We start from the raw sequence: 144,179 nt of genomic DNA, 5'->3' as shown, positions 1-144,179 counted from the left end.
TATTGGACCTGGTCATCACCAACATGGGCGACAGGTGTTCCACACTGGAGGTCAACCCGTCACTGGTTAGATCAGACCATAAACTTATCACTCTGGATGTCCACACCCCACCACCACCACCACCCCCAATTAAGGAAACCACAGTAAAAAACTTTTCTAAAGCAAACTTCACCTTACTTAAGACACTTTACGTAAGTTTCACAGCCCCCACGCTAAAGGATAGCGCTGCCCAAGATGCAGAAACCTTTACAAATGCACTCTATGAGCACCTACACAGATGAATGGATCATGCCATCCCTAGCAAAACCAAGACTCACTTCTCTAAGAGAAGGAAACCAGTTTGGTGGACCCCTGCAATAAACAGGCTATACAATAGAAGGAGGAAACTAGTTCAGAAAAAAAGCAAATCCCAAGAAGGAAAGACATCCCTGATCAGTATCAGTAAGAAACTGAGGTCCATCATGAAATCATCCAAGGCTAACTTCGAAAGAAAAATAGCCAAGGATTCAAAAGATAACCACAAAGCCTTTTTTAGCTATGTTAAGAATCTAAGTGGCAACTCGCAGATATGCACTGAACTAGTGCAAAATAGCACAAAATATACTGAACCTACTGATATTGCCAACATTCTGGCAGATAGAGTCAGTGCAAGCTTCACCCCCCCCCCCCCACCTCACCTCCAAAAGGGCCCACAACAATACCGGAAAAGTGTAGTGTCCCAAAAATCACAGAAGCATAGGTGAAAACAACCCTTTCAAAAGCCAAAAACACAGCGCCGATGGGACCAGATGGTGTCCAAGGCTACATCTTGCACGAACTACAGAATGAACTAACCCCCCACTTAAACACGCTGTTCAACCTCAGCCTCTCCACAGGCTACATGTCCATAGAATGGTGCACAGCAACAGTTATTCCTCTCCACAAAGGAGGGGCCACAACTGACCCTGATAACTATCGCCCCATAAGCCTGACTAGCCTGGTCTGCAAGGCTATGGAGCGCATCATCATGGAACTCATTAACAAAGCTCAAAATACTTGACCCGACCCAGTTCAGCTTTGTTAAGGGCAGATCATGCCTACTAAACCTGGTTGACTTCTTTGAGACAGTCACCAAGGCCATAGATGAGGGAAAGGTGGTTCACACTGCCTACCTTGACCTCGCAAAGGCTTTCGACACCATTCCCCACTCGGGTATTACAGAAAAACTCACCAGCCTGAACATAAACCCCTACGTCACAAGATGGGTTGCCAACTGGCTTACAGACAGAACTCACATGGTAAGAATAGTGGGCTCCAGGTCCGATTCTAAACCAGTCACAAGTGGTGTCCCAGAAGGCTCAGTCCTGGGACCCCTACTGTTCAGCATATACTTCTCAGAAGTACAGGCAAACACAGGAGGACTATGGCTAACCAAGTTTGCCAATGACTGCAAACTGGGAGCCATAATTGACTCTCCGGCTGACACGGACATCCTCCAAAAGGGCCTTATTGAGACGGACACCTGGTGTCAAAGTCATGGCCTCAAGCTAAATGCCAAAAAATGCATACTCATCCCTTTTGGGAAAAACAAAACACCCATGAATTACCACATAGGTGGCAGCCCCCTTAATACAGAAGAGGTAATAAGAGATTTGAGGACCCAGGTAGATAGTAATCTCTCCTTTGACAATCATATTGCCAAAGTAGTTAGGAAATCCTTCTATGTGGCCCATCTAATTACTAAAGGGTTCGCATCTAGAAATAAAGAGGTTATAGTGCCCCTCTACTCGTCACTCATTAGACCCATCATAGAGTACAATGCCCCGTTTGGGATGTACCTCACAAGACACTTCTAACAGCTGGAAAGACCACAAAAGTACCTCATCAAGAGGATTACTGGTCTCAAACATATGTCCTATGCAGCCTTGACTGAAAAAACTCCGGCTGTACTCAGTGGCATATCGCTTACTCAGAGGTGATCTCTGCCTGACTTACAAAGCCATGTCCAAATCAGAATTGATGGACATGCTCCACCTAAAGAAATCCAAGTCATTGTGAGCCACGTGCTCTAGTGAGCTAAACCTCGCCACAACAATAAATAGAACATGCTGGAGGGATAGATTCCTGTCACAGAGACTCCTCATGCTTTGGAACAAAATTCCAAATTATATCAGGCAGAGCCCCTCACTAACACTCTTCAAGAGAAACCTTGACGAGTGGATGGGTAACAGAAAATACACCCCTGGGATCGCTTCATTGGCTCTGCTTGACAGAGAATCAGTTAATTAATCAATGGGGAGGCGAAAGCCGACACACTCTGGCTAGGCTTATAAATGCCCTCGGGCAGATAGCCTAGTACCTACCTATGAACCTATGTACAAGAGCATGTCTGGGGAGAGTTCCTTCTGCAGTGGAAGGAATGAAAGGAGACATTCTAATGTTTATCCAGTTATGCCTGTGTGCAGATATCAATTTGGGATACTTGTTCTTATCAGGAGGGTTAAAATTCATTATCTGAAGATGTACATAGTTGTGGGTGTTTGTTTTAAGTTACTAGGTTATGGAGTTGTACTATGGGGGTAGTTTGTTTTTTTGTTCCAGGGTTTTCATTAAAACAAAAAAGTATTGTAAAATGTAACTTAGGTTCAAATGGAGATGCCAAGAAATAACTGCATAAAAGATCAGTCTACCAAACATTAGTGTGTTCATGCAACAGAAAAGTTGGTAATAGACATTTTAAAAAGCTGTCATGTATAATAAGTGAGAATAATAACTTATTATAATGGCTACACTATGCATATTATTTTAGAACATAAATGGCCTCACAGGTATAGACAAAAAGTTAAGAGTTTTAAGTTATATTAAGAAATGCAAAGTGCAAACAGAAATGCTGATGGAAACACGTTTGGAAAGAAATGAGTAACTGAATTTGATAAAGGATTTCAGGACGGATATTCAGCAGAATATCGAGGACAGAGGAAAAGGGGAGTAATTATACTAATTGCCAGAGGAGTTCCAATAATGATAGAAAAGGGAACAAAGATAATAGTGGCAGATCTGTTTTCTTTTATATAAATCTATGTTTGCCTATGTTTTAATTGATTATCCAATAAATGTGTTAAAAAATGATGGTCCACATTTTTCATGTGAAATATTCACAAGACACATGAAGCAAAATTTCCTTAGACATTTTACATCTGCGCCTTACTTTCCTGTCACTAATGGGATGATTTGTGAAAGCATTCCAAAAGGCTGTGAAAGCTATAAACCTTAATGCGCATCCTATAAAGGAAAAGGAATCTAACTCTTTGTTTGCTTGCCATAGTCCCATGCAAATAACCACAAATACTATACCAGCAGTGTTATTTCTGAAAAGAAACCAACATTTTAGATTGATTTATTAAAGCCATATATGTGCAGATGAGGACATGATATACATATTTATGGATTTTTTTATGAAACAATCCATCTCCTTCACTCGAGACAGAAGACATCATAAATGAGATAGTTAAAAATCACAAACTCTTAAAACCATCTCATTGTAACTTAGAACCCAAAAAAAGCACTAGAAAGCAACTACAGTCCCCTCTGATATGGAGAGTTTGACATATCTTCTGTTTGTACATACCCCCACACACAAACACAGACACAGACACAGACACAGACACACACACACACACACACACACACACACATATATATATATATATATATATATATATATATATATATATATACATACACACATATAGTTTGTCATCAAAATTTTGAAGACTCGTCCTCGTACAGCATGTGGCTGAAAGTACATTTTCAAAGTTTTACAATGCTGAACTGGAATAATACGAAACCATAATAACAAAAGTAAAGCTTGATTCATTATTATGTGTTTGGCATGGTGAATGGAGATTGTGGTACAGTGAGGATTGGGGAATTTACCCTTTTTCTGACTGTAGTGGGATCTCAGAGTTGGTATATATAATTTGCAGGGGGTGTGGAGGGTGCAGCCCCCCCACGCTAAAATGTAAAAGTACATATTGACTTTGGAAACCAGAACTCTGGTATTTCAAATGTTGATCGTCATGTTTCTGATGTTAGATATTTAGGCCAGATGTTTTTTGTTTTTGACATTGTATTTCAGTCTTTTACTTAAAAAAATATTTTGCCTTCAAAATTTTGATGATAAACAATATCTCTCTCTCCCTGTGTGTATATATATATATATATATATATATATATATATATATATATATATATATATATATATATATATATATATATATATATATATATGTATATATATATATATATATATGTGTGTGTGTGTGTGTGTGTGTGTGTGTGTGTGTGTGTGTAGATAGATAAATAGCTTGGTGGTTGCCAGTGGTACAAGGCTAAATTTGGAATATGATAGGCATCATTTAATGTACTAATGTGGGGGTGATGCGTAAATTTATGCATACCTACTGTTTAGATTGGGAAAGTCAGAAACAGTGAGGCAGAGGGGATCTATATTGGATTGTTGAAACAGCATTGCAGCGAATGCCATTTCGACGACACAGAGAAATCTGAAAACAGTGAACGCTCAAGTCAGTAATATTTTTCCTAGGGGAAAAAAAAATCGCTTGGCCTGAGTCATGATATTGCCCTTTAACCCACTGTAGTGTGATCTCAGAGTTTGTATATTTAGTTAGGGGGTGTCTGGGGGGCACAGCCCCCGACATTGGGGGTGTTTGCCCCCCACTTTGTAATGTTTTAACTAGTCTGTTGTGTACTGTTGGTCAACCAATTTTTTTCACTCGGAAAAAAATCGGTGACGTAGGCTTTCATTGTTTTTAGATTTCTCTGTTTATGTGTCGTCGAAACGGCATTTGCTTTAATGCCATTTCGACAATCTAATATAGACCCAGGCAGAGAGCTTTCTGGAAAAAAATTGTCCAAATGAGTCTAGCATACCTATGTGAAAGAGAAATAAACTGAGGTCAGAGTGTCAGTAATGAGATGGGGTCAGTTCAGACCGGAATGACAGTGAAAATCCACTCAGTAAAAAGAACTGCTTGTGAGACAGTTTTATCTGTTAGCGCCAAAGTTCCAGTTAATTATTCACATTAGTGTTCTATGTATTAAGAGCATACTCCAGAAAGAGTGACTATTTTCTTTGTAGAGACCTCAACAACGATTTATTGGCAAAGTCAGCCAAGTTTTATGTTTTGACAATAAAAGCACTTAATTTTACAAACAACTTTGAACATCTGCTGTTTAAATTATACTGTCTATCCATCTGTCTAGCTATCTGTATTTCTTCCTTTCTGTGTATATCTATTTTATCTGTATCTATAGTCAGATAGATAGACAGATAGACAGTATAGCAAATATGAGGCTATTTGACCTGAGGCTATGTGTGTCTTGTCAATAACCACCCTCAGGTTGTACCAACTTTTTCAAGGAGGGAAAGGCCTGTAAATCCTGGGGTATACTTTAGGGAGTATACTTTAGGGTAACCATTCATTTGTATAAGCTATATTTGAAAGCAGTCATGGCATTGCACTGCTTGACATGTAAGGAAAGTCCATTCCAGAGCAAGGGGAATTTCTAGGTGATGAACATAGTTCTACATTTAGTTTTATTTATTTTCTGATGCACATTCACATCTCTTATTCTAGTATTGGCTGTACTGTCTAACATATCAAGGAAAAGGAGGTTTTGGTTAATGGGATCCTTGAGGGCACAGAAAGCAAGGCATAGGTCTCTCCTCAAGAGTCTAAATAGAGGTGCCACCAGTCCATTTTTTTCCCAGATTATCCAGAGATGGAGCTTCTCATCCAGTTCTCTGTCAATATAAACAAATGCTCCATTTTTAAGGCAGCTGAGGCCTGATTTAAGCATTTACTCATTACCATGGTTGGCAGTGTTTGTCTGTAATGTCAGCACATCTGCAATGCTGACAAGAAGCACCCAGCATTAATGATTTCTCCTACCCTGCATAGTTGGGCCTTACACTGTTGCTAATTGGCTAAGAGGCTTATCTTAAAAGGCATTTCATCCATTGACAAAAGCACAATGCTGAGAAGCCGCAGTTTTTAAAAAACATAGGAAGCTGGGCTCTCAGTGTGTGGCCTTTTTTTCCTGCCTCAACTTTAGTGCCCAGGAATCAAAATCAAAATCAAATTAGGAAAATCAGGGATAATTTTTAAATGTCACTGTAGTCATCACATAGGTAATAAAACCTGTTTGGCTTCAACATGGCTTTTCTGAAAAAAAAATAGAAGAAGAAAAAAAGTATGCATGCATCTCAAATTTCTGGCATTATTGATCAACAACTCTTCAAAGATTTACCAGAAATTCTGAGCATTTTGTGAGGGTCAGCAGGGCAAAAGTATGACCTAAAACAAGAAACAATTGACCACTTATGTTTTTGTTCAGTTTGCAGATGCTACTGTGAGCTGTAGCAGCTATTTCATTCATTGATAATTTCTTCTTCAGTGGAGTGACTGCAGACTATGTTTTTACAGCTCTTAGCCTTTCATCTCCAAAATCTTCTTCTTTCGGCTGCTCCCGTCAGGGGTCGCCACAGCAGATCAACTATTTCCATTTCTTCCTGTCCTCTGCATCTTGCTCTGTCACACCAACCACCTGCATGTCCTCTCTCACCACATCCATAAACCTTATCTTAGGCCTTCCTCTTTTCCTGTTACCTGGCAGCTTCATCCTTAGCATCTTTTTCCCAATATACTCTGCATCCCTCCTCAGCACATGTCCAAACCAACGTAATCTTGCCTCTTTGGCTTTGTCTCCAAACCTTCCAACCTGGGCTGACCCTCTAATATACTTATTCCTAATCCTGTCCATCCTTGTCACACCCAGTGCAAATCTTAACATCTTCAACTCTGCCACGTCAAGCTCTGACTCTTGCCTTTTTGTCAATGCCACCATCTCCAACCCATACAACATAGCTGGTCTCACTACCCTCTTGTACACCTTCCCTTTCACTCTTACTGGTACCCGTTTGTCACAAATCACTCCTGACACTCTTCTCCACCCACTCCATCCTGCCTGTACTCTCTTCTTCACCTCTCTTCCACACTCACCATTACTCCGAACTGTTGATCCCAAGTACTTAAACTCATCCACCTTCGCCAACTCTTCTCCCTGCATCCTCACCATTCCTCTATCCTCCCTCTCATTTACACACATATATTCTGTCTTAGTCCTGCTGACCTTCATTCCTCTTCTCTCTAGAGCATATCTCCACCTCTCCAGGGTCTCCTACACCTGTTCCCTACTCTCACTGCAGATCACAATGTCATCTGCAAACATCATAGTCCACGGGGACTCCTGTCTGATCTCGTCTGTCAACCTGCCCATCACTATTACAAATAAGAAAGGGCTCAGAGGTGAACCTTGATGTAATCCCACCTCCATCTTAAACGCATCCATCACTCCCACCGCAGACCTCACCGCTGTCACACTACCCTTGTACATATCCTGTACCACTCTTACATACTTCTCTGACACTCCTGACTTCCTCATACAATACCACAACTCCTCTCTAGGCACCCTGTCATGTGCTTTCTCTAAATCCACAAAGACACAATGCAACTCCTTCTGACATTCTCTGTACTTCTCCATCAACACTCTCAAAGCAAACATTGCATCTGTAGTGCTCTTTCCTGGCATAAAACCATACTGCTGATCACTAATCATCACCTCCCTTCTTAACCTAGCTTCCACTACTCTTTCGCATAACTTCATGCTGTGACTGATCAATTTAATCCCTCTGTAGTTACTACAGCTCTGCACATCACCCTTATTCTTAAAAATCGGTACCAAAAAGCATCCTCTCACTTTCCAAGATTTCATTAAACAATCTAGTTAAAAACTCCACTATCATTTCACCTAAACACCTCCATGCTTCCACAGGTATGTCATCTGGACCAACAGCCTTTCCGTTCTTCATCCTCTTCATAGCTATCCTTACTTCCTCCTTGCTAATCTACTGCACTTCATGATTCACTATCTGCACATCATCCAACCTTCTCTCCCTCTCATTCTCTTCATTCATCAACCCCTCAAAGTACTCTTTCCATCTGCTCAACACACTCTCCACGCTTGTGAGTATGTTTCCCTCATTATCCTTTATCACCCTTACCTGCTGCACATCTTTACTAGCTCGGTCCCTCTGTCTAGCCAATCGGTACAGGTCCTTTTCTCCCTCCTTAGTGTCCAACCTTTTATACAACTCATCATACGCCTTATCCTTAGCCTTCTCCACCTCTCTCTTTGCCATGCACCTCATCTCCTTATACTCATGTCTACTTCCTTCATCTCTTTGACAATGTCACTTCTTCTTTACCAACCTCTTTCTCTGTATACTCTCCTGTACTTCTTCATTCCACCACCAGGTGTCTTTGTCCTCCTTCCTCTGTCCAGATGTCACACCAAGCACCTTTCTAGCCGTCTCTCTTACTAGCTCTGCTGTAGTTACCCAACTATTCGGTAACTCTTCACTGCCTTTTTTCATCTCCAAAATGTGGAATAAAATTCTGTCACAACGTGGAACAAATGTGCAGAATGTGGAACCCATACCTAACTAATAAATTCAACTAGGAAGCTCAGAGCATGGTATAATATCTGTTTCTTCATACTCATAAAAGTGGCTTTTGTTTGATTAATATGATTCAGTATTATTTACTATGGATATTTGTTTAAAAAATTTCTTAATGTGTGCAGAAATCTTTCGATGTGGAACACCAAGCACAAAACAAGGAATGCTCCTCATAGAGAGGTACAGCTAAGTGGTATATATCTCTCCTTGCCTATGTGTACAGAATTGGCGGCAGCAACATCTACTTTGATTCTACAGCAAAAGAGTAATGAGAGAGAAGAGGAGCATCAGTTGCATGACGCTGAACTGAACAGCTAATCGCTGAGAAGGACCTCTAATACTGTTTGCAAGGTAAGTGAAAAAAGGGAAAGGTTATTTTTATGTTGTAGAGAATATTAAGAAATATTTGACTTAACCCCAGCTGTTTTTTAACATTCACATGTGTAACACTACCACCACTTTTCAAAAACTATTTAGAATTGGCATACAAAGTTACATAAAATCAATACTTATATATACAAGGTTGTTTCTGATTGTTTCTATACAAAACACACAGAATAATGCATTATGTCTAGCAGTATAGTAGGACTTCTTGCTCCTATCATTGTTTCCCATGTTCGATTATTACAACTATTAGGTTAGATTAATAAAATGTTTTAAAATGTTCGCACAAATGAGTAAAGAGCACTACTCTTTTACGTATTTCAATCTTTTACATACTTTTATTGTGCTATATATTTGTATAACGTGGTATATATGGTGCTTGAATGTTATGTATAACTTTTTCACTAAGTTGGGAAATACTGTTTCATCATTTAAGGGTTAATTACAGGGGTAAATTTAATCATGTGACCGTAGCACCATATTTAAAGTTGAGTGTTATGGTGTGTTAGTATCTAAAGAAGTCTGATTACCTTTGCAGACAAAAAGCGCTTAATACTACACCAGTTTGTTCCTATTTTACTATTTTGTGGACAGCAGCAGTTCGCTGCAATTTCGTGTTTGCCGATATTTAATTAAATATTGCCTGGTTTTACGCTGCCGTTGCTCCTGTGGCATTTTTTGCACATTTCAATAGTTTTCTTTCGTTTTTGGTGGATTTCGTAACCCCAGCTGTTGTCTGATTGCTGTAAAATAGTCATCCGTCTAGCATGGAAAGAGCAGTGCCACACAAGTGTATCAAGCATGCCGAAATCACAGTAAAAATGACCAGTGCTATGGCTTATGCATATGGTGTGTGTACCTAAGGGGAGGGAGTGTTTTGTAGTATATATAAAAGCAACAAGCTGGCCGTAATTTCTTTCACTTCCCATCACAGTCAGGCAGCAGCATTACACAGAGTAAGTGGTCGTCTAGGTAGGAAGTATGGAAAGGTTTTTCCTACTGGCTGTATATGTGGCCTTGCAGGGGCCTCTGCCATAGGCCATGTCTAGTCTAAACATGACCCTTCTCTGAGGTGAGCGCAGAAGATTGCTACAGTTCATGTGGGGATTGGGCAAACTGTGGTTGTTTCTTTCATTTTTCTCACTGTCAGACTTTAGAAGTGTGGGCAAAAGGTCACTCTACCTTCTGTGTGGCTTGGGACAGTATGGTAATTTTTTAACTTTTCTGAAAATCAGACTTCAGATGTGTGCACTGAAGGTCACTGTAACTTGTCTAGAGGCAGTGACCTCTGTAGGTGCAACAAATTAAAGTGCATTACCATGATCTTTACTTTTTCATTTTCTTTTTAAGCCAAATTCTGATGCATATACAATAATTTACTCAAAGTTTTTCTTCCTAAAAGTACACTGCCCTCATACAAGTTAGTGACTTAATGTGCAAACCTCTGAGGTTTGATTTTTAAGGAAAGTCAAACAAATAATGACCACTCTATTCCAGTGTATCTTTTGGGGATATGAGTAAAGAGATATGCTGCATATGTACATCTGAGAGCAGCAAACTGAAATATGTTACTTTGTTCCACTTTTTTTCCCTTTCACTTTCATCCAAGTCTAACATCAGCTTGGGGCACAGAATGGTGCACAGAATGTGACTAATTTTTACTGGGGGGTAGGGAGTCAGGCTGTTATTCCAAATGTGATTTTTATGCTTTCACAAGCATATGTCTTCCCAGTTTACTGGTAATTACTTAGTTTATTGGTAACTAATGTTTTGCATATTACTCCCTTGAAAGAAAAAAATGAGACAGTTTCTTTTCTTCATAGGTTCATAGGTTCATAGGTTCATACTAGGCTATCTGCCCTAGGGCATTTATAAGCCTAGCCAGAGTGTGTTTGGCTTTCTCCACCCATTTTAAATTAATTTTGCTATTCCCTTTTTCGAGGTTAGTATACTGTGTTTCTGTCTAACAGTGACACAGAAGTGATACCCGGGGTAAACCTACGATCTCCCATCCACTCATCTAGATTCCTCTTGAAGAGAGTCAATGAGGAACTCTGCCTAACCTGGACTGGATTTTATTCCAGAGTGAAGGGAGCCTTTGGGTTATGAATCTGTCCCTCCAGCATGTCCTATTTATTTCAGTGCTGAGGTTCAAGTCTCTCGAGCACGTAGCTCGATGGGATTTGGATTTTCTGAGGTGCAGCATGTCCATTAATTCTGGGTTGGACATGGCTTTATACGTCAGGCACAGATCGCCTCTGAGCAGGCGGTATGCCACTGAGTAGAGCTGGAGTTTCTTTAACCGGGCAGCATATGGCATCTGTTTGTGCCCTTTGATCCTCTTGGTGAGGTACTTTTGGGATCTTTCCAGTTGCTGCAGGTGTCTGGTAAGGTACATCCCAAAAGGGGCATTTTACTCAATTATAGGCCTGATGAGGGATGAGTAAAGAGGCACAATGACCTCCCCTGATCTAGATGTGAATCCCTTCATGATTAGGTGGGCTATATAAAATGTTTTTCTAACCACTTTGGCCACGTGGTTGTCAAATGAGAGATTGCTATCAATTTGGGTCCACAGGTCCCTAATTACTTTTTCTGTACTTAATGGATTACCACCTATGTGGTAATCTGTGGGCACTTTGTTTTTGCCAAAGGGGATGACTATACACTTTTTGGCGTTTAGCTTGAGGCCATGGCTCTGGCACCAGTTGTCTGTTTCTATGAGGCCCTTTTGGAGGATGCTTGTGTCGGCTGGAGAGTCGATTATGGCGCCCAGTTTGCAGTCATCTGCGAACTTGGTCAGCCACAGTCCTTACATGTTGGCCTGTACCTCCGAGAAATATATACCGAACAAGAGAGGTCCCAGGACTGAGCCTTGTGGGATGCCACTTGTAACTGGTTTGGAGTCTGACATGGCTCCAGCAATTCTAACCATGTGGGTTCTGTCCTTGAGCCAGTTCGCAACCCATCTAGTGACATAGGCGTTTATATTTAAGCTGGTGAGCTTATCTATAATGCCCGAGTGGGGTATTGTATCGTAGGCTTTTGCGAGGTCCAGATAGGCTGTGTGGACCACCTTCCCCTCGTCAATGGCCTTGGTGACTGTTTCAAAGAAATCGACCAGGTTTAAGAGGCAGGATCTGCCCTTAACAAAGCCGAACTGGGTAGGATCCAGTGTCTGTAGGTCCTCAATATCTTTATTTATGAGGTCCATGATGATCCTTTCCATAGCTTTGCAGACCAAGCTAGTCAGGCTTATGGGGCGATAGTTTCCAGGATCCGTTGAGGCACCACCTTTGTGGAGAGGGACCACTGTTGCTGTACACCACTCTTTGGGTACATATCCTGTAGTAAGGCTGAGATTGAACAGTAGTTTTATGTTTGGGTTTAGCTCTTCTGGGAGTTCATGTAGGACGCAGCCCGGGACACTGTCTGGTCCCATTGATGCTGTGTTTTTTGCTTTGGAGAGGGTGGCTCTTACCTGAGCATCTGAGATGTCAGGGGGCAGCACTCTGCTGGGATAGATATTTGCACTTTTGGTGGGGAGGGGGGGGGAGAAGTTTGCGCTGAACCTGTCAGCTAGGATGTTGGCAATGTCTGTGGGTTCGGTGTATTTTTTGTCATTTTGGACTAATTCTGAGCATATCTGGGAATTCCCACCCAGGTTCCTAACATAACTAAAGAAAGCCTTGTGATTATCCATAGTGTCCTGTGCAATTTTTCTCTCGAAGCTGGCCTTAGACGATTTTATGAGTGCCCATAGTTTTTTGTAATACTGATCAGAGATGCCTTCCCTTTTTGGGATTTTGCTCTGTCATGTAGTAGCTTCCTCCTTCTATTGTATAGTTTGTTTATGGCTGGGGTCCATCAAACAGGACGTCTGCCTTTGGAGGATTGTGTCTTGGTTTTATTTTGGATTGCATGATCCATGTATTCCTGAAGGTGTTCATAGAATGCTTTTATAAAGGATTCTGCAGTCTGGGCCATATTTTCCACAGGCCCGGGGGCTTTGAAGGATTCCACCTCCATTTTGAGGAGTGTGAAATTTGCTTTAGAGAAGTTTTTCACTGTGGTTTTCTGGGCAGGGGGTGGGGTCGGGATGTGGATATCTGGTGAGATTAGTTTATAGTCTGATCTTACCAGTGAGGGATACACTTCTGGTCTGGAGCATAGAGTCCCCATGTTGGTGATGATCAGGTCCAGTATGTTTTCCCCTCTTGTGGGAGTGGTAACAAGTTGTTCCATAGAATTTGAGTTTATAAAGTCTAGGAACCTTTGGGCTAGGGTGTTGGAGCTAGAGTAATGCTCCCAGTCTATGTTTGGGTAGTTGAAGTCGCTCAATATAATGGTGTTTAGAGAGACCTTCATATTTTCCAGCGTTCTCAGGAAGGCCGAGTAGGGTTCCTGGGTTTGGGAGGGTGGTCTATAGCAGGCTATAAACTGGAAGGCAGTTTTACCCACTGTTAGTTGCACATGGATAGTCTCTGATGCTTCGTGCTGTGCCACTAACCTGGAGGTGTGGGTATCTTTGACAAATATTGATACTCCCCCTCCTTTTGTGGTTCGGTCCAAGTTTTGTGGCGGAAAAACATGGTATGAGGTATAACCTGGTAATGCTGGGGTGCTTTCGGGAGCCTTAAACCAGGTTTCTGTTACTGCACAGATATCGATGTTCACCATGCTAAGGAGAGTTTTGAGTGTGTGCATCTTGAGGTTTAGACTTCTGGCGTTGAGTAGCATTACTCTTAGTTTCTTATCCCTTGTGATACCTATGGAGGTGGGTTTGTCTTTTGAGCCTTGTCTAAAAAAGGCACTATGGGGGTAGCAAGAGCCTTTGCCAATATCCGAAAGCCCAGGGGTGACAGGTGCAAGCTGTCCCTAGCGAAGCATTGTGGCTTGTCGAGCATGTCATCCCAGGCTGACAGGCATTGGATCCCCTTTGAATGACACCAATACTTAAGCCAATTGTAGAAATTGATCATCTTGTCTTCATATTGTGGCATCATTCTTGGTGAGGGTAAGATGCTACTCAAGGTCAGGGTCATACCAGCCTGGGCTACATGCTCAGAGAGCTCCTCTGTGTCTCTTTTCATGTAGTCCAGGGAGGTACGCCTCAGGTCATTCACACCAGCATGGACAATGACTGAGTTATATTTGTACTTGCCTTGGAGTGACCTGAGTGCTTGTGTTATGTGGTGGATCCTAGCGCCTGACAGGCAGCTCACCATGACCTTCTCCTTGTTCAGCTTGGTGAGCGGGACGTCAGTGTGCCTGACGATAGAGTCACTTATTACAAGTGTATCAGGTGTGTTGTTTAGCCTTAAGGGCTGTGACTGTTCGGCACACTGGCTTTGTGAGCTATGTGTTGCACGTGTTTTGTTTTGGGGTAGCGGTTGCTTGGGTGTCTGCTTTGGAGGTCTCTGCTGCTTAGGCAGATTTTTATTTAGAGCCTCCGAGTATGTTTTTGTGTGTTTATGTGTTTGGTTTGCTGTCGTGGTAGGTCTATGTGAGACTCGAATTGTAGTGAGTGTGGTTTCCTTCTCCTCCTGACTGGCTATATGGTCGCATCTCTCACATGTTTTGGAATTTGTTGGGAGGAGGAGAGGGTTGTCTGTGTACATGAGGCAGTTGTAACATTGCCTCAAGATTCCCAGATTCACCAGCTGGACCAGAGAGGAGATTGACAACTGACCTTTGGACATGCTAGAATAGTATTAGGAATTCCTTTATAATTGAAAAAAAGGGCCAATGGGGAACAAGGTACTCAAGGGGAGTTTGTGAGGGTGTAGTGCTTTTAATTTTTTAGTGCTGACTTATATAATTGCTTTAGTGAGCAAGTGCCAGGTAACTTAAATGCAATGTGTTACAGGTAACTTAAATGCAAGAACGACAAACAGTAACTTTCTTTCAAGTGAAACAAGGAAATAAGTACAGTAAGCAATGCAGATATCACTAGGGATCCACAGAAGCGCTGAAAAGCCGCGTTTTAGGTGGAATTAGCGTTTCAGGGATATAACAAGCAGAGTGTATTTTTGTCTTTGTCCTGGAGGGTTTGTGTTACCACAGTAACCGAGATACCGACTCCACCGTGTCCTGCGTGCCAGTCCCAAGCTTGTGCTACTGGAATAGAATTTTCTGAAATCCGTTCCAGGCATCTTTTTTTTCCAGAAGAAAATAGCATTACAGCAACTAAGAGCAGAACAGCTAAGGGGGTACAGGATCTGCAGTGTAAATGAGGAACATAAGGTAATCTGATTATCTTCTACCTGGATCTGGATGCCTCCATGTTCTCCTACACCCCACTTTTCATAAATTATTGAAAAGCAAAGGAAGTGAGCTACAGTTGAACTGGTTCGCCTTTCTCTTTTGCTCTGGATTTTGATATTCATTGATATAACAAGCAAACAAACAACAAGCATACAAACAAAGCTAGATTCAGCAGGCCTGGATCTAGTCTATGCTACAGCAAACAAGGTGTACCAATTTCAGTAAGAAACAGTTCAAATATGCAGGCACTATAAGTCTTTAACCAGAAATTCCCAGCTCAGAAGGGCAGAGTCCAGCCTCTCCTCCCACAAGAGTGCAGACCACAAACTTTCTTAATGTAAAATAACTGGCCTGAAGCCCAAGTGCTTAAACCAGAACTAATACACTTTTAGAATAACAGACACTGAGCCCTCAATCAGCAGTTCCCAACTTAGAAAGATGTAAGCTACCTGTCCCACCACAGTGCAAGCCACAAACCTTCCTAATGTAAAACAATTGGTCTGAAGCCCAAGTGCTTAATCCAAAAGACTTAGAATGATAGCTACACTTTAATCAAGTTACTACCAAACAGTAATAAATACAATTGAATACTTTAAAAAATGCCTGGATGAGTGCTCAAGTTATACAAACAAAGCTAGATTCAGCAGGCCTGGATCTAGTCTATGCTACAGCAAACAAGGTGTACCAATTTCAGTAAGAAGCAGTTCAAATATGCAGGCACTATAAGCCTTTAACCAGAAATTCCCAGCTCAGAAGGGCAGAGTCCAGCCTGTCCTCCCACAAGAGTGCAGGCCACGAACCCTCTTAATGTAAAATAACTGGGCTGAAGCCCGAGTGCTTAAACCAGAATTAATACACTTTTAGAATAACAGACACTGAGCCCTCAATCAGCAGTTCCCAACTTAGAAGGATGTAAGCTACCTGTTCTGCCACTACAGTGCAGACCACAAACCTTCTTAATGTAAAACAACTGGTCTGAAGCCCAAGTGCTTAAACTAAAAGGCTTAGAATAAGTTACACCAAGCAGTAATAAATACAATTGAGTACTTTTAAGATGACGCAAAAGCAAAATAAAGTAGGAAGAAACACAAATACAGTAAAAGCAGATACAATTTTTTTTTTTTTTTTTACAATTGAACTTCCTATGTAACAGAAGGTTGAAACCTGAGACAGCTTTTAAGAAAGAAATCTCAAAAGAACCAATGAGGTGCTTAGTCTAAGCTGTAGTCCATGTGACCTCAGTCAGCCAATGACCTCAAACAATTCTCTCTCACTGAAATGCCTGATGGCTTTGGCTAAACCAAGATGTCCCTGAATATGTGCTCAGACACACAGCCTCCACAAACACTAAGCCCAAATCCAAGCCTGAATATGGAAATGCTACAAATATCCCCACTACTTAGAACAAACTGCAGAAATGTTTCTCACAGCTGAAAAGCAGCAGTGAGCCTTTAAATGAAAGTTTTAAACAGCTAAAGGAGCCTCTAGAAAAAAGAGTTTAACTGCAACAAGTTATCAGAAACAAACAACCCAACAGATGCTTAATAAAAGTGGACAATTTCCAGTTAATACCTCACACACAGTGAAACTAGCTAGAAAAATACACAGTACACAAAGTGCTATAAATAACAAAGAAATAAAGAACAAAATAAACAAAAAACAGGATACTTAATGTTATATATTATAGCTCTGAGTTTCCTCAGTGTCCTTCCTTCAATTAGCTCAGTGATTTCTATTTAGGCCATCATTAGATCAAAGGGTGAGGAAAAAAACTTTAAAATTCTCATCAGAGCATCTAGAAGCTTATAGCTTCTAGGCTCTTGTCAGCCCCCAGACCCCTAAATGAATTACATTTTTTCTATGCACTTATCACAGTGCAGCCTTGGCTAGTTAGGAATATGTTGAAAGAATGCAGGAAAAAGCTGAACAGTAAGACAAGCATTAGAAAAACATGCAAAAATAATCCAGATGGTCTGGGGATGCCAGGATGGGGTGAAACAATTGAGGGCAGTGGTTCATAAGCTTGGGGAACAGTAAACAGCTGGGAGGATGATGAGAAAACCTTTATCTAGGGCTTCATTTTACTTATGGTAACCCATGCAATTACTGCATATGGGGTTTAAAATTGTTTTTTCCGGGAGTGGTTTGTTAAAAGAGGTTTGGCTACCCAAAGCAACAGGTGTGGTTTATGTCATGCTGGAGGTGTGGCTAATTTGTCAGGAAATGGCATTGTGCAACAGTGGCTATCTTGAATCTACATGACAGTGAGTATAGTGAGAGTACCTCCAGCCTTTCTCGATTGTTAAGATTTTTGATGTCTGAGATTCTTTTTGTTAGTAACCTCTTAAGTCTTTTAAGTTTATTGTTTTGTCTAGCAAGATACCTGTGAAAGGGTACATTATATTTTATAATGGGTCTAACCAGAGCAGGGAACAGGGGAACAATAACCTCTAAGGTTTTGGAAGAGATGTCCTTGGTGATTGTGATATATAGAAAAACTTCCTGACTACTGTCACTACATGGTGATCAAAGTAGAAGGGGCCCTTCTATCGAGGTCCCCAGTCTTCTGATGACAGACTCATTGAAGAATGGGGTGGCACTGGTGCAGTAGAGGATAGCAATTTGTTATTTTCTGAAGGAGATGATACTCTATTATTTATTCTATAAATTCTATTCATTTATTTTGAGCACTTTTTCAGTGCACCATTTGTTAACAAATGATAGCTTGAAGGGAATTTGTATAATTTGTTGATTTGACAAATACACCCAATCATCAGCAGCCTTTGTTAGCCAGAGACTCTTATTGTCAGTGTTGAGATCAGAGAAATAAATACCAAAAAAAGAGGTGGCCCAATATGGACACCTAGGGAAAGCTACTGGTCACCTTTATCTTAATAGTGGAGGCATTACTAACCCTGACAGCATGAGTTCTGTCCTTAAGCCATTTTGCAGTTCATATTATCACACAGGGACCTATGTTTAAAGGTAGTAGCTTGTTTAAAGTCTCATTGTGTTGTATGGTATAAAATAGTTTTGTTAGATCCATGTAGGCAGCATGAACAGAATACCATTTTCCATGGTCTCTGTGACCTTTTCAAAGAAATTTAAAAGATTGTGGAAGCATGACGTTTCCTTAACAAATCCAAATTGTTGCAGGTTGAGCCTGATTAAATTCTTAATGTCCTGGTTTGTGATGATGTGTTCCATGGCTTTGCTGAGAAGACTTCTAAGGCTAATGGGTTTATAGTTGCTAGGGTCAGTGGTGGGGACCCTTATGAAGAGTTATCACCACTGCAGTGCACCATTGATTAGGAATATAGGCTGTGAGATGGCTTAGGTTAAACAACTAAGGGAGGGGATTAGCAAGGGCCTGCTTGAAACTGTTTATAAGACAACCCTGAACACTGTCATGGCCCATTGAAGAAGTATTTTTGGTGTTGGAGAGCCCTTTAAAGATGTAGCATTTGAAGATAGTAGGGAAGAAGTGAATCCAGTCTGTTTGGGGGTGGGGATGATTGCTAGAGAGGAGAAATATTTAAGCAAACATGTTAGCCAACATGTTGGCAGTGTCTTTAAGATTTGAATAGAAGATGTCATAATAGATAAGTTCTGAACAGTGATATGAATTATTCCTTCATTTTCTCATATAGCTGAAGAAGGACTTATAATCAGTATAAGCCTCAGAAGTAAGCTTACATTCATGGAAGACTTTGCTGGTTTTAATAGTTGCCTTCCATTTGTTGGAGAGGTGTTTTATATTTGCATTGTAATGAGAGGTTCTGGCCTTCCAAGGTAATCCAATCAGTTTCTTTCTTCTTCTGTAAAGTTTATTTATATCTACTATCCATTTGGGGGTGGGGGGGGGGTTATTGAATTTGCCACTGCATTTTATCCTTGTGAGGATACCCCTTTCAATGCATTTACCTGAATGAGCAGAAAGAACCTTGGTATAGGTGGCTGCATATCCCAGCTGAATTTTGGGGTTAACAAGGGAGAATTTTATGATGTCGTCATATAATTGTAAAATGTTAGCTTTTCTGAAGTCTGTAAAGAGGGTGCTTTGGTAACCATGGGACAAGATATTATATGGCTAAAGGTATCCACTATAAGGGACCAATAATGGGCACAGAGCAGGCCAGAACTGAATTTGTGAGAATTAGGTCCAGGATATTTCTTCCCCTGTTACAGACAGGGATTTCTTGTTCCTACAATCTAAGAAACATTGTGCACACTCGATGTTAGAAATATAATTACTCCAGTCCGTGCAGGGATTGTTGAAGTCACTGAGGACTAGAGATCCATCGCTAATAGTGATGCTTTTTAGGAATGCTAGGAAATCATCATGGTCATGTGGGGCCATGGAAGGGGACTTGTAACAAACTGTAAGGCTGAGTACAGTCAACTCACTTGGAAGGTCAGTGAAAGGGACGAAATCCCTGATAAAACAGAGCTCCTGCCACCATTTACAGTGTGCTTGAAGACATGATAGGCACAGACCCCAGGTGCTCTCATTGCATTTGAACCATGTCTTCGTCATTACACAAACTTGGACTCATTACAGATGCAGAAGTGCCTCCAGATTGGGCAGTTTGTTATTAATACTTCTGACATTGAGAAGGGCTGCCTTGATATTGTGCAGTTTATGATCAAATTTATTGGTTAGGCTGGGATGTTCATTAGATGAACTTTGCCTAAAGAAAGGTACAGTGGGGGTAAGAAATACTTTGGTCAATATGCAGAATCTGTTGAATGAGAGGTGCAGACCTTCACTGGCAAAGCAAGTCAGATCGTCAGTCTTCTCATCCCAGGAAGACACATACTGGACCACCCTGAAAGGGCATCAACTACTTCTCCATTTGTTGCAGCCAATTGCCCTTTCTTTGAATTTCAGCATTAGTTTTTGGTGAGGGGAAGGTACTATTCAAGACCAAAGTCTTATTTTTGATGGATGCATACATATAAAATTCCAGAAAGTCCTTCTGCAGGTCTGTCACGGGTTTTCATGCCAGATTGTTCACTACAGTACGGACTATGATTACATCATAGGTATACTTACTGGAAAAGACTGTTTTAAGGGCTTTTGAAAAATTAATAATCCTGATTCCTGAGAGGCAGCTAATTGCAACCCTGTCCTTGTTCAACCTGCTGTTGAGTATGGAATCAGTGTGCCTAACAGAATCATTGATCACTAGCATACTTTCAGAAGTTGATTTATTTTTGTGTGAACAGTAGATGTATTTCATAGATTAATACTAGGCTAACTGCCCTTGTGGACCATTTTAAGCCTAGCCAATTACCCCATGTGAGAATAAAACTTTGCACCTTGTGTCTAAGGTCACCACCTTAACCATTATGTCAACTTCCAACTCTGTTTGGATAGACTTCATTGATGCTTACTCTTAATGAGGTCTAGGAGGCTTAGGTAATGATTTCCTAATGATATCAGCGTATGTCTGTTTTGCTCCGAAAGAATGAAGGTGTTCCATTTGTGTGAATGGGAGTGAAACAGCATGATGCTCACTGCAAACATGGGAGTAAAACAGCATGATGCTCACTGCAAACATGGGAGTGAAACAGCATAATGCTCACGGCAAACATGAGAGTGAAACAGCATGATGCTCACTGCAAACATGGGAGTGAAACACCATGATGCTCACTGCAAACATGGAAGTGAAACAGCATGATGCTCACTGCAAACATGGGAGTGAAACAGCATGATGCTCACTGCAAACATGGCAGTGAAACAGCATGATGCTCGCTGCAAACGTGGAAGTGAAACAGCATGATGCTCACTGCAAACGTGGGAGTGAAACAGAATGATGCTCACTGCAAACGTGGGACTGAAACAGTATGATGCTCACTGCAAAGTGGGAGTGAAACAGCATGATGCTCACTGCAAACGTGGGAGTGAAACAGCATGATGCTCACTGCAAACATGGGAGTGAAACAGCATGATGCTCACTGCAAACATGGGAGTGAAACAGCATGATACTCGCTGCAAACATGAAAGTGAAACAGCATGATGCTCACTGCAAACATGGGAGTGAAACAGCATCATGTTCACTACAAACAGGATTTCAGGAGGACTACCTCCAGATCGGCTATGTGTTCACATGTTTCACAGATGGAATTAATTAGGTTGAGCATGACTTCATTTTTGGCAAGCGTATAGCAGTTATTATAATGCCTTAGGATACCTAGCACTAGAAGGCTGGCAATGGAAGGAAAGGTAGACTGTTGCCTCTCCATAATGGGCTGTGCAATTATTTGCAGGATCTTGGGGGAATAAGTTGTGGAGAAGAAGGATGGGGAGAGATTATGCAATCCATCTCAGTACATACAATATGACAAAGTGCAGACCCTCACAGCAGGCAGTAAGTCTATGCAGGTCTGCTGAATTCTGAGCAGATCATCCCAGATCAGTAAAGCTCCAGAATGGCTGGTGCCAGTCACCCAAGGGAAGTAGGAAGATGGGTTTTTATACTTATGACTAAGAGAAGAACTTCATTTGTTTACACAAATCACTATTCAACTACAACTATGGCAGAGGTGTGCTCAGCAGCTGATCTTAATAGAAAGCAGACAGTAAATGGTAAAGCCCAATGAAAAAAAAAAAAAGCAGCTGTAATGTGACCACTTAGTGCTAGGCTACCCAGAAAAGGCAACAGTCAATACACCTCACTACACAAGCAATCACTGCTGCAAAATAGCTCAAACACCAGGCTTGCACCTAGCCTGCTGCAAACAATGCAAACAGTGAAATTTGGGGGGAAGATAAGTTGAGCAAGGATTATTTATTTAACATTTGTTGTCTGGGAAAGTTTGACTAGGACAGTGCCTATTTTCAGCAGAGGCCCAGGGATAAACATGCCAGACACATGTCTTTGGAATGTGGGAGGAAACTGGAGTACCTGGAGGAAACCCACACGAAGGCAGGGAGGACATGCAGACTCCACACAGAAGACACCGCAGCCATGATTCAAACCAGAGAACCTCTTGCTGGGAGGTGACAACGTGCATCACTCTGCCACTGCACCACCTAAACAAGCTTAAGTGCAGTACAGATAATGCAGAAAAAGTACAGAAATAACTTCCCAAAGTAATTACTTCAAATGTTCAAAACATCGTATTGTAATGTTTCCAGCAGAAGCAAGAAATACAGCTTCTTGAAACCTTTTTTAATATCTAATTCTATAGATATATTTATCTATATTATATATATATATATATATATATATATATATATATATATATATATATTTATTTTATTTTATTTATTTTATTTTACATTTGTTGACCGGGCTAGTCTAACTGGATATATGTCCATTTTCAGTAGAGGCCCGAGGAGAAAAGGTCCGAGACAATAAAAAGAAAAAAAAGTTTATATAAATAGTCCACAAGAACAGTAGAAATACAAAATAATTACATAGTCCACAAGAAAAATGGAAATACAAAATAATTACATAAGTATACAATTGATTGGCAGAAATAATTATAGCAAAAGCAACATTTTTTTATATATATGATTACATGATGAAAGATGTAAAACTCAAAAGAGAGAATCACAAAAAAGGGAGAGAATCACAAAACACTGAATGACTCATAACAGTGAATTACAAAACACTGAATGACTCATAACAGTGAATTACAAAACACTGAATGACTCATAACAGTGAATTACAAAACACTGAATGACTCATAACAGTGAATTACAAAACACTGAATGACTCATAACAGTGAATCACAAAACACTGAATGACTCATAACAGTGAATCACAAAACACTGAATGACTCATAACAGTGAATTACAAAACACCGAATGACTCATAACAGTGAATTACAAAACACTGAATGACTCATAACAGTGAATTACAAAACACTGAATGACTCATAACAGTGAATTACAAAACACTGAATGACTCATAACAGTGAATCACAAAACACTGAATGACTCATAACAGTGAATCACAAAACACTGAATGACTCATAACAGTGAATTACAAAACACCGAATGACTCATAACAGTGAATTACAAAACACTGAATGACTCATAACAGTGAATTACAAAACACTGAATGACTCATAACAGTGAATTACAAAACACTGAATGACTCATAACAGTGAATTACAAAACATTGAATACTTCTGTCCCACTAAAAAAGTCTTATATCAGTAAACTCCAACTACAAAACCAAGACTGAGTGTCATCTTGGTAGTCATATTGTTAGGGAAAAGGTTTTTATTAATGTAATATATAGGGTTATGGACATGGGAAGGGTTAGGGTTGCATTTAGGTTTAGCATGCAGGCACCCCTTGCACCACCTTACTCAGAGGCTAGAGAAGTAGACTTTGAACTACTTGTTGAAACATGATATACTTCAGAAGTGTTGATCCCTACTGCTGTTTGAAGCCAAGACTGTACTCCACCCCAGGATGGGTGCCTGACTAGGCCTTTAATTGAAGCACAGAGGACCATGAGCATTTACAGAAGGATATCATCAAACAGCTTTGTACATCAGAAGGGATGATGGAGCAGAGTATAGAGCACAGCTGGCTTCAGAATGAGATAAAGATACAGCTTTAACCTGTAGATGAATGAGTGGACCTTTGGACACAAAGAAATAAGTAATTAAAGCCAAGCAGCATCACTGAGTGACTATAATAGAAGACTTGTTCAATGGGCCTACACAGGTGATTGTTCTGAGCCCAGTGGAGCTAAACATTTTCACTGTTTTTTAAACGTTTTATTAAAATTTTCACAATAAAAAAGGAACTTAACAAACATATAACTATTTACAAGAGCCCACAACAAGAATACCATATAAGAAAATTTAAACAATTAATATTTTTCAAGTAAATATCTAACTTTAAGCCAAGATTTATATAGATTTATGATATTTGAAGTTCTCATCATTATAGTTGATAATTCATTCTTACAAAATGTTTTTGGTAAATTAATAAATTCAATAAATGAAGGGATAGTTTTATTCTTCTAATTTTTAGTAATTACTTTCCTAGATAGAGTTAGAATAGACCAAAGAAGAGGCGCTTATACCTTAGGAACAATTGCAGAAATTGGAGCATTAAATAAGATCAGAGATTTAGAAATACTACGTCTATCTGACCAGAACGATTGAGCAAAATTATTAATCTCTTTCCAAAAAGGAGATATTATCTTATATTTTAACACCATATGTACCCAAGCAGCTTCTAAGACTAAGCTACATTTTCTTAAGAGTGAATGAAGAGAAAGCGACAGAGGCTAAAATTTATGGATCAGTGGTTCAGCATACGTTTGACCCAGAAATATCGCTGCTTTAGTTAGCATAAGTATCAAAAATTAGTACTGACTGAAAAAGAAAAAAATACTAATTATATATTTATATTTTACATTATAATCTTTAAAAAGATTAAAGATTAAAATGCATGGATTCCATGGGATTAAGATCACTGGTTCAGAGGCAATAACGACAATCTTAGCTAGTTAACGTTTGCATTTTTGGAAGACAATCTGAAATATGTAATTTTAAGTAATGGCCTACTACTTAAGCTTACTTTATTTTCTTTTCCTAGGTTAAAACATAGCAAATGTGCAGTAATGCATGTACAGGTAGTGGCTGGGAGAACAGTTACACAAGTATTTGCATCAATTAATGTTTTACTAATGCAGTGAATGTTGGTTAAATATGCAACATCCCTTTTCTTCCTAAACTGCTTAAAATTACTATAATGCAGTAAAGCAACTAATTTGATCAGTTTTCCCAATTAGCTCTTTAGAGTTCTCATATATTTTGCAACTCCACCCCATGCCTCATTATGCCGTGCTACAATCTCATTTTCTGCTCGTTTTGCAGGTTGTACTCCTCATCCTTCTCTTATTTCCATATATTCCTTCAAGTATCACCTTTCTTTACACTTATAACACTTTTTATTTCCAGTCTCTATTCCTGTGTATTCCTGCTCAGATGGCATCATACATTATCAGCAATGAATATGATTGTTATAAACAAAATTACATAGATATATCAGCATTACTAATTTTACACTGTAAGTGTAAGAGACTTCAAATTCTGATTCTTGCTTTGATGTTCACTACAACAAAATATATAGCTACAGTTTCTTGCGACTGATTGAAGAGAAAGCCTCAGAGGCTAAATTTATGGATCAGTGGTTCAGCACACTTTTGACTAAGAAATATCACTGCTTTTGTTAGCATAAGTATATAGATTATATATATTAACTGTAAGAAGTTCAGCCGTAATAGTTAGTGTATTTATTCTCTAGGTTTGTAATGTGGATGTTTTCACTCCAGGTTTTCCCTGTAAAGATGCTTCTGGCTCAGTCTCAGTAGCATTATTATGAAAATGATGTGAATAAAAGAAATACATATTTTTATTCCATATACTTTCTCTGCCTTTGACAGACAAGTTTTGCATCCTGCTGTATTCCTTCACCTTAGCACATTCTAGCATGTCCTAACTTTTTCAGGCATGTCTCCACTGAAAACAGAGATGAAATCCACTGGTTCTGTGGCACAGAGGGTCTAAAGCTCTGGCCATGACCCAGTAGATTGGGGTTCAGTCGGTGGCCCTGGCAAAGGAAGAACCAGCAGGAGGACTGAGACATGAATGAAGTGGCACAGCCTGCCTGTCTCTCTTGGAAGGGGGGAGGGTATGAGCAAGCATGTATTCAGGAAGCAAATTTCCATGCAGACCTGATTTCCTTGGTGTAGACTGGGGTAACTGCATGAATGCTTTCTGTTGTGGGCGTGGGGTAGTCAGAAGTGAGGAACAGCTCAAAGCAAGACATGCCATTGCATACTTAGCCCCATGGGTGCATGTGCTGGAGAGTAAGGGCTCACATAAGAAAACCCTGATGGATGCATGCATGATGGCTGGCTCATGTGGTTAGTCATCACATTTGGGGCAATGGGCACTGATGCCCCAATGGTTAGCAGGCAGTGGGAGAAAAAAAAGAGTTGATATGAAATCTACTACAATACAAAGAGGAGAAGTAGGTCATAAGATAAGTTATGACATTCAGAGAGTAGTTTTGGAACTGAAGTATTGGTATCTGAAGGTGTAGACAGTTTGTTCCCTCTCTTTGTTAAGAGTATATTGTTCAGCCACTCAGAGTTTAATGTTTGTCATCAGTTTCCTGTTGCTTTTATGCAGGTGCCAAGCACTGCTGTGTACTTCTGTGCCTGACTGTAATGCTTGCAACTTTGTTTTTGATTTTGCTGCACAGACGTGTGCAGTACCACAGGCTACTGGTATCTTGCATGGTACTATTAAAGTTCAGACGTCAGTGAAAAGTTGTTATTGATAGCTATCTTTATCACATGCAGAAAGGAGACTTAAAAAAGTGCTGGGTTCTGAATTTATTAACATTTTGCCAAAGTTGTGAAGTTTCTTTTTCTTTTTTCTTTTTTTTTCTTTTTGGGAGATTTGCCAGCCTATGATGTTTTCCATACCAGATGTTTCCATCCCTCTCAGTCATTTATTACCCCCTAGTTTCAGAGGGTCCCTCATAGTGCCTCACTGCAGCTTATGCATACCTATTCATGCATTTGAGTAAACTTCCCATAATACCTCTCACTCCTACTTCAGCTGAAAATGAGTGCCAGTTCTGTTCTGCAAAAATTCTCTGGTATCATCTATAAAATAAAACACAGTGGCAAAAATATATGGCACATCTCTCTACAAACATAGTGATTTTGCATTCCTTCTATTATTTGGAATATTGTCTGGGACAATGGCAAATCTCAAGAACTCCTGTGTCTTCATAGATTTCTGGTTTAGGTTTGACAAATGGTTTGAATACATTTATCTGAATGGTCATCCTAGGAAGTTTCATCTGAATGGTCATGCTAGGGTATATGACACAAAATAATTTAAAAAAATCTATTTACATTCTCTCCGGGGTTCTAACCATTTATGAGCTCACCACAGTGGATCTTCCCTGAACTCTAATATAGAGGCATATCAAAGACATCTGAGATTGCTGCTAAGCAATCACCAGGTCTATTTATGAGAGGTGTTGTGCATAATTCAAAAGGAAAACGATCATGTTAATTTCCAGAAAGAAGGAACGTTGAGAGGCAGTTGAGATCACCAAAGGGATGAGCCCATGTAGATAACAAGCAGAGGCTACAGACAATCATAAAAATAATGACAGTGATACAGTCATGGATCAGTTTGCATTATTGCTGACAGCTCTGCTCTGTACTGTAGTTCAACATTTTGCAATCACCAAACATTGTAGTGTCATTAAATAAAAAATCCAATCTTATAATAAATGTCAACATATGCTTTTAGACTTCATGCATGCTTCCTGTGCTGTATAATGTATCTACATTTAATATAATGTCTTGACAACTAAGTTTGGTGCATTCTTAGCTATTATAAATTGATGTACCTCTTATCTGGAGTTTGATAAAATCTTTGTTTCAATTGTGCATGAGCAGGCTTGGCATTATATAATGAAGTCACCACATATTAGGACTTAACTGGGGTGTATCATTGCTGTTTTCTGCTTCCTATAATATAGCTTGATTTACTGAATTTTATTTATTTTTTTAACTGGGTAAGTAAATTGGTCCATTATGGAAGCTTTTCAATCATAACCAAAGCTGCAAAGGGAAAGAATAAACAGAATATATGTGGACAGTTTAGAGTAGCCATTTACCTGCCATTCAGCGTGCTTTACAATACAGAAGAATACTGGGGTGTTGGGGCAAACCCATGCTGAGTCCGCACAGGCCATAACTAGAGATTAACTTTAAACTGTTTGGTATAAACCTTAACCAATGAATCAGCATGCTTCCTTGGGCTGCTTGGTGATATTATTATATATCCTGACTGCATTAAGCTTACATATTAATTAAATGTTCTATTACTTTTGCCATCACAATACCTGCTACAGTAATTGATTTCTTTTAATAACTGAGAGAGGAGCTGCACAGCTGTATTTACCACTTCTCTACAATCCTGGTACATCATATGCTGTGTTCCAAAACATTATAGAACTGACATTAATTATAGTAATTATTCAGTACCTAATAAAAAATACACAATTTCATAGGCAAAAATACTTTAGGGCATGGTCCCAAAAATTTGCAGTTGCAGTAACCTTTGGTTTTGTTGATGAAGTGCCTTTTGTATGCTCAGACTGCTAAAAGTGCAGAGCACGCATAGAGCAAACATTATGAATGCTTTGTTTCTCAGTAGGAATACATGTTATTAAAGTGAAGTAAAAAATCCAAGGTTAACTGGTTTCATCTTCAAAAATGTAGAGGTATTTATACCATTTAGTGTTTTTGTATAATACAATGTTCTATTTGTTAATTGTCTAAAGCAAATGTCTGTTCATCATGCCTTCTACGTTTGACAGTCTGATCTTTTGTTATATAACACAGTAATGCTGGGGGGTCCAGGGCCCAGTGCCTATTCTGAGCATCACAGTGCCAAAACCATTTGAGGCATAAAATCCATCTTTAGAAACATGAATGGTGACCACAGCCTCACACCATGACTTCCCACACATTGTGTCAAAGACATAGACAATTCCCACCAGCTTAAATGGAGCTACAGTGTCCCCAGATAATGGCTGAGACTAGTAAGTCAGAAACAGTGTAAGACAACAGTCTTTAAAATATCATGAATGCAAAAAAATGTACTCTGAAACAAGATATGTTTTATATGTCCTGGAAAAGTGGACAGTCTTTTAACATGTATATAATTATTGTGACTTTTTTTTTTACATGTTGTACACAATTTGCTCATGAATTATATCTTGCCTGTAACACTACAGCACCTTCTGTGTAACATGTGCTCTATTGTTGCCTGTGATGTTGGGTTGTGAGTTCTGAGCTCCTGGACTGTTATAATTTCCTAACAGCATTCATTATGTAGCTTGAAGACCTCCAGTATGGAAAATAGCATGATAACAAAATTTCAGAACTCCAGCAATGACTCTGTAACAGTTCTCCTCAAAGTACCTCCGAGGTGGGTTTGTAAAGAGAGACATCGTGCTTTGCATTTGTGCACTGTCATTATAATATGTTACACACCTCAACAATATCCATTATGCACTCAAATTAATGTTACACAACTTGACAACATCCATTATGCACACAAATTAATGTTACACAACTTGACAACATCCATTATGCACAAAAATTAAAGAACTTGTGACAGCATGTTCCCTGTGTGCCCCGTGCTTCTCATACTTCACTGAGGGAGGGGGTGGTGTAATGCTGCACTTCCTAGGGGTCATAATAATATTTTTTACTTATCACTGTGACACAGTGGATAGTGTTGCCACCTCACATCAAGAGGCTACCATGTTCTATTCTCTGTGTGGTGCCTTCTGTCTGCATGTCCTCCCTGTGTTTGCATGGGTTTCTTCTGAGTGTTCCGGTTTACTCCCAAATTCCAAAGACATGCAGTAGGTGGACTGGGCAGTCTAAATTGACCATAGGTGTGAGTGTGTCTATGAGTGTATGTTGTGGATGAAATACACTGCACTGTAAACCTTGGCTCTAGATGATTGTCACTGTTGATGTGGCACCCTGACCTCATGTGCAAAACTGGGAAAAAGGGGTTGTGAATAGATGGAATTATCCTGGCACCAAAGAGCAAACCAACAGGATAATCCTGAGGCATCCGTGGTCCATTCTCATGTAGCAGCTTCACATTGGTATTAAAATATGTGCAAGGAACATCACTTTACAGTTGCAATAAGAACAATTCACTGCACCTTCTACTTACAATAAGGGCAATGCACAGCAACTTTCAGTTACAATAAGAACAATGCACAGCACTTTAAAATTACAATAAAAACAATGCACAACACTTTTTAATTACAATAACTGCAAAGCACATTATCTTGTAATTGCAATAAGAACAATGTACAACCTTGTGATTACAATAAGAACAATGCACTGCACCTTTTAATTACAATAAGAGGGATGCATGGCACCTTATAATTACAATAAGAAAAATGCACAGCACCTTGTCATTACAATAAGAATAATGCACTGCATGTTTTAATTACAATAAGAGTGATACATGGCACATTGTTATTAAAATAAGAAAAATGCACAGCAACTTGTGATTAAAAGAAGAACAATGCACTGCACCTTTTAATTACAGTAAGGGTGATGCATGGCACCTTTAATTACAATAAGAGCAATGCACAGCACCTTGTAATTACAATAAGAACAATGCATGGCACCTTGTAATTACAATAAGAAAAATACCCAGCACCTTGAGATTAAAATTAGAACAATGCATGACACCTTTTAATTACAATAAGAGCAATGCACAGCATCTTGTAGTTAACAATAACAACAATGCACAGCACCTTGCAATTACAATAAGAGCAATGCACAGCAGCTTGTAATTACAATAAGAGCAATGCATGGTACCTTGTAGTTACAATAAGAACAATGCACAGACTCTGTAGTTACAATAAGAATAATGCAAGACAGCTTGTAATTACAATAAGAGCAATGCACTGCACCTGGTAATTACAATAAGAACAATGCACGGCACATTGCAATTACAATAACAACAATGCAGGGGAGCTTGTAATTAGAATAGAAACAATACACTGCACCTCATAATTACAATAAGAACAATGCACAGCACCTTGCAATTACAATAAGAGCAATGCAAGGCACCTTGTAATTACAATAAGAAAAATGCACAACAGCTTGTAATTACAATAAGAGCAATGCATGACTCCTTGTAATTACAATAGGAACAATGCAGAGCACATTGTAGTTACAATAAGAGCAATGCATGGCAGCTTGTAATTACACTAAGAACAATGCATGGCACCTTGTAATTACAATAAGAACCATGCATGGCACCTAGTAATTACAATAACAACAATGCACAGCACCTTTTAGTTACAATAAGAACAATGCATAACACCTTGTAATTACAATAAGAACAATGCACTGCAACTTGTATTTATAATAAGAACAATGCACAGGACCTTGTGATTACAATAACAAGAATGCACAGCACCTTGTAGTTACAATAAGAACAATGCACTGCACCTTTTAATTACAATAAGAGTGATGCATGGCACCTTGAGTTGCAATAAGAGCAATGCACAGCACCTTGTAATTACAATAAGAGCAATGCATGGCACCTTGCAAGTACAATAAAAAAATGTATAGCACCTTCTGATTACAATAAGAACAATGCATGGCACCTTTTAATTATAATAAAAACAATGCATGGCACCTTTTAATTACAATAAGAAGAATGCACGACACCTTGCAATTACAGGTCTATATTATATCCTCGAATGCTTAAAAAAAGCAAACGCTGATTGATTAAACTTATTTTCATGAAACTGCAAAATATCGAAGCAGCAGAAAGTCGAATTTTTTCCTAGGGAAAGAATTCAGTTGTCCGTTTCTGTTGCTTCGGTATATTCAGTGTTATGGTGGAAAGTTACCGGTCAGATTCAGGTAAGTGTGCGATTGTGTGGATGTGAGTGTTAGGGTGATTTAGGTGTGTGTGTGATTGAGTGGACATGAGGGTTAGGGCGGATTTAAGTGAGTTAGGGTTAGGGAGCGGGTGAGGTGAGTTTGCGATAGTGACGGACCTTAGGGTTAGGGTTTGGGTTAAGGTAAGTGGGTAGTTAGTGGTGTGTGCATAGTTTAGTGTAGGGTTAGGTATCAGATTTTAGGTGTATGTGTGTGGATTTCTGTTTGTTTTTTGTGCTTGTGTTGTGTGTATGTGTTTTGGATCAGTGATTTTTTTCCCTAGGGAAAAAATCTCTGATCTGACAGTTTGAGATTGTAATTACAATAAGAGCAATGCAAAGCACCTTGTAGTTACAATAAGAACAATGCACAGCACATTGTAATTACAATAAGAACAATGCAAGGCAGTTTGTAATTACAATAGAAATAATACACTGCACCTCATAATTACAATAAGAACAATGCACAGCATGTTGTAAATGCAATAAGAACAATGCAAGGCACCTTGTAATTACAATAAGAAAAATGCACAACAGCTTGTAATTACAATAAGAGCAATGCATGACTCCTTGTAATTACAATAAGAACAATGCACGTTACCTTGCAATTAGAATAAGAACAATGCAAGGTGCCTTGTAATTACAATAAGAGAAATACACAACAGCTTGTAATTATAATAAGAGCAATGCACGACTCCTTGTAATTACAATAAGAACAATGCATGGCACCAATAAGAGCAATACACGACTCCTTGTAATTACAGTAAGAACAATGCACGGCACCTTGTAATTACAATAAGAACAATGCAAGGCACCTTGTAATTACAATAAGAAAAATGCACAACAGCTTATAATTACAATAAGAGCAATGCATGACTCATTGTAATTACAATAAGAACAATGCATGGCACCTTGTGATTACAATAAGAACAATGCATGGTACCTTGTAATTACAATAAGAATAATGCACAGCACCTTGTAATTACAATAAGAACAATGCAAGGCACCTTGTAATTACAACAAGGAAAAATGCACAACAGATAGTAATTACAATAAGAGCAATGCATGACTCATTGTAATTACAGAAAGAACAATGCATGGCACCTTGTAATTACAATAAGTGCACAGCACCTTGTGATTACAATAAGAAGAATGCATGGCACCTTGTAATTACAATAAGAACAATGCACATCAGTTTGTAATTACAATAAGAGCAATGCACATCACCTTGTAGTTACAATAAGAATAATGCACAGCAGCTTGTAGTTACAATAATAACAGTGCACAGCACCTTGTGATTACAATAAGAACAATGCATGACAGCTTGTAATTACAATAAGAACAATGCACAGCACCTTATAATTACAGTAAGAACAATGCACAGCACCTTGTAATTACAATAAGAGCAATGCAAGGCAACTTGTAATTACAATAAAAAATGCACAACATCTAGTAATTACAATAAGAGCAATGCACAGCACCTTGTATTTACAATACGAACAATGCACAGGACCTTGTGATTACAATAACAAGAATGCATAGCACCTTGTAGTTACAATAAGAACAATGCACTGCCACTTTTAATTACAAAAAGAGTGATGCATGGCACCTTGCGTTACAATAAGAGCAATGCACAGCACCTTGTAATTACAATAAGAACAATGCATAGCACCTTGCAAGTGCAATAAGAAAAAAGCATAGCACCTTGTGATTACAATAAGAACAATGCACGGCACCTTTTAATTACAATAAGAGCAATGTACAGCAGCTTGTAGTTACAATAAGAACAATGCACAGAAGCTTGTAATTACAATAAGAGCAATGCATGGCACCTTGTAGTTACAATAAGTACAATGCACAGAACATTGTAATTACAATAAGAACAATGCAAGGCAGCTTGTAATTACAATAGAAACAATACACTGCACCTCATAATTACAATAAGAACAATGCACAGCATGTTGTAATTACAATAAGAACAATGCAAGGCACCTTGTAATTACAATAAGAAAAATGCACAACAGCTTGTAATTACAATAAGAGCAATGCATGACTCCTTGTAATTACAATAAGAACAATGCATGGCACCTTGGGATTACAATAAGAACAATGCATGGCACCAATAAGAGCAATACATGACTCCTTGTAATTACAATAAGAACAATGCACGGCACCTTGTAATTACAATAAGAACAATGCAAGGCACCTTGTAATTACAATAAACAAAATGCACAACAGCTTATAATTACAATAAGAGCAATGCATGACTCATTGTAATTACAATAAGAACAATGCATGGCACCTTGTGATTACAAAAAAAAACAATGCATGGTACCTTGTAATTACAATAAGAATAACGCACAGCACCTTGTAATTACAATAAGAACAATGCAAGGCACCTTGTAATTACAATAAGAAAAATGCATAACAGCTAGTAATTACAATAAGAGCAATGCATGACTCATTGTAATTACAGTAAGAACAATGCATGGCACCTTGTAATTACAATAAGTGCACAGCACCTTGTGATTACAATAAGAAGAATGCATGGCACCTTGTAATTACAATAAGAACAATGCACAGCAGTTTGTAATTACAATAAGAGCAATGCACATCACCTTGTAGTTACAATAAGAATGATGCACAGCATCTTGTGATTACAATAAGAAAAATGCACAGCACCTTGTAGTTACAATAAGAACAGTGCACAGCACCTTGTGATTACAATAAGAACAATGCATGACAGCTTGTAATTACAATAAGAACAATGCACAGCACCTTATAATTACAGTAAGAACAATGCACAGCACCTTGTAATTACAATAAGAAGAATGCAAGGCAACTTGTAATTACAATAAGAAAAATGCACAGCAGCTAGTAATTACAATAAGAGCAATGCACAGCACCTTGTATTTACAATAAGGACAATGCACAGGACCTTGTGATTACAATAACAAGAATGCACAGCACCTTGTAGTTACAATAAGAACAATGCACTGCCCCTTTTAATTACAATAAGAGTGATGCATGGCACCTTGCTTTACAACAAGAGCAATGCACATCACCTTGTAATTACAATAAGAACAATGCATAGCACCTTGCAAGTGCAATAAGAAAAATGCATAGCACCTTGTGATTACAATAAGAACAATGCACAGCACCTTTTAATTACAATAAGAGCAATGTACAGCAGCTTGTAGTTACAATAAGAACAATGCACAGCAGCTTGTAATTACAATAAGAGCAAGGGATGGCACCTTGTAGTTACAATAAGTACAATGTACAGAACATTGTAATTACAATAAGAACAATGCAAGACAGCTTGTAATTACAATAGAAACAATACACTGCACCTCATAATTACAATAACAACAATGCACAGCAGCTTGTAATTAAAATAAGAGCAATGCAAAGCACCTTGTAGTTACAATAAGAACAATGCACAGCACATTGTAATTACAATAAGAACAATGCAAGGCAGTTTGTAATTACAATAGAAATAATACACTGCACCTCATAATTACAATAAGAACAATGCACAGCATGTTGTAATTACAATAAGAACAATGCAAGACACCTTGTAATTACAATAAGAAAAATGCACAACAGCTTGTAATTACAGTAAGAGCAATGCATGACTCCTTGTAATTACAATAAGAACAATGCACGTTACCTTGTAATTACAATAAGAACAATGCAAGGTGCCTTGTAATTGCAATAAGAGAAATGCACAACAGCTTGTAATTATAATAATAGCAATGCACGCCTCCTTGTAATTACAATAAGAACAATGCATGGCACCTTGTGATTACAATAAGAACAATGCATGGCACCAATAAGAGTAATACATGACTCCTTGTAATTACAATAAAACAATGCACAGCACATTGTAATTACAATAAGAACAATGCAAGGCACCTTGTAATTACAATAAGAAAAATGCACAACAGCTTATAATTACAATAAGAGCAATGCATGACTCCGTGTAATTACAATAAGAACAATGCATGGCACCTTGTGATTACAATAAGAACAATGCATGGTACCTTGTAATTACAATAAGAATAATGCACAACATCTTGTAATTACAATAAGAACAATGCAGGGCACCTTGTAATTACAATAAGAAAAATGCACAACAGCTAGTAATTACAATAAGAGCAATGCACGACTCATTGTAATTACAGTAAGAACAATGCACGGCACCTTGTAATTACAATAAGTGCACAGCACCTTGTGATTACAATATGAAGAATGCATGGCACCTTGTAATTACAATAAGAACAATGCACAGCAGTTTGTAATTACAATAAGAGCACTGCACATCACCTTGTAGTTACAATAAGAACGATGCACAGCACCTTGTGATTACAATAAGAATAATGCACAGCACCTTGTAGTTACAATAAAAACAGTGCACAGCACCTTGTGATTACAATAAGAACAATGCATGACAGCTTGTAATTACAATAAGAACAATGCACAGCACCTTATAATTACAGTAAGAACAATGCACAGCACCTTGTAATTACAATAAGAGCAATGCAAGGCAACTTGTAATTACAATAAGAAAAATGCACGGCACCTTGTAATTACAATCAGAACAATACATGACATTGTGATTACAATAAGAAAAATGCACTGCACCATGTGATTACTATAAGAACAATGCATGGCACCTTTTAATTACAATAAGAGCAGTCTACAGCAGCTTGTAGTTATAATAAGAACAATGCACAACACATTGTGATTACAATAAGAGCAATGCACAGCAGCTTGTGATTACAATAAGAGCAATGCATGGCACCTTGTAGTTACAATAAGAACAATGCACAGCACATTGTAATTACAATAAGAACAATGCATGACAGCTTGTAATTACAATAAGAACAATGCACAGCACCTTATAATCACAGTAAGAACAATGCACAGCACCTTGTAATTACAATAAGAGCAATGCAAGGCAACGTGTAATTACAATAAGAAAAATGCACAACAGCTAGTAATTACAATAAGAGCAATGCACAGCACCTTATATTTACAATAAGAACAATGAACAGGACCTTGTGATTACAATAACAAGAATGCACAGCACCTTGTAGTTACAATAAGAGCAATGCACAGCACCTTGTAATTACAATAAGAACAATGCATAGCACCTTGCAAGTACAATACGAAAAATGCATAGGACCTTGTGATTGCAATAAGAACAATGCATGGCACCTTTTAATTACAATAAAAACAATGCATGGCACCTTTTAATTACAATAAGAAAAATGCATGGCACCTTGTAATTGCAATAAGAACAATACATGACACCTTGTGATTACAATAAGAAAAATGCACAGCACCGTGTGATTACAATAAGAACAATGCACAACACCTTTTAATTACAATAAGAGCAATGTACAGTGGCTTGTAGTTACAATAAGAGCAATACATAGCACCTTGTAGTTATAATGAGTACAATGCACAGAACATTGAAATTACAATAAGAACAATGCAAGGCAGTTTGTAATTACAATTGAAACAATACACTGCACCTCATAATTACAATAACAACAATGCACAGCACCTTGTAATTACAATAAGAAAAATGCACAACAGCTTGTAATTACAATAAGAGCAATGCATGACTCCTTGTAATTACAAATAAGAACAATGCACGGTACCTTGTAATTACAATAAGAACAATGCAAGGCACATTGTAATTACAATAAGAGAAATGCACAACAGTTTGTAATTACAATAAGAACAATGCATGGCACCTTGTGATTACAATAAGAACAATGCATGGCACCTTGTAATCACAATAAGAACAATGCACAACACCTTGTAATTACAATAAGAACAACACAAGGCACCTTGTAATTACAATAAGAAAAATGCACAACAGCTAGTAATTACAATAAGAGCAATGCATGACTCCTTGTAATTACAATAAGAACAATGTACGGCACCTTGTAATTACAATAAGAACAGTGCACAGCACCTTGTGATTACAATAGGAAGAATGCATGGCACCTTGTAATTACAATAAGAACAATGCACAGCACTTTGTAATTACAATAAGAGCAATGCATAGCACCTTGTAGTTACAATAAGAATGATGCACAGCACCTTGTGATTACAATAAGAACAATGCACAGCACCTTGTAGTTACAATAAGAACAGTGCACAGCACCTTGTGATTACAATAAGAACAATGCATGACAGCTTGCAATTACAATAAGAACAATGCACAGCACCTTATAATGACAGTAAGAACAATGCACAGCACCTTGTAATTACAATAAGAAAAATGCACGGCACCTTGTAATTACAATCAGAACAATACATGACATTGTGATTACAATAAGAAAAATGCACTGCACCATGTGATTACTATAAGAACAATGCACAGCACCTTTTAATTACAATAAGAGCAGTCTACAGCAGCTTGTAGTTACAATAAGAACAATGCACAACACCTTGTGATTACAATAAAAGCAATGCACAGCAGCTTGTAATTACAATAAGAGCAATGCATGGCACCTTGTAGTTACAATAAGAACAATGCACAGCACATTGTAATTACAATAAGAGCAATGCAAGGCAGCTTGTAATTACAATAGAAACAATGCACTGCACCTCATAATTACAAGAAGAACAATGAACAGCACCTTGTATTTACAATAAGAACAATGCAAGGCACCTTGTAATTACAATAAGAGAAATGCTCAACAGCTTGTAATTATAATAAGAGCAATGCATGACTCGTAATTACAATAAGAACAATGCATGGCACCTTGTGATTACAATTAGAACAATGCATGGCACCAGTAAGAGCAATGCATGACTCCTTATAATTACAATAAGAATAATGCACAGTACCTTGTAATTACAATAAGAACAATGCATGGTACCTTGTAATTACAATAAGAAAAATGACCAACAGCTAGTAATTACAATAAGAGCAATGCATGGCTCCTTATAATTACAATAAGAACAATGTATGGCAGCTTGTAATTACAATAAGAACAATGCCCAGCAGCTTATAATTACATTAAGAACAATGCGCAGCACCTTGTGATTACAATATGAACAATGCACAGCACCTTATAATTACAGTAAGAGCAATGCAAGGCACCTTGTAACTACAATAAGAAAAATGCACAACAGCAAGTAATTACAATAAGAACAGTGCACAACACCTTGTGATTATAATAAGAACAATGCATGGCATTTTGTTATTACAATAAGAACAATGTACAGCACCTTGTAATTACAATAAGAGCAATGCACAGCACCTTATATTTACAATAAGAACAATGCACAGGACCTTGTGATTAGAATACCAAGAATGCACAACACCTTGTAGTTACAATAAGAACAATGCACTGCACCTTTTAATTACAATAAGAGTGATGCATGGCACCTTGAGTTACAATAAGAGCAATGCACAGCACTTTGTGATTATAATAAGAACAATACATGTCACCTTGTAATTACAATAAGAAAAATGCACGGCACCTTGTAATTACAATCAGAACAATACATGACATTGTGATTACAATAAGAAAAATGCATTGCACCATGTGATTACTATAAAAACAATGCACTGCACCTTTTAATTACAATAAGAGCAGTCTACAGCAGCTTGTAGTTACAATAAGAACAATGCACAACACCTTGTGATTACAATAAGAGCAATGCACAACAGCTTGTAATTACAATAAGAGCAATGCATGGCACCTTGTAGTTACAATAAGAACAATGCACAGCACATTCTAATTACAATATGAGCAATGCAAGGCAGCTTACAATTACAATAGAAACAATACACTGCACCTCATAATTACAAGAAGAACAATGAATAGCACCTTGTAATTACAATAAGAACAATGCAAGGCACTTTATAATTACAATAAGAAAAATGCACGGTACATTGTATTTACAATAAGAACAACGCAAGGCACCTTGTAATTACTATAAGAGAAATGCACAACAGCTTGTAATTATAATAAGAGCAATGCATGACTCGTAATTACAATAAGAACAATGCATGGCACCTTGGGATTACAATTAGAAGACTGCATGGCACCAATAAGAGCAATGCATGACTCCTTATAATTACAATAAGAACAATGCACGGCACTTTATAATTACAATAAGAACAAAGCATGTAACATTGTGATTATAATAAGAACAATGCATGACACCTTGTAATTACAATAAGAACAATGCACAGCACCTTGTAATTACAATAAGAACAATGCAAGGCACCTTGTAATTACAATAAGAATAATGCACAACAGCTATTAACTACAATAAGAGCAATGCATGACTCCTTGTAATTACAATAAGAACAATACACAGCACCTTGTAATTACAATAAGAACAGTGCACAGCACCTTATGATTACAATAAGAAAAATGTACAGTACTTTGTAATTACAATAAGAGCAATGCACAGCATCTTGTAGTTACAATAAGAATGATGCACAACACCTTGTGATTACAGTAAGAACAATGCACAGCACCTTGTAGTTACAATAAGAACAGTGCACAGCACCTTGTGATTACAATAAGAACAATGCACAGAACCTTATAATTACACTAAGAGCAATGCAAGGCACCTTGTAACTACAATAAGAAAAATGCACAACAGCAAGTAATTACAATAAGAACAGTGCACAACACCTTGTGATTATAATAAGAACAATGCATGGCATCTTGTTATTACAATAAGAACAATGTACAGCATGGCAGCTTGTAATTACAATAAGAACAATGCCCAGCAGCTTATAATTACATTAAGAACAATGTGCAGCACCTTGTGATTACAATATGAACAATGCACAGAACCTTATAATTACACTAAGAGCAATGCAAGGCACCTTGTAACTACAATAAGAAAAATGCACAACAGCAAGTAATTACAATAAGAACAGTGCACAACACCTTGTGATTATAATAAGAACAATGCATGGCATCTTGTTATTACAATAAGAACAATGTACAGCACCTTGTAATTACAATAAGAGCAATGCACAGCACCTTATATTTACAATACGAACAATGCACAGGACCTTGTGATTAGAATAACAAGAATGCACAACACCTTGTAGTTATAATAAGAACAATGCACTGCACCTTTTAATTACAATAAGAGTGATGCATGGCAGCTTGAGTTACAATAAGAGCAATGCACAGCACCTTGTAATTACAATAAGAACAATGCACAGCACCTTTTAATTACAATAAGAGCAGTCTACAGCAGCTTGTAGTTACAATAAGAACAATGCACAACACCTTGTGATTACAATAAAAGCAATGCAGAGCAGCTTGTAATTACAATAAGAGCAATGCATGGCACCTTGTAGTTACAATAAGAACAATGCACAGCACATTGTAATTACAATAAGAGCAATGCAAGGCAGCTTGTAATTACAATAGAAACAATGCACTGCACCTCATAATTACAAGAAGAACAATGAACAGCACCTTGTATTTACAATAAGAACAATGCAAGGCACCTTGTAATTACAATAAGAGAAATGCTCAACAGCTTGTAATTATAATAAGAGCAATGCATGACTCGTAATTACAATAAGAACAATGCATGGCACCTTGTGATTACAATTAGAACAATGCATGGCACCAGTAAGAGCAATGCATGACTCCTTATAATTACAATAAGAATAATGCACAGCACCTTGTAATTACAATAAGAACAATGCACGGTACCTTGTAATTACAATAAGAAAAATGACCAACAGCTAGTAATTACAAAAAGAGCAATGCATGGCTCCTTGTAATTACAATAAGAACAATGTATGGCAGCTTGTAATTACAATAAGAACAATGCCCAGCAGCTTATAATTACATTAAGAACAATGCGCAGCACCTTGTGATTACAATATGAACAATACACAGCACCTTATAATTACAGTAAGAGCAATGCAAGGCACCTTGTAACTACAATAAGAAAAATGCACAACAGCAAGTAATTACAATAAGAACAGTGCACAACACCTTGTGATTATAATAAGAACAATGCATGGCTTCTTGTTATTACAATAAGAACAATGTACAGCACCTTGTAATTACAATAAGAGCAATGCACAGCACCTTATATTTACAATAAGAACAATGCACAGGACCTTGTGATTAGAATACCAAGAATGCACAACACCTTGTAGTTACAATAAGAACAATGCACTGCACCTTTTAATTACAATAAGAGTGATGCATGGCACCTTGAGTTACAATAAGAGCAATGCACAGCACATTGTGATTATAATAAGAACAATGCATGTCACCTTGTAATTACAATAAGAAAAATGCACGGCACCTTGTAATTACAATCAGAACAATACATGACATTGTGATTACAATAAGAAAAATGCACTGCACCATGTGATTACTATAAAAACAATGCACAGCACCTTTTAATTACAATAAGAGCAGTCTACAGCAACTTGTAGTTACAATAAGAACAATGCACAACACCTTGTGATTACAATAAGAGCAATGCACAACAGCTTGTAATTACAATAAGAGCAATGCATGGTACCTTGTAGTTACAATAAGAACAATGCACAGCACATTGTAATTACAATATGAGCAATGCAAGGCACTTTATAATTGCAATAAGAAAAATGCACGGTACATTGTATTTACAATAAGAACAACGCAAGGCACCTTGTAATTACTATAAGAGAAATGCACAACAGCTTGTAATTATAATAAGAGCAATGCATGACTCGTAATTACAATAAGAACAATGCATGGCACCTTGGGATTACAATTAGAAGACTGCATGGCACCAATAAGAGCAATGCATGACTCCTTATTATTACAATAAGAACAATGCACGGCACTTTATAATTACAATAAGAACAAAGCATGTAACATTGTGATTATAATAAGAACAATGCATGGCACCTTGTAATTACAATAAGAACAATGCACAGCACCTTGTAATTACAATAAGAATAATGCACAACAGCTATTAATTGCAATAAGAGCAATGCATGACTCCTTGTAATTACAATAAAAACAATACACAGCACCTTGTAATTACAATAAGAACAGTACACAGCACCTTATGATTACATAAGAAAAATGTACAGTACTTTGTAATTACAATAAGAGCAATGCACAGCATCTTGTAGTTACAATAAGAATGATGCACAACACCTTGTGATTACAGTAAGAACAATGCACAGCACCTTGTAGTTACCATAAGAACAGTGCACAGCACCTTGTGATTACAATAAGAACAATGCATGGCAGCTTGTAATTACAATAAGAACAATGCCCAGCAGCTTATAATTACATTAAGAACAATGTGCAGCACCTTGTGATTACAATATGAACAATGCACAGCACCTTATAATTACAGTAAGAGCAATGCAAGGCACCTTGTAACTACAATAAGAAAAATGCACAACAGCAAGTAATTACAATAAGAACAGTGCACAACACCTTGTGATTATAATAAGAACAATGCATGGCATCTTGTTATTACAATAAGAACAATGTACAGCACCTTGTAATTACAATAAGAGCAATGCACAGCACCTTATATTTACAATAAGAACAATGCACAGGACCTTGTGATTAGAATAACAAGAATGCACAACACCTTGTAGTTACAATAAGAACAATGCACTGCGCCTTTTAATTACAATAAGAGTGATGCATTGCACCTTGAGTTACAATAAGAGCAATGCACAGCACCTTGTAATTACAATAAGAACAATGCACAGCACCTTTTAATTACAATAAGAGCAGTCTACAGCAGCTTGTAGTTACAATAAGAACAATGCACACCACCTTGTGATTACAATAAAAGCAATGCACAGCAGCTTGTAATTATAATAACAACAATGCATGGCAACTTGTAGTTACAATAAGAACAATGCACAGCACATTGTAATTACAATAAGAGCAATGCAAGGCAGCTTGTAATTACAATAGAAACAATGCACTGCACCTCATAATTACAAGAAGAACAATGAACAGCACCTTGTATTTACAATAAGAACAATGCAAGGCACCTTGTAATTACAATAAGAGAAATGCTCAACAGCTTGTAATTATAATAAGAGCAATGCATGACTCGTAATTACAATAAGAACAATGCATGGCACCTTGTGATTACAATTAGAACAATGCATGGCACCAGTAAGAGCAATGCATGACTCCTTATAATTACAATAAGAATAATGCACAGCACCTTGTAATTACAATAAGAACAATGCACGGTACCTTGTAATTACAATAAGAAAAATGACCAACAGCTAGTAATTACAATAAGAGCAATGCATGTCTCATTGTAATTACAATAAGAACAATACATGGCAGCTTGTAATTACAATAAGAACAATGCCCAGCAGCTTATAATTACATTAAGAACAATGCGCAGCACCTTGTGATTACAATATGAACAATGCACAGCACCTTATAATTACAGTAAGAGCAATGCAAGGCACCTTGTAACTACAATAAGAAAAATGCACAACAGCAAGTAATTACAATAAGAACAGTGAAAAACACCTTGTGATTATAATAAGAACAATGCATGGCATCTTGTTATTACAATAAGAACAATGTACAGCACCTTGTAATTACAATAAGAGCAATGCACAGCACCTTATATTTACAATAAGAACAATGCACAGGACCTTGTGATTAGAATACCAAGAATGCACAACACCTTGTAGTTACAATAAGAACAATGCACTGCACCTTTTAATTACAATATCCTTGAGTTACAATAAGAGCAATGCACAGCACCTTGTGATTATAATAAGAACAATGCATGTCACCTTGTAATTACAATAAGAAAAATGCACGGCACCTTGTAATTACAATCAGAACAATACATGACATTGTGATTACAATAAGAAAAATGCACTGCACCATGTGATTACTATAAAAACAATGCACAGCACCTTTTAATTACAATAAGAGCAGTCTACAGCAGCTTGTAGTTACAATAAGAACAATGCACAACACCTTGTGATTACAATAAGAGCAATGCACAACAGCTTGTAATTACAATAAGAGCAATGCATGGCACCTTGTAGTTACAATAAGAACAATGCACAGCACATTGTAATTACAATACGAGCAATGCAAGGCAGCTTATAATTACAATAGAAACAATACACTGCACCTCATAATTACAAGAAGAACAATGAATAGCACCTTGTAATTACAATAAGAACAATGCAAGGCACTTTGTAATTACAATAAGAAAAATGCACTGTACATTGTATTTACAATAAGAACAACGCAAGGCACCTTGTAAATACTATAAGAGAAATGCACAACAGCTTGTAATTATAATAAGAGCAATGCATGACTCATAATTACAATAAGAACAATGCATGGCACCTTGGGATTACAATTAGAAGAATGCATGGCACCAATAAGAGCAATGCATGACTCCTTATAATTAAAATAAGAACAATGCACGGCACTTTATAATTACAATAAGAACAAAGCATGGCACATTGTGATTATAATAAGAACAATGCATGGCACCTTGTAATTACAATAAGAACAATGCACAGCACCTTGTAATTACAATAAGAACAATGCGAGGCACCTTGTAATTACAATAAGAATAATGCACAACAGCTATTAATTACAATAAGAGCAATGCATGACTCCTTGTAATTACAATAAGAACAATACACAGCACCTTGTAATTACAATAAGAACAGTGCACAGCACCTTATGCTTACAATAAGAAAAATGTACAGTACTTTGTAATTACAATAAGAGCAATGCACAGCACCTTGTAGTTACAATACGAATGATGCACAACACCTTGTGATTACAGTAAGAACAATGCACAGCACCTTGTAGTTACAATAAGAACAGTGCACAGCACCTTGTGATTACAATAAGAACAATGCATGGCAGCTTGTAATTACAATAAGAACAATGCCCAGCAGCTTATAATTACATTAAGAACAATGTGCAGCACCTTGTCATTACAATATGAACAATGCACAGCACCTTATAATTACAATAAGAGCAATGCAAGGCACCTTGTAACTACAATAAGAAAAATGCACAACAGCAAGTAATGACAATAAGAACAGTGCACAACACCTTGTGATTATAATAAAAACAATGCATGGCATCTTGTTATTACAATAAGAACAATGTATAGCACCTTGTAATTACAATAAGAGCAATGCACAGCACCTTATATTTACAATAAGAACAATGCACAGGACCTTGTGATTAGAATAACAAGAATGCACAACACCTTGTAGTTACAATAGGAACAATGCACTGCACCTTTTAATTACAATAAGAGTGATGCATGGCACCTTGAGTTACAATAAGAGCAATGCACAGCACCTTGTGATTATAATAAGAACAATGCATGTCACCTTGTAATTACAATAAGAAAAATGCACGGCACCTTGTAATTACAATCAGAACAATACAGGACATTGTGATTACAATTAGAAAAATGCACTGCACCATGTGATTACTATAAGAACAATGCATGGCACATTTTAATTACAATTAGAGCAGTCTACAGCAGCTTGTAGTTACAATAAGAACAATGCACAACACCTTGTGATTACAATAAGAGCAATGCACAGCAGCTTGTAATTACAATAAGAGCAATGCATGTCACCTTGTAGTTACAATAAGAAAAATGCACAGCACATTGTAATTACAATAAGAGCAATGCAAGGCAGCTTATAATTACAAAAGAAACAATACACTACACCTCATAATTACAAGAAGAACAATGAATAGCACCTTGTAATTACAATAAGAACAATGCAAGGCACCATGTAATTACTATAAGAGAAATGCACAACAGCTTGTAATTATAATAAGAGCAATGCATGACTCATAATTACAATAAGAACAATGCATGGCACCTTGGAATTACAATTAGAACAAAGCATGGCACCAATAAGAGCAATGCATGACTCCTTATAATTCCAATAAGAACAATGCACGGCACTTTATAATTACAATAAGAACAAAGCATGGCAACTTGTGATTATAATAAGAACAATGTATGGCACCTTGTAATTACAATAAGAACAATGCACAGCACCTTGTAATTACAATAAGAACAATGCAAGGCACCTTGTAATTACAATAAGAAAAATGCACAACAGCTAGTAATTACAATAAGAGCAATGCATGACTCCTTGTAATTACAATAAGAACAATGCACAGCACTTTGTAATTACAATAAGAACAGTCCACAGCACCTTATGATTACAATAAGAAGAATGCATGGCACCTTGTAATTACAATAAGAAAAATGTACAGTACTTTGTAATTACAATAAGAGCAATGCACAGCACCTTGTAGTTACAATAAGAATGATGCACAGCACCTTGTGATTACAGTAAAAACAATGCACAGCACCTTGTAGTTACAATAAGAACAGTGCACAGCACCTTGTGATTACAATAAGAACAATGCATGGCAGCTTGTAATTACAATAAGAACAATGCCCAGCAGCTTATAATTACATTAAGAACAATGCGCAGCACCTTGTGATTACAATATGAACAATGCACAGCACCTTGTAATTACAATAAGAGCAATGCAAGGCACCTTGTAATTACAATAAGAAAAATGCACAACAGCTAGTAATTACAATATGAGCAATGCATGACTCCTTGTAATTACAATAAGAACAATGCATGGCACCTTGTAATTACAATAAGAACAGTGCACAGCACCTTATGATTACAATAAGAAGAATGCATGGCACCTTGTAATTACAATAAGAAAAATGTACAGTACTTTGTAATTACAATAAGAGCAATGCACAGCACCTTGTAGTTACAATAAGAATGATGCACAGCACCTTGTGATTACAGTAAAAACAATGCACAGCACCTTGTAGTGCAATAAGAACAGTGCACATCACCTTGTGATTACAATAAGAACAATGCATGGCAGCATGTAATTACAATAAGAGTAATGCCCAGAACCTTATAATCACAGTAAGAACAATGCACAGCACCTTGTGATTACAATAAGAACAATGCACAGCACCTTATAATTACAGTAAGAGCAATGCAAGGCACCTTGTAACTACAATAAGAAAATGCACAACATCAAGTAATTACAATAAGAACAGTGCACAACACCTTGTAATTATAATAAGAACAATGCATGGCATCCTGTTATTACAATAAGAACAATGTACAGCACCTTGTAATTACAATAAGAGCAATGCACAGCACCTTATATTTACAATAAGAACAATGCACAGGACCTTGTGATTAGAATAACAAGAATGCACAGCACCTTGTAGTTACAATAAGAACAATGCACTGCACCTTTTAATTACAATAAGAGTGATGCATGGCACCTTGAGTTACAATAAGAGCAATGCACAGCACCTCATGATTATAATAAGAACAATGCATGTCACCTTGTTATTACAATAAGAAAAATGCATAGCACCTTGTGATTACAATAATAACAATGCATGGCACCTTTTAATTACAATAAGAGCAATGTACAGTGGCTTGTAGTTACAATACGAACAATGCACAGCACCTCACAATTACAATAAGAACAATGCACAGCAGTTTGTAATTACAATAAGAGCAATGCATGGCACCTTGTAGTTACAATAAGAGCAATGCACAGCACATTGTAATTACAATAAGAACAATGCAAGCAGCTTGTAATTACAATAGAAACCATACACTGCACCTCATAATTACAATAAGAACAATGTAAGGCACCTTGTAATAACAATAAGAGAAATGCACAACAGCTTGCAATTATAATAAGAGCAATGCATGACTCCTTGTAATTACAATAAGAACAATGCATGGCACCTTGTGATTACAATAAGAACAATGCGTGGCACCAATAAGAGCAATGCATGACTCCTTGTAATTACAATAAGAACAATGCACGGACCCTTGTAATTACAATAAGAACAATGCACAGCACCTTATAATTACAATAAGAACAGTACAAGGCACCTTGTAATTACTATAAGAAAAATGCACAGCACTTTGTAATTACAAGAAAAGCAATGCACAGCAGCTTGTAATTACAATAAGAGCAATGCATGGCACCTTGTAGTTACAATAAGAACAATGCACAGCATATTGAAATTACAATAAGAGCAATGCAAGGCAGCTTGTAATTACAATAGAAACAATGCACTGCACCTCATAATTACAAGAAGAACAATGAACAGCACCTTGTATTTACAATAAGAACAATGCAAGGCACCTTGTAATTACAATAAGAGAAATGCTCAACAGCTTGTAATTATAACAAGAGCAATGCATGACTCGTAATTACAATAAGAACAATGCATGGCACCTTGTGATTACAATTAGAACAATGCATGGCACCAGAAAGAGCAATACATGACTCCTTATAATTACAATAAGAATAATGCACAGCACCTTGTAATTACAATAAGAACAATGCACGGTACCTTGTAATTACAATAAGAAAAATGACCAACAGCTAGTAATTACAATAAGAGCAATGCATGGCTCCTTGTAATTACAATAAGAACAATGTATGGCAGCTTGTAATTACAATAAGAACAATGCCCAGCAGCTTATAATTACATTAAGAACAATGCGCAGCACCTTGTGATTACAATATGAACAATGCACAGCACCTTATAATTACAGTAAGAGCAATGTAAGGCACCTTGTAACTACAATAAGAAAAATGCACAACAGCAAGTAATTACAATAAGAACAGTGCACAACACCTTGTGATTATAATAAGAACAATGCATGGCATCTTGTTATTACAATAAGAACAATGTACAGCACCTTGTAATTACAATAAGAGCAATGCACAGCACCTTATATTTACAATAAGAACAATGCACAGGACCTTGTGATTAGAATACCAAGAATGCACAACACCTTGTAGTTACAATAAGAACAATGCACTGCACCTTTTAATTACAATAAGAGTAATGCATGGCACCTTGAGTTACAATAAGAGCAATGCACAGCACATTGTGATTATAATAAGAACAATGCATGTCGCCTTGTAATTACAATAAGAAAAATGCATGGCACCTTGTAATTACAATCAGAACAATACATGACATTGTGATTACAATAAGAAAAATGCCCTGCACCATGTGATTACTATAAAAACAATGCACAGCACCTTTTAATTACAATAAGAGCAGTCTACAGCAACTTGTAGTTACAATAAGAACAATGCACAACACCTTGTGATTACAATAAGAGCAATGCACAACAGCTTGTAATTACAATAAGAGCAATGCATGGTACCTTGTAGTTACAATAAGAACAATGCACAGCACATTGTAATTACAATATGAGCAATGCAAAGCAGCTTATAATTACAATAGAAACAATACACTGCACCTCATAATTACAAGAAGAACAATGAATAGCACCTTGTAATTACAATAAGAACAATGCAAGGCACTTTATAATTGCAATAAGAAAAATGCACGGTACATTGTATTTACAATAAGAACAACGCAAGGCACCTTGTAATTACTATAAGAGAAATGCACAACAGCTTGTAATTATAATAAGAGCAATGCATGACTCCTTATAATTACAATAAGAACAATGCACGGCACTTTATAATTACAATAAGAACAAAGCATGTAACATTGTGATTATAATAAGAACAATGCATGGCACCTTGTAATTACAATAAGAACAATGCACAGCACCTTGTAATTACAATAAGAACAATGCAAGGCACCTTGTAATTACAATAAGAATAATGCACAACAGCTATTAATTACAATAAGAGTAATGCATGACTCCTTGTAATTACAATAAGAACAATACACAGCACCTTGTAATTACAATAAGAACAGTGCACAGCACCTTATGATTACAATAAGAAAAATGTACAGTACTTTGTAATTACAATAAGAGCAATGCACAGCATCTTGTAGTTACAATAAGAATGATGCACAACACCTTGTGATTACAGTAAGAACAATGCACAGCACCTTGTAGTTACAATACGAACAGTGCACAGCACCTTGTGATTACAATAAGAACAATGCATAGCAGCTTGTAATTACAATAAGAACAATGCCCAGCAGCTTATAATTACATTAAGAACAATGTGCAGCACCTTGTGATTACAATATGAACAATGCACAGCACCTTATAATTACAGTAAGAGCAATGCAAGGCACCTTGTAACTACAATAAGAAAAATGCACAACAGCAAATAATTACAATAAGAACAGTGCACAACACCTTGTGATTATAATAAGAACAATGCATGGCATCTTGTTATTACAATAAGAACAATGTACAGCACCTTGTAATTACAATAAGAGCAATGCACAGCACCTTATATTTACAATAAGAACAATGCACAGGACCTTGTGATTAGAATAACAAGAATGCACAACACCTTGTAGTTACAATAAGAACAATGCACTGCACCTTTTAATTACAATAAGAGTGATGCATTGCACCTTGAGTTACAATAAGAGCAATGCACAGCACCTTGTAATTACAATAAGAACAATGCACAGCACCTTTTAATTACAATAAGAGCAGTCTACAGCAGCTTGTAGTTACAATAAGAACAATGCACAACACCTTGTGATTACAATAAAAGCAATGCACAGCAGCTTGTAATTACAATAACAGCAATGCATGGCAACTTGTAGTTACAATAAGAACAATGCACAGCACATTGTAATTACAATAAGAGCAATGCAAGGCAGCTTGTAATTACAATAGAAACAATGCACTGCACCTCATAATTACAAGAAGAACAATGAACAGCACCTTGTATTTACAATAAAAACAATCCAAGGCACCTTGTAATTACAATAAGAGAAATGCTCAACAGCTTGTAATTATAATAAGAGCAATGCATGACTCGTAATTACAATAAGAACAATGCATGGCACCTTGTGATTACAATTAGAACAATGCATGGCACCAGTAAGAGCAATGCATGACTCCTTATAATTACAATAAGAATAATGCACAGCACCTTGTAATTACAATAAGAGCAATGCACAGCACCGTATATTTACAATAAGAACAATGCACAGGACCTTGTGATTAGAATACCAAGAATGCACAACACCTTGTAGTTACAATAAGAACAATGCACTGCACCTTTTAATTACAATAACCTTGAGTTACAATAAGAGCAATGCACAACACCTTGTGATTATAATAAGAACAATGCATGTCACCTTGTAATTACAATAAGAAAAATGCACGGCACCTTGTAATTACAATCAGAACAATACATGACATTGTGATTACAATAAGAAAAATGCACTGCACCATGTGATTACTATAAAAACAATGCACGGCACCTTTTAATTACAATAAGAGCAGTCTACAGCAGCTTGTAGTTACAATAAGAACAATGCACAACACCTTGTGATTACAATAAGAGCAATGCACAACAGCTTGTAATTACAATAAGAGCAATGCATGGCACCTTGTAGTTACAATAAGAACAATGCACAGCACATTGTAATTACAATACGAGCAATGCAAGGCAGCTTATAATTACAATAGAAACAATACACTGCACCTCATAATTGCAAGAAGAACAATGAATAGCACCTTGTAATTACAATAAGAACAATGCAAGGCACTTTGTAATTACAATAAGAAAAATGCACGGTACATTGTATTTACAATAAGAACAACGCAAGGCACCTTGTAAATACTATAAGAGAAATGCACAACAGCTTGTAATTATAATAAGAGCAATGCATGACTCATAATTACAATAAGAACAATGCATGGCACCTTGGGATTACAATTAGAACAATGCATGGCACCAATAAGAGCAATGCATGACTCCTTATAATTACAATAAGAACAATGCACGGCACTTTATAATTACAATAAGAACAAAGCATGGCACATTGTGATTATAATAAGAACAATGCATGTCACCTTGTAATTACAATAAGAACAATGCACAGCACCTTGTAATTACAATAAGAACAATGCGAGGCACCTTGTAATTACAATAAGAATAATGCACAACAGCTATTAATTACAATCAGAGCAATGCATGACTCCTTGCAATTACAATAAGAACAATACACAGCACCTTGTAATTACAATAAGAACAGTGCACAGCACCTTATGCTTACAATAAGAAAAATGTACAGTACTTTGTAATTACAATAAGAGCAATGCACAGCACCTTGTAGTTACAATACGAATGATGCACAACACCTTGTGATTACAGTAAGAACAATGCACAGCACCTTGTAGTTACAATAAGAACAGTGCACAGCACCTTGTGATTACAATAAGAACAATGCATGGCAGCTTGTAATTACAATAAGAACAATGCCCAGCAGCTTATAATTACATTAAGAACAATGTGTAGCACCTTGTGATTACAATATGAACAATGCACAGCACCTTATAATTACAGTAAGAGCAATGCAAGGCACCTTGTAACTACAATAAGAAAAATGCACAACAGCAAGTAATGACAATAAGAACAGTGCACAACACCTTGTGATTATAATAAAAACAATGCATGGCATCTTGTTATTACAATAAGAACAATGTACAGCACCTTGTAATTACAATAAGAGCAATGCACAGCACCTTATATTTACAATAAGAACAATGCACAGGACCTTGTGATTAGAATAACAAGAATGCACAACACCTTGTAGTTACAATAAGAACAATGCACTGCACCTTTTAATTACAATAAGAGTGATGCATGGCACCTTGAGTTACAATAAGAGCAATGCACAGCACCTTGTCATTATAATAAGAACAATGCATGTCACCTTGTAATTACAATAAGAAAAATGCACGGCACCTTGTAATTACAATCAGAGAAATGCACGGCACCTTGTAATTGCAATCAGAACAATACATGACATTGTGATTACAGTAAGAAAAATGCATTGCCCCCATGTGATTACTATAAGAACAATGCATGGCACATTTTAATTACAATTAGAGGAGTCTACAGCAGCTTGTAGTTACAATAAGAACAATGCACAACACCTTGTGATTACAATAAGAGCAATGCACAGCAGCTTGTAATTAAAATAAGAGCAATGCATGTCACCTTGTAGTTACAACAAGAAAAAATGCACAGCACATTGTAATTACAATAAGAGCAATGCAAGGCAGCTTATAATTACAATAGAAACAATACACTACACCTCATAATTACAAGAAGAACAATGAATAGCACCTTGTAATTACAATAAGAACAAGGCAAGGCACCTTGTAATTACTATAATAGAAATGCACAACAGCTTGTAATTATAATAAGAGCAATGCATGACTCATAATTACAATAAGAACAATGCATGGCACCTTGGAATTACAATTAGAACAAAGCATGGCACCAATAAGAGCAATGCATGACTCCTTATAATTCCAATAAGAACAATGCACGGCACTTTATAATTACAATAAGAACAAAGCATGGCAACTTGTGATTATAATAAGAACAATGTATGGCACCTTGTAATTACAATAAGAACAATGCACAGCACCTTGTAATTACAATAAGAACAATGCACGGTACCTTGTAATTACAATAAGAAAAATGACCAACAGCTAGTAATTACAATAAGAGCAATGCATGGCTCCTTGTAATTACAATAAGAACAATGTATGGCAGCTTGTAATTACAATAAGAACAATGCCCAGCAGCTTATAATTACATTAAGAACAATGCGCAGCACCTTGTGATTACAATATGAACAATGCACAGCACCTTATAATTACAGTAAGAGCAATGCAAGGCACCTTGTAACTACAATAAGAAAAATGCACAACAGCAAGTAATTACAATAAGAACAGTGCACAACACCTTGTGATTATAATAAGAACAATGCATGGCATCTTGTTATTACAATAAGAACAATGTACAGCACCTTGTAATTACAATAAGAGCAATGCACAACACCTTATATTTACAATAAGAACAATGCACAGGACCTTGTGATTAGAATACCAAGAATGCACAACACCTTGTAGTTACAATAAGAACAATGCACTGCACCTTTTAATTACAATAAGAGTGATGCATGGCACCTTGAGTTACAATAAGAGCAATGCACAGCACATTGTGATTATAATAAGAACAATGCATGTCACCTTGTAATTACAATAAGAAAAATGCATGGCACCTTGTAATTACAATCAGAACAATACATGACATTGTGATTACAATAAGAAAAATGCACTGCACCATGTGATTACTATAAAAACAATGCACAGCACCTTTTAATTACAATAAGAGCAGTCTACAGCAACTTGTAGTTACAATAAGAACAATGCACAGCACCTTGTGATTACAATAAGAGCAATGCACAACAGCTTGTAATTACAATAAGAGCAATGCATGGTACCTTGTAGTTACAATAAGAACAATGCACAGCACATTGTAATTACAATATGAGCAATGCAAAGCAGCTTATAATTACAATAGAAACAATACACTGCACCTCATAATTACAAGAAGAACAATGAATAGCACCTTGTAATTACAATAAGAACAATGCAAGGCACTTTATAATTGCAATAAGAAAAATGCACGGTACATTGTATTTACAATAAGAACAACGCAAGGCACCTTGTAATTACTATAAGAGAAATGCACAACAGCTTGTAATTATAATAAGAGCAATGCATGACTCCTTATAATTACAATAAGAACAATGCACGGCACTTTATAATTACAATAAGAACAAAGCATGTAACATTGTGATTATAATAAGAACAATGCATGGCACCTTGTAATTACAATAAGAACAACGCACAGCACCTTGTAATTACAATAAGAACAATGCAAGGCACCTTGTAATTACAACAAGAATAATGCACAACAGCTATTAATTACAATAAGAGCAATGCATGACTCCTTGTAATTACAATAAGAACAATACACAGCACCTTGTAATTACAATAAGAACAGTGCACAGCACCTTATGATTACAATAAGAAAAATGTACAGTACTTTGTAATTACAATAAGAGCAATGCACAGCATCTTGTAGTTACAATAAGAATGATGCACAACACCTTGTGATTACAGTAAGAACAATGCACAGCACCTTGTAGTTACAATACGAACAGTGCACAGCACCTTGTGATTACAATAAGAACAATGCATAGCAGCTTGTAATTACAATAAGAACAATGCCCAGCAGCTTATAATTACATTAAGAACAATGTGCAGCACCTTGTGATTACAATATGAACAATGCACAGCACCTTATAATTACAGTAAGAGCAATGCAAGGCACCTTGTAACTACAATAAGAAAAATGCACAACAGCAAGTAATTACAATAAGAACAGTGCACAACACCTTGTGATTATAATAAAAACAATGCATGGCATCTTGTTATTACAATAAGAACAATGTACAGCACCTTGTAATTACAATAAGAGCAATGCACAGCACCTTATATTTACAATAAGAACAATGCACAGGACCTTGTGATTAGAATAACAAGAATGCACAACACCTTGTAGTTACATTAAGAACAATGCACTGCACCTTTTAATTACAATAAGAGTGATGCATTGCACCTTGAGTTACAATAAGAGCAATGCACAGCACCTTGTAATTACAATAAGAACAATGCACAGCACCTTTTAATTACAATAAGAGCAGTCTACAGCAGCTTGTAGTTACAATAAGAACAATGCACAACACCTTGTGATTACAATAAAAGCAATGCACAGCAGCTTGTAATTACAATAACAGCAATGCATGGCAACTTGTAGTTACAATAAGAACAATGCACAGCACATTGTAATTACAATAAGAGCAATGCAAGGCAGCTTGTAATTACAATAGAAACAATGCACTGCACCTCATAATTACAAGAAGAACAATGAACAGCACCTTGTATTTACAATAAGAACAATCCAAGGCACCTTGTAATTACAATAAGAGAAATGCTCAACAGCTTGTAATTATAATAAGAGCAATGCATGACTCGTAATTACAATAAGAACAATGCATGGCACCTTGTGATTACAATTAGAACAATGCATGGCACCAGTAAGAGCAATGCATGACTCCTTATAATTACAATAAGAATAATGCACAGCACCTTGTAATTACAATAAGAGCAATGCACAGCACCTTATATTTACAATAAGAACAATGCACAGGACCTTGTGATTAGAATACCAAGAATGCACAACACCTTGTAGTTACAATAAGAACAATGCACTGCACCTTTTAATTACAATAACATTGAGTTACAATAAGAGCAATGCACAGCACCTTGTGATTATAATAAGAACAATGCATGTCACCTTGTAATTACAATAAGAAAAATGCACGGCACCTTGTAATTACAATCAGAACAATACATGACATTGTGATTACAATAAGAAAAATGCACTGCACCATGTGATTACTATAAAAACAATGCACGGCACATTTTAATTACAATAAGAGCAGTCTACAGCAGCTTGTAGTTACAATAAGAACAATGCACAACACCTTGTGATTACAATAAGAGCAATGCACAGCAGCTTGTAATTACAATAAGAGCAATGCATGGCACCTTGTAGTTACAATAAGAACAATGCACAGCACATTGTAATTACAATAAGAGCAATGCAAGGCAGCTTATAATTACAATAGAAACAATACACTGCACCTCATAATTACAAGAAGAACAATGAATAGCACCTTGTAATTACAATAAGAACAATGCAAGGCACTTTGTAATTACAATAAGAAAAATGCATGGTACATTGTATTTACAATAAGAACAACGCAAGGCACCTTGTAAATACTATAAGTGAAATGCACAACAGCTTGTAATTATAATAAGAGCAATGCATGACTCATAATTACAATAAGAACAATGCATGGCACCTTGGGATTACAATTAGAACAATGCATGGCACCAATAAGAGCAATGCATGACTCCTTATAATTACAATAAGAACAATGCACGGCACTTTATAATTACAATAAGAACAAAGCATGGCACATTGTGATTATAATAAGAACAATGCATGTCACCTTGTAATTACAATAAGAACAATGCACAGCACCTTGTAATTACAATAAGAACAATGCGAGGCACCTTGTAATTACAATAAGAATAATGCACAACAGCTATTAATTACAATAAGAGCAATGCATGACTCCTTGTAATTACAATAAGAACAATACACAGCACCTTGTAATTACAATAAGAACAGTGCACAGCACCTTATGCTTACAATAAGAAAAATGTACAGTACTTTGTAATTACAATAAGAGCAATGCACAGCACCTTGTAGTTACAATACGAATGATGCACAACACCTTGTGATTACAGTAAGAACAATGCACAGCACCTTGTAGTTACAATAAGAACAGTGCACAGCACCTTGTGATTACAATAAGAACAATGCATGGCAGCTTGTAATTACAATAAGAACAATGCCCAGCAGCTTATAATTACATTAAGAACAATGTGTAGCACCTTGTGATTACAATATGAACAATGCACAGCACCTTATAATTACAGTAAGAGCAATGCAAGGCACCTTGTAACTACAATAAGAAAAATGCACAACAGCAAGTAATGACAATAAGAACAGTGCACAACACCTTGTGATTATAATAAAAACAATGCATGGCATCTTGTTATTACAATAAGAACAATGTACAGCACCTTGTAATTACAATAAGAGCAATGCACAGCACCTTATATTTACAATAAGAACAATGCACAGGACCTTGTGATTAGAATAACAAGAATGCACAACACCTTGTAGTTACAATAAGAACAATGCACTGCACCTTTTAATTACAATAAGAGTGATGCATGGCACCTTGAGTTACAATAAGAGCAATGCACAGCACCTTGTCATTATAATAAGAACAATGCATGTCACCTTGTAATTACAATAAGAAAAATGCACGGCACCTTGTAATTACAATCAGAGAAATGCACGGCACCTTGTAATTGCAATCAGAACAATACATGACATTGTGATTACAGTAAGAAAAATGCATTGCCCCATGTGATTACTATAAGAACAATGCATGGCACATTTTAATTACAATTAGAGGAGTCTACAGCAGCTTGTAGTTACAATAAGAACAATGCACAACACCTTGTGATTACAATAAGAGCAATGCGCAGCAGCTTGTAATTAAAATAAGAGCAATGCATGTCACCTTGTAGTTACAATAAGAAAAATGCACAGCACATTGTAATTACAATAAGAGCAATGCAAGGCAGCTTATAATTACAATAGAAACAATACACTACACCTCATAATTACAAGAAGAACAATGAATAGCACCTTGTAATTACAATAAGAACAATGCAAGGCACCTTGTAATTACTATAAGAGAAATGCACAACAGCTTGTAATTATAATAAGAGCAATGCATGACTCATAATTACAATAAGAACAATGCATGGCACCTTGGAATTACAATTAGAACAAAGCATGGCACCAATAAGAGCAATGCATGACTCCTTATAATTCCAATAAGAACAATGCACGGCACTTTATAATTACAATAAGAACAAAGCATGGCAACTTGTGATTATAATAAGAACAATGTATGGCACCTTGTAATTACAATAAGAACAATGCACAGCACCTTGTAATTACAATAAGAACAATGCGAGGCACCTTGTAATTGCAATAAGAAAAATGCACAACAGCTAGTAATTACAATAAGAGCAATGCATGACTCCTTGTAATTACAATAAGAACAATGCACAGCACTTTGTAATTACAATAAGAACAGTGCACAGCACCTTATGATTACAATAAGAAGAATGCATGGCACCTTGTAATTACAATAAGAAAAATGTACAGTACTTTGTAATTACAATAAGAGCAATGCACAGCACCTTGTAGTTACAATAAGAATGATGCACAACACCTTGTGATTACAGTAAGAACAATGCACAGCACCTCTTAGTTACAATAAGAACAGTGCACAGCACCTTGTGATTACAATAAGAACAATGCATGGCAGCTTGTAATTACAATAAGAACAATGCCCAGCAGCTTATAATTACATTAAGAACAATGCGCAGCACCTTGTGATTACAATATGAACAATGCACAGCACCTTGTAATTACAATAAGAGCAATGCAAGGCACCTTGTAATTACAATAAGAAAAATGCACAACAGCTAGTAATTACAATATGAGCAATGCATGACTCCTTGTAATTACAATGAGAACAATGCACGGCACCTTGTAATTACAATAAGAACAGTGCACAGCACCTTATGATTACAATAAGAAGAATGCATGGCACCTTGTAATTACAATAAGAAAAATGTACAGTACTTTGTAATTACAATAAGAGCAATGCACAGCACCTTGTAGTTACAATAAGAATGATGCACAGCACCTTGTGATTACAGTAAAAACAATGCACAGCACCTTGTAGTTACAATAAGAACAGTGCACATCACCTTGTGATTACAATAAGAACAATGCATGGCAGCATGTAATTACAATAAGAGTAATGCCCAGAACCTTATAATCACAGTAAGAACAATGCACAGCACCTTGTGATTACAATAAGAACAATGCACAGCACCTTATAATTACAGTAAGAGCAATGCAAGGCACCTTGTAACTACAATAAGAAAAATGCACAACAGCAAGTAATTACAATAAGAACAGTGCACAACACCTTGTGATTATAATAAGAACAATGCATGGCATCCTGTTATTACAATAAGAACAATGTACAGCACCTTGTAATTACAATAAGAGCCATGCACAGCACCTTATATTTACAATAAGAACAATGTACAGGACCTTGTGATTAGAATAACAAGAATGCACAACACCTTGTAGTTACAATAAGAACAATGCACTGCACCTTTTAATTACAATAAGAGTGATGCATGGCACCTTGAGTTACAATAAGAGCAATGCACAGCACCTTGTGATTATAATAAGAACAATGCATGTCACCTTGTTATTACAATAAGAAAAACGCATAGCACCTTGTGATTACAATAATAACAATGCATGGCACCTTTTAATTACAATAAGAGCAATGTACAGTGGCTTGTAGTTACAATACGAGCAATGCACAGCACCTCACGATTACAATAAGAGCAATGCACAGCAGTTTGTAATTACAATAAGAGCAATGCATGGCACCTTGTAGTTACAATAAGAGCAATGCACAGCACATTGTAATTATAATAAGAACAATGCAAGCAGCTTGTATTTACAATAGAAACCATACACTGCACTTCATAATTACAATAAGAACAATGAACAGCACCTTGTAATTACAATAAAAACAATGCATGGTACATTGTAATTACAATAAGAACAATGTAAGGCACCTTGTAATAACAATAAGAGAAATGCACAACAGCTTGCAATTATAATAAGAGCAATGCATGACTCCTTGTAATTACAATAAGAACAATGCATGGCACCTTGTGATTACAATAAGAACAATGCGTGGCACCAACAAGAGCAATGCATGACTCCTTGTAATTACAATAAGAACAATGCACGGCACCTTGTAATTACAACAAGAAAAATGCACAACAGCTTTTAATTACAATAAGTGCAATGCATGACTCCTTGTAATTACAATAAGATCAATGCATGGCACCTTGTGATTACAATAAGAACAATGCATGGCACCTTGTAATTACAATAAGAACAATGCACAGCACCTTATAATTACAATAAGAACAGTGCAAGGCACCTTGTAATTACAATAAGAAAGATGCAAACAGCTAGTAATTATAATAAGAGCAGTGCATGACTCCTTGTAATTACAATAAAAACAATGCACAGGACCTTGTAATTACAATAAGAACAATGCACAGCACCTTGTAGTTACAAAAAGAACAGTGCACAGCACCTAGTGATTAATACTACCAAACCTAACAATAATGCAGGTAACAGTTTATTCTCCAACTCTGTTGGAAAAACATGGAATAAACTACCCTCTGATATCACTTCTTTAACCTCTTTCCAACTTTTCAAATACCAACTAAAAATTTATCTCAGTAAACACTGGCTTTGCTCCTGTACTAATCCAGACTAATGCTAACTCTTTTCTCTACCATTACCCTTGTTAACATAAAAAAAAATAAAATAAAAAAAAATAAAATAAAATAAAAATAAATAAGAACAATGCATAGCACCTTGTAATTACAATAAGAACAGGGCACAGCACATTATGATTACAATAAGAAGAATGCATGGCACCTTGTAATTACAGTAAGAAAAATGTACAGTACTTTGTAATTACAATAAAAGCAATGCACAGCACCTTGTAGCTACAATAAGAACAATGCACAGCACCTTGTGATTACAGTAAAAACAATGCACAGCACCTTGTAGTTACAATAAGAACAGTGCACAGCACCTTGTGATTACAATAAGAACAATGCATGACAGCTTGTAATTACAATAAGAGCAATGCCCAGCACCTTATAATTACAGTAAGAACAATGCACAGCATCTTGTGATTACAATAAGAACAATGCACAGCACCTTATAATTACAGTATGAGCAATGCAAGGCACCTTGTAACTACAATAAGAAAAATGCACAACAGCTAGTAATTACAATAAGAACAGTGTACAGCACCTTGTGATTATAATAAGAACAATGCATGGCATCTTGTTATTACAATAAGAACAATGTACAGCACCTTGTAGTTACAATAAGAACAATGCACTGCACCTTTTAATTACAATAAGAATGATGCATGGCACCTTGAGTTACAATACGAGCAATGCACAGCACCTTGTGATTATAATAAGAACAATGCATGGCACCTTGTTAGTACAATAAGAAAAATGCATAGCACCTTGTGATTACAATAATAACAATGCATGGCACCTTTTAATTACAATAAGAGCAATGTAAAGTGGCTTGTAGTTACAATAAGAACAATGCACAGTGCCTTGCAATTACAATAAGAGCAATGCACAGCAGTTTGTAATTGCAATAAGAGCAATGCATGGCACCTTGTAGTTACAATAAGAACAATGCACAGCACATTGTAATTACAATAAGAACAATGCAAGGCAATTTGTAATTACAATAGAAACCATACACTGCACCTCATAATTACAATAAGAACAATGAACAGCACCTTGTAATTACAATAAAAACAATGTAAGGCACCTTGTAATTACAATAAGAAAAATGCACAACAGCTTGTATTTACAATAAGAGTAATGCATGACTCATTGTAATTACAATAAGAACAATGCATGGTTCCTTGTAATTACAATAAGAACAATGTAAGGCACCTTGTAATAACAATAAGAGAAATGCACAACAGCTTGCAATTATAATAAGAGCAATGCATGACTCCTTGTAATTACAATAAGAACAATGCATGGCACCTTGTGATTACATTAAGAGCAATGCACGGCACCTTGTAATTACAATAAGAAAAATGCACAACAGCTTTTAATTACAATAAGAGCAATGCATGACTCCTTGTAATTACAATAAGACCAATGCATGACACCTTGTGATTACAGTAAGAACAATGCATGGCTCCTTGTAATTACAATAAGAACAATGCACAGCACCTTATATAATTACAATAAGAACAGTGCAAGGCACCTTGTAATTACAGTACGAAAAATGCAAACAGCTAGTAATTATAATAAGAGCAGTGCACGACTCCTTGTAATTACAATAAAAACAATCCATGGCATCTTGTAATTACAATAAGAACAGTGCACAACACCTTGTGATTACAATAAGAAGAATGCATGGCACCTTGTAATTACAATAAGAACAATGCACAGCACTTTGTAATTACAATAAGAGCAATGCACAGCACCTTGTAGTTACAATAAGAACGATGCACAGCCCATTGTGATTGCACCTCGTAGTTACAATAAGAACAGTGCACAGCACCTTGTGATTATAATAAGAACAATGCATGGCAGCTTGTGATTACAATAAGAACAATGCACAGCACCTTATAATTACAGTAAGAACAATGCCCAGCACCTTGTAGTTACAATAAGAACAGTGCGTAGCACTTTGTGATTACAAAAAGAACAATGCATGGCACCTTGTAATTACAATAAGAACAATGCACAGCACCTTGTAATTGCAATAAAGGCAATGCACAGCACCTTGTAGTTACAATAAGATTGATGCACAGCACTTTCTGATTACAATAAAAAGAATGCAGAGCACCTTGTAGTTACAATAAGAACAGTGCACAGCACCTTCTGATTACAAGAAGAACAATGCATTGCAGCTTGGAATTACAATAAGAACAATGCATAGCACCTTATAATTACACAAAGAACAAGTGATTACAATAAGAAGAATGCACAACACCTTGTAGTTACAAACCTTGCGATTACAATAAGAACAATGCACAGAAACTTGTTGTTACAATAAGAACAATGCTCAGCACCTTGTGATTACAATAAGAACAATGCACAGCACCTTGTGGTTACAATAAGAACAATGCACAGCACCTTGTGATTACAATAAAAACAATGCACAGCTCCTTGTGGTTACAAAAAGAGCAATGCACAGCACCTTGTAATTACAATAAGAACAATGGACAGCACTTTATAATTACAATAAGAAGAATGCACAGCACTTTATAATTACAATAAGAGCAATGCACAGTATCTTGTCATTACAATAAGAACAATGCACAACCTTGTGATTACAATAAGAACAATGCATTGCACTTTGTGATTACAATAAGAACAATGCATATCAACTTGTAATTACAATAAGAACAATGCATAGCACCTTATAATTACAGTAAGAACAATGCACAGCACCTTGTAATTACAATAAGAACAGTGCACAGCACCTTGTAAGAACAATGCATGGCACCTTGTCATTACAATAAGAAAATGCATGGCACCTTGTAGTTACAATAAGAACAATGCATGGCACCTTGTCATTACAATAAGAACAATGCACAGTAGCTTGTAATTACAATAAGAACAATGCACGGCTCCTTGTAATTTCAGTAGGAACAATGCACCGATTCTTGTAATTACAATAAGAACAATGCACAGCACCCTGTGATTGCAATAACAGCAATGCATGGCTTCCTGTAATTTCAGTAAGAACAATGCAGGGCATCTTGTAGTTACAGTAAGAACAATGCACAGCACCTTGTAATTACAATAAGAACAATGCATGGCTCCTTGTAATTTTAGTAAGAACAATGCATGGTATCTTGTAATTACAATAAGAACAATGCAAGGTACCTTGTAATTACAATAAGAGCAACGCATGACACCTTGTAGTTACAATAAGAGCAATGCACTGCACCTTGTATGACATATTTGAGGGTGCATTTAGTAGGCAACATGCAAAACCACAATATAGCATTTGAGAAACATGTTATGCATAAAAAGAACCTGGTTTAGTGTTCAGGTCAACAACTGATTTAACAAAATAATTACAATGAACAGTTTTTTGAAGCTGCAGCTTTAAACCTAGTGGATACATCACAAAATGTGACATATTTGTATTGCTTTCTTATAAATACGAATTTCAAAGAAGCAGCCACCTAAGCATTCCCATGTCAGAATTGTAATACTGCTTAGGTGCCATTTGCAAACCTGATGTTAATTTCCCTGTTAGCCACCTTGTAAATGGTAAGTGCATTAAATCATTTTAAACAGGAAAAATGGGATGAGAAATGCACCACTCTTTCACCACTGTCCTAACCACACAACTCTCATTGTCTGCACAGCATTCACACTCTATTTCCAACGCAAACAGTTTTACTTTAGTCATGTAGAGGCTATAACGTGAATACAGCAATGACATCTTCAGTGTAATTGATTTCAGATTAAAATAATGACTAAATAGGGAAGATGTAGGACAAAATCAGATGCAAATACTTAATTGCAGTACCAGTGTGATGTTATTCTGTCTGTATTCTATGATGAAATAATTTCAGGGGTAATGTCTGGGTGCTGTAAAGTTTATATAGGCGCTGAGCTGCACCCTTAAATTAGGTGCATGCAAAAAAAAAAAGCCAGGCGCATACATTACAAAATGTGATATATTTATATTTGTTATCCATTCATATGTCAATATTCTCTTACCATATCAATGCTTTATTAATTCCTTAGCTTTATTTAATAGGCATGTGTCTTTCTAGTTGACAAAATGGTGAACAAAGAAATATTAACCAATTAATGCTTTTTAAAAATAATATTTTTTTCACTAGATCTGTATGTAAACTTGGAAATGTTTTGACAGTGCATTTTCACCATGCATGCAATGCCACTGACAAGAAAACTCAACAGTGCACACATTTTTTTCTAGTTTTATATTTTGATTTGTTAGGATTTTATTAATAAAACAGTACCCTGATGGGTGTACAGTGGGTACACTTAGTAGGGTAAGTGGCCCTTAGCCGTTATCAAATATTAAGCTGTGTGAAGTTTCTTCTTGTTAAATTGGCTGCAGTATTATAAATATCCAGTAGGTGGCACTGATCTTGAACATTTACACCCTTTTGACAAAATTGATTGCTATCAGTCAGTCTAACAGGTGACATTAATGACATGAATAAGATCAGCTTGTATTGAACACAGCTAAACTGAATCATACGCTGATAAAAATTCTGAGCTACAATATTGTGCTCTCTGCCCACAGGTATTATTACATTTTATTACATTACTGGATTTATTCGATGCAAATCTCTTCAGCTGGAGAGCGTGGTCCTACAACAAAGCATATTGCAATAAACTATTTTATTCCTTGATTTCTGAAGCTAACTGTTTTGCACTTTCAAAATAAAATTTCACCTTGCTACCACATGTTTTGTACTTTCATTTGTAATGTGTTATTCCAGAGTAAAAGCCTCTGCTGATAAAGAAAAGGTAGTTTTAATAAATGTCTACTTTGGTAACGGGTTCTAGTTGGATTAGAGCTCGTCTGTTATTTTAGTCATAGTTTATTATACTTCTTCTGAAATAACTGTTAAAATATTAACTGCAAATTTGAACACTGTAATAATGCAGTGTCTTCTTTCTGTCTCTTGAAGAAAGCTGGAAATTAAGGTACTACTTGTTAAAGTCTGTGTGACAGTGCTGAAATGATGACCATTAATTTATTTGGAGAACACTTTCAATGTTGCAGCATGGCTGAAAATACTGGTAGAGACGCTTATGTGGTACTCTTTTGTATCCAAATATTCAGCCTTTGTTGTTATGTAAATATTTAGTACTATTTATCAGTCCTAAGCTGCTGCTGGGTAGTTACTTTGTGCATTTTTTGGAAGTCTGTTTTACTGAAATTGAAATATTAGTCTAACCAGGAAATATGTTGTAACATATTTAACACTATAAAATATCCAACTCTTTTAAATGATTTCTTTCTTCATTTTTTTTTTTTTCTATTTTTTTATTTTTTAATACCCACCTTGAAAGATTTTGGGAGGCATGTTTTAAAGTCATGTGGTGCAGGGAGGTAAATAGGAAAATCTTAAGAGTGGGTGGTAAGGTGGTACTAGGGGAAATGAAGGGCAGAGGTCAAACAGAAGGGAAAACACCCCTAATATTTCAGACACACCAGATAATTCTCTGGTGACTCAGTGTTGTTTGTCTTTTCGGCTCCGGTCTGCTAATGATTGGCAGTTGATTTTTATGGTGCCGAGTTGCTAGCCCGATGCCCACCCTTCAGCGAAGGCACACCCATTCACGCATGTCTTTCAGAGGCCACTCAACCGTGGGGAGGACATGCAGACTCCTCTCTGGTGACTCGGTGTAGCTACTTATTATTAACTATATAAAATGCGTGGCAGTTGTTTTTTATGAAAGTAACCAGACCAAAGATTATGTTATAAAAAATGAAACATATGCAGCAGATGCAGACACGCACACATGCACGCGCGCGTGCGCACACACACACACACACACACACACACACACACACACACACACACACACACACACACACACACACACACACACACGCACACACATGCACACACACACACACACACACACACACACACACACACACACACACACACACACACACACACACACACACACACACACACAAAAACACACGTACTGCATATGTTTGTGCATACACACACACACACACACACACACACACACACACACACACACACACACACACACACACAAAAACACACGTACTGCATATTTTGTGCATATATGCACACACACACACACACACCCGCACATATATATATATATATATATATATATATATATATATATATATATGTGCCTTTGCATGTATGTGTGTGTACATGTATAGATATATATGTGTGTGTTTATAAATATATACATATATATATGAGTATTTTATATATATAGTATATAAAACCTAACTTACTATTTTGAAATGTAAGTGTAGGCAAGCAAATAGACTAAGGTACATAAAGTATTCTAAATTATGTGAAAGTAATTCATAAGCATTTCAGTCATTTGGATTCTGACATCTTTTCAAGGTTGCATCTCATTCCAATATAACTCATCCACTGTTTAATCTGGTCATACTGTATGGGCCAGATTAAGAGTGATTGTTTGCACTGCACAGGGATAGTGTACTATACAAATGCAGTGGAAAATGGCATCACACAACTGAGAAAGTAATGCATACTAGTGCTTCAGAAGTGACGTATGTCAGTGTGCACCACTAGTCTGTCACACCTGGTGCACAGTACAAATGTGCATACAAGCAATGCAGAACGCATCAAGTTGGTACAGCAGCTCAGATACTGCAGTGCAAAGTATCAGAGCTGTGCACTGAACCATGCTATAATGCAGCCAGAGGAATGCTGTACCAGGAATGAGTTTTCTGAGTATTCTGTATGTTACTATGTGTTACTGTAAATAGTTCTTGTAGAGCTTTGTATGTAATGATGCTCTGTATGTTGTGTATGAACTACTGTAAATAGTTCCCATGAAACTTTGTAGCAATGCTGATAATGTTATCTGAGTGCTCTGTATGTTGTGTATGAACTACTGTAAATAGTTCCTTTGAAACTTTGTAGCAATGCTTATAATGTTATCTGAGTGCTCTGTATGTTGTGTATGAACTACTGTAAATAGTTCCCATGAAACTTTGTAGCAATGCTTATAATGTTATCTGAGTGCTCTGTATGTTGTGTATGAACTACTGTAAATAGTTCCCATGAAACTTTGTAGCAATGCTTATAATGTTATCTGAGTGCTCTGTATGTTGTGTATGAACTACTGTAAATAGTTCCTTTGAAACTTTGTAGCAATGCTTATAATGTTATCTGAGTACTTTGTATGCTGTATATGTATTGCTGTTATTATTTCTTGTGGAAATTTCTCCCTGGGCCACTGCTGAAAAGGAGCTTGTGTGCCCAATCAGACTTTGTAGGTAAACAAATGGAAATAAATAGACACATTAAATAATACTGTGATATTATGGAAGCACAACAGCAGACTGCTAGCATTGTAGGTATGACCTCCACTCACATACATACAGACACACGCACACACACACGCACACGTATATATATATATATATATATATATATATATATATATATATATATATTTAAATATATATGTATATTTACACAGTCACACATGCATATATATACACACACACACACGTGTGTGTGTGTGAGTGTGTGTGTGTGTCTGTGCACATACATATAAATATGCATGAGGGTCTTCTTGGTCTGAGATAAATTAAATATCTATACTGCAAGTGTAAGGGCCACTCATCTTAAAATGCATTTCCTAATCATACGGTACAACATACTTCACTTATGTCACAGCAGACATCCTTACATTCCACTTATCCAATTTCCACTGACATATTTAAAAATTTGGTTTATGGTTTCCTTTCTAATAGAGTAATTTGTTTAGTTGTTGTTTTGACCAGGAAAATTCGACACTGCAATTGTAACCCCCTTTTCAGCTGAGGCCCAGGGAGAAAAGCACCAGCAACAGTATGAATAAACATGTAAAACTGTGAAAGTAATAGAGTAAAATTTCAATAACAATAAATATATGCAATATATGTAGAAAAATTACAGTAAGCATTCCAGCAAATAATATTATAAACAATGCTTGTAATTACAGTGCATCAATTATTAATTAACACAATCTGTAAACAGGTTCAGCAAAACAGAAAAGGAATAATATACAGCAATGTGATAGGCAGCAGGAAGTAAGGTGGTTATTATAAAGGGAAGTTAGAATAGTATATAAAGTGTAGCTCAAAGCACATTTATATAGGAGTAAAAATATGGGAGCAGAAGAACTGAGTGCTGTCAGAAGAGGCCAAACAAGGGATGTGCACAAACATAATCAGGAGTTGCTGAAACAGAGAGTCAAATTGGATTCACAGGTATTTAGTTTATATTGTTGCTAATGGAAGGCAGAATTAAATTCCATATCTTAAATATATAGGGTATAGAGATTTTTTGGCAGAATGCTTGTTTTTTTTTTTTTTTGTTTTTTTTTTTGTAGTGGTGAATAGACGTTTGTCTGTGAGCACAGGGGTCTTGTGGGAGAAGTAGGGTTTCACAACGTTTAGTAGGCAGATAGTTTTGAAGTTTTATCAATGTAGTTGTTTTAGTTCTAAGTTGTGGTGCGCTCTTGGAGTATGATTGGTGGTAACCCTGCCTATTTTGCTACAGTATTTTTCTAGTTTTGTTTCGAGTGACTGTTCAAGGTTAGTATAAATTGGTGCTGCATATAAAAGAGATGATAGGAAGAAGGTTGAACCTAAGTTTTCTTGGAACTGTCAGGCAGAACATGATTTACTAAAGGAAACCTAGTTTATGGTGTTTATTTTCTGTTTTTGGTAGCTTTCTAGATGTGAAGATCAAACTATAAGTACACATCTGTTATCACACCAAGTGATTTTGTGTGGAGGACTATTTCAGTTAAGTATGGTTGGCTGAGGTGATAGAGAAGTTGTTTATATTACTGGAGACAACCTTAGGCACAAATAGCAGGAGCTTGTTTCTTACCAATTAAGACAAAGTGAGATTTTCTGAGCCAGGATGCAACAGAGCAGAAGGATTTTTTTTTTGGAGTGGCTTCTTTATTTGCTTTGTATTGGTCATCTATGAAAGTATTGAACAGGATGGAACCTAGTATAGAGCCTTAAGGGGCTCCATTGCAGATGGGTAGAAAAGTGGAGTGGTCATTGAGCCATTTAACTGCTTGTTGTCTGTCTGACAGGTAGCTATGGAATTAAGACAGGGAGAAATTTTAAGGCCTAAGGATGAAAGCCTATCCAGAAGTAGCTGGTGTGTGTACAGTATCAAAATGCTTTGGACAAATAACTAAAAGGGGAAGAAGCTACTGGAGTACCTGCACTGATTAACTTGATTAGTGGAACTTATCAATGCTGTATTATTTTTATGGTGTGGATTGAATACATGCTGTGTTGGGGAAAGTACGCTGTTATCAGGAAGCTGTTTAAGGAGCTGGATTTGTATGCATTTTGCATGTATTTTTGATAAAGCAGATAGGATAACAGTGGGACAATCGCTATAGAAATATGTCTTCTTAGAATTATGAATGATGTTTGTTTAGCTGCTGGACACAATTTTTCCAAATAGACCTGTTTACTAAGATGGAGACAGGGCAGGCTAGACATTGAGCTGACATTTTAATGTATTCTGTGAGGAGGGTATCATTGGATGGAGTGGTGGGTCTGAGCTGAAGGAGTTTTGTAATGGTGGAGGTAGGACAGGTATTAAGATGGACAAGAGATATGCTAGGGGCTTGTTGTAGGGGGATGTTTAGTATGAGTGGGATGTGGACATTGATGAGTGAGTATACGCTGTCAAAAAGTAAGAGTTAAATTGGATAACCATAGTTTCTGATTGTTTATGGGTGGAGAGAGAAGGTTGTGTTGGGTGTCTTGGGTTTACTGGGTTGTATATGGATGACTAGAAGAGTTTTGGGTTATTATGGTAAGTAATTTGCAGGGAAGTGTAGTAAATTTTCATATCCATTTAGACATGTTTGGTTTGGATTTGTAGTTTTCTGAAATAAAGAAGAGTAAGCTGTGGTCTCTTTTGAAGACATATTCTCTAAGCTTTGTCCCTTAATCTCTTTAGTTAGTTTGTATATTTGGTTAGCCAAGGGGCTGGGCTAAATGTTTATTTATTTATTTATTTGCTTATTTGTCTTTGTTGACTGGGAAAGTCCGACTTGGCAGAGCCCATTTTCAGAAAAAGCCCCAGGGAGAAAAGTTCCATTACAGTAGATTTATATAAACAAATTAATTTCAGACATTTCTTAGCAAAACAGCAGTTTCATTTCTCAGAAAAAGCAAATTTAATTACAAGACAGGTGTATGCAGTAAAGCATTTACATCAAAAAGTATAACTCTGTACAGTTCTTGTAGCTACAAAATCCTGCAGGAAGTAAACTGATTCATACTGTATAAGGGAAAACAGTTTTTGTAAAGAAGTTTAATGTTACATTTCAGTAAAGAAAGGCTTGCAAGGAGTTCAAGATACCTAATAAAGAACATTATAAAATGATGTAGGAAGGGAGATTTTTGTGCTATATAGGTTTGTAAAGAGTTTGAGAGATATATTGAAGTTAAGTTATAAAATGATGTAGGAGGGGATGGAAGATGTTATTGTACAAGAGAATAGTGGTAACAGAATATGACTGAGACAGCAGGGTATAGGATTGTCTCTATTTAGGCTGCCTGTTCCAAATGGGTGCATCTAGAAGGTTTATAACTTAGGTATACAAGGGATGCATGAGAGGGGTAGAGCAGTGAATGAGGGCAGTTAGAAAAAGAGCAAGATGAGAAGTGTTGTTTAAGGGAGGGGTGAAAAAGGATGTATTAATTCAAATGCAGGAGGGAAGGTTGTTAGGGGTGTAATGATTCAAGTACAGAAGGGCAAAAGGTTTGTGATAAGCAATACATTTGTGCTTTCACAAGAGGTCTCAGCCTGGTGATGAGCATGAGCTTGACCAGGATCAGGTAAGGTATTATTCGAGCTGGACTTTATAGCTCGGTAGTTTGTTAATCATTTTATTTGTGTAGGGATGGCGTTCTAGAGTTTGGAAAAGTAACAGGAGTATAGTGAGTCTCCTGATGAATTATTTGCTTTACTAGTGCTTAGTAGAAATTTAACACCAGAATGGATGCCCCTTGTGGGAGTGTAGGGCAATAATATGTTTTTTGATGCAGGGCATTTTTCAGGATAATATATCAATCTGTATGCCATAACTAGCTGAGAGTATGTTATGTAGTTGTTAAGCTCTAGCCAGTTTAGCTCTTTTAAGGCTTGCGAGAGGTGGGTTTGGTGTGCAGTGTTTGGTAATAAATTTAGATACTTTGTTGTAACAGGAGGCTAGTTTCGATTTTAGTTTAGTACTTAGGTTTGCATGTAAAGGTTGGAAGCAAATAGGATGGGGCTAGATGTTTTCGTGTTGGCTCTGTAAGGTACTATTTTACCTTGGAAAGGGAGCCAAGTTTCTTTTGGGTCTTTTTAATTGTTTGAAGAATATGTTGATCAAATTTAAGACTGTCATTTATTACAATGTCCAATAATTTTAGTATTATTTTTAGATATGACAAAGAAAGATTGTTTTTGATTGACACAATCTTTGGGGGTGAAGAGCATCAGCTTTGTTTTATTAGGATTAAAGAGTAAGTTTGAATTTCTTTCAAAAGTGTTACTCTTTTATGGCTAATGGGAGCTTGTTGGTTTGGGATACTACAGAAAATATAATTGAAATATGCAATGCATCATCCAAGGGGAGAGGTTTTAAGTTGTGCCAATTGCAATTTTAGGGTAGAAATGAAAGTGTCTTTTCTAAACTTGGACAATATTGTAAAGATGTATTTTTGGTGTGTGTGTGTGTGTGTGTGTGTGTGTGTGTGTGTGTGTGTGTGTGTGTGTGTGTGTGTGTGTGTGTGAGCATGTGCGTGGGGGGGGGGTAATCTTTTTTTATGAAGACTGGGAGGTGGTCACTGATAGAAGTGTTAAGGGTACCTGATGTGATAATTTCGTTGTGATCAGATGTGAGAGCCTAGACTAGAACAGAAGCTCTGCTGGAGTATTTATTATAGTTGCTAGGAGAGTTGACTAGCTGTGTGAATTTGTACAGATCAATAACATTAGTGTTGGCAGAAAAACTGATGGTTCGACAGTTGATGATTTGGTCACTTCATCATCATCTTTCGGCTTTTCCCATTAGGGGTCGCCACAGCGGATCATCTCTTTCCATTTCTTCCTATCCTCTGCATCTTACTCTGTCACACCAACCGCCTGCATGTCCTCTCTCACCACATCCATAAATCTTATCTTAGGCCTTCCTCTTTTCCTCTTACCTGGCAGCTCCATCCTTAGCATCTTTTCCCCAATATACCCATCATCCATCCTCAGCACATGTCCAAACCAACGCAATCTCATCTCTCTTGCTTTGTCTCCAAACTGTCCAACATGAGCTGACCCTCTAATATACTGATTTCTAATCCTATCCATCCTAGTCACACCGAGTGCAAATCTTAACATCTTTAACTCTGCCACATCCAGCTCTGACTCCTGCCTTTTTGTCAATGCCACTGTCTCCAACCTATATAACATAGCTGGTCTTGTAGACCTTACCTTTCACTCTTACTGGTACCCGTCTGTCACAAATCATTCCTGACACTCTTCTCCACCCATTCCACCCTGCCTGTACTCTCTTCTTCACCTCTCTTCCACATTCACCATTACTCTGAACTGTTGATCCCAAGTACTTAAACTTGTCCACCTTTACCAACTCTACTCCCTGCATCCTCACCATTCCTCTACCCTCCCTCTCATTTACACACATATATTCTGTCTTAGCCCTGCTGACCTTCATTCCTCTGCTATCTAGAGCATATCTCCACCTCTCCAGAGTCTCCTCAACCTGATTCCTACTCTCACTACAGATCACAATGTCATCTGCAAACATCATAGTCCACGGGCCTCCTGTCTGATCTCATCTGTCAACCTGTCCATCACCACTGCAAATAAGAAAGGACTCAGAGCTGATCCTTGATGTAATCCCACCTCCACCTTAAATGGATCTGTCACTCCCACTGCAGTCCTCACCACTGTCACACTACCCTCGTACATATCCTGTACCACTCTTACATACTTCTCTGCCACTCCCGACTTCCTCATACAATACCACAACTCTTCTCTAGGCACCCTGTCATATGCTTTCTCCAAGACTACAAAGACACAATGCAACTCCTTCTGACCTTCTCTGTATTTCTCCAATAACACTCTCAGAGCAAACATCACATCTGTAGTGCTCTTTCCTGGCATGAAACCATACTGCTGATCACTAATTATGACCTCCCTTCTTAACCTAGCTTCTACTACTCTCTCCCATAACTTCAAGCTGTGACTGATCAATTTTATCCCTCTGAAGTTACTGCAGCTCTGCACATCACCCTTATTCTTAAAGATAGGTACCAAAACACTTTTTCTCCACTTCTCAGGCATCCTCTGACTTTCCAAAATGTCATTAAACAATCTAGTTAAAAATTCCACTGCCATTTCTCCTAAGCACCTCCATGCTTCCATTGGGATGTCATCTGGGCCAACAGCCTTTCCATTCTTCATCCTCTTCATAGCTGTCCTTACTTCCTCCTTGCTAATCTGTTTCACTTCCTGATTCACTATTCCCACATCATCCAACCTTCTCTCTCTCTCATTCTCTTCATTCATCAGCCCTTCAAAGTACTCTTTCCATCTACTCAACACACTCTCCTCTCTTGTGAGTACCTTTCTCTCACTGTCCTTTATCACCCTTACTTGCTGCACATCTTTCCCAGCTCTGTCCCTCTGTCTAACTAATCGGTACAGGTCCTTTTCTCCCTCTTTAGTGTCCAATCTCTCATACAACTCTCCATACGCCTTATGAAAATGATGGAAAAATGGAAGCATATCATTAGAGATATAGTGTAAAATCTATAAACTTTAATGAAGTATATTGCAAAATTCTAAGACACAGGTCATTTATTTTTGCTTCAGAAAATGTGAGTTTTTTTCTCTTTAAATTATTGGTGTCCCTAGTACTTTGGTCATATACTGTAGTTTTCTGTGCATTAGACAGCGAAATAATTGTGTGATGACTGATGAGGGGGGATTCAGAAATTTGAAAGGGGAAATTAAGCCTGGAAATAGGGCATACCTCTAAAATTATGAACATCATGTACAGAGTAAATCAGGCCTGAAAATATCTATGTTCCAACAAAATAGGGACAGTTGAGAGGTCTAGATGGCTGTGAACAACAGTACAATATGGGAAATGGTATGATGCTGCATGAGTATAGGAATACAGAGAAGTTCTTTCTATAAGGTTTATATGTTATGCAGCTAAATAAAATAAAGCAAGGAGGAGAAGAAAGTGAGGGGTGTTGGTAAGAAGCATTTAAAATGTTAGTAAAGAGCTGAAATAAGATGAAATAAATTATAACTTGGTAAAAAGTAATATCACATCTTGGGGAATAGATATAAACATGAGGGAGATGGAAAATTAGTTTAGTAACGGCACAAGAATATGAATTTTAACAATGAGTGTGAAACAGGAAATGTAGCTCTGGGAGAAAATAAAAATACCTGCTAGAGATTTCACAGGTGGTTGGATATTGGATATTTTGTAAGCTTAGTCTTTTTTCCAGTAGGCCCAGTATTTGTATAAGGAATTAATCTGGAATTATCTTAAAGCTAGGTGAGGCTATTTGAGTACTTTATGTGTGATGGAGTGACTGGTTTAACAATGGATGATGGTAAGTTGAAAAAAATGAGTGAATGAAGAGAGAGTGTTGGGATGATCTGATTAGGTTATATGATGACAACAGCACACAATTAGAGGAAGGGGAGGAGGGAAGAATATGACTGGATAACACTACAATTGGGGTAGGTACAAATTCATCTATACATGTAGAAAACACTGAGCCCAAGTGGTAGCAAGGGTGAGCAGGGTGTGTTGTAGCCACAGAGAAATCGTGCTATTTGGAGATAATTGCATGATTTACCTACCAAACAGAATGAATATATTGGCCATAGAGCTTTCTATAAGGAGACAGGTTGGTGGTTAATGTATTCACCTCCCATGCACAAGCTACAAGGTTTGATTCTAACCCCCAGCCAATGTTTGTTTGGAGTTTCCATGTTCTCACTGTGTCTCTGGTGGGTCTCTCAATTTCAGAAAACATGCTGAGTATTTCCATCTCATATTTGACAAACAATGAAGCTGTGGGTAGCAACACAGACTCTATATGGTGCCTTGCAGGGAGAAGAGTTGCATAAACTAACCATTTTGGGTATTTACTGTGATGTGCAGTATCCTTGTGATAGGAGAACATGGATCACAGACTGCACACCACTGTAGGGCTAGCCACTTGACAGTGTAAAATATGGCTGTAGGTTATTTGGTCATTTTGACTAATGTGGCCAAATGGGCATGGATATTTGCCAGTGGTAAGTGTGTTGAGGACCCAGCTTACTCTGATCTACACCGGGTATGTGGCAGTATATGTGCACCTGTTGGCCAGTATGTGCACGCCATAATGCCCAGCAGTAAGCTACTGGCCGTCCAATGTCCAGTTGCCCAGATTGGGTTACCTGGGATAGCTCTGTTGAGCAAAAGCTGGATATAAAACCAATCAACCTGCTAAACATGAACTAAGAATTGTTACACTCAGTGTAGGGTCACTGACATGATGCAGCTTGGAAGGAATGACATGATGGTGGGCTGGATGCCCTAGATATCCAGGAGACAAGATAGAAGGGCAGTGCAGCAAAGCCACTTGTCTTGGGATTCAGAGTCTCCTACTCAGGAGGACAAGGTAGAAATGGTGTGGAAATTATGGTGAGGGAGAGGCTTCAGAAGAGAGTGAGGGATGTTCTCAGAATTAGTGATAGACTCATTACAGTCAGACTCCAGCCTAATGATAAAACAGTATTCAAAATCTCAGCCTATGCCCCACAGCAGGGTTGTGATAGTGAGGAACAGAGTGCATTACAGTAGTTGCATGATGTACTACATGAAGTAGGAACAGAGTGCATTACAGTAGTTGCATGATGTACTACATGAAGTAGGAACAGAGTGCATTACAGTAGTTGCATGATGTACTACATGAAGTAGGAACAGAGTGCATTACAGTCACATGATGTACTACATGAAGTAGGAACAGAGTGCATTACAGTAGTTGCATGATGTACTACATGAAGTAGGAACAGAGTGCATTACAGTCTACATGAAGTAGGAAAAGAGTGCATTACAGTCACAGCAAGAGTGCATTACAGTCACAGCAAGAGTGCATTACAGTAGTTGCATGATGTACTACATGAAGTAGGAACAGAGTGCATTACAGTAGTTGCATGATGTACTACATGAAGTAGGAACAGAGTGCATTACAGTAGTTGCATGATGTACTACATGAAGTAGGACAGCATGAGTTGGTAGTAATAGTGGGTGACTTGGATGCACATATCAGGACAGACAGAACAGAATATGAGGACTGCCTGAGTGGAATAAAGGAGAGGCTAGTCTAGACATCTGTCTGATAAATGGCTTGATAGTAGCCAACACATGGTCCAGAAAGAGAGACCGTCACAAGATCACATACAAGAGTGGCCAACATGCAACTCAGGTAGACTTCCTCCTAGTAAGGAAAAGGCACTGGGATAGAATAAGTGATTGAAAACTCTTCCCCAGTGAAACAGTTGACCCACAGCCACAATCAGTTGCAAACAGTGGTCAGAGAAGTCTCTAAAGTTGACAGAAACCAGGCTGAAGACCTTTAAGTTGTCTAGAAAGAAAGCACAACAGTTCAAGGAATTACTCAGGGCTCTAGCACCTCAAGAGAAGGAAGAAATTGGTGGAGTTGAAGAAGAATGGCAGTACCTTAAAACAGCGTGTGTGAGGCCTACATAACAGATATGGGACTGAGCCAGGTAAGGAAATAAGGTACATAAGGAAAACTGGTGGTGGAATGCAGAAGTCCAGGAAGTCATGAAAAGAAAGAAGGAGTGCAGGAAAAAGTGGGAGATAAAAAAGATGGTGCAGGCTAAGAAAGAATGTTAGTGGCTAATAAAGGGAGCTAAGAAAGGAGTTTTAAAAGCAAAGAACAGGGCATCAGAGGCACTCTACCATTTTATGGAAACTGACTGAGTAGGTAGCACGAAGAACCTATTAGGTTGCAAGGTAAAAACAGAAAGATAAAGAAGATAATCACTCTTTGTAAGGGATGCTAGCAAAACAACCTGCTCACCAGCCCACAGGAAGTCAAATGCAGATGGAAGAAGCTGTACTGCTCCAGGCACAACCTACAATGAAAGAAGAAGAGCCCACCCAGGAAGACGTAAGACTAGCACTAAGGAAAATGAAGTCAGAGAAAGCAACAGACTCACACGAGGTCACAGCAGATATGATAAAGATGCTGGGTGAGATAGGAGAGAAATTACTTCTGAGGGTACTCCTCAAAGCAGTATGGAGAGAAAGACATATCCCAGATGACTGGAGAATAAGCACACAAGAACAAAGGGGACATCCACAACTGTGGGCAGTACAGAGTTATCAAACTCCTGCCACACTGCATGAAACTTCTGGAGTATGTGATTGATAGATGGATATGCAGAATAGTGGAAAGTAAGATGGGAGATGAGCAGTTTGGATTCAGATCAGGATGCAGCACAATTGACCCAATGTTTGCAGTAAGACAGATAGTTGAGAAGAAGCTACAGATAAGGAAAGAGTCCAACTGGGCATTCCTAGACTAGGAGAAAGCATGTGACAAGGTCCCAAGAAAGTTGATATGAACAGTCTTGTGGTGGTTCAACGTCCAAGAAGCACTGGTAGAATTAGCACTGGCTATGTTCAAGAACCCAATGACTCAAGTATGAACAGTGTTCGGTCAAACAGAGGGATTTTCAGTGGGAGTGGGTGTGCATCAGTGTTTAGCTCTGAGACCATTGCTGTTCATACTGGTGATGGACTACATCAGGACACAGGTTGGAGGGGAGAGATTAACAAAGCTGCTGTTTGCAGATGATGTGGCATTACAGGCAGACTCTGAGCAAGAACTTCAGCAAAGGATAGGGGAATGGAATGCAAAACTGAAGGCACATGGGATGAAACTGAGTACAGATAAGACAGATGTAATGGCAGCAGGTCTGGGAAATCAGAATAAGCTGAAAATTGAGATAGAAGAGAAAATAGTAGAATAGGTTAACAGGTACAAGTATCTAGAAGAGGTGGTTGAGAAGAAGGAGAGTCTGAATGAAGAGGCCAAAGCCATAATCAGAGTGGCTACAGCCAACTGACACAGAGTGTCAGGGGTTATGTACGACAGAAAAATGCCAAAGAAGCCTAAAAGTAAGTTGTATAAAACAATAGTGTGATTAGTACAACTGTATGCTCTAGAAACCTGGGCAGTAAAGGCAGAGCAGTTGAAAAAGCTTGAGGTGATGGAGATGAAGTGTATGAGATGGGTGGTAGGATGCACACTGTGGGACAGATGAAGGAAGCCAAGTAGCTCCAACTGCAGAAAAGATCAAAGAGAACAGATTACGGTGGTTTGGGCACATGTAGAAAAGCAGAAGACAATCTGATGAAGAAGATTTACGATTGACAGGAAGAAGGCAAGAGGAAATGAGCGCATCCAGCAAACAGGCATACAGATGGATTGTGTGAGATAAGCCCTGCGACAGTCAGGCTTGACTGTCAAAGAAGGTAGGAGAGTTGCGTTGATTGGAGAGAGATGGTGACAGTTGACAGGACACCCCAACCATATGTAGAAAATGGGAAAAATGGGGGATTGATGATGATTTTCAGTGTTATTTTGAGAAGGAACTTTTTAAACTAGTTTTCACTTACAAAATAACAATAAAATCCCCCAGCCTTTTTCTATCTGTTACACAAACTGCTCTGACTAGGCCTGATAACTGTTACGCCTTGTGCATTTGCCAAGGTTACATTACACTCACTCTGATTGTTATATCTTTTCAAACTTGCCATTTTCTCTGTATTTCAGCTCACACACTTCATTTGCTATATTTAAATTGGTGTTTTGCTTGTTTAATGATTCGTCCTCTTTGCCAGTTTGTATGACCTTTTCTAAGGCTAAATTTGCTTCGAGTTATAACTTTTAAGACACTTCAGCATCAGCCAACCCAGTAAAACTTCAGGATCTAATCTGTTCGTCTTTCATTCCATTAAACCCACAATCTTCAGCCAGTTCATACACGCTCCTTACAAAAGCTTCAAAACATTCACCTTTGGCTTGTAAACATCTTAGAAACGTGTAATTTCATGAACAGCATTCTTTTCTGACACAAAATGTGCATTGATCTTATTCGTATGTAATACTCAGGCCTCCTGAAAATGAAAAGGAACTGCATCTTGCCTCTGTTACCTTGCTGATGGGGTGCGACATAATGTTTACCTGACTTTTTCCTATTTCTTTTTCCAGTGTGTTTACTAAGTATGCAAAGCCTTTGTTTCCAGACTTCTGGGGTCTTTAAACCTGAAGTTTTCTTAGGAGCTCTGGCTCTTCTTTAGTTGTTTGAAATGTTTTGTGAGGTACATCCCAAAGGGGGCATTGTTCTCTATGAGTCATCTAATCAGTGCAGAATATAAGGTAATGATGACATCTTTAGATCTGTATTATGTAACTGATGACATCTTTAGATCTGGATAATATACTTTTGGCAATGATTGTATTAGCTAACGAAAAGGATTTTCTGACTATAGTTGCCACATGATGATCAAAGGAGAGAGAACTGTCAAACTCAGCTACCCAGATCCCTGACTACATTTTTTTTAGTATTGGAGTGCTGTCTATACTATATTTTGAGTGTAAGGATTGTTTGCAAAAGTGAATGATACTATACTTTTCCACATTTAATTTGAGTCCATTTTCAGTACTTCGTGTACTAACAAGGGTAAGTTCTTTCTGAAGGGTACAAGTGTCAGAGGTAATCCTGACAGTAACACCCAGTTTGCAGTCACATACAAATTTAGTTAACCAGATGCCCTCGTTCTTAGTTTGAAAATCAGAGAAGTAAACCTGAAAAAGGGTGGTCACAGTCCAGATCCCTGGGGGACTCTGATGGCTGCTTTCATACTTTCAGATGAGGCACCTGCCACAGAAAATATGTTTGTTCTGCATTTAGTCAGTTTGCTGTCACTCATAGCAAACTAAGGAGCTGTATTTACAGCAATAAGCTTGCTCACATTGCTTTCATGGGGTATGGTGACAAATGTTTGGCCATGTCAAGATACATTGTGTGAACAGCATGACCACAGAGAACAGCTTGTGTGATCCTCTCAAATAAGTTCATTTAGATTTATTAGGCAAGATCTCCTTTTGATGAAGCCAAACTGTTGAGGGTGTAGCTTAATGAGATTTCTGATATTATAATTGATGGGATCAGTTATAATATGTCCCATTGCTTTGCAGATCAGGTTCATAAAGGTGATGGGTCTACAGTTACTGGGTCTGGTAACTATATATGCAGCAGATTTATGGTTCTGACATCATGTCAGGATGTGCACCTCTGGTTATCCAATAATGTCAGAGAGTAGTGTAATTAACATCAGGATACACCAGCATTTTAACAAAAAGAGTAACTTTTATTTTATCAGGAAGAATAATATTAATAGTGCAATCATCACTAATATACTGGCACTACACACTAGACATTGCATTGTGGGATAGTCATTCTTAAAACAGTTATAGTACGTATTAGTGTTAAAGTGGCAATGACTATAATATTTATACTACAGACTAAAGCAGCTTCATATTACTTACAATCGCAGTTTCTATATGTAAAACTGTTTTATTTGCTTGTGCATCTTACCTCTGGGCCTAGAAGCAGCTTGTATCAGTTATTACCACTGCGGGGATCCTGATGTATCAGCCTAGCATTACCATTCTTACCACATTGGAGATACTGATATGCAGGGGACTTTTCTGTGCTGCAGCCTTACACGAAGACTTGTTGGATGGCTTTGTGCTCTCCAGACTCTCTTCAGTATGATGGTCAGCCACCAAATATAATCGTTATGTCAATAAAAGTCCAAGAAAAGAAATAGTATCTCATTTAGTTTCACGAAGACTGTGTGTTTCATTATCAATATCATGTATATCTGATCTGTGCTGATCATTATTTGAAGTTTCCTGGGGTTATGAAATTAACAGATACCATGAGCTGATGTATGATCAATTCATGAAAGCTATATTTTCAAAGCTTGTAGTTTTATATGCAGCAATACAGCAATATGAGACGCTGGCACACATTATGCAAGTACAGAGTACAAGAGACTTTCAACATGTCAGCTGTGGTCTGTTGATGACCATATGTCAACTGAGCGTTTCAGTATGTCAACTATGATCTGAATTATGCAGACTGTCAAGAAACTCATGAACAATCACAGAATATTAACGACTGTGACACTGATTCACATGTATCCTTGTTTGAATATTGAAGCTCTTCACTGCAAATTGTTGATTATTGCCTGCTCAGTTACTAATAGTTCATAGATGAAATAATGTAATTTCTATATGCATAACCACATCTTTTTGACTTTGGAGAATCAAATCCAGGGGCAAAAGCAATAAACAAAATTAGCAAAGACAAGAATCCTTTTGTGGTCAACATGCAAAGTGTATTCCATCTCTGAAATAATTCAGAAGGTGCCAATGAGAAGGAGCCAGAGGGTGTTGCTTTTGAGCAATGTGAGCAGATAAGGTAACTGGCTGTGAATACCATAACTGGAAAATTGCTAAGAAAATACAACATAAATCTAACTCAATTTAATACGTTTATTTTTGATGACTACAGAAATGCTGAGGTACTTACAAAAGTTTCCAGAAAGTTATCCACATAGATGCCCCAAGCATCATTTCCAAATCAGTCTCAAAGATGAGGATCCTGATGAATTTGTTGAGAAACCTATCACCGGAGAAAGTTCCAAGGTATGTCATCATCAGTACTGCAGATGACAATATTCAAGATCTTGAAGAGAGTTGACCAGATAATTATGCAGTTCATGAGCTGAAAAAATAACGCTCCAAATAAAAAGTGATATCTCATCAGAAACATAATATCTAAAATAAGTGTGGAGATCTTTTTTTAATGCTGTTTGCCACAACTGCCTATTGACCATCTTTCCCCTCCTAGCCAATTGGCCCATTTGTTCCTCACCATCAAGGTGAGGGTAGGCTATAAGGGGGTCATCATTTAGTCAGCCACTGAGCCCTATATTCCACTGTAGACACCAGGCTTGCAGAGCCAAAGGGGTATGTGCGAGGTACTGTCTGCATTGGTTATCCCTTGCTTCCACAAGGGATGCTGCCAGCAAGCAGTCCTGCCCCATCCTCTCAAACATGGGTTGTGGTTTCCTTGGTCTCCACCAGTTTAGAATTCCATGTGTGCTTCCCAAGCACCTGCCATCCCCTGTTGGTAATGGATGATCCCATGTGATATAAACTTCATCATTTTCTATAATGCTTTGTGGCTCATGCTTCCAATGTGCTTCAGCTACTTCAATATTATAATATTTGCACAATCCCCAGTGCAACAGTCATCCACATTATTATGCCTTTTAGTATACATGGCTTCTGCCATTATTGTATCACACCCAGCAACAACATGTGCAACTGTTTCCAGTTCTGTTTTACAAAACCTGAATCTGACATGTTCAACAGACTTTGTAAACCAACGTGTATCTTATTCGCTTTCCTGGGCCGCCAATCTTAACCTTTCATCTTTTGGTTTAAATTCTCCTCTCCTTAACCATTCCTGTGTAGATCCTGATCGACATGAGGTTGTTCCAGGAGTTTTCTGTACTTGAATTTTCCACACTTCTTGCCTTCTCATCTGATCCTTCACCTTATATTCTTTCTTTTGTTTTTTGGCACATTCAGTTGCTGCCTGATTTTTATCTATTTCTGGTTTGATTTCCATTCTTGCTTGCCACCAATGTGCTTCTGTTAAACTAAGCAGGAAAGTCATTTGAGACTTGTTCTCCGTGTGTTTTAAAACTTTGACTATGTTTGAATTTTGTGGGGTCAGCAGACATGTATGCAGTCCTATGATTGCAGATGTATACATGTAATCAGTTTCAAGGAGGCCCATGCCTCCTTTAGAATGGGGAATATATAATCTTGGTATGCACTGATCTTTATAAAGCATTCGACAAGCATGTAGCATTTTTCTTGTTTTCATGCCCAACTGATCCAGTACCTTTTGGGGCCAGTCAGTCACCCCAAAATTGTAAGTTAGAACAGGAAGAGCAAATTGGTTTATAGGTTGGACTTTGTTTCTAGATGACAGGGCTGTTTTCAGTAGCAATTTTAGTCTTCTAAAATATTCCTTACTAGGGTTTATTTGCATTTGTTCATGTTTTATTGTTGATCCTTTATCAATTGCCAAATCTTTATACACTCCATTCTGCTCAAGTCCCTTTATATCACATTCCTGTCCCAGAATGATAATTTCCTGGTGCTGCAACTTTCCTGCTTTAAAGGCTGCTTTTGCATATTTATCAAGACCAAATGACATTCTTATATCATCTGAGAAAGTTTTGACTACTTGCAGTAGTGCTTTCAGTTCCTCATCTGATGAGCTATACAGTTTTAAATCATCCACAAAAAGATGAGAAGTCTTTACACTGTTGTTTTCTGGGAGTCAAATTGCAACCATGACCGAATCTGTTAAGTAGACACTGGGTTAATGGCGAGACATAAGAACAGCAGTGACAAAGAGTTACCTTGGATTATCCCCCTTTGAACTGTTACCCCTGGGGTATTAATTTGTCCTTTATCATGGCTTAGCTGCAAAGGGTTTGAAACTGTTTCATGGTCACTGTAAATTAATTGATCAATGTAGGATGTATCTTATACAGTTGTAAGCACTCTTTTATTCATGAATGTGGGATGCTGTTAAATGCTTTTTTGTAGTCTATCCATGCCATACTTACATTCTTTCCCTTTTTACATTTCTGCATTTATTATCATCATCATCATCAGCCCCCTTTTTCCAATTTTCTACATGGGTGGGTATTGTGTTAACTGTCACCATCTCTCTTGATTCAGTGCCAAACTCCTGCCTTCTTTGACACTCATGCCTGACTGTCACAGATCTTCTCTCACACAATCCAGCCACTTCTTTGTTGGTCGTCCTCGTTTCCCCCTTACCTTCTTCCTGTCTATCCCAAATCTTCTTCACCAGATTGTCTTCTGCTTTTCTGCTCATAGACCCAAAACCACTGTAATCTGCTCTCTTTGATATTTTCTGCAAATAGAGCTACTTCGGCTTCTGCTCTAATATCCCCATTTCTTCATCTGTCCCACAGTGTGCATCCTACCACCCTTCTCAGGCACTTCATTTCCATCACCTTTAGCTTTCTTATCTGTCCTTCCTTTACTGCTCAGGTTTTTGTACCATACAGTAGTACTGGTTGCACCACTGTCTTGTACACCTTATTTTTCAGCTTCTTTTGCATTTTTCTGTCCTAGACTACACCTGGCACTTTATGCTAGTTGGCTGCAGTTCCTCTGATTCTAGCTTTGACCTCTTCATTCAGACTACCCTTCTCATCAACCACCCCTCCCAGATACTTGAAGCTATTAACCTGTTCCACTATCTTCCCTTCTACCTCAATTCTCATCTTCTTCTGATTTCCCCAATTTGCTGCCATTACCACTGCCTTATCTGTACTTATTTCATCTCATTTGCTTTCAGTTTTGCATTCCTTTCCCCTATCCTTTGTTGAAGTTCTTGCCCAGAGTCTCCCTGTAAAGCCACATCGTCTGCATACAAATTTGTTGATCTGTCCCCTCTGACCTGCTTGCTAATGTAGTCCATCACCAGTATGAACACAGTGGGCTCAGAGCTGAACCCTGATGCACACTCACTCCCTTTGGGAACCCCTCTGTGAGACCAACCACTGTCATTGGGTCCTTATAACTAGCCTGCACTAATTCTTCCATTGTTTCCTGGACTTCGAGCCACCACAGTACTGCCCAAATCAGCTAATTTTGGACCTTGTTATATGCTTTCTGCAAGTCTAGGAATGTCCAGTTAGACACTTTTCTCATCACTAGCTTCTTCTCAACTATCTGTCTCACTGCATATGTCGGATCAGTTGTGTTGCATCCTGATTTGAATCTGAACTGCTTATCTCCCATCTTACTTTCTACTAGTCTGCACATCTGTTCATCAATCACTCTTTCCAGAACTTTCATGCAATATGGCAGGAGTCTGATGCCTCTGTACTGCCCACAGTTGTGGCTGTCCCATTTTTTCTTGTACATTGCCATGAGTATGTTTAGTCTCCAGTCATCTGGGATATGCCTTTCTCTCCACATTGCTATGAGTACCCTCAGAAGCCATTTCTCCCCTATCTCACCCAACATATTTATATCATATCTGTTGTGACCTCATGTAAGCCTGCTGCTTTCCCTGACTTCATTTTCCTTAGTGCTATTTTTACTTCTTCTAGGGTGGGCTCCTTTTCTTCTCTCATCGTAGGCTGTGTCTGGGGCAGTACAGCTTCTGAGTGGTTTTCTTCATTCAGAAGCTAATGGAAGTATTCCTTCCATCTGCCTTTGATGTCCTGTGGTCTGGTAAGCAGTTTGCCACTGACATCCCTTATGAAGGGTGTCTGACTATCTTCTTTATCTTTCTGTCGTTACTTTGCAACCTGATATAGTTTCTTTCCACCACTTACTGAGTCACTTTCTAGAAGCTAGTAGAGTGCCTCCAGTGTCCTGTTCTTTGCTATTGCAACTCCTTTCTTAGCTTCGTTCTATCTCCCACTTTTCTTCACACTCTTCCTTTCTTTTGATGACTTCCTGAATGCTATTTTGAGGTGCTGCCATTCTTCTTCCACTCCACCTATTTCTTCTTCTTGGGGTGCTAGAGCCCTGAGTAATTCCTTAAACTGTTGTACTTTCTCTCCAGTCAACTTCCAGGTCTTCAACCTGGTCCCTGTTTACCTCAGTGCCCTCTCTAAGCATTGCTTTCAGCTGACTGTGGCAACCAGTGATTGTGGCTGTGGGCCAACTGTTTCAAAGTGGATGACTTTGCACTGGCTGAGTCTATGCCAGTGCCTTTTCCTTACTAGGAGGAAGTCTACTGGAGTTGCATGTTGGCCATTCTTGCATGTAATCTTGTGACTGTCTCTCTTTCTGAACCATGTGTTGGCTATTCTCAAGCCATTTGCCAGACAGAGGTCTAGAATGGTTTCTCCTTTATTCCTGATGCCCCATTCATGTGGATCCAGGCTATCCTCATATCCGCTTATGTCTGTCATGATATGTGCATTTAAGTCACGCATTATCAACACCAATTCCTGTTGTCCTGCTTTATCTAGTACATCCTGTAACTGCTGTATGAATGCACTTGCTGTGGGGCATAGGCTGAGATAATGTATACTGCCCTATCATTATATTGGAGTCTGATTGCCAGGAGTAATCTCTAATTCTGATGACATCCCTCACTGTCTTTTGAAGCCTCTGACCACAATTCCCACACAATTACTAGCCTATCCTCCTCCTGAGTAGTAGACTCTGGATCCCAAGCCAAGTGTGTTTGCTGCATTGCCCTTGGATATGTAAGAAGTCCAGCCTCCTCTGTACTATCATGTCATCCAATTCCAAGCTCCATCCTGTCAGCTTTGAGTTTATTAATTCTTAGTTCATGTTTAGCAGGTTGATTGATTTTATGCCTGGCTTTTGCTCAACAGAGCTGTCCCAGGTAATCCAGGTTGGCAACTGGACACAAGCAGGTCAGTACCTTACTGATCCAGTGCTGCTGGACATTTTGGTAGGTAGACACTGGCCAATAGGGGTAAATGCACCCCTCACAACATTAGCATGGGTCTCTGGCATAGGTTGGAGTAGGCTGGCCCATGTCCATTTGGTGACAGTAGTCAACATGACCGAATCATCTAGAGCCATATTTTATACTGTCAAGTTGCTAGCCTTGCCACAGCACACGGGTTCCTATTACATTGTCGAAACTATAAAACTTCGAACACTACAAGATCGAACTTGTATGTTCGAAGTTTTATAATTTCTAACAATGAAAAAAAAAATAAAAAACAACAAACAGAAAGTAACTCTTGTAAGCAAGAGAGCAAGCCCCCCCTGCTTGCAAGACTTTCTTTTTTTTTTTTTTTTTACTTAATTGAAGTTCTGAAACTTTGAACATAAGGTTTCGACCTTATGGTGTTCGGAGTTTCAGAACTTCAATAATGTAATAGGAACCCCAGCACACAGTATATGATCCATCTCCTAACTAGAGGATACTGCGCACCACAGTAGATGCCCAAAGCATTTGGTCTACAACTTTTCCCCATATAGGGCAACATGCAGAGTGTGTGCTGCTGCTCACAGCTCCATTCATTGGTGAATATGAGATGGAAGCACTCAGTATGCTTTTTGGAGATAGGAAGAACCCAACAGAAACACAGGGAGAACATGCAAGTTCCAAACTGGCATCAGCCAGATGTTAGGATCGAACCTTATACCTTGTGCATCAGAAACGAAGACTTTAACCATTATGGCAACTGGTCTCTCACTCAGTTATGAATTTATTTAACAATGAATGATTCTTTGTTCCATATGACTTTCTTGTGTTACTCTTTTGTTCAATTGCTATGATTGAGTTCACTTCTAAATTACTATAAACTCTGTCAGCACCAATTCCAATGTATAGCTTATACATCATCGGAAGGCAAGTTATGGTTCTATACCTTTTAGGATATCTTGCAGGTTTACTCTTAAGGAGGAGCATCGTTTTTCCTGTTGTAAATCAGATGGGCATCTGTTCGCAGTGGGCATATAACTAGTTCTTATGGAGAACTAAATCTTCATGTAAAGATGTTAATACTTTTAGCAAGAAGTGAGGTACAGCATCTGGGCCTGCAGTTTTCTAATTCGGAGCTTTTCTTAACTTTGTTATAATCTCTCTGGCCATTACGTCATTCTCATTTCATATCCTGTAAATTTGAACGTTTTATTCTTTCTTTCACTTCTTCTATCCATTCAGCATCTTTATTATGTTCCACAGGATCTTCATAGATATTTCTCAAAAATATGTCTGTTTCTTCTTTTTTTGGTGGTGTTTCTATTCCTTTTACCTTGTTTCCCAATTCTGTATAAAACTTTTTTGTTACATCAGTAAATTGTTTATTTTGTACTTTTCCTTTATATTTATCTGCATATCGTGTACGTTTTTCTGTCTCTGCTATCTTTAGTTTATTATTTGCAATAGTGTACAACAGATCCTAGTCTGTCTACTTTAGTGTGCCCCCATAGCCCCCTGCAAATTATATTTACCAGTTACTTTTATCATCTATATTGTTCTGAGTATTTTTGTTGATCTGTTTCCCCTTCTGTACTCTTCTAACAGAGGCACTTTTTGTCTTAATTGCTCTTTAGTTTTCTGTATTCGATACTTCCATGATGGCGTTTGATTTCTTCCCTTCCTTTCCCTTACTGCCCTATGATTTGTTATGGTACGACTTTATCTGTAATTAATTTAGCTGCACAGTACTATATCCTATTTACTTCTATTATATGGCATGAAATTTTATGAACAGTCTTGATTACCGTGTTCATTTGTTTTATCAAACTTGTACCATTTTGGGTTTTATTGACTTTCTGTAGTCTATTTCTTTCATTCTTAATATGTCTCTCCATCTCTATTAAATCAATCAACTCTTCCCTTAGATCATTTCTTCTAAACAAAGGACACATTCCTTGTTCTTTGTTTCTTGCGGGCATTCTACAGAAAGTTCCAGAACACCCTCCTGTGGCATTTTCTCTTCAGCTTCATCCTGTGTCATCTGTTGCTCTTTTATATGGGAACTCACTGGCTTATCACTCCACATCGTTGACTGTCTCAGAGTTGCCACAGTTTCCTGTTTCTTCCCTTGCTGTGCAACTCTAATTGAACTTTTGTAATGGTTTCTTACTGAAGGCCAAACCAAACCAAGTTCTATGCACGGGGGAATGCCCGGTCCAAACCATATACCACGAAAAAACAAAAGTAGACCAGCATGAGCAGATGCAGAGGTAAAATACAATCCTTTATTACAGACAGACCGGTTTCAGCAAATGCTGCCTTCTTCAGTGTAGGACAAAACAACAATGTCCTATTCATCATGCAATAAATATAAATTCTGAACCAATAGGCACACAGAAGTCATAAATATTAATGGAACATTGAAATGTGAAAAGCAGCCATAGCCCCAGAAATTTCTTAATACGACATCCTAATATAAGACAATTTAACATCCTAAAATTTTTTTACATTACATCTAAATCCCGTGAAAAACCTAAAACCCAATGCAACAAAATATATACATAGAAATACATATTCCAAAAAGGAAATACATTCAAAATAAGCAATAATCAATAGTGAGCTGTATAATGCTATATATAAAAAACCCCAATAGTCTGATATCTTGTTCATTATAGTAAGACAAAGTAACAGGCATCCAAAAAAACAATCAAATGAAGGATTAATTCATCATAAAGAATGGTGAAAAACCACGAAGTAAAATGCAATATTGTAAACTGAACATCCACAAAGCCATGGCTCCATAGACCTAAGAGGCCTAAGGATATAATGAAAAACATAATAGGAGACTAGACATGAATTGTGTATAAACTGAATCACAATGGTGAACCGTGGTACACCAATCAAAGTGTTCAAATATTTATTAAGGGAACCAACAAATATGGAAAAATATTCCCCATAACATGAAAGACCACTAGATGAACAACAAATCTATAAGAATAGTAAACACTGTACCTCAACCGAACAAAACTGCCCCCGTCCAATTAATATACAACTAAAGGACTAGAGAACTCTGGGCATACATTAGAAAACTGGACCTATACTATTCAGTGGTAATGTGGTCTAAAAGTTTTTAAATATGAAGGACCAACTATAGATGATCATTAAGTCCAGGAGGAAAAAGACCCCCTAATGTAATTATCCAATATTTCTCTTTATGATCTAATAAGCCGTGCCAACCCTGTTTATGGCAACGGTCACCTATAATACGATCTATGACCATGAAATTGAATCTAGCCTGTGGATGTTTAAGAGTATGTTGGTACAAAGCACTGGTAGATTTATGATTCTTAATGTCACTGCGATGTTCATTCATTCGAGATCTAAGGGCCCTAGAAGTTTGGCCCACATAGAATGCGCCGCAATAACAAGAAGCTAGGTACACAACCCAATCACTACTACAGTTACCAAATATTTTAATATTAAATATCTGGGTGGTATTGCGACTTGAGAATTCCTTAGATTTGTTCATATAGGAACATGATCCACAGTGGCCACAGGGAAAAGAACCAAATAGCTCATCACCTTGTAATGTAAGTTGTTTATGAATAATCCCTCCACTACCCATATGTTTATAATGTGATAAGTACGAACCCAATGTTTTGCCTCGTTTATAAGAGAAACGACATTGTTGTCCCAAAAGTGACCTCAAATGGTCATTGGCCAACAAGATGTTCCAATGTTTGTTGATTGGAACATCTTGTTGGCCAATGACCATTTGAGGTCACTTTTGGGAAAACATTGGGTTCGTACTTATCACATTATAAACATATGGGTAGTGGCCACTGTGGATCATGTTCCTATATGAACAAATCTAAGGAATCCTCAAGTCGCAATACCACCCAGATATTTAATATTAAAATATTTGGTAACTGTAGTAGTAATTTGGGAAGTCATTGTTCTATCATACTGATATGTTATCAGAGTGATTTTCTACACTAAATCCTTTACTTCACATGTCATCCATAACTTCAGTTTATATTTCTTTCTCTAATATTAATCCTCTTTTTTACTTTCCCCTTTTGTTTTCTTATTTTTTTTGAACTGTAAAATTTTCCATATCCGCATGCCTTTGACTGTATTCTTCTTCAAACATCTTTGGTGCTGCTCTTTTTGTATTGGTTAGTTTTACTTTCTCCTTTGCACGAATATTGCATGATTTTAAATCTCTTTTATTTCCCATGTCCATATTTCTTTTTCAGATGTTTCCTGTTCCTCTTGTTTCTCCTTACTTGGGGGACTCTTTGTTTCATCATGCTGTGATATAATCTATGTTAGACTTTCTACACTAAACACTTCACTTTGCAGATATTCCATAAATTTAGCTTACTTGTTTTTAACTTCTGCTTTACTAATCTTCCCCTGTATGTTCCCTCTATGTGATCTTATTTTTTATTTGGCCAAGTACTTCGAGAAAAGGGATGACCAAGGCAGCATAAAACACAAAATAAAAACTCAGAACTTCAGCGAAAATAAAATTCAACAGGCACCGTGTTTATTAGGTAAGCGCTTTCACAAAGACTTGCTTCATCAGACCTTCCTCATACGATAAGAACAAAGACTATATATATTACAATAAAAATTCAAAACCACCAATCAAAGCCAGCATAGCAATTACATCATAACAAGCATAGCAATTAAAAGGTACATCAATCAAAAGATACATCTAAATCAAGCCAATATCGTCCAGACTTAAAAACACAACTCTGTATAAATATAAATACACAGTAAGCACAAACTAACTAAGTAATATTCAAAATATTATCTAAAAAGCTATGCTGAAACACATAACAAAATAATAAAAAAAAACTGAAAGTCATTTTTCATTTTGGTACCCTCCTTTTCTTAAGTAAGGGCTTAATGGTAACACGTTCATTAAGGCCCTTTCCTCTATCAGCTCTAAGGATGATCATCCAGTTATTCTCCTTATACTCAGTATGGTTACAAACATCACCTTTCCTTATTGTGGGCGTAACAACATCAATGACCCTGAAGCTGAACCTATGCCCCTCCCCATGGCTAGTAACACGCTTGGAGAGGGCATTGTTCTCAACACCTTTGCATATACAATAGACGTGTTCCCTCATACGCTCTCTCTGTGATCTATTAGTCTTTCCCACATAAAATGATGCACATAAAGTGCACTCTGCTAAATAAACTACATTTGTAGTTCTACAATTAGCATTGAACTTAAACACAAATCTTCTCTCAAGATCAGGATGATCAAAAAAATCAGAGCTGTTAATAAGCTCACAGAAATTGCACCTACCACATGGTACTGTGACACCAACCTCAGCTGAGTTACTGAGTTTATCATTACCATTACAAAATAACCTTTTCAGGTTCTTGGTCTTCCTATAATGAAAAGATGGATTATTACCAACTATACTGCCAATCTCAGGATCCACCTGTAAAATCGGCCAATGCAATTCAAAGATCTCCCTAAGTGCATGGTGGTCTCTCGTATAAAACAAAGGTATTCTAACCTGTTTAACTTCTTAGGGTCACAAGACCCACCTTTTACCTTTGGACCATAGTATGGTGCTGCTACATCACCTCTAAGCAAATCTAGATCCGACCAACACTCAAAAATTTCAGTTTGATTATAACCTCTCTCTAACAACCTACATTCAAGTTGTGTCTTCTCCAATTGAAAACCTTCTTGAGTGGGATTCAACCTTGATGCTCTAATACCTTGGCTACGAATGAGGTTATGAAACACATAATTGGGGTGCATACTGCTCCTACATAATAATGTGTTCCTAAAACAAGTTTTACGGAACACACCAGTGTTGACCATAGAGCCCTGTAATTTCTCTATGAATAACTCTAGATATTCAATACGAGTTTTCGAAAAAGACATTGTGAACTTCAAACAATCACAAAGCTCATTCATACTATTGAGAAAGTTCCCCAAACCAGAACTAGACCCCCTCCATAGGAGAAACAAATCATTGACGAAACGTCGATAAAACAAAACATTAGTAGCAAATTCCTTCATCTTAAACAACACAGAATTCTCCCAATGAGCTAGAAACATATTGGCGTAGCTATTGGCACAAGGAGTGCCCATAGCTACGCCATGTTTCTGAATAAAGATCCGATCATGAAAAGTGAAAATGTTATTATTTAGCACAGCCTCCAAAAAGAGACAAATCAATTCTATGAGTGTTACATCATATCCACTGTGTAACTGCAGGTACTCCTGTATATATCTGATACCTAAGTCATTCGGTATCATCGTGAACAGGGACTGTATTTCCATAGTCACAAAAGTTAAATCTCCTATATCATCTAAACTATTAACACACTCATAAAGATCCAATAAGAACTGTTTAGAATCTTGAAGTACAGTTCTATTCAAACTAATGACAGGTCTAAGGTATTTCTCTATAAAAATAGATAAAGGCTCTGTGCTCCAACCTCCGCCCGAAACTATCGGGTGCATGGGTGGAGCACTGATACACTTATGAATCTTTGGAAGTTCCTGTATTGCAGGAATCAGGGGGTCAAGCACATTAAGGAAATTCAACGTGTCTCTAGAAATTAAACCCATCTGAAAAACCTCATCTAAAGATGTTTTAATGGCTTTAGTGATCTCAAATACCTCATCTGTACTAATTTCAAGATAAAACTTATTATCACTTAACATCTTCAACATTATCTTGTCATACTGTTCATGGTCCATGACCACAATTGACCCACCTTTGTCAGCAGGTCTTATACTAATGGCACGATTCCTTTTCAAACTTTCCAGGGCCTTCCTTTCATTAAACGTTAAATTAAACCTTAGACCCTGTCTATGTTTACCAAAACATTCATCATAGTAATGATATAAGTTATTTTCAGTTAATTTCATATAAGCCTCTATCAGCGGATGGTTAATCGGAATATAAGTACTCAATGGCCTAAAGTTAATAGTGTCTTGTTGTACCTCAGTACTAGCAACATCAGACTGACATCCATTATTCAAATAACTCAGCATTATATTCCTACAAAATATTCTAAGGTCCAAGACTGTATCTGTTAATTTGCTGTTGCTAGAAGGGATAGAAGTGTTTTTTATTATTTTGTTACGTGTTTCAGCATAGCTTTTTAGATAATATGTTGAATATTACTTAGTTAGTTTGTGCTTACTGTGTATTTATATTTATACAGAGTTGTGTTTTTAAGTCTGGATGATATTGTTTTGATTTAGATGTGTCTTTTGATTGATGTACCTTTTAATTGCTATGCTTGTTATGAAGTAATTGCTACGCTGGCTTTGATTGGTGGTTTTGAATTTTTAATGTAATATATATGGTCTTTGTTCTTATTGTGTGAGGAAGGTCTGATGAAGCAAGTCTTTGTGAAAGTGCTTACCTAATAAACACAGTGCCTGTTGAATTTTATTTTCGCTGACGTTCTGAGTTTTTATTTTATGTTTTATGCTGCCTTGGTTGTCCCTTTTCTCGAAGTACTTGGCCAAACTGTCTATTATTTTTACGAGTGACGCGATGTTTATCCTGTGGGTTGTCGTTTGGTTTTATAGTATTTATATTTTTAGTGTGTACGCTATTACCCACTAGAACATGGCTGATACCCCTGTGGAGTTGGACTATATTCCTAATAATCGTGGCATGATAGATAGCCACAAGGCTGACACAACAACTAACTATAAGTGTAACAATCTTGGTTTGACTGGTGTTTCAGTCAATAAAGCAAGTGATGGCTTACAAGTTTGTTTTTCAACTTATTTGGAACGTGACAGAAAATTACCATGGCAACTAGACGTGAATCGTGCAACCGGTGATGACGCCAGAGAGGCGACCTTAGACGTCGAGAAATTACAGCGGCAGTTGGAGAGCATTGAGCGCAATTTCTTGCAGTTGAAAAGGTTACAGCTACAATGCCAGCATTTTGAGTATTGTTTAGAACATAATATTGTTCCTTGTGGGTTACGGATTCTCAACATGCCGATGCAAGGCTCACTTTACCCTGAGTTATTGGCGGGATGGCAGCGCCTGAATTTAGAGGTGAGCGCAAAGTACATGCTTATGCTTAATGAATTTTTTGGTCCTGAAGAGGACTATTTAAGGCAAGAACTAAGACATGAACAGGATAGTTTTTTGAATGAAGTACTGGGGCCATTGATGGAAAGCGTGCTTGATGGGGTAGCTGTATTTGAAAGGAAGCTAGTCCAACAAAAAGGAATGAAAATCCTTAGAGATACTAAGGATTTTAGTGAAGGACATGTGTTTTTTTGGCCACCTGCTGGACAAACTGTTTCAACGAGAGATAACAGTAGACCTGTGAGAGTCACAGGCAATATGGCGTTGAACACTAAAACTGTGGTGGCCTCTCTTGACCACCATGTGACTGATGAGTCGATGTCAGTAGGACAGACATCAAGGAATGGTTCTGTCATCAATGTTAATGAAACTGTAACTGTTTTGCCTGATGAACCTGTAGATCCCAAAGATCTCCTGGAAAAGACATTGAATGCTCCATTGACTGTGGGTAATGCAAACGGGACAGTGCCTGGTGTGCAGAATTTATTTCCAAATGTTGTGATTAGTAATACTGTTGAGAAAGGTAGGGTTGTTCGCCCTAAGAATAAAATTACTCAACAAGCCTCCCCTCCTACAGCTTGCTCGACTGGTGCACCTGCTGATGGACTCCCTTTTCCCTTACCTGTACGTTTGGATGGGTTTGGGGAGAGGAGCAGGTCCATGAGCAGAGGGTGTCAGAAAAGGAAGCTGTCGGGGGAATACCAGCAGGCTCAAATGTTGAAGAAGATATGGGGAAAGATGCAACCTCATTAGTTGTAAATATTTCTTCCTACGAGCTGGATTCGTTTGAATCTAGTGTGTTATGTAAGGGTCTCACTTTTATCCCTTCTAGCAACAGCAAATTAACAGATACAGTCTTGGGCCTTAGAATATTTTATAGGAATATAATGCTGAGTTATTTGAATAATGGATGTCAGTCTGATGTTGCTAGTACTGAGGTACAACAAGACACTATTATCTTTAGGCCATTGAGTACTTATATTCCGATTAACCATCCGCTGATAGAGGCTTATATGAAATTAACTGAAAATAACTTATATCATTACTATGATGAATGTTTTGGTAAACATAGACAGGGTATAAGGTTTAATTTAACGTTTAATGAAAGGAAGGCCCTGGAAAGTTTGAAAAGGAATCATGCCATTAGTATAAGACCTGCCGACAAAGGTGGGTCAATTGTGGTCATGGACCATGAACAGTATGACAAGATAATGTTGGAGATGTTAAGTGATAATAAGTTTTATCTTGAAATTAGTACAGATGAGGTATTTGAGATCACTAAAGCCATTAAAACATCTTTAGATGAGGTTTTTCAGATGGGTTTAATTTCTAGAGACACGTTGAATTTCCTTAATGTGCTTGACCCCCTGATTCCTGCAATACAGGATCTTCCAAACATTCATAAGTGTATCACTGCTCTACCCATGCACCCGATAGTTTCGGGCGGAGGTTGGAGCACAGAGCCTTTATCTATTTTTATAGAGAAATACCTTAGACCTGTCATTAGTTTGAATAGAACTGTACTTCAAGATTCTAAACAGTTCTTATTGGATCTTTATGAGTGTGTTAATAGTTTAGATGATATAGGAGATTTAACTTTTGTGACTATGACCATACAGTCCCTGTTCACGATGATACCGAATGACTTAGGTATCAGATATATACAGGAGTACCTGCAGTTACACAGTGGATATGATGTAACACTCATAGAATTGATTTGTCTCTTTTTGGAGACTGTGTTAAATAATAACATTTTCACTTTTCATGATCGGATCTTTATTCAGAAACATGGCATAGCTATGGGCACTTCTTGTGCCAATAGCTACGCCAATATGTTTCTAGCTCATTGGGAGAATTCTGTGTTATTTAAGATGAAGGAATTTGCTACTAATGTTTTGTTTTATCGACGTTTCGTCAATGATTTGTTTCTCCTATGGAGGGGGTCTAGTTCTTGTTTTGGGGAACTTTCTCAATAGTATGAATGAGCTTTGTGATTGTTTGAAGTTCACAATGTCTTTTTTGAAAACTCATATTGAATATCTAGAGTTATTCATAGAGAAATTACAGGGCTCTATGGTCAACACTGGTGTGTTCCGTAAAACTTGTTTTAGGAACACATTATTATGTAGGAGCAGTATGCACCCCAATTATGTGTTTCATAACCTCATTCGTGGCCAAGGTATTAGAGCATCAAGGTTGAATCCCACTCAAGAAGGTTTTCAATTGGAGAAGACACAACTTGAATGTAGGTTGTTAGAGAGAGGTTATAATCAAACTGAAATTTTTGAGTGTTGGTCGGATCTAGATTTGCTTAGAGGTGATGTAGCAGCACCATACTATGGTCCAAAGGTAAAAGGTGGGTCTTGTGACCCTAAGAAGTTAAATAAACAGGTTAGAATACCTTTGTTTTATACGAGAGACCACCATGCACTTAGGGAGATCTTTGAATTGCATTGGCCGATTTTACAGGTGGATCCTGAGATTGGCAGTATAGTTGGTAATAATCCATCTTTTCGTTATAGGAACACCAAGAACCTGAAGAGGTTATTATGTAATGGTAATGATAAACTCAGTAACTCAGCTGAGGTTGGTGTCACAGTACCATGTGGTAGGTGCAATTTCTGTGAGCTTATTAACAGCTCTGATTTTTTTGATCATCCTGATCTTGAGAGAAGATTTGTGTTTAAGTTCAATGCTGACTGTAGAACTACAAACGTAGTTTATTTAGCAGAGTGCACTTTATGTGTATCATTTTATGTGGGAAAGACTAATACACAAAAGTGTTGAGAACAATGCCCTCTCCAAGCATGTTACTAGCCATGGGGAGGGGCATAGGTTCAGCTTCAGGGTCATTGATGTTGTTACGCCCACAATAAGGAAAGGTGATGTTTGTAACCATACTGAGTATAAGGAGAATAACTGAATGATCATCCTTATAGCTGATAGAGGAAAGGGCCTTAATGAACGTGTTACCATTAAGCCCTAACTTAAGAAAAGGAGGGTACCAAAATGAAAAATGACTTTCAGTGTTTTTTATTATTTTGTTACGTGTTTCAGCATAGCTTTTTAGATAATATGTTGAATATTACTTAGTTAATTTGTGCTTACTGTGTATTTATATTTATACAGAGTTGTGTTTTTAAGTCTGGACGATATTGTTTTGATTTAGATGTATCTTTTGATTGATGTACCTTTTAATTGCTATGCTTGTTGTGATGTAATCGCTATGCTGGCTTTGATTAGTGGTTTTGAATTTTTAATGTAATATATATGGTCTTTGTTCTTATCGTGTGAGGAAGGTCTGATGAAGCAAGTCTTTGTGAAAGCGCTTACCTAATAAACACAGTGCCTGTTGAATTTTATTTTTGCTGAAGTTCTGAGTTTTTATTTTATGTTTTATGCTGCTTTGGTCGTCCCTTTTCTCGAAGTACTTGGCCAAACTGTCTATTATTTTTACGAGTGACGGGATGGTTATCCTGTGGGTTGTCATTTGGTTTTATAGTATTTATCTTATTTTTTGTATTGTGAAATTTCCATAGCTAGGGTCCTTTGCCTGTATTTCTGTTTGAATATCTTTGGAGCTTCTTTTTCGTATTGATTAATTTGGCTTTGCATAAATTTTCTACCTTATCAGATCTCTCTTTCCCATGTCCATGTTTCTTTTTTATACCTTTTAGAAGTCTCTAGATTTTGTTCTTTATATTTTGGCACTTAGTCACTTCTTTTCCAAATGGTCCAAGGTTTCTTCATCTGTATAATATTTTTCATGAATTTGTTATATTAATGAACACACATTTGCATTTGAAGCTCTTGACAGGTTTTCTTGTGCAAGTATTTTTCTTTCCTCTAAATTCTCTCTTAATCTTTTTGTATATCTTCTGTCCGGAAATTCTGGGCTTCTTGCTTAATAGTTACATTGCATAATTTATTTCTTATCTTCATTAATTCACACTATCATCTTTATGGCTCCTTTCCGGACTGTCATTTTTTGAGGTTTTTGTGGTCTACTACTTCCTTCTACGACGTGGGGGCATCCCCTCTGTATGTGCACTCCTAATAACCCGAAGATTATACTAAATATTGGTGAAACCTTTTTTTTTTGGAAAGTACAAGAAGGCATTCTGCTTTCACTGAAAGTATGAAAGATTACCCAAACCTTCTTAGTTAGAATGTGACACTGAAAACATTGGAATGGCAAAATACGTCCTTATTGCTTATAAATAGTGAAACATTTTTTTATTTATGGCATTTTTGTTATTGAGGCACATATTTTCTTGTAATAAAAATTGTAGTTTATGTAGGTTATTGTTTTTGTGTAACTGTGTGTGTGCACGTGTGTATCTAGTATCTTGAGTTTTTATACAAAAACCTAACGCACATTATGTTCAGAGTACACAGCTGAGGTTAGTAGCTAGCTGTCTCATTTGTAGCAACTGAAACATATTTGCCTGTTTCCTGTTACTGCACTGAGCTTTGCAGAAATTACCAAGCTGTGAATTCATTTAAACCATGATTGCTGAGCTGCTGCCTTGCTGTGGCATTTGGATTACTTATTTAAAGCCCCTTAACTATTAAAAATGTTTGAACATTTTCCAAGATGTGACAAGATGTTAGCATGATGTGTTGTAAAGTGGAATTCTCTATTGCAGGCTGTAAAACACTATTAGCAGCAATATATAAATCAAAATGGCTGAAATGAACTCTCTTTCCATTCATTCAGTCATCATACCTTGTGAGTTTTACCATTTAAAGCAAATTATTTACAACCTCTTCCAATCTTTACCTGTTTATTTGACTTATTGACTGATTGATTTATTGTTGTCTAGGTTATCCGCACTAGGCATGACATATTTTTAGAGGAGACTCAAGATGGAATTTATATGGACTTCAGGAAGTTTGGTCAGAGTACTACAAGAGGACTACTTGTGTTTTGGTTGTGGTATTGGTGTTATTCTTTTGCTATGGAAGGTGAATGTAGGACTGGAGGATGTCCTTGTGGTACAAGCAGAGGCTAGGAGTGGCATGCTTACTATGACAGGGTGGAGATTGTTAATCTTTCCGATTTTGGTTTGGATACTGAACTGATGGAGTTTGTGGAGTCATATGATGGATATAATTAGAGAGATGATGACCGGAAGCATCAAAAAGTACAAAGTATATACATTCATGTGGATTTGCCAGAATGTAGAGGAAGTAGTGTAAATTACAAAATTTCATCTAGGAGTGGAGAAAAGTGAGGTTGGATATCAACAATTGAGATGGGAAGATGAGCCCCAAATAATATTCCATAGTTGTCCAGCAAATATTCAAGTGAGATGGAATGTCTTAAGGATGTGCTATCTAAAGTCTAAGCAACCAGATTAATATGAATTTTGATATTTTTTGTAGTGACCACAGGGAACACATGTAACAGATTTGCATTTGCTGATTCATTTAGGAAAAGAACGTGTTTATGTTTCTTTACAAAGAGTTATTTTATAAAAGGTTGTAACTATGTTAGAAAAAGATACATTTGAGTGCAAATTTTTATCCAGTTTTGAACAAATTACTTGTGTGAGCAGGATATAAAGATCGAACATTTAAAATTGTATTTAAGTATTTCTGACTTTAAAATTCCTGAACTATAAAAGTTGAATATAATCAAGTTGTTAACTTGTCACATATTTTTGTTAACAATTTCAGAAAGATTGTAGGTTAATATTGGCAGCCTAAATTGCATTAGTTTTGTAGGGGAATCAGGAAGCTAGCTTCTCATTGCATATATATATATATATATATATATATATATATATATATATATATATATATATATAGGTTTACTATCACAATGCCAACGTGCACTTGCACGGCTATGAAGTATTCGAACAACAGATGTTCGAATACTTCATATTTCGGCAGGTGATGTGAGCGAATGTTACCATTGCGAATGGACTGTGCATTCGCAATTCTAATGTTTGCTAATGTGAGGGGATTGCGGTACAGTGCGGTTAGGGAAATACATCCCTTTCCTCACTGTAGTGTGATCTCGGAGTTGGAATATTAAGTTGGGGGTGTGTGGGGCACAACCCCCCACAGGGGGGGTGCAGGGGGGCTTGCCCCCCTGCATAACTGTGTGTTTAGGCTGGTTAGGTAGGTAGTTACGGGACGGGTGGGAGTGCTGTGTATTGCTGAAAATGTCGCGAGCGAAATTATCAACAATACACAGCTGTTTTCGACTTTAGGAAAATTCGGAAATGTTCATTTCCGATGTATAAATTTGAAAATGCAGACACGTTTTGTTCTGATTTTCGAATTTATGATAGTAAACCATATATATATATATATATATATATATATATATATATATATATATATATATATATATACTAGTATCACCACCACGATAGAAAGCATAAAATCAAAGCATTTAATAAAATTTGACTGATGACAAAAACAAATCCAAACTACAAAACAAGATAAGCGCTTTCTCAGATTTAAACATTCGCAGATAGCTAAACTGTTATAAACATGTCCCGACCAGTCACTTATGATATGTAAACGAGCCATAAAACTGATTGAGAAAAACAATGAAAATGACTTCCTGTAACTTGAAGTCATGTTCTCATTGGCCAGGGCCCATCATTCAGCACCTAATATACATGGCATGAAAATTCAGAAGTCATTGGAAGTTCACATTATCCATAACCAATAATGAAATACTTCATGGTCAGACACAATCATGTTTTAACTCATGAGAATGAACCAATCAGTAGCTGATGTATATCACATGAGAACTCAAGAATTCACTGGGAGTTCACATTTCCCATAAATAAAAGTAACCCATTTCCTAATCAGATGCAGTCGTGTTTTAATTTGTTAGAGTAAGCCATTCCATAGCAAATAGGAATTAGACCAGAATGCAGGAAACTAATTAGAGCTCCCCATTGGTAAAGGCAAAAGACAAGCAACTTCCTAGGCAAACATATTCATGTTTGCACTGGTCAAAATTACTTATTATATAACCAATAAATGTTAATCAAAGAAGATCATAATAATTCATAAAAAATTTAGAGACTCAGTTGTTCACACTTTTGTTGGTGTTGGTAACATGATAGTCAAAATCAATAATAAGACTGCAATCAGCAATAAGATTTTATTTTATTTGGTGGTTTTTTATATATATATATATATATATATATATATATATATATATATGTGTGTGTGTGTGTGTGTGTGTGTGTGCACATATGGATCTATGCCAGAGGATCGCATTTTTAGAAACTCAAAATTCATAAGGACAAGACCATTCAAACAGCAAAACAAACAAAGAAAACACACACAAATCTAATTTACTGCACCCTCCATACCTCCTGCAAGTTATATATATCAACTCCAAGATCGCACTACAGTGAAGAAAAGGGTAAATTCCCGATCCTTGCTTTACAGTGATCTCCATTCAAAAGCTTTGATTTTTAAAAAAACTCGATCATATGGTTTCAACCATATGAATTTTGAGTCTCTAAAACTTGATCAACTGATAGGGAGCAAAATATATATATATATATATATATATATATATATATATATATATATATATATATAGATATAGATATACACACACACACACACACACACACACACACACACACACACACACACACACACACACACACACACAACATTTTGTTACTAATGGAAGGAAGAAGGCCATTTCAGGATTGAGTGTCGTTTACTGAAAAAAAGGAGTAGAAGGAGTTATGGAATAATGTTCTAGAATCTTCTGAGGTTGATCAGGAGGTTGTGTAATCTGGGGAATCTCTTCACAGAAATGAGGTAACACCAAAGACATCTGATAAATTAAGATAAAGATGATGTGGTACTGGATGTAGAAAATATATACACAGTTCTGCAAGTTATAGAAGGGAGGGTACAGAATAAGGTGTAAAACAAAGCAAGAGGAAGATAAATCTATGGAGCAATATATTATGAAGTAGAATAAGAGAAGTATAAAAAAAAGAAAACAGTTAGTTGTCTTTCTGGAGCCAGGATCTGGGATGTAACAAGGGTTTGTAGATCGCGCTATCCTGAAAAATATGATTATGATCTATGGGGGTGAATGACCTTAGACACTACCCAGTGGGACATGCAGAAGGATATGACTGAGCTTGCTCAGCATGTCTTTAAGGCAGGAAAGACACTCGTTTTGAATGGTAATTTGCCATCAGCCAGAATGATGCTGAAATTCCACAACATGATTGGCTTTACTAACTGGGTATGAAATTGGTGTCATTCTAGGGGATCCATTATGTATTAGCCTGGGATGAGATGGCTGGCAAGACTTCCTGCTTTGCTAGGGATGGTCTGCTTCTCTCTTACCAAGGCTTTCAGATTCTGGCTACGGACATTCCAACCTAGAAAATTCTAATTTTGTGCATATTAATGTGACTGCTTTCAATGCTCAGAGTCTTAACAAAAAATGGCTGAATGTGAGGCTCTCTTGCAACTTGAACACATTCATATATGTGAAGTTACTGAAGCATGGTTTTAGAGCAATGAAAGTTTTCCCTCTATTCCTGGGTATAATGCCTGTCACATCCTAAAACCTACTAGCAGCTGTGGGGGGTATTAGTATTTGTCAGTGATATCATCACCTCATGAAAGATTCCTTGGGGCACCACATTTGAACTCCTAGAAATGCAAATCACCATTAATAAGACTAATTATTTCAGAGCTTGGTATAGAACAGCTCCCATGTCCCCTACTGAGCATGGTGCCTATTTTAACCCATTAGCTGAAATCTCCATTAAACTTAAGACCTTTCCACTAGGGGACTTCAACTATCCATCAATAAACCGACAGACTTACACTGCCACTGGTCAGCATGCCCAGGCTTCCTTGACATTGTAAATATAACTCTCCTTCACAAGTAGTGAATCATTCTACTAGGGGCGCCAATATCATGGATCTAGTCCTCACAAATATGGCCACTTCTTGCACAGCTCCATATGCATCATCATGCCTTGTTAAATCAGACCATAATTTAGTGACCTTTTCCTTTAAAACTGGTGGTGCTTCCCCTGTAAATAACTCCAGGTTTAGGGACTTCTCAAAAGCAAACCTTCTTCAGTTACATTATGACTTAAATAAATTCTGCTACAGTCCTCCTCTGAAGTATCCCTTTGATAAAGCTGCTGCCAGTGCTTTTTACTTCTACTCCCACTTAAACAGTTGTACTGATAAAGCAATCCCTACCTGCACCAAATATAATGACAAACTTAAAAAACAAACCCCTGTTGTGTAATGCCCATATAACTAAATTATATAAAAGAGAAAGAAACTCTTTAATACTTAAAGAGGTCTCATTCTAACAGCACACGTAAGCAAACTAACAAAGAGCTTAAGGGAACTATTTGGAAACTCAAAGCATAGTATGAAATTAAAAGAGCAACTGAAAGGAAATATAACCTCAAATCATCCTTTAACTATGTCATGAAGCTAAGAGCTGACATCCAAACAACATATTATAGTGCTTCTTCTCTTCATTTGCATGATACCTGATTGTACACCTGTCTCTCTAGCATAGGTGTGCACCTACCAGCAAGTTGATCCCTGTGAAAAGTGCCTTGTTATGAGCTGTTGGTGTGGGTTGTGCATGTGCCAAATACGTGACTCTTGTGGACTGCCGAGGTGTTATACAAATATATTATAAAGCTGTGGGCATTACAGACCACTTGACAGATCAGTGACTGGAAGCCCTTCTGCTGTTGTATTGCAGGGCCCTCTAGACCAGGTGGGGCCTTGATATAGCATCATGTTTGTGTTGTTTGTTGAATTATGCAGGCAGTGCTGCATATGCCCTAGATCCCAGGCTGATGACCCTGATATTCAACTGCCAAACCATGCAGGAAAATGGCCTAGTACATAGACATGAGGTAGCAAATAACACAGTGGAGCATCTATTCAGGCTACTGAAGAGATGCCTTTGACGTCTAAACATATGCACAAGATATTTGTTGTGGGAGCAACAGGTGAATGTCGCAGCAAGGCCTTTCATGCTAGCTGTTCCAACAGTAAAAGGGTAGGGTAGAGAGTCATGGGAGGAGCATGCAGCAACAAGAATTCCACAGACAAGGCAGCAGCAATTCCACAGATAAGGCAGCAGCAATACCACAGACAAGGTGGAAGCAAGCACAATATGCTCGAGCTGTCCACTGTTTTTGGAAACTGTAACCCTCTGACTTACTCTGCAGTTAAACCCATTTGCTATAACTATACAGTGCTGATTGATCCTGTACCAGTTTCTTTAATCTGATTTCCTGCTGAAATCATAGGCTTCTGTTATGAGTATATGGCCAAACTGACCCTAGCTCTCTTTATCCTTTGTTCTTGCTGAACGAAATCCCTTACAACCACAGTGCACCATTTAAAGGCTGTAATATTTTTTCAAAAAGCTGTAATCTCGGTCCGACAGTGACTTTTTCACCTTTTTAAAAGGGCACACTGTACGACCATATTTGACCATCTACTAGCCATTACTAGGACCAACCCTAGTAAACAGTGCCACCTGGTGGCCAACATATTACTTTTGGGATCTGGTAACCCTATATTCACATCTACCGGGAGATTACGGCTCTCCCATAGCAGTAACACAAATACTGAACCCCAATACCCTTTAACCACTGTGAACTGTGGAAGTATTTTTGTTTATTTCTTTAATAATTAGTTTTCCTGATACATTCTACTGTAACACTGCTTACTAGTGCATTCACAAGCTATTTTACCTCCCTAATGCAACCCCCTCCCCATTCTCTTAACAAATAAATAACTACCTACCAGGCTATCACTGTTTGACTTACCCTTGTGTATCTTTTTATTCCACAGTGCATCCACTGCATCGGGAATTAAATCACCCGCCCCTGAGTACTGCAAGCTGAATACCACCAACACTCAACCTGATTGCAGCTATTTTATAACCTAAAGGTTATTATCTAACACTGTAACAATTTGTTAGCAGGATTGGTAGCAGACCAGGTGTTATCTGCAGTTGGGCCCCATCCCGGTAGCAGTCCCCTATTGCCTCTGTAGTTTTAACTAAGAAACATAGTCCTGGATATTGTTGAAATGCTAAATTTATAGTGCTCTAGCAAGCTCCTAGTCCCCCATTTCTATCTTATGTTACAAAATCAACTCTGCTCTTGTAGGGTTTCAGATACATCTATATAACTCTATAATTGGCTTATTTGTTTAAATCATTCAGCAAACTATAACAATATAAGTGAATATTCCCTTCTCCAAGCTTACTGATTGTTTTTTTAACTCTCCTTACCTGTTGTTCTCAGTGCAACCCTGCTACATTTTTCCCTTGCTACCGCTCAGGCTCACTCTACTCCCCTACCCTGGCCCCATTTCTCACCCACCCCTACCACCTCTAGATTTATACCTAACCTCTCCACCCACCTACCCTAAACCAATCACACACTAGGAAAATCCTTATCATTAACCAATCCCATAAGTCTCTCCACCCACATACTCCCTCCCACAAATATGACACCCTCACATTATCACACGCTAACCACTATCCTTACATTCAATCTCACCATCCGCTCTATCCTAGCATTAGTACGCTACCTTACCTCCTACCTTACCGTGCTCAATGCTACCTTTACAATCCCAACAAAGCATACTTCCACTCACATTCCCCTCACCCATCACTACAGCTTACACATATCCCCAAGTATATACCATCACATTATTCTTCCACCTAACTCAGGCAGACTCCTCCCAACCACTACCAGGTCACTATCTACAAACAGGTATATAGCCATCCTAACTAAACTGACAAAATCCCCTAACTATTGTCCCATGTCTAGACCAAAAAATAGCCTATTAATACTAAGCTTAAATATCCAAAGCATCAACAAGGTACACTTACTCCATGCTTTGCAATCCACCTACTCCCTTGATATGCCATCTTTAACTGAAACCTGGTTAAAACCTACAACACCTGACAATGAGTTCCTTCCAACTGGATACAATGTACTACACCATGAAAGACTGTCCAAAAAAGGGGGAGGGTAGCATTAATTTACAAAAGCAACCTAAAAAATATTCATTATTAATCCTGAAATCCCTCCCCTCAATAATTCTGAACTTCTCATAGCCAAACTCCAACTTAGTGACAAAAAAAATCAATCAATATGATCACATACCACCAGGTAACAATATTCCCTCCCTAGAAGCCCTCCTACACTGGGTAAATCAAAATCTACCCCAAGAAACTAACATCCTAGATGACTTTAATATTGACTGGAACACATGCACAACCTACAGCTTCTCTCAAGTCATTCAATCTAGCACTAGGCTAGGAACCACTAAAAACAAAGAAAGCCTCCTAGACTGGAACTTGATAAATAAGTCCAATACTCCATACTAAGCAGGAGTCCTTCTGGGCACCCTTAGTGAGCACCAACCCACCTTCTTACTAAAATAGAAAACTCATGTCAACTCTGCCCCTCTATTACAAACTACCCGTAACAAAAATAAATTCAACCCAAACAAATTTAAACTCAAACTAAAACACCATAACTGGAACATACTAAACAAATTACCCCTAGAAGAAGCAGTAATCCAATTCAATAACACTTTCCTAAAAATCTTACATGCTTATGCCCCAGCCCGTACCACAAAGCTCAAAATGAAAACAGCCCCATGGATTACCAGAGAGACTAAAAATAGCAACTAGGGAACAATTCCAAAAACTTAGAAATGAAACAAAAAAAAAGTTGTTCTCCTTGATAAAAATAATTATTTCCTACAACTGCAAAATAGGCATCAAAACAACCCCCAAAATTTCTGGGCAGGAATAAATAAACTGCTTTACCCTAGTACACCCTGCACCCCATCTCCGACCTCCACAGGCGAAATCACAGATATACCCAATTCATTCAACACATACTTCATTGAAACCATCTCCAAACTATTTTTATTTTATTTTACATTTGTTTACTGGGAAAGTCCGACTGGAACAAGGTCCATTTACAGCGGAGGCCCAGGGAGAAAAGCTCCATAACATAACAGTACAAATACAACAAATGACAAAAAAATTCTGTACAGAGGCATATATATATATATATATATATATATATATATATATATATATATATATATATATATACAATCAGAGCTTCATGTCTTTATATGACAACACATAATCCACGAATGGCATAAAATTTCTAAACAGTGGCATATATACAATCAAGGAGATTTTTCGTACCTTAGTTTGATTTGAGCAAGCTTGGTATATAGATAGGGAAACTTTGAATTCTGTATTGGTAGCACAAAGCATAAAAATGAAGGAATGGAATCTGGAAAATAATGCTATTTGGGAGATATGTCATAGCGTGAGAAATAGTTTGTAGGATAGTAGTTCCTGATAGGGAATATTTGAGTAGTACAGAATAGCTGAGGTAAGCAGTGAGGAGATGAGGTGTGGCAAGTTAGGAGGAGAGCAGAAAAGATTTTATGTGATACGGGGACAGAGCCATGATTGCAAGAGGTGTGACTTTAGTGATGTCTTGAAAAGTGAGATGGATGGAGCAGAGAAGATACTTTGGGGGAGGTTATTCCATTCCCTAGCAATGGTGTGGGACAATAGACTTTTCCCTGCAGTGTTATTGGCTTTGGTTATGCAGAGCAGGGTTTTGTTGGATCTGCATAGAGGGCGATTATTAGAATATTGGTTTAGAAGTTGGTTTAGAGCTGGGGTTTTTTGAGGGTTCTTTATTATGTTGAAGGTGAGGACTAATTGATGATAGCTAATTAGCTGAGGGAGTTCTAACCACTGTAGTTACTTCAGGGCAAGACAGTGATGACTTCTAAAAGTGGAGTTGTTAGCGAATTTTACAATTTTATTGTAACATGACTCTAGTTTGTTTAGGTCTGTTTTCCTGATATGAATTAGGATTGGTGATTCATACATTAGGGTAGACAAGAGGTGGGTTTGGGCTAAGGAGATTCTAGCTTGGTCCGATAGGAACTGTTTGTGTTTGTATAGGGTTCCCAGTTTCTTATGTACCTTTGTGATGGTTTGTGAGATATGGACATTAAAGTTTAGATTGTTATCTATTTCAACCCCGAGCAGCTTAGTATAAGGGGAGGAGGAGATTGTGGTCCCATTTTTGGAGGTGATAATGAAGGTAGGAGGTGTGGATTTGGATTTATTGGGGGAAAATGGAGTAATTTGGTCTTGTTGGGGTTTAGAATGAGTTGGATATTGGTAATACATTGTCCCACGGAGCCGAAGGATTCTTAGGTAAGCTTTTGAAGAGTGGTTATGGATGGGGCTGAGCACATTAGGGTGGAGTCTGCGTACTGTATAAGTGATGCATGCAGGGTGAAAGTATGTAGCTTGTTAGTAAAATGGTGAATAGTAGATGACCCAGTATTGATCCTTGTGGGACGCCTATAGTAGTTGGTAATAGAGGAGATAGTGTACTTTGCCATTTAACTGATTTTCTGTCAGAGAGATAGCTTCTAAACCATGAAGTAGTAGAGGGGGTGAAGGATACGGTTGACAGAGTGTCTAAGAGTAGGTTATGGGAGACCATATCAAACACTTTTGATAGATCTGGGAATACGGCTGAGACGAATTTGTGGTCATTTCTTAGATGGTTAATTTGATTGGTAAAGGAGAGTAGAGCAGTGGTTGTGCTGTGGTTTGGGTGGAAACCATGCTCTGTGGGGGAGATTATGTGAGGATAAGAAGTGGATTACCTGGGTGTGAATACATTTCTCCAGAAGCATGGAAAGGGGGGACAAGATAGCAATTGGCTGGTAGTTTGATAGTTCATAGGAGTTTCCACCTTTGTGAAAGGGAATTATGTGTGACACTTTCCATAGATGGGGTACATAGGTTTCTTGTATAGAGCGGTTTATAAGAATTGAGACAAGGTAGGCTAGTGTTTCTGCAGCTAATTTTAGAAAGTTTGTGGGTAAACCAACTGCTGCGAGTGTGGTGGGTTTCAGTTTAGAAAGTAGCCTTTTAACTGAAGAGGTTGGTACAGGTGGAAGTATGAAGGTGGGTATGTTAGCTGGTTCTACAGTTGGGGTGGTTTTAGTGTTCTTGTTGAATAGTTGGATAGATAGTGTGAGGATAGATTCTGTGAAGTGATGGTTGAATTCTGAAGCTATGCTATCATTATCAGAATTGTTGTTGGGAGATGGGGTGGTGGTTTTGCCCGGTTTTAGAATGGTATTGATGGCATGCCAGAAGTTTTGGGGGTTTCTAGAGTGCTTGTTTTGGATGTCTAAGAAGTAGTTCTTTTTATCTACTTTTGTTTGGGTTTTGGCCTTATTTCGTAGTTCTTGATATTTCTGTCTGTCTCGGATAGTGTTATTCTTTTTGCAGTTTTTCCAGGCATTGCCTCTGGCTTTTATTAAGGCTTTTGTTGTCCTATTTAGCCATGGGGCATAGTTAACTTTAGCCCTGTGTTTCCTGATGGAAGCTAGTTAATTTAGAATAGTCATAAAAGTAGTAAAAAAAATCAACTGCGTGGTCTAAAGGTAGAGTTTTTAGTGGATTCCAGTCCTGTTGCTGGAGCATACTTTTAAGAGTTTGTGGATTGACTTTGTGCTTGTCCCTAATCTCCTTGAATAGCATGGGTTTGGGTATTTTTGCCTGTTTACAAAGGAGGAATGTGGGGCAGTGGTCACTCAAGGCATCAGGTAAGCAGCCCACATGATAATTTTCTGTGGGGATATTAACTAGTGTCCAATCTAGAATGGAGGTTCTATTGGATTTTTTGTCTACTCTGGTGTGTTCTTGGATTAGATGCGAGAATCCAAATAAGTTAAGATGGTTTGAGGGGTTGTTGGAGTTGCAGGCTAGCCAGTCTAAGTTTAGGTCACCTAGCAGGATGGTTTCTTGGGGTAAGATGATTGGGGCCCATTGTAGTATCTCTTCTATTATAGGAGAGTTATTTCCTGGAGGAATATAACTACAGAGGATGTTGATAGCAGGATGGTTTCTTGGGGTAGGTTGATTGTGGCCCATTGTAGTATCTCTTCTATTATAGGTGAGTTATTTCCTGGAGGAATATAACTACAGAGGATGTTGATAGCAGGATGGTTTCTTGGGGTAGGTTGATTGTGGCCCATTGTAGTATCTCTTCTATTATAGGTGAGTTATTTCCTGGAGGAATATAACTACAGAGGATGTTGATAGCAGGATGGTTTCTTGGGGTAGGTTGATTGTGGCCCATTGTAGTATCTCTTCTATTATAGGTGAGTTATTTCCTGGAGGAATATAACTACAGAGGATGTTGATAGCAGGATGGTTACTTGGGGTAGGTTGATTGTGGCCCATTGTAGTATCTCTTCTATTATAGGTGAGTTATTTCCTGGAGGAATATAACTACAGAGGATGTTGATAGCAGGATGGTTTCTTGGGTAGGTTGATTGTGGCCCATTGTAGTATCTCTTCTATTATAGGTGAGTTATTTCCTGGAGGAATATAACTACAGAGGATGTTGATAGCAGGATGGTTTCTTGGGGTAGGTTGATTGTGGCCCATTGTAGTATCTCTTCTATTATAGGTGAGTTATTTCCTGGAGGAATATAACTACAGAGGATGTTGATAGCAGGATGGTTTCTTGGGGTAGGTTGATTGTGGCCCATTGTAGTATCTCTTCTATTATAGGTGAGTTATTTCCTGGAGGAATATAACTACAGAGGATGTTGATAGCAGGATGGTTTCTTGGGGTAGGATGATTGTGGCCCATTGTAGTATCTCTTCTATTATAGGTGAGTTATTTCCTGGAGGAATATAACTACAGAGGATGTTGATAGCAGGATGGTTTCTTGGGGTAGGTTGATTGTGGCCCATTGTAGTATCTCTTCTATTATAGGTGAGTTATTTCCTGGAGGAATATAACTACAGAGGATGTTGATAGCAGGATGGTTTCTTGGGGTAGGTTGATTGTGGCCCATTGTAGTATCTCTTCTATTATAGGTGAGTTATTTCCTGGAGGAATATAACTACAGAGGATGTTGATAGCAGGATGGTTTCTTGGGGTAGGTTGATTGTGGCCCATTGTAGTATCTCTTCTATTATAGGTGAGTTATTTCCTGGAGGAATATAACTACAGAGGATGTTGATAGCATTATGGTTTCTTGGGGTAGGTTGATTGTGGCCCATTGTAGTATCTCTTCTATTATAGGTGAGTTATTTCCTGGAGGAATATAACTACGGAGGATGTTGATAGCAGGATGGTTTCTTGGGGTAGGTTGATTGTGGCCCATTGTAGTATCTCTTCTATTAGAGGTGAGTTATTTCCTGGAGGAATATAACTACAGAGGATGTTGATAGCAGGATGGTTTCTTGGGGTAGGTTGATTGTGGCCCATTGTAGTATCTCTTCTATTATAGGTGAGTTATTTCCTGGAGGAATATAACTACAGAGGATGTTGATAGCAGGATGGTTTCTTGGGGTAGGTTGATTGTGGCCCATTGTAGTATCTCTTCTATTATAGGTGAGTTATTTCCTGGAGGAATATAACTACAGAGGATGTTGATAGCAGGATGGTTTCTTGGGGTAGGTTGATTGTGGCCCATTGTAGTACCTCTTCTATTATAGGTGAGTTATTTCCTGGAGGAATATAACTACAGAGGATGTTGATAGCAGGATGGTTTCTTGGGGTAGGTTGATTGTGGCCCATTGTAGTATCTCTTCTATTATAGGTGAGTTATTTCCTGGAGGAATATAACTACAGAGGATGTTGATAGCAGGATGGTTTCTTGGGGTAGGTTGATTGTGGCCCATTGTAGTATCTCTTCTATTATAGGTGAGTTATTTCCTGGAGGAATATAACTACAGAGGATGTTGATAGCAGGATGGTTTCTTGGGGTAGGTTGATTGTGGCCCATTGTAGTATCTCTTCTATTATAGGTGAGTTATTTCCTGGAGGAATATAACTACAGAGGATGTTGATAGCAGGATGGTTTCTTGGGGTAGGTTGATTGTGGCCCATTGTAGTATCTCTTCTATTATAGGTGAGTTATTTCCTGGAGGAATATAACTACAGAGGATGTTGATAGCAGGATGGTTTCTTGGGGTAGGTTGATTGTGGCCCATTGTAGTATCTCTTCTATTATAGGTGAGTTATTTCCTGGAGGAATATAACTACAGAGGATGTTGATAGCAGGATGGTTTCTTGGGGTAGGTTGATTGTGGCCCATTGTAGTATCTCTTCTATTATAGGTGAGTTATTTCCTGGAGGAATATAACTACAGAGGATGTTGATAGCAGGATGGTTTCTTGGGGTAGGTTGATTGTGGCCCATTGTAGTATCTCTTCTATTATAGGTGAGTTATTTCCTGGAGGAATATAACTACAGAGGATGTTGATAGCAGGATGGTTTCTTGGGGTAGGTTGATTGTGGCCCATTGTAGTATCTCTTCTATTATAGGTGAGTTATTTCCTGGAGGAATATAACTACAGAGGATGTTGATAGCAGGATGGTTTCTTGGGGTAGGTTGATTGTGGCCCATTGTAGTATCTCTTCTATTATAGGTGAGTTATTTCCTGGAGGAATATAACTACAGAGGATGTTGATAGCAGGATGGTTTCTTGGGGTAGGTTGATTGTGGCCCATTGTAGTATCTCTTCTATTATAGGTGAGTTATTTCCTGGAGGAATATAACTACAGAGGATGTTGATAGCAGGATGGTTTCTTGGGGTAGGTTGATTGTGGCCCATTGTAGTATCTCTTCTATTATAGGTGAGTTATTTCCTGGAGGAATATAACTACAGAGGATGTTGATAGCAGGATGGTTTCTTGGGGTAGGTTGATTGTGGCCCATTGTAGTATCTCTTCTATTATAGGTGAGTTATTTCCTGGAGGAATATAACTACAGAGGATGTTGATAGCAGGATGGTTTCTTGGGGTAGGCTGATTGTGGCCCATTGTAGTATCTCTTCTATTATAGGTGAGTTATTTCCTGGAGGAATATAACTACAGAGGATGTTGATAGCAGGATGGTTTCTTGGGGTAGGTTGATTGTGGCCCATTGTAGTATCTCTTCTATTATAGGTGAGTTATTTCCTGGAGGAATATAACTACAGAGGATGTTGATAGCAGGATGGTTTCTTGGGGTAGGTTGATTGTGGCCCATTGTAGTATCTCTTCTATTATAGGTGAGTTATTTCCTGGAGGAATATAACTACAGAGGATGTTGATAGCAGGATGGTTTCTTGGGGTAGGTTGATTGTGGCCCATTGTAGTATCTCTTCTATTATAGGTGAGTTATTTCCTGGAGGAATATAACTACAGAGGATTTTGATAGCAGGATGGTTTCTTGGGGTAGGTTGATTGTGGCCCATTGTAGTATCTCTTCTATTATAGGTGAGTTATTTCCTGGAGGAATATAACTACAGAGGATGTTGATAGCAGGATGGTTTCTTGGGGTAGGTTGATTGTGGCCCATTGTAGTATCTCTTCTATTATAGGTGAGTTATTTCCTGGAGGAATATAACTACAGAGGATGTTGATAGCAGGATGGTTTCTTGGGGTAGGTTGATTGTGGCCCATTGTAGTATCTCTTCTATTATAGGTGAGTTATTTCCTGGAGGAATATAACTACAGAGGATGTTGATAGCAGGATGGTTTCTTGGGGTAGGTTGATTGTGGCCCATTGTAGTATCTCTTCTATTATAGGTGAGTTATTTCCTGGAGGAATATAACTACAGAGGATGTTGATAGCAGGATGGTTTCTTGGGGTAGGTTGATTGTGGCCCATTGTAGTATCTCTTCTATTATAGGTGAGTTATTTCCTGGAGGAATATAACTACAGAGGATGTTGATAGCAGGATGGTTTCTTGGGGTAGGTTGATTGTGGCCCATTGTAGTATCTCTTCTATTATAGGTGAGTTATTTCCTGGAGGAATATAACTACAGAGGATGTTGATAGCAGGATGGTTTCTTGGGGTAGGTTGATTGTGGCCCATTGTAGTATCTCTTCTATTATAGGTGAGTTATTTCCTGGAGGAATATAACTACAGAGGATGTTGATAGCAGGATGGTTTCTTGGGGTAGGTTGATTGTGGCCCATTGTAGTATCTCTTCTATTATAGGTGAGTTATTTCCTGGAGGAATATAACTACAGAGGATGTTGATAGCAGGATGGTTTCTTGGGGTAGGTTGATTGTGGCCCATTGTAGTATCTCTTCTATTATAGGTGAGTTATTTCCTGGAGGAATATAACTACAGAGGATGTTGATAGCAGGATGGTTTCTTGGGGTAGGTTGATTGTGGCCCATTGTAGTATCTCTTCTATTATAGGTGAGTTATTTCCTGGAGGAATATAACTACAGAGGATGTTGATAGCAGGATGGTTTCTTGGGGTAGGTTGATTGTGGCCCATTGTAGTATCTCTTCTATTATAGGTGAGTTATTTCCTGGAGGAATATAACTACAGAGGATGTTGATAGCAGGATGGTTTCTTGGGGTAGGTTGATTGTGGCCCATTGTAGTATCTCTTCTATTATAGGTGAGTTATTTCCTGGAGGAATATAACTACAGAGGATGTTGATAGCAGGATGGTTTCTTGGGGTAGGTTGATTGTGGCACATTGTAGTATCTCTTCTATTATAGGTGAGTTATTTCCTGGAGGAATATAACTACAGAGGATGTTGATAGCAGGATGGTTTCTTGGGTAGGTTGATTGTGGCCCATTGTAGTATCTCTTCTATTATAGGTGAGTTATTTCCTGGAGGAATATAACTACAGAGGATGTTGATAGCAGGATGGTTTCTTGGGGTAGGTTGATTGTGGCCCATTGTAGTATCTCTTCTATTATAGGTGAGTTATTTCCTGGAGGAATATAACTACAGAGGATGTTGATAGCAGGATGGTTTCTTGGGGTAGGTTGATTGTGGCCCATTGTAGTATCTCTTCTATTATAGGTGAGTTATTTCCTGGAGGAATATAACTACAGAGGATGTTGATAGCAGGATGGTTTCTTGGGTAGGTTGATTGTGGCCCATTGTAGTATCTCTTCTATTATAGGTGAGTTATTTCCTGGAGGAATATAACTACAGAGGATGTTGATAGCAGGATGGTTTCTTGGGGTAGGTTGATTGTGGCCCATTGTAGTATCTCTTCTATTATAGGTGAGTTATTTCCTGGAGGAATATAACTACAGAGGATGTTGATAGCAGGATGGTTTCTTGGGGTAGGTTGATTGTGGCCCATTGTAGTATCTCTTCTATTATAGGTGAGTTATTTCCTGGAGGAATATAACTACAGAGGATGTTGATAGCAGGATGGTTTCTTGGGGTAGGTTGATTGTGGCCCATTGTAGTATCTCTTCTATTATAGGTGAGTTATTTCCTGGAGGAATATAACTACAGAGGATGTTGATAGCAGGATGGTTTCTTGGGGTAGGTTGATTGTGGCCCATTGTAGTATCTCTTCTATTATAGGTGAGTTATTTCCTGGAGGAATATAACTACAGAGGATGTTGATAGCAGGATGGTTTCTGGGGTAGGTTGATTGTGGCCCATTGTAGTATCTCTTCTATTATAGGTGAGTTATTTCCTGGAGGAATATAACTACAGAGGATGTTGATAGCAGGATGGTTTCTTGGGGTAGGTTGATTGTGGCCCATTGTAGTATCTCTTCTATTATAAGTGAGTTATTTCCTGGAGGAATATAACTACAGAGGATGTTGATAGCAGGATGGTTTCTTGGGGTAGGTTGATTGTGGCCCATTGTAGTATCTCTTCTATTATAGGTGAGTTATTTCCTGGAGGAATATAACTACAGAGGATGTTGATAGCAGGATGGTTTCTTGGGGTAGGTTGATTGTGGCCCATTGTAGTATCTCTTGTATTATAGGTGAGTTATTTCCTGGAGGAATATAACTACAGAGGATGTTGATAGCAGGATGGTTTCTTGGGGTAGGTTGATTGTGGCCCATTGTAGTATCTCTTCTATTATAGGTGAGTTATTTCCTGGAGGAATATAACTACAGAGGATGTTGATAGCAGGATGGTTTCTTGGGTAGGTTGATTGTGGCCCATTGTAGTATCTCTTCTATTATAGGTGAGTTATTTCCTGGATGAATATAACTACAGAGGATGTTGATAGCAGGATGGTTTCTTGGGGTAGGTTGATTGTGGCCCATTGTAGTATCTCTTCTATTATAGGTGAGTTATTTCCTGGAGGAATATAACTACAGAGGATGTTGATAGCAGGATGGTTTCTTGGGGTAGGTTGATTGTGGCCCATTGTAGTATCTCTTCTATTATAGGTGAGTTATTTCCTGGAGGAATATAACTACAGAGGATGTTGATAGCAGGATGGTTTCTTGGGTAGGTTGATTGTGGCCCATTGTAGTATCTCTTCTATTATAGGTGAGTTATTTCCTGGAGGAATATAACTACAGAGGATGTTGATAGCAGGATGGTTTCTTGGGGTAGGTTGATTGTGGCCCATTGTAGTATCTCTTCTATTATAGGTGAGTTATTTCCTGGAGGAATATAACTACAGAGGATGTTGATAGCAGGATGGTTTCTTGGGGTAGGTTGATTGTGGCCCATTGTAGTATCTCTTCTATTATAGGTGAGTTATTTCCTGGAGGAATATAACTACAGAGGATGTTCATAGCAGGATGGTTTCTTGGGGTAGGTTGATTGTGGCCCATTGTAGTATCTCTTCTATTATAGGTGAGTTATTTCCTGGAGGAATATAACTACAGAGGATGTTGATAGCAGGATGGTTTCTTGGGGTAGGTTGATTGTGGCCCATTGTAGTATCTCTTCTATTATAGGTGAGTTATTTCCTGGAGGAATATAACTACAGAGGATGTTGATAGCAGGATGGTTTCTTGGGGTAGGTTGATTGTGGCCCATTGTAGTATCTCTTCTATTATAGGTGAGTTATTTCCTGGATGAATATAACTACAGAGGATGTTGATAACAGGATGGTTTCTTGGGGTAGGTTGATTGTGGCCCATTGTAGTATCTCTTCTATTATAGGTGAGTTATTTCCTGGAGGAATATAACTACAGAGGATGTTGATAGCAGGATGGTTTCTTGGGGTAGGTTGATTGTGGCCCATTGTAGTATCTCTTCTATTATAGGTGAGTTATTTCCTGGAGGAATATAACTACAGAGGATGTTGATAGCAGGATGGTTTCTTGGGGTAGGTTGATTGTGGCCCATTGTAGTATCTCTTCTGTTATAGGCGAGTTATTTCCTGGAGGAATATAACTACTGAGGATGTTGATAGCAGGATGGTTTCTTGGGTAGTTTGATTATGGCCCATTGTAGTATCTTTTCTATTATAGGTGAGTTATTTCCTGGTGGAATATAACTACAGAGGATGTTGATAGCAGGATGGTTTCTTGGTGTAGGTTGATTGTGGCCCATTGTAGTATCTCTCCTGTTATAGGGGAGTTATTTCCTGGATGAATATAACTACAGAGGATGTTGATATCAGGATGGTTTCTTGGGGTAGGTTGATTGTGGCCCATTGTAGTATTTCTTCTATTATAGGTGAGTTATTTCCTGGAGGAATATAACTACAGAGGATGTTGATAACAGGATGGTTTCTTGTGGTAGGTTGATTGTGGCCCATTGTAGTATCTCTTCTATTATAGGTGAGTTATTTCCTGGAGGAATATAACTACAGAGGATGTTGATAGCAGGATGATTTCTTGGGTAGTTTGATTGTGGCCCATTGTAGCATCTCTTCTATTATAGGTGAGTTATTTCCTGGAGGAATATAACTACAGAGGATGTTGATAGCAGGATGGTTTCTTGGGGTAGGTTGATTGTGGCCCATTGTAGTATCTCTTCTATTATAGGTGAGTTATTTCCTGGAGGAATATAACTGCAGAGGATGTTGATAGCAGGATGGTTTCTCGAGGTAGGTTGATTGTGGCCTATTGTTGTATCCCTTCTATTATAGGTGAGTTATTTCCTGGATGAATATAACTACAGAGGATGTTGATAGCAGTATGGTTTCTTATGGTAGGTTGATTGCGGCCCATTATAGTATCTCTCCTGTTATAGGTGAGTTACTTCCTGGATGAATATAACTACGGAGGATGTTGATTCTCTTTCTGTTTTTAAGGCACGTAATGGAGCCTAATGTCTCTGCATTCTGGAATTTTGGGAAGTGGGCTTTTTAGTGGTTGGAGGTTGAGTGTATTACTAAGTAAGATTGCAACTCCATCTCCCTTTTTGGTACCTCTGTCTTGCCTTAGGATGTTATAGCCTGGGGGAAGAATTTCTTCATTTTGTGTGGCAGGTTTTAGCTAGGTGTCTGCAACGGTTAGTATGTTTGGGGAGTAGTGGGATATGAATGTGTGAAAGTCATGTAGTTTGTTGGATATGCTATGTGTGTTTATAATGATAATAAAAAGGTCTGACTTGTGTTTCTGGGATAGGATTGGGTTGCTTGGACCTGGGTTGGGGTGCATGTCCCCTGAGATTAGTAGCCAATTTCTTAGGAATATTGTGAGTTTTATGGCATAGGCTATATCTATGTGTTTTTTGGGTACTGTTAGCCTTTTGTGAGGTAGTGTGGTTGCTGTTTTGTGTATGTATTGTAATGAGTTGTTAAATAGTGTGGAGCGTATTACTATATTTGTGTGAGGTTGTGTGTGTGTGGGTGTGTGTTATGTGGTAGATAGTGTTTGTTGGTATGTTAGAGTGTATGGATGTGGTGTAAGCTAGAGTGGTGAGAGTTAGTAGTAGTAGTCCTAGTATGCCTTGCATGGTGTGGGTGGGGTGTACAGATGAGGTTGTTGTGATGTGGAAGTGGGAGTGGATCTGATGACTGAGGGATGGTAATAGATTGATGTGGAGGGGTGGGGATATATGGGCTATAAGTGTAGGAGTGCTGGGGGCGAGTGGAATTAGGGGGCAGGTAGGGGAGTAGAGTGAGCCCAAAGGGCAAACACGGTGGGCTAGTGCAAGAGAACCTAAAGCTGCAGAAACCTATTAGTAACAGCAAGAGACTGACTGAGCAAGAAGGTAGCTTAGCCCAAAGATAAGGGAAGGTAAGATGCAATAATTAACCTGTGGTTCGCTTCCCTAGGAGGGAGTGGGAAGTTAGAACTATAGAATGGGGAGTATGCTTTAACTAAAAATTCCACCCAGCTATGGTAAGAAGGGTGGATTATTAGAGTATGTTCCTACTGAGTGGCCAACTTCATTAAAGCTCTCCAAGTTAGAAGCTGAATGGAGTTCAAAGCTGCTGTGCTCACCTCACAATGATGGTCACAAAGTAAGACAAAATTGTTAAAAACAAATTCAATGACATTCACCTAATAATTACTTCTACTGGAAGGCTTGTGTTTACAAGTTGAGATTTCCCAGGTCTGATTTGTGCTTTGGCTGGAAATTGCTTCAGAACCAAAGACGGTGGTGGTGTAGGTGGTGGGGCGCAATCCCGAGGCTTGTGGATGGCCCGAGCAAACTAATAATTACTTCTACTGGAAGGCTTGTGTTTATCAGTTGAGATTTCCCAGGGCTGATTTGAGCTTTAGCTGGAAATTGCTTCAGAACAGAAGGTGGTGGTGGTGGTGGGGGGCACAATCCCGAGGCTTGTGGATGGCCCAAGCAAAAGTGAGCACAGACAGCAGACTAAGGGAAACTCCTTCAGGCTGGGACTAAACTAGTTCAACGACAGCCCACAACTACCACTACCAACTGCCCCAAACCTGTAGTCAGACCCAAAACAACCTTCCAATTTCAACCCATCCCCACCAACTATGTAAAAAGATTACTAACCAAACTTAAACCTGCTACCCTAGTAGCTGATGGGATACCTGCAAAATACCTTCAGTTGGCAGCTAATGAACTCGCCTTCCCAATCTCTATCCTTCTTAGTAGATCTATATCCGAAAATACCAATCTGGAAAACCTTCTACATCATCCCTTTCCACAAAGGTGGTACATCCACTGACCTCACCAACTATCGCCCAACAGCCATCCTGTCCCTACTAGCAAAAATACTTGAAAAATGCATACACTACCAGCTTATGCCATACCTACTCAATAACCAACTTCTCTCTCCCACCCAGCATGGATTCCGCCCCACCCACTGTACTACCACAGCCCTACCCTCTTTCTCAAACCTCATCAACCAAAACAGACACGTAGACAAGCTAACATCTGCCATATTCTTGGACCTGTCAAAATCCTTCGATATGGTCAACCATCCTAAACTACTCCCCTCCCTTACTGATCTTGGCCTTAGTCATCATGCACTAGCCTGGTTCCAGAACTATCTACATGGAAGACAACAAGAAGTCCGATGGGACAGCAACATATCCTCACTGCTACCCATCACTACAGGAGTCCCATAAGGGTACATTCTATGACCCCTTCTATTCTCCATTTTCACTAATAATCTCCACAGCAACTGCCAAGTTGCAACTATTATACAATATGCTGATGACTCAGTGCTAGTCTGCTCAGCCAATGATCCTCAGGAACCCCTCTCTGTCACCCAAAAAGCCTTCCATCTACAGAACCCTGGTTTCTTAACAAAAAACTATTACTAAATCCCCAAAAGCCTAAACTGTGGCTATTCAAACCAAACAAATCCTCCACAATGGCCAACCCATTTAATATTGTGTCCAGAGATAGGACTGTCATCTCTCCAGACAATCATACTAAACTGATAGATCTGACCATTGACAACAACCTCACATTTGATCTACATATAAATCAAACCATTAAAAAGATACACAAAAACCTGGGCAGTTTTTATAAAAATAAACCATTTCTAACCCAACCTGCCAGGATAACCATAGCTCAAACTCACCTTCTCTCCACATTATTCTATGCGCAGCTATCTTCACCAACCTACCCAAAACTGAATTTGCCAAGCTCAACATCTGCTACAATCAAATTGCCAAATTTGCTATTGGTGCCCCCTGCCGAGCCCACCATTGTCACTCACTAAATCAACTTAATTGGCTTGAATTCCCTAATCTCCTATCATTCCATTAGCTTTCTTTTGCCCATAAAATCGTACTCCTTCCAGATAAAACCCCAGCACTGTCCAATCTACTAAATCTACAAAGTAATCCCAGACAACCTCACTCTTGTGATTAAAGACTAATCAAGGTAACCCAAATCAATAACACAGCAGGTGACTCCCTTTTCCCTAACTACATAGGCAAAATTTGGAACTCCTTACCTTCTGCTGTTACCTCAGCTGACTCAAAGGTTACATTTAATAAAACTACTCAAAGAACACCTAAAATTCACATGGTTATGCTCCTGCTCCCCACCAGGTTGACCTCTCCAACCACACTCACCCTCTTCCCCATTCCCTTTCTCCTTGTTGCAACTATACCTATAATGAGGAACTGTAACTCCTATGTACGGTGTTTCACCTGCTAATATCCACTTCAACAGACCGCAAGTGTATACATTCAACTTGGAACACAACTTCTAGACACAACAATTAACCCTAACATCTCACCCTGACCTCCTCTTACTTATGTTTTGTTTCATGCAATGCTATAACTGGAAAAATCAGTACATTCTACTTAACTATTATATTTTTAAACTTCATAACTATGTAACCTTGTTAAAGCTTATGTTTACCAATGAATATTTGCATGTAATTTATAAATCTCATACTTGCTTGCTATTTGATCTGTGGAGCTTTTCTCCCTGCGCCTCCCCTGAAAATGGACATGTATCCAGTTGTACTCTCCCTGTCAACAAATGGCAAATAAATAAAATAATTAAATACCTTGCAGCACTAGCAAAGGGGCAGCATCTGGTCCACAATTATAGCCTATGAAACAGAAAAATAATAGTAAAAATGATAAATGAGGTGTCACAGCCAGGTTATGTAGGGCAGTTCATGGAATGGGCATGTTATGTGTCAGACAGCACCATAACCACATAGTGGGGCACAGTCACCAAAATGTAAGCAGTTTGGGGAGAACACAGTGACAGGTAACTGTAAGTAGCAGCTGAATGTGGCTACATCACACACCTGCACATACACTAGTTAATTCTGTGAGCTACAGTCACATGAGGGTCAGTCCTAGAATCATATCAGCACTGCATCTCTCCATGGCTATTCCCTAGGATTAGTTTGGGCATGTGCGATTCACATGTGCGAAGTTATGCATAATAAAGAGGTCAGAATGTTGAAGTGCATATATTGAAATGATTTCATTCTCACTTTTGACCTTATTTTTGCAGTTAACTACTGCAAAACATGTAATATAAAGTTTTTGCAGGGGGGCAGGCCTCCCTGCTCCCCATATATGGGGGCGCTGTGTCCCTCACACCCCCTGCAAATTATATATTCCAAGTCAGAGATAACACTACATGGGGAAAAGGGTAATTTCCCAATCCCCACTGTAGCATGATCTATAGTCATAATGTCTATCACATATGTGCGAATGCACAGTGGCATTTGCTACACTGAACACTCACAGTATTGCAGGTCGACGATACGAGAATCAACCAAATGAGGTTCGAAATTCCCATTTTTGTGAAATGTTCACTTGTCATTGTCATAGTAAACTGTATATATCTATAGATCTATATCTCTCTATATCTGTATCTATAGCTAAATATATATTTGTTATTTAACATATCTTATTTGCAAATATGTTTTATTAATTTCTTATGTGATCCTCTTCACCCGGACTGTGTCTGGATATAGTCCATTGAGATCAGTAAACAAACAGAAATAAGTGTATAGATGTTACAGGACATCTGCCATGCATTCGTGAAGCTGTGCCTAGCTTGTACCTCTGCAGGTGTTTCTGTAAGGATTGATGTAGCTGACCCCCACTGTGCTGATGCAGACAGTGCCCCTGTGTCATCAGACTGTACCCCTTGCATGCTACCATCATTCTTGAGCTGCCCCCGCGACCTCAGCCTTATGCTGTCTTGTTTTGCTGGATCCTCTACTAGTGGAACATGTGAAAGCATAAACATGCATAATACCATTGTGAGCACACACACACACACACACACACACACACACACACACACACACACACACATGCACGCACATGCATGCACATGCACATGCAGACACATGCACACCCACGCACACGCACACACACACACACACACACACACACACACACACACACACACACACACACACACACATGCACACGCACATGCACATGCACACGAACACACCCCACAAACAGACACACATGACTTTATACACCGCCCATAGTATGCATTGCGCTACATGAGAAAATACCACTATAACATATTTACTTTTTTAAATGCCTTTGTTGTATTATCATATGTGACACAGGCAACCTTACATTTATGTAAAATTAATCAAACCATATTAACAAGTTCACCTTTACAAACATTGTACATCACCTATATTATTCTATACCATATAACCAAGGCAACATTACATAAATTGTTCAATTACTGCTTTCTCTTAAATCTTATTCCTCCTCCTCCAAAACATTTTTTTCTGAATGTATTGTTTCCACACTTTCCTTTTTTTGTATGTAATTTGCTCCTACCCTTTTCTAAAAATCTCACTTTCTGTTCTTTTATCTCTGTTGCAATATTCACTACTTCAAGTATAGTTGTCTTAGACTTTGATTTCCATTTTCTAGTAGTTGCTTTTTGGCAGTCACTAGATTTAAACTTAACAAGGATTTATTATGTTCAGGCAATTCAGATCATCTCTGCCAGCTCAAAAAAATTATTTCCTTTGTTACATTCATTTGTTTGCTCAATATTCCTGACAGAGAACTCTGTAGGGAATTTTTAAAGTCTGCTAACTCATTATACTCCAAGAAAACATGCTCCCAGGTAACTTTTTCTTACTTATTACACCTCCAGCATTTGCCATCTACATGAGGAAAAGTTCTTAGGAGTCTACTTGGGGTATAAAATTATATGTCCAAACACTTCCCTGCAAAAATCCTAAATTTGCTAGATCTCTTTGCATATTTGAGAGCCATACATGTGTCATCCCTTGTTTTCTTTGTGAATTGCTTATCTATCTCTGTTCTGACCTTCTCTGAATGAATTTTATAGTTATTGTGCAATTTTACATGCATTTCTAATAATCACTTTTTATCAGCAGTTTCTGTTCTAGAGTCAGTTAAAAACTCAACCAGTGCAGGTGTTTCATTTAGGATTCCCACATCCCTTTCTCTTTGTCTATACTCTATCAATCCCTGATAAGGAAGGTAGTTGTTAGCCTGCAATCCAAATGTCTTCTTGGCCTCTTTACACTCTATTACCATTCATTCTCTAATGATTTGTTCTCAATACCTTAGTTCATTTGTCAGCTTCCCCCAATAAATTCCAGACACCTCTTACTTGTTCTCTGTACCCCTGATTGCAGTCATCTCTATCAGCAGGATCTCTTTTCTCCACTCCCATGTTGGCTTGCTTCTTAGTATACTTTCTGCTACTTTATGAGTATTATATTCTGTATAGCTGTTGTTATTCTCTTTAAGGATCTGCATCCAAAATCCCACTCTTTCCTTATTTCTTGAATTACTCTCCTGCTTCATAATCATCCTTTTCCACTTTAAATTGTAGCTTTCTGCTTGTGTTATGTATAAGAGCCTTAACTGTGTAGCTTTAAAATGTCCTTCAAATCAGGTAATGCTAAACCTCTTTGTTCAATTGGGAGGATCAAGTTATCCTACTTGCGTCTTGACCTCTTCCCCTCCCATGATAAAATCCTTTAACTCTTTATTAATTTCTATCCACAACTTCTCTGGTTGATAAAATATGACTGACCTGTGTATAAAACTAAAGGGGCTAAAACCTTTTTACTGCTTGTATATTGCTATCCATATCCATAAGCAAGAGCTTCCAGTTTCTCAGTTTTTGTATTATCTTTTGTTTAGTCTCTTCCCACATATCTTTAGCTGCCATAACATAATCCTTTTTAATCCATACTCCTAAATACTTATTTTTATCATGTCCCCATAATATGGGTATTGCTGAACCAATTTATGTGCGAGTACCATATTTTATAGCCTTTGTTTTATCTTCTTTAATTTTATATCCCAAAAAATGGAAGGGTCTTAGAATGTTCCATAGCATTGAAAAGCCCTTTTCTGGATCCATCCATCCATCCACAACCCCTTTTTCCATTTTACACATGGGGGAGTCAGGGTGTCACTTCAAGAATGATAATCAACCAGAGTCAAGGCTCACACCGCTGAGTGGCTATCCCTGCTGTCATTGTTCTTCTACACCACACACTTGCACTCACAGTCATGCCAATGGCCAATTTAGAGTACCCACCCCAATTCAGTACATAATGCACATTAGCTTGCTTGTGTTTACAGTTATTCAAAATTTCCAACATAGTGTAATTATGTGAAACCATAAATCAGTTTTGAAGAATTAAAATCCATGTTTGCCAGATGAAGATAAACGCATTAACTGTTAAACTAAGAGCTCTCAATTCCATTTTTCCAACTTCCTGTAAAAGTCCTATATATTTTACAAAGATAACATCTGTAAATAAAGTCAACTTTGTTTTGAAAACCATACCAATTATATCCTTGAATTTCTAAGTCCCTTATTTTCTTTACCAATGTTTCTAAATATAATCCAAATAACAAAGGAGAAGGAGAATACCACAGCCTGGTTCCTCTGTTCAGACACAACTTATCAGAGAGGAGTCCTCCCCTTTGATTTTTGTCTCCAGTCTTTAATATATCCCTCTAATTAACCTTATTATTGTATCAGGAAATGTAAATGCTTCTATTGCCCTAATCATAAAATCACAACTTTGTTAAATGCTTTTCCTGCATCAAGACCCATCAACAACTGCAGTATTTTCTTATATTCTGCTTCCCTATGGATCATCATTGTTCTATTAATGCTGTCAAATGTTTGCCTACTCTCCACAAAACCACATTTGTCCATATCTATCAATTGTGGTAAAATGTTTGCCACTCTTTTAGCCATTATAAATATAAACACTTTATAATCATGGTTTAAACATGAAATGGCCCTAAATGAAACTGGATCTGATGGGTCTTTACAATCTTTAGCTATTTTAGCCGCTACCACAGCTTTTTTTCAGGATGTTGGTGCTGCCACTCCTTTTACACAGCTTTTTAATAAAATCTTCGCTATTTTTATCACTTTCTTCCCTCCTAGCTTCCAAACTTCCACCAAAATACCAGCTATTTCTGAAGAATTTCCTGCAGATTGGTTATGCACCACCATTTCTATCTCATCTCATCCTAGTTTAACTAATTGTTGAGCCTCATCTACCTCTAGCCCTGGCATATTTAAGCCTTCCATAAATATTTCCATTTGTGCTTTTTCATGATGTTCCCACTTCTCTGCTTTACACAAAGTTTCATAAAATTTCCAAAATATCTAATACCTCTATAGGATCTCTGGTTATTTTCCTTTTTATGGGCTCCCACCCCTTTCTACTTTCTGTCATTGTGCCAGAACTTTTTGTATTCTGGACTCGTTATCACAAACAGTTGCTTAATAGCAATCTTTCTGAACTCATACATATTATGGAGGTACTCCTTTATTTTCTCTTTAGCATGCTGCAGTTCTGCCTCTTTTTATTCTGTGAGATTCCTGTTATTTTGTAATAGTTTAACCTTTGACAGCACCGTAAGATAAGTCTTGTTAACTTCTTGACCAGATATCTTTTTGTTTTATTTCTAGCCCATTTTTAAACTTCACTTTCATTTTATCCCACTCGGTAGTTATAACTTCTGGAGTACTTTCTATCTTCCTTAATAACTCCTAAATAACTTCCAATACCCATTCCTTAAATTCCTCTCTTTGTAATAGGTAGGTAGGGAAGCACCAGTGTCTCATTTTTACTTCATTATCCTGCATTTTTATCACACTAATTATTGGCATATGGCCTGAAATAGTTATTGGATGTGTGTCAAAGTTCTCAATTAAATGTACATACTCTTGTGAAATTTAATATCTGTCTAATCTATCCTAGTTATTGTACCATGGGGAATAATATGTATATTCTCACAGAGTTCCTACTACTGAATTCATGTCTTTCGTACCAAGTATTTTCATAAATTCACTACAGAAAATGTTGACAGATGCATCTTGACATGCAGGTTGCTGCAGTTGCAAACAAGAAGCACCTGCATGGGTTCATCTGCAGGTGGACCTTGATTGGTCCTTCTCTTTGAACATGCAATGGTGTGTGTTATAGTGCAATACAATGGACATTACTAACATTACTAACCTCATGCCTCCCCTAATGGCATGTGCATACTTAGTGCCAACTCTCACATCCCAGGCTGGCCAAGTATGACAGGTTGCTCCACCTATCTAGTGAGTGACAGCAACAAGTCCTTGTCCTTACTTTGCCACTTTTGGGTTGGTGTCCAGCTCCTGTGATGGGCCTGCCTGTCACAGTACCGTGTACGTTTTCATTTGTATGGAGTATCATATCAGTGACCCTTCATTGCAGCTGATGTAGAGACCTATTATGGCCACCCGCAGCTTTCATTCTACACATTGGTGCATGTTTATCTGCAACATCTTTGCCCAGGATGTACATGCCATGTGTGTGTGTTGAGGGCTTGGAGTAGCACTTCATTCTCCTAGCTACTGAATTTTTCAAATCTTTCCTCCCTCAGGTGAACGTGTCAGTACTTTTACACTTGAGGGTAAAATATGCAGTGGCATGCAAGTGAGTATACCCATGATCTCCCATTTATACAGCTGAATAATGAATGTAGTTAGTGCTATAGCACTCCCCATTTATGTACTTTACCCATGTGTCAACGGGTCCACTACATAATTTCGAAAGTTCAAAATCCTGAGCATCAGAATGCCAAAGCTCAGATACTCGATATTTTGAAATCTCGAAAAAAAAAAAAACACACACAAAACAGTCCAAACTCACGTTTTTGCAGGGGGGCAAACCCCCCTGCACCCCCATGTGGAGGGCTGCGCCCCTCATATCCTCCTGGCTACTTAAATTTACCAACTATGAGATCACACTACAATGTAAAGAACAGAAAAGCTCCCATTCTGCATTGTATGGTGATGTCCATTATACACTTTCAAGATTTCAAAATCTTGAGCATCTGAGCTTTGGGATTCTGATGCTTGGGATTTTGAACTTTCAAAATTATGTAGTGGACCCATGTCAACATATGGCCCTGGATTCCCACATGCCTTGGAGCATGGTAATCTCCACAGATTTCTATGTTTACAATTTGTAACCCTTCCAACAACTGACAGATGATATTATACTGCTCCTGTGATAAGGGGTCCTGACAGATGATACTATACTCCTCCTGTGATAAGGGGTACTGACAGATGATACTATACTCCTCCTGTGATAAGGGGTACTGACAGATAACACTATACTCCTCCTGTGATAAGGAATACTGACAGATGATACTATACTCCTCCTGTGATAAAGGGTATTGACAGATGATACAATACTCCTCCTGTGATAAGGGGTCCCAGTTTTAGATATATAACAACATCTGCCTCTCTTTCCCTAACATCCGCCACAGAGTTTGTCATTGTGCAGGACACCTTACTTTAACTCTGTGAAAGTCCACATCAACAGAGGCTTTATTTAGCCTCCTATATTTCAAAGTTATATGGTGGTAAGTGACACATTGTATAAAATGATGCTGACATGTTATATCATGCTAAAAGACAGCAGTTAGTGAAACAGTTGTAGTACTGAAGACAGAGTCACTATCTGTGAGCTCATGCTGGTGTCTGCAATGCATTGCCTGTACATGTCATCATGACCCATGCATAACACAATGAATCAAAAGTCTGTGATCTATATGCTCATGCATAGGGCATGTTTGTTAATGTAGCACCGTGGTGCACTGCTAAACTGTGCAATCCATGATTCACAAATGTGCATCTGTGCACGAGTCTACTCATGTTGCTCCTCTTGTAGACCTACCAAGTGATCACAGCTGACACAGCTACTGCACAATGCAAGGCTATGTGGTGTGCTAAGAAAAGCAAGATTTTCTTGCTCTTCATGCACAGAGACTTCAAGTAGTATTTGAAGAAAATGACAACTGGTATGAACTGAGTCAGGTGTTGTGTGATGCCCCTGGGATGACCTATTCCGGGGATCAGTGTCTTCATTAATATGATAACATGAGTTGCTGGCACCCCAACTTGCCTTGAGAAAGTGAGACAGCGATGCACTGAAAGCATTAATATTTTGTGTATAATACCATTACCTTGTACTGTGTACAACGTTGTACATGAAGTCTTTGCAGGACATGCTTCATTCCGCAGCTGCTATACTATGTACAATGTTGTACATGAAGGCTTTGCAGGACATGCTTCATTCTGCAGCTACTGTACTATGTACAATGTTGTACATGAAGGCTTTGCAGGACATGCTTCATTCTGCAGCTGCTATACTATGTACAATGTTGTACATGAAGGATTTTCAGGATGTTTTATTCTGCAGCTGCGGAGGAGCATTAGCTGAACATGACTGGGTGCCACAGAAGATCGGAGCTCATCTCCCAGCAGTGAGGCATGTATGTTGTATATGCCTTCTACTGTACAAATGCAGTTATTTATCTGTGTCTTCTACTGCCCAAATGCAAATGGATTTTGGCATCTGTGACTTCATTTCTTCCCATTATCACTCTTCTGTAGGCCCAGTTGTGCAAGAGGAGGAAGACAGGTCATAGTCACCTTGGTCAGCACCAGCCACTTCCACTGGTGCTGGGTTGCCAGTATCTGCCAGGACTTTTGCTAGAGGTTACCTGGAGGGATTATGTATGCCCTTTGTGTATGCGTCTTGGGAGAGGTGAATACTTATCTCCCGAAGGTGGGCCAGAGAAGCTTTCAGTGGTCTCCTGGCATAAGTTGCAGATGCTGATTGCTGCAAGATGCTCTGGAACTGACTGTCCATTCTGGCAATGTGAAGCACCTTCTGGCATGACTGATGAAGATATGTGACTGGTAAGCTCCACCCATTAGGCCTTCTAAGGGAGGAACTGACCTGTAACACTGTCCATTCAGATGAGTGATGCACGGGTTTGTGGCTTGGCATTTAACCATGACAGGAACTCATCTTAGAACCTTCTTTGTGCATTCTATATCTTATGAGCATTTCCCATTCTTTGTTCATTTGTTGACCCTCACCATCATCAACTGTCTAACCTCTTTCTGTATGTGTCCTTCCATTGTTCTCCCCAGCCTTTGTGTGTATCACTCCTACTTGTCTGTCTTACTTCTCAGTATATCCCTTCACAGCTACCTCTCAGTCCCATCCTCATCCATTCTTCTTTAGTAAAACTTACAGAAACGTCTCTTTCATCTGAATGAATACCCTTCCTACCCCCCACCATTTCATATCTTATTGTTACCTTTCTGTGTTTGCCTCTGCTTGTTGTTCTCCTCTTTCCTACTTTCATGTCTACTCCATTTACTCCCAATGTATATGCTCAACAGGGTAGCTACTGTGCTGTATTGTTCATGTCCATATTGGTCTATCTGCTGGTTGCAATACTCAGCTGTGCTGCCCTTTTGTAGAGGCTAGGTGCTAGCCCACAGACGTACTCTAGTACAATACAAGAATGAGAGTGCAATGGCTCAGCTGTGCTAGCCTGTTTAGCTATGACATCCATCAGGTCATACACTTGTGCAGTGCTGCCCATGCCCTGCAGCAGGATGGGATGTCACTGTTTGTCCCATTAATGCTAGCCCTTTATTTTCATAAGTGGTCCTTTGCTTGGTCTGTAGGCTATCCATGTCTACTACACATCTAATTAGCTCAACAGTGCTTTGAGCAGCGATGCCTGCAAATAATAACACTGCACAGATATGCAGAACTTGTCTATGAATGCCAACCAATAATTATTTGTTTGTGTGTGTGTGTGTGTGTGTGTGTGTGTGTGTGTGTGTGTGTGTGTGTGTGTGTGTGTGTGTGTTTGCACGTCTGTGTGTATATGTATATAAGTGCACATGTACCTGTTTTTGCATGCGTGTGTGTGTGTGTGTGTGTGTGTGTGTGTGTGTGTGTGTGTGTCTCTCTCTCTGTGTGGCTATGTGTGTTGCATTTCAGATATTTTTTGTTACATAAAAATAAACTGTTTTTTACTCTTACACTGTTTATCAGTATTATACTCTGTCAACAGTAGCTTTAAAATACAAAATCATATCACAGCAAGCAAACTGACTTGTCTAGAAGCCAGTGACAAAGACTATAACTTTTTTTTTAATTATAAAAATATGTGCCTGAGGATTAATATGGGATGCACTTCAACTACAACTTGAAAGCTATTAACCTTGAAATTCCACAAGGCAGGTTTGTAAAGCTGTTTATGCCTAAAGGGTTTTTATTATGTGTGACACAAAAGACATGGAACTACACTATGAAACTGTTTTGAGGAGTAACCTTGATTCTTTTATCAGATTTTAGCTTTTGAAAATGACTTCTTATCACACATACAATAATCACACATTAATCCAGCTTCTTTTTCCAGTATATGTTTTTTTTATTTTTTATTTTTTACTCCCCAATGCATTTGATCATCAGGCACTTCTGATGCCTATCTTTGATAGTTGAGTGCCTGATGTCAATTGTTGCGTTTCATAAACGTAACACAAAGACACCAGTCTAGGGCTTTGCCATTAAGCAGTGTGGAGCCACAGTATGGTAATGTTGCAAATCAGTCAGTATTATAAGAGTAAGAGAAGGAATTTTATTCACTCGTAATGGTGGATCTTGGGGGCTGGGGGTGCAGTGGCATGTGTCTGCACCTTTAAAGTCTCAGATTGATGCCTAGAGTATGGACATTACCCCCCCAACCCATGAACATGTGCTTTAGAAGGCCAGGTTTACACTTCGGTTTTAAATTTCTGCATCTAGCAATGACTCTCTCTCACACACACACACACACACACACACACACACACACACACACACACACACACACACACACACACACACACACACACACACACACACTCTCTCTCACCGGTAGTACAGTTAAATTAACATTGTTTGAAACAATACATTTGAAGCTGCATCTAAAGTAAGAGCCATATGTTAATGTCACTAAACCAGAGATTTTAAGTATTAGTCCGCATATAAAGTGAAAATAATTTTTAATGCTATTGTAAATGAAAAACCACCTCATAAAGTTGTACAAATATTCTTATATAATCTCATCAATGTATTATTCTCATTTTAAATAGACATAATCATGCCCCCTTTGCTTATAGCAGCTTTCCTCTGCCATAATTTACTATTTCCATTGGCTCCCTAGATATTGTAGAAAAACGGACTGTTGCAATTATTTTAAGAATGTAGACTGCACTAGACTGTGCCAAACTATGTGTGGGAGTGTATATGCTCATGTTTAGGCTCATAATTGTTTAAGCTGATTAAAAGTCTATAGGTGAGTTTGAAAAAAAAAAAGCAAAGCACCTTCATGATTTCTTTTTGCATTGGCAGTCATCTTCCTTAACTGCGGCGACCTAAAATCAGGCAAATACATAAAATGGCACTATGTGAAAGCTGTAAGGCAGTCAGAGAGGGGTGCATGGCACAGGCATATGTTTCAGGGACATTCTGAGATAAAAGCCAGATGGCACATGCCTTACAGGTCTGTGGAGTGTAGTAATATCTGTACCATGTACACCTCTGACCACCTCTACTGTATTTACAAAATGGGCATTTTTACTTTTTATGTACATTAAACTATATATCGGCAATGCAAGAAGATTACATTTAGAGGCAATCCAGGGTATGGGTATGACTCCAGAATCTAAAATATGTAATAGTAATCAATAAGCCATCATAAAACAAAATGCCTCAGCATTTACAGATTTACACATAAATTAAATAATTTATGTAACAGAACTGCATATTTCACTGCATTTTGTCATAGAATAACTTCTCTACATGGGTTAGTATGATTTTGATATAGTGATAGATGCTTTTTCTACCGGGAAGCAGAGAGGGTAGAGTATTCATTTCTCTGTAGTTCTCCCAGCCCCACCCCATTCCAATATATCTAATACAAATATTTATTTTTTTGTTTAGGTTGAGACTAGCTTTTCTTTTTTCATTCCCTGACAGTTTTGATCTTGGCAGCAGTTGAGTTGATGCATGCCAAAACAGAATAGTAATCACATAATCCCTGCAACAGTCTCTGCGGCTCAATAGGCAGGTGGAAACACTGTCCTGGTGGAGAAGGCAGCAGCAGCTGCAGATAGGGACCAGTAAAGTAGGAGACATGACTCAGCACTGCAGATCAGGGCCAGTAAAGTAGGAAACATGACTCAGCACTGCAGATGAGAACCAGTAAAGTAGAAGACATGACTCAGCACTGCAGATCAGGACCAGTAAAGTAGGAGACATGACTCAGCACTGAAGCTCGGGACCAGTAAAGCAGGAGACATGACTCAGCACAGGAGATCAGGACCAGTAAAGTAGAAGACATGACTCAGCACTGCAGATCAGGACCAGTAAAGTAGGAAACATGACTCAGCACTGCAGATCTGGACCAGTAAAGTAGGAGACATGACTCAGCACTGCAGCTTGGGACCAGTAAAGCAGGAGACATGACTCAGCACAGGAGATCAGGACCAGTAAAGTAGGAAACATGACTCAGCACAGGAGATCAGGACCAGTAAAGTAGAAGACATGACTCAGCACTGCAGATCAGGACCAGTAAAGTAGGAGACATGACTCAGCACTGCAGATCAGGACCAGTAAAGTAGGAGACATGACTCAGCACTGCAGATCTGGACCAGTAAAGTATGAGACATGACTCAGCACAGGAGATTAAGACCAGTAAAGTAGGAGACATGACTCAGCACTGCAGATCAGGACCAGTAAAGTAGGAGACGTGACTCAGCACTACATCTTGGGACCAGTAAAGCAGGAGACATGACTCAGCACAGGAAATCAGGACAAGTAAAGTAGGAGACATGACTCAGCACAGGAGATCAGGACCAGAAAGTAGGAGACATGACTCAGCACTGCAGATCTGGACCAGTAAAGTAGAAGACATGACTCAGCACTGAAGATCAGGACCAGTAAAGTAGGAGACATGACTCAGCACTGAAGCTCGGGACCAGTAAAGCAGGAGACATGACTCAGCCCAGGAGATCAGGACCAGTAAAGTAGGAAACATGACTCAGCACTGCAGATCAGGACCAGTAAATTAGAAGACATGACTCAGCACAGGAGATCAGGACCAGTAAAGTAGGAGACATGACACAGCACTGCAGATCAGGACCAGTAAAGTAGGAGACATGCCTCAGCACTGCAGATCTAGACCAGTAAAGAAGGAGACATGACTCAGCACAGGAGATCAGGACCAGTAAAGCAGGAGACATGACTCAGCACAGGAGATCAGGACCAGTAAAGTAGAAGACATGACTCAGCACTGCAGATCAGGACCAGTAAAGTAGGAGACATGACTCAGCACTGAAGCTTGGGACTAGTAAAGCAGGAGACATGACACAGCACAGGAGATCAGGACCAGTAAAGTAGAAGACATGACTCAGCACTGCAGATAATGACGAGTAAAGTAGGAGACATGACTCAGCACAGGAGATTAGGACCAGTAAAGTAGGAGACATGCCTCAGCACTGCAGATGTGGACCAGTAGAGTAGGAGACATGACTCAGCACTGCAGATCAGGACCAGTAAAGTAGAATACATAATTCAGCACTGCAGCTTGGGACCAGTAAAGCAGGAGACATGACTCAGCACAGGAGATCAGGACCACTAAAGTAGAAGACATGACTCAGCACCGCAGATCAGGACCAGTAAAGTATGAGACATGACTCAGCACTGAAGCTCGGGACCAGTAAAGCAGGAGACATGACTCAGCCCAGGAGATCAGGACCAGTAAAGTAGGAAACATGACTCAGCACTGCAGATCAGGACCATTAATGTAGAAGACATGACTCAGCACTGCAGATCTGGACAAGTAAAGTAGGAGACATGACTCAGCACAGGAGATTAGGACCATTAAAGTAGGAGATATAACTCAGCACTGCAGATCAGGACCAGTGAAGTAGGAGACATGACTCAGCACTGCAGCTTGGGACCAGTAAAGCAGGAGACATGACTCAGCCCAGGAGATCAGGACCAGTAAAGTAGGAAACATGACTCAGCACTGCAGATCAGGACCAGTAAAGTAGGAGACATGACTCAGCACTGCAGATCTGGACCAGTAAAGTAGGAGACATGACTCAGCACAGGAGATTAGGACCAGTAAAGTAGGAGACATGACTCAGCACTGCAGATCAGGACCAGTGAAGTAGGAGACATGACTCAGCACTGCAGCTTGGGACGAGTAAAGCAGGAGACATGACTCAGCACAGGAGATCAAGACCAGTAAAGTAGGAGACATGACTCAGCACAGGAGATCAGGACCAGTAAAGTAGGAGACATGACTCAGCACTGCAGCTTGGGACCAGTAAAGCAGGAGACATGACTCAGCACAGGAGATCAGGACCAGTAAAGTAGAAGACATGACTCAGCACTGCAGATCAGGACCAGTAAAGTAGGAGACATGATTCAGCACTGAAGCTCGGGACCAGTAAAGCAGGAGACATGACTCAGCCCAGGAGATCAGGGCCAGTAAAGTAGGAAACATGACTCAGCACTGCAGATCAGGACCAGTAATATAGAAGACATGACTCAGCACTGCAGATCAGGACCAGTAAAGTAGGAGACATGACTTAGCACTGCAGATCTGGACCAGTAAAATAGGAGACATGACTCAGCACAGGAGATTAATTAGGACCAATAAAGTAGCGGACATGACTCAGCACTGCAGATCAGGACCAGTAAAGTAGGAGACATGACTCGGCACTGCAGCTTGGGACCAGTAAAGCAGGAGACATGACTCAGCACAGGAGATCAGGACCAGTAAAGTAGGAGACATGACTCAGCACAGGAGATCAGGACCAGTAAAGTAGGAGACATGACTCAGCACAGGAGATTAGGACCAGTAAAGTAGGAGACATGACTCAGCACTGCAGATCAGGACCAGTAAAGTAGGAGACGTGACTCAGCACTACATCTTGGGACCAGTAAAGCAGGAGACATGACTCAGCACAGGAAATCAGGACAAGTAAAGTAGGAGACATGACTCAGCACAGGAGATCAGGACCAGAAAGTAGGAGACATGACTCAGCACTGCAGATCTGGACCAATAAAGTAGAAGACATGACTCAGCACTGCAGATCAGGACCAGTAAAGTAGGAGACATGACTCAGCACTGAAGCTCGGGACCAGTAAAGCAGGAGACATGACTCAGCCCAGGAGATCAGGACCAGTAAAGTAGGAAACATGACTCAGCACTGCAGATCAGGACCAGTAAATTAAAAGACATGACTCAGCACAGGAGATCAGGACCAGTAAAGTAGGAGACATGACACAGCACTGCAGATCAGGACCAGTAAAGTAGGAGACATGACTCAGCACTGCAGATCTAGACGAGTAAAGAAGGAGACATGACTCAGCACAGGAGATCAGGACCAGTAAAGCAGGAGACATGACTCGGCACTGAAGCTCGGGACTAGTAAAGCAGGAGACATGACACAGCACAGGAGATCAGGACCAGTAAAGTAGAAGACATGACTCAGCACTGCAGATAATGACGAGTAAAGTAGAAAACATGACTCAGCACTGCAGATCTGGACCAGTAAAGTAGGAAACATGGCTCAGCACAGGAGATCAGGACCAGTAAAGTAGGAGACATGACTCAGCACTGTAGATCTGGACCAGTAAAGTAGGAGACATGACTCAGCACTGCAGATCAGGACCAGTAAAGTAGGAGACATGACTCAGCACTGCAGATCTGGACCAGTAAAGTAGGAGACATGACTCAGCACAGGAGATTAGGACCAGTAAAGTAGGAGATATGCCTCAGCACTGCAGATGTGGACCAGTAGAGTAGGAGACATGACCCAGCACTGCAGATCAGGACCAGTAAAGTAGAATACATAATTCAGCACTGCAGCTTGGGACCAGTAAAGCAGGAGACATGACTCAGCACAGGAGATCAGGACCACTAAAGTAGAAGACATGACTCAGCACCGCATATCAGGACCAGTAAAGTATGAGACATGACTCAGCACTGAAGCTCGGGACCAGTAAAGCAGGAGACATGACTAAGCCCAGGAGATCAGGACCAGTAAAGTAGGAAACATGACTCAGCACAGGAGATCAGGACCACTAAAGTAGAAGACATGACTCAGCACCGCAGATCAGGACCAGTAAAGTATGAGACATGACTCAGCACTGAAGCTCGGGACCAGTAAAGCAGGAGACATGACTAAGCCCAGGAGATCAGGACCAGTAAAGTAGGAAACATGACTCAGCACTGCAGATCAGGACCAGTAATGTAGAAGACATGACTCAGCACTGCAGATCAGGACCAGTAAAGTAGGAGACATGACTCAGCACTGCAGATCTGGACCAGTAAAGTAGGAGACATGACTCAGCACAGGAGATTAGGACCAGTAAAGTAGGAGACATGACTCAGCACTGCAGATCAGGACCAGTGAAGTAGGAGACATGACTCAGCACTGCAGCTTGGGACCAGTAAAGCAGGAGACATGACTCAGCACAGGAGATCAGGACCAGTAAAGTAGAAGACATGACTCAGCACTGCAGATCAGGACCAGTAAAGTAGGAGACATGATTCAGCACTGAATCTTGGGACCAGTAAAGCAGGAGACATGACTCAGCACAGGAGATCAGGACCAGTAAAGTAGGAGACATGACTCAGCACTGCAGATCAAGACCAGTAAAGTAGGAGACATGACTCAGCACTGCAGCTTGGGACCAGTAAAGTAGGAGACATGACTCAGCACAGGAGATCAGGACCAGTAAAGTAGGAGACATGACTCAGCACAGGAGATCAGGACCAGTAAAGTAGAAGACATGACTCATCACTGAAGCACGGGACCAGTAAAGCAGGAGACATGACTCAGCCCAGGAGATCAGGGCCAGTAAAGTAGGAAACATGACTCAGCACTGCAGATCAGGACCAGTAATGTAGAAGACATGACTCAGCACTGCAGATCAGGACCAGTAAAGTAGGAGACATGACTCAGCACTGCAGAACGGGACCAGTAAAGTAGAAGACATGACTCATCACTGAAGCTCGGGACCAGTAAAGCAGGAGACATGACTAAGCCCAGGAGATCAGGACCAGTAAAGTAGGAAACATGACTCAGCACTGCAGATCAGGACCAGTAGTGTAGAAGACATGACTCAGCACTGCAGATCAGGACCAGTAAAGTAGGAGACATGACTCAGCACTGCAGATCTGGACCAGTAAAGTAGGAGACATGACTCAGCACAGGAGATTAGGACCAGTAAAGTAGGAGACATGACTCAGCACTGCAGATCAGGACCAGTAAAGTAGGAGACATGACTCAGCACTGCAGATCTGGACCAGTAAAGCAGGAGACATGACTCAGCACAGGAGATCAGGACCAGTAAAGTAGAAGACATGACTCAGCACTGCAGATCAGGACCAGTAAAGTAGGAGACATGATTCAGCACTGAATCTCGGGACCAGTAAAGCAGGAGACATGACTCAGCCCAGGAGATCAGGGCCAGTAAAGTAGGAAACATGACTCAGCACTGCAGATCAGGACCAGTAATGTAGAAGACATGACTCAGCACTGCAGATCTGGATCAGTAAAGTAGGAGACATGACTCAGCACAGGAGATTAGGACCAGTAAAGTAGGAGACATGACTCAGCACTGCAGATCAGGACCAGTAAAGTAGGAGACATGACTCAGCACTGCAGCTTGGGACCAGTAAAGTAGGAGACATGACTCAGCACAGGAGATCAGGACCAGTAAAGTAGGAGACATGACTCAGCACAGGAGATCAGGACCAGTAAAGTAGAAGACATGACTCATCACTGAAGCTCGGGACCAGTAAAGCAGGAGACATGACTCAGCCCAGGAGATCAGGGCCAGTAAAGTAGGAAACATGACTCAGCACTGCAGATCAGGACCAGTAATGTAGAAGACATGACTCAGCACTGCAGATCAGGACCAGTAAAGTAGGAGACATGACTCAGCACTGCAGAACGGGACAAGTAAAGTAGGAGACATGACTCAGCATGTGGGAGCTGCGAATGACACCTAATTAGAGAAAATGATTTACAACACTTTGGCAGTTTATGTTGATAAAATAGATGGCAGAACAACTAAGGTTAAGCAAACACTAAATATTCAGTCAGATCATCTCTCTCTGCAGTAAGATATGGAACTTTGTGAGACCAGGCAGAGACTTGTGGCTGAGCAGTTGTGGTAAGAAATAATGGAGAATAGAATTGTAGAAATGGAAGACAGGCCATGGAAAACTACATGTTACTGGAGTTCTTGAACCTTTAGAAAGAAAGGCCTGTACGGCCTTTATGTCATTAAAGTTTGCTCAGTGGATTGGTATACCTAATTTATTTATTTATTTCACATTTGTTAACCGGTTTGGTCCAACTGAGCACATTGCTCATTTTCAGTGGAGACCCGAGGAGAAAAGCTCCAATAAAAAAGTAATTATTTACATATTAACACAGACTAAAGTATTAATAGCATAGCATACAGTATACAAAAATACAGTAGTTGATAGCATATACAGAGATGACAGAGAAATATTTAGGAATACGTGTAGTTTGGGAACTAGTACAAGGAGGAATATGCAATTACCAGTCAGGAATTTTAGAGGTTAGGTAAATTTGGCAGAGAAAGAAGAATTAAAGAGCAACAGAGTGGTCAGGTAGGATCCAGGCAGGGGCAGATCCAATTTTTCTGGAAGAATAGTTGCAGTTCTTTTTTGAAGCTTATTGCTTGAGTGATGTTTCGCAGGTTAGAGGGTAGGTTGTTCCAGATTTTTGTTATGGATGATTTATATAGGAGATCGACAATGTTCACTTTAGGTGTATATGTTTCTAGGAGAAGTTTCTCTGAGCTGCGGAGGGGACGAAGGGGGGAAAAAGTAAGAAACTAGATTGGTGAGAGAGGGACAGACAGTGAGTTTGTTTAGTATGAGGTGGGTTAGATGTAGCTGGGATAGTTTTAGGTGATGGGGAAATTCAAGCCATTGTAGCTTGTAGAGGGATAAACAATGGTGGGTAGGGTTAGGAAGGTTGGGTGCAAATTTGGCAATTTTATTATAGGTATGTTCTAGTCTGGAGAGTAGATAGGATTGAAGGTTGGTGAGGACTGGTGAACCGTAGAGGAGGCTAGGAAGGAGGTAGGCTTGGGATAGGGAATGTCTAGAATCTGCAGAGAGGAATTTTGAGTTACGGTATAGCATGCCAAGTTTTTGGTTAGTTTTTTTTATTGCTTGGTGAATGTGTGAGTCAAATTTTAGTTGGTTATCAATAGTCATCCCTAGTAATTTAGTGTGCTCGTCAACATTGATTATGGTATTATTTAGAGAAGAGATGGAGAAGGTAGCATTGAGGTGGTCATTGTTTTTAGGGAGAAAGAGAAGTAGCTTTGTTTTTTGGGGTTTAAGATACGCTGGTTATCTTTTAGCCAATTTTCAACAAGATGGAAAGATTGTTGAGTGTGTGTCTGAAGAAGTGAGATTGAGTTTCAGGATGTGATGAGGGGTGACGTCGTCAACTTACTGCATGATGCTGAGGGGGTGGAGTGGTTGAGGTCATTGATAAAGATAATTGAGTATGTACACAAGGTATATCTTCTTCACAGGTTGAGTACAAAGATGTCCAGACCTGTTATGATAAGGTGGGAGATCTATGCTTTAAAAGAAAGGACTCTGGGGTCTATGTGGGTTCCAGATGAGATTGTAAAGTTAGGAAAGAATCAAATACATTGTGATCAGTACAATTCTACTGAAACAAAGTACGGAGAGCAGGTGTTTCTCCCTATTACCAGGATGTGCCAAATAGAGAAGCTGTGGTATAAACTGCTTTATACGTTCATAGGTTCATAAGTAGATACTAGGCTATCTGCCCTAGGGCATTTATAAGCCTAGCCAGAGTGTATTTGGCTTCCACCTCCCTATTAGATTAGCCTACTGTACCTCTGTAAAGTAGGTCACAGAAGGTACCCTTTTAAGATTAGTTTACTGTGCCTCTGTCTAGCAGGGACACAGGAGAGATCCCAGGGGTGAATTGGTGATTTCCCATCCACGCGTCCAAATTTCGCTTGAAGAGGGTCAGCGAGGGGCTATGTCTAACATGAATTGGGATTCTATTCCAGAGTGAGGGGAGCCTCTGGGAAATTACTCTGTCCCTCCAGCATGTCCTCTTTATTTTTGTGCTGAGGTTTAGGTCCCTGGGGCGTGTAGCTCTAAGGGACTTGGATTTTTTGAGGTGGAGCATGTCCATTAATTCTGGGTTTGACATGGCTTTGTACATCAGGCATAGATCGCCTCTGAGTAGGCGGTAAGCAACTGAGTAGAGCTGGAGTTTGTTTAGGCGAGCTGCATAGGACATCTGTTTGTAGCCCATGATCCTCTTGGTGAGGTACTTTTGGGGTCTCTCCAGTTGCTGCAGGTGTCGGGTAAGGTACATCCC

Source organism: Protopterus annectens, chromosome 7.part1, assembly GCF_019279795.1.
Source record: "Protopterus annectens isolate FY-2018-M chromosome 7.part1, PAN1.0, whole genome shotgun sequence".
NCBI lineage: Eukaryota > Metazoa > Chordata > Ceratodontiformes > Protopteridae > Protopterus > Protopterus annectens.
This window is presented reverse-complemented; position numbering follows the sequence as displayed.